Here is a 133753-nt window from a genome sequence, read left to right on the forward strand (position 1 = left end):
GCGAAAAAATCAAATCCTATGATTTTTTTAGCAAAACTACTTTGAGCTAGTCGACACTGAATATCATCAAATTATACAAATATGTCTAGTTGCCTACACACATGAAGAAGTAAATACAGATGAATTACAAAAATCTCTAAATAAGCTAAATAGAAACAAGTCTGCTGACATTTTTGGTATTACTGCCTTCTGTTCGGCGGTGAAAAACTTGAAAGTATATTGCTTGAAGTCACCAACGCATCATTTCAGCACTGCCATATTTCAAGTTTCCCTTATTTTTTTAATTCTTAAATAGTATAAATTATCTCATCTAGTTTTTTTTTTAAATAAGTATAAATATCTTAACTTTTTGAAAATCCCCGCGATTCTCAGTTTATAGCAGATAAGAGACAGTCTGCTTAGATGACATTTAGACTTTATAGTAGATGAAACTCTTGGTTTTTTTGTGTGTAAATAAACCTTGAAAATGTGTTTTATTGGTGGAGAATTGCGATAAAACTGTTAATAATTCAATAGTGTGACCGTTTTTTTTATATATCGGTGGATAGTTGACTTTTTACTTCTAACCAAGTTGTGGAGGTGTGCCTAGATTGGCAGAAGATATACAATACAGATGCAGATTGGTTTTTTTTGTGTAAATAAACCTTGAAAATTTGTTTTATTGGTGTTCAATGATAAAAAGATCAAATTTGAAATTCATAGAGGTTTCGGAAAATATATAACTGTAGTAATATTATAACCTTTTTAAACTGTAAATTCGTAACAATAGTATTCATTGTGATTGTCATGAGAAATTGTAGTGGAAAGTTCTTAAAAAAGACAAGAAAGTTTCTGGTTAATGGCAAATTTTTTATTCTACATTTTAACCTTATGAATAATTACATTTACATAACACTGAGATTGTAACGTTCACTATCCTGTCTGATCGACTTTATAGATAGTGTTGGCTGTTTTAGTCCTTTTGTCAACATTTAAAGTATAGTCCAGCATATTACCCCCATTTCATTCTAAGTGGATGATATTTTATACTTATTTAAATAAATGCGTTTTACTCACTATTGAAGGCCGTACGGTGACCTTTCACAGCTTACTTTTAAGTAATTTGGTTCTTTAATAATTGATAGTTCTCATTATATTTATGTTACTTTATTACCTAAAAATTCCTAACGTAAAAAGTGTAATTGTACTTGTTATAAACATTAGAATTATATACAGAATGTAAATTTCACAAAAGGATTTGGTATTTTTTCTTTTAAATAATTGTCAAATCTTTCGTTGTCTGTTACAGTAAACCAGTTCTTCCAGTCACCAACAGCTCCTGAAATACAAAAATAAATCTTTTATATGATGCTATGTTATCTACATCACGTTGTACAGGGTCAGTTTAACGATTAAGCATAATCTTATCTACCACAATTTATGAAGGATAATAAAGTAAGGTAAATATAACAATATGTTGTAAATTGGCACAAAGGATTCCTCGGAAAAATAGTATTTGGCACAAATGGTAGATCTTGAAAGAAGTTTCTGTTCAAACTGACACACTGAAAGGAAGTATTGAAAAATACACTCATAATAATTGCTGCTAATTACATTTTTATGATTTTGTGAATTCTAAAGTTGACTTTATAACGGCGAGTTATAAAATTATTATCTAAAATTGAAGACATCGGAACATTAAGAAGCACTCCTTCATTTAATTGGACCATTTTAGTGGTGCTCAAACTATTATAGCAATTTGTAATGAGAACAGATCATCATCCAACATATCGCCCATATGTCTCTGTAGGCATACAGAATAGTCAATGATAATGAGAACCAATTAGTCATCCATCATATCGCCCGTATGTCTCTGAATGCATACAGAAGGGTCAATGATAATGAGAACAAATCATCCTCCATCATATCGCCCGCATGTCTCTTAATGCATACAGAAGGGTCAATGATAATGAGAACAAATTCATCATCCATCATATAGCCCATATGTCTCTGTAGGCATACGGAAGGGTCAATGATAATGAGAACAAATTCATCATCCATCATATCGCCCTTATGTCTCTGAATGCATACAGAAGGGTCAATGATAATGAGAACAAATTCATCATCCATCATATAGCCCATATGTCTCTGTAGGCATACGGAAGGGTCAATGATAATGAGAACAAATTCATCATCCATCATATCGCCCTTATGTCTCTGAATGCATACAGAAGGGTCAATGATAATGAGAACAAATTCATCATCCTTCATATCGCCCATATCTCTCTGAATGCATACAGAAGGGTCAATGATAATGAGAAAAAATCATCCTCCATCATATCGCCCATAAGTCTCTGAATGCATACAGAAGGGTCAATGATAATGAGAACAAATTCATCATCCATCATATCGCCCGTATGTCTCTGTAGGCATACAGAAGGGTTAATGATAATGAGAACAAATCATCATCCATCATATCGCCCATATGTCTCTGAAGGCATACAGAAGGGTCAATGATAATAAGAACAAATCATCCTCCATCATATCGCCCTTATATCTCTAAATGCATACAGAAGGGTCAATGATAATGAGAAAACATCATCATCCATCATATCGCCCATATGTCTCTGTAGGCATACAGAAGGGTCAATGATAATGAGAACAAATTCATCATCCTTCATATCGCCCATATGTCTCTGAAGACATACAGAAGGGTCAATGATAATGAGAACAAATCATCCTCCATCATATCGCCCTTATATCTCTAAATGCATACAGAAGGGTCAATGATAATGAGAAAAAATCATCCTCCATCATATCGCCCGTATGTCTCTGAACGCATACAGAAGGGTCAATGATAATGAGAAAAAATCATCCTCCATCATATCGCCCGTATGTCTCTGAAAGCATACAGAAGGGTCAATGATAATGAGAACAAATTATATTTTAAAGCAACACTTGCTGTTAAGTGGTCACTTTGTGGCGACAGTTTTAAAAAATTGATCATTTTACTAAGCTGGCAATGAACAGGTAAATCGACACAAAATCGTCATACCGGAACAAAATAGGATCTCGAAATTTAACTTGTACTGATTAATCAATACACTACATATCAAATCAATATCTTAAAGGACGAAGAAAAAAGTCCGGAAAATTGATTTGGCGGATTGGCGGAATGGCAGACAGACAGACGGACGGAGTGCAAACATAGAGTTCCCTTCGACTTCGTCGAAAGTGAACTAAAACAGACAAGACTTACAAATGCCTTATGGTTCCCGACTTTGGACAGGCGCAAAAATGCGGCAGGTTAAAAATGTTTTTGAACAAACTAATACCCAGCCATTTCGTAAGTTCCTCATCACAATATGCTCACCTTTTCTAAACATAAATTCCATGTTGTTCCGTTTTTTATATGACTGTTTAAGTTCAGAAAAAGAACATTTTTTCGATATTTCTCTGTAAAACTCTTCAGACTTTCGAACACCTAAAAAGGTAGCTATTCGATCAATTTCTCTCATTGGCTCCTGTAATAATAATTCTGAATTAAATGCATGTTCATAGCAGCTCTGAGATTAACTCGTCAACACATACAATATGCCTTCAAATTCGGACCAGGCTCAAAATACATACGTCAGGGCCATTTTATGGTGCATCTGCTATAGTAATAGAGCTAGTAGAGATCTACCTGACGTCTGACGTCATTTGCCGGACTGGCTTGGGATATTGAGAGTCAGACCGAACTTCACATAGAAAAAATATAAGTTGTTTTTTCGAACTACGAATGGCCAGATTTTGTCTCGCAATCATAAAAGATACATAATACCATCAAGGTTTGGAGAAATACATTGTGCTACATTGAACATGGGATAAGCAAGTGAATACATGTTACTTTTTCGTGGAATTAAATAGATTAAAATTCGAATGATGTATAATTGTTTTAAAACAAAAAAATATACAGGGCTGTTGCTGTAAATAAAATCATCATAGATACCGGGATTGAAATTTTATATTTACGCCAGACGCGCGTTTCGTCTACAAAAGACTTTTCAGTGACGCTCGAATCAGAAAGTGTTATAAAGGCCCCAAAAAGTATGGAGTTAGTAAAGATCATTAACAACCAAAAATTCCTAAGAGTTTTGTCAAATACAGCTAAGATAAATCTGTTCTTGAGGTTGAAAAGCCTAAGTATTTCAAAAATGTAAAGTTTTGTTAACATATAATTTATAATGATCAATGATAACTCAAGTCAAAACAGAAGTGCTGACTACCGGGCTGGCGATACCTTCTAGGAAATAAATCTCCTCCAGCAGTGGCATCGACCTAGTGGTTGTGAATAGACTCATCGTAGATACCAGGATTGAAATTTTATATTTACGCCAGATGCGTAATAAACATTTTGAATAAGAAAAAAATAAGATGAATAGGTTTTTTTAAAAATGACCCTGGTGTGTAAATGGCATCTTTTTTGAACATTTATAATAGTATTATCATACAAGTAATGATTCGCTATATTTATATACTATTTACTTTGTGTAAATCTTCGTAGTTGACATACAATACTGGAAGCTCTGGGTGTTGTTTGAATACCCTTTCCCAGTCCAACATGAATTTGTACCAAGCGGAGTGATAAACTGAAAAAAGCCAGTAATTGCATATATAGTTATAGGAAAATGTGGTATGCCGGACTGCTAATGTTCTCTTTGACCTCTATTCAATTATATTATGCTATTTTCTAACGTATTACCATGAATGGTTTGAGATTGCCCTTCACAATGCGCAGCTACACAAATTCATACATCCTTTTAGTCTTAACCTAACAAAAGTTAGGACTAGTTCTGATTGGTTTATTATGTATGCTTATATTATAAGTTGCTTTGAGTTCTATCATTGCATTCAATTTCAGTGTATATTGTGGGTCTTAAACGCACACTTCCTGGGGTGTTAGTATACAACAAACCAACACACCATTCTATTTATTACAATGACAATGTCTACTTGGGACATATTGTAACTCACATGGTAGGACAAACCAAAACCAAAAATACATACTAAAAGTATACAACATAAAATCATTTAATAAACCACAATATGGAGGATCTATTGCGTTAAATTCTTAGAAACCAAGAAACCTAAACATTGACTAATATAATGAATCATGAAATACTGCCAAGGTCAGATGAACACTGAGCTATGAACCTCGACAATTATGTGATGGAAAAAATAAACCTGCCAGACAGACATGTATAACTAAAAATATTTTCAATCACAAATATAGTTGACATATTGCATATTTTTTTTAGATTAACACAATAAAGCACCAATCCATATAATGAGGTCGAGGTCAGATAAAATCTGTAATGAAAATAAAGCCAAGAACAATGTAAATATGACATAAAAAACCATGCATCTTTACAATGTATGATGGAGCAATCAGACCTTGAAGGCATAAAACACCATGCAACTATACAAAGTATGAAGCAATCAGGCCTTGAAGGCCTAAAACACCATGCCTCTTTACAAAGTATGATGCAGCAATCAGGCCTTGAAGGCATAAAACACCATGCATCTATACAAAGTATGAAGCAACCAGGCATTGAAGGCATAAAACACCATGCATCTATACAAAGTATGAAGCAATCAGGCCTTGAAGGCATAAAACACCATGCATCTATACAAAGTATGAAGCAATCAGGCCTTGAAGGCATAAAACACCATGCATCTATACAAAGTATGAAGCAGGCCTTGAAGGCAAAAAACACCATGCCTCTATACAAAGTATGAAGCAATCAGGCCTTGAAGGCATAAAACACCATGCCTCTATACAAAGTATGAAGCAATCAGGCCTTGAAGGCATAAAACACCATGCATCTATACAAAGTATGAAGCAATCAGGCATTGAAGGCATAAAGAACCATGCATCTATACAAAGTATGAAGCAGGCCTTGAAGGCATTAAACACCATGCCTCTATACAAAGTATGAAGCACTCAGGCCTTAAAGGCATAAAACAACATGCCTCTATACAAAGTATGAAGCAGGCCTTGAAGGCATAAAACACCATGCATCTATACAAAGTATGAAGCAGGCCTTGAAGGCATAAAACACCATGCATCTATACAAAGTATGAAGCTGGCCTTGAAGGCATAAAACATCATGCCTCTATACAAAGTATGAAGCAGGCCTTGAAGGCATAAAACACCATGCATCTTTACAAAGTATGAAGCAATCAGGCCTTAAAGGCATAAAACACCATGCATCTATACAAAGTATGAAGCAATCAGGCCTTGAAGGCATAAAACACCATGCATCTATACAAAGTATGAAGCAATCAGGCCTTGAAGGCATAAAACACCATGCATCTATACAAAGTATGAAGCAATCAGGCATTGAAGGCATAAAACACCATGCATCTATACAAAGTATGATGGAGCAATCAGACCTTGAAGGCATAAAACACCATGCAACTATACAAAGTATGAAGCAATCAGGCCTTGAAGGCATAAAACACCATGCCTCTTTACAAATTATGATGCAGCAATCAGGCCTTGAAGGCATAAAACACCATGCATCTATACAAAGTATGAAGCAACCAGGCCTTGAAGGCATAAAACACCATGCATCTATATAAAGTATGAAGCAATCAGGCCTTGAAGGCATAAAACACCATGCAACTATACAAAGTATGAAGCAATCAGGCCTTGAAGGCATAAAACACCATGCCTCTTTACAAAGTATGATGCAGCAATCAGGCCTTGAAGGCATAAAACACCATGCATCTATACAAAGTATGAAGCAACCAGGCCTTGAAGGCATAAAACACCATGCATCTATACAAAGTATGAAGCAATCAGGCCTTGAAGGCATAAAACACCATGCATCTATACAAAGTATGAAGCAATCAGGCCTTGAAGGCATAAAACACCATGCATCTATACAAAGTATGAAGCAGGCCTTGAAGGCATAAAACACCATGCCTCTATACAAAGTATGAAGCAGGCCTTGAAGGCATAAAACACCATGCCTCTATACAAAGTATGAATCAGGCCTTGAAGGCATTAAACACCATGCCTCTATACAAAGTATGAAGCAATCAGGCCTTGAAGGCATAAAACACCATGCCTCTATACAAAGTATGAAGTAATCAGGCCTTGAAGGCATAAAACACCATGCCTCTATACAAAGTATGAAGTAATCAGGCCTTGAAGGCATAAAACACCATGCATCTATACAAAGTATGAAGCAATCAGGCCTTGAAGGCATAAAACACCATGCATCTATACAAAGTATGAAGCAGGCCTTGAAGGCATTAAACACCATGCCTCTATACAAAGTATGAAGCAATCAGACCTTGAAGACATAAAACACCATGCATCTATACAAAGTATGAAGCAATCAGACCTTGAAGACATAAAACACCATGCATCTATATAAAGTATGAAGCAATCAGGCCTTGAAGGCATAAAACACCATGCATCTATACAAAGTATGAAGCAGGCCTTGAAGGCATAAAACACCATGCCTCTATACAAAGTATGAAGCAGGCTTTGAAGGCATAAAACACCATGCCTCTATACAAAGTATGAATCAGGCCTTGAAGGCATAAAACACCATGCCTCTATACAAAGTATGAAGCAATCAGGCCTTGAAGGCATAAAACACCATGCCTCTATACAAAGTATGAAGTAATCAGGCCTTGAAGGCATAAAACACCATGCCTCTATACAAAGTATGAAGTAATCAGGCCTTGAAGGCATAAAACACCATGCCTCTATACAAAGTATGGAGCAATCAGGCCTTGAAGGCATAAAACACCATGCATCTATACAAAGTATGAAGCAATCAGGCCTTGAAGGCATAAAACACCATGCATCTATACAAAGAAAGAAGCAGGACTTGAAGGCATTAAACACCATGCATCTATACAAAGTATGAAGCTGGCCTTGAAGGCATAAAACACCATGCCTCTATACAAAGTATGAAGCAATCAGGTCTTGAAGACATAAAACACCATGCATCTATACAAAGTATGAAGCAATCAGACCTTGAAGGCATAAAACACCAGGATTATAATTTAGTACGCCAGAAGCGCGTTTCGTCCACATAAGACTCATCAGTGACGCTCATATCAAAATATTTATAAAGCCAAATATATATAAAGTATGAAGCAATCAGACGTCGAAGGCATAAAACACCATGCATCTTTACAAAGTATGATGGAGCAATCAGGCCTTGAAGGCATAAAACACCATGCCTCTATACAAAGTATGAAGCAATCAGGCCTTGAAGGCATAAAACACCATGCCTCTATACAAAGTATGAAGTAATCAGGCCTTGAAGGCATAAAACACCATGCCTCTATACAAAGTATGAAGTAATCAGGCCTTGAAGGCATAAAACACCATGCATCTATACAAAGTATGAAGCAATCAGGCCTTGAAGGCATAAAACACCATGCATCTATACAAAGTATGAAGCAGGCCTTGAAGGCATTAAACACCATGCCTCTATACAAAGTATGAAGCAATCAGACCTTGAAGACATAAAACACCATGCATCTATACAAAGTATGAAGCAATCAGACCTTGAAGACATAAAACACCATGCATCTATATAAAGTATGAAGCAATCAGGCCTTGAAGGCATAAAACACCATGCATCTATACAAAGTATGAAGCAGGCCTTGAAGGCATAAAACACCATGCCTCTATACAAAGTATGAAGCAGGCTTTGAAGGCATAAAACACCATGCCTCTATACAAAGTATGAATCAGGCCTTGAAGGCATAAAACACCATGCCTCTATACAAAGTATGAAGCAATCAGGCCTTGAAGGCATAAAACACCATGCCTCTATACAAAGTATGAAGTAATCAGGCCTTGAAGGCATAAAACACCATGCCTCTATACAAAGTATGAAGTAATCAGGCCTTGAAGGCATAAAACACCATGCCTCTATACAAAGTATGGAGCAATCAGGCCTTGAAGGCATAAAACACCATGCATCTATACAAAGTATGAAGCAATCAGGCCTTGAAGGCATAAAACACCATGCATCTATACAAAGAAAGAAGCAGGACTTGAAGGCATTAAACACCATGCATCTATACAAAGTATGAAGCTGGCCTTGAAGGCATAAAACACCATGCCTCTATACAAAGTATGAAGCAATCAGGTCTTGAAGACATAAAACACCATGCATCTATACAAAGTATGAAGCAATCAGACCTTGAAGGCATAAAACACCAGGATTATAATTTAGTACGCCAGAAGGGCGTTTCGTCCACATAAGACTCATCAGTGACGCTCATATCAAAATATTTATAAAGCCAAATATATATAAAGTATGAAGCAATCAGACGTCGAAGGCATAAAACACCATGCATCTTTACAAAGTATGATGGAGCAATCAGGCCTTGAAGGCATAAAACACCATGCCTCTATACAAAGTATGAAGCAATCAGGCCTTGAAGGCATAAAACACCATGCCTCTATACAAAGTATGAAGCAATCAGACCTTGAAGACATAAAACACCATGCATCTATATAAAGTATGAAGCAATCAGGCCTTGAAGGCATTAAACACCATGCATCTATACAAAGTATGAAGCAATCAGGCCTTGAAGGCATAAAACACCATGCATCTATACAAAGTATGAAGCAATCAGACCTTGAAGACATAAAACACCATGCATCTATACAAAGTATGAAGCAATCAGGCCTTGAAGGCATATAACACCATGCATCTATACAAAGTATGAAGCAATCAGGTCTTCAGTTTTCTAAAATATAACGCCTTCACAGCACACCGCCATCCCTATGTCGAATTTTCCGAGACAAAAGTCACAGACTCGGCAAAATTTAGATAACCGAATATTTTTCGCTCATCAGAATTCGCAAAAAAATTGAGAATTTCCTTTTTGAATTTTCCTCGGAGTTCAGTATTTTTGAGTTATTACATTTTGGATTATTGACTCTCATGGTGACTATATATGGGTATTTTTAGATTTCAATATGAAAATCACATGATTTAAAATAATATATATGAACAACATTGATAACTAGCGAATTATTTTTTATGACTTGTCTTTTTGTATTTACATGTGTAACCTGTAAAAGAATGGGCCAAACATAAGATTTTTTTTTAAACTCCAAATGAGCGCAAATGTGATGCGACCATTAGACTAGTGTCATAGACCGGCAAGTCTCAATCTGACATGATAAAAGTATGTGAAACAATAAAAAACCAAGCTCACCTCTTTCTGACATGAAGAAATCTAAAAACTGGCTAAATGTTCCCTTGTAAGCCGCAACATGTTGGCAATGATGAAAGAACGATACAGCCACATCTTTTGGATTACGGTTTACAAATATAATCTTATTTTTCCTCTTCAGTATTTCTTGCGGTAGGTGCTTAAAATAACAATGGCTATTCATAAGTCTTGGTGAGGGGAGCTCATCAATTTTTTCTGGTGTTACAAATGGAAGCATTGCTACTTCTTTTGATAGATTTTGTTCTTTGCCGTCCTGCATCAACATAGAAGTAACTTCCCAAGTCCAGTGAGTACCTAGAAATAATCATGCCATATTCTAGAGTAACTTCCCAAGTCCAACGAGTACCTGGAAATAATCAGGCCATATTTTACAGTACCTTTTGCATACACGATATTTTAGTTTACGTTTGCATAAAAACCCAAATTTAAGCAGCCAATAAGATCATCTTCGTTTTGTGATACTAGTATAATGGAATTGTACAAAATGATAGTTTATATTTTTTTAGCAGTTTAGGGACAAATAAAAAGTGCATTTATATAGGATACCAATGTCCAGTATTTAAAAAAATCATACGAACTAAATAATTGGGTGGCATTTTAAAAGTCGATGAAAACCTCCCTTTTATTAACTAATTCTTAATTAATGAATGTAAACTATTTTTACTTTGGTCGAAGAATCAGATGTTTTTCAAGTGAATAAATGACATGGCTACACCACTTAATAAAAGAAATAATTTCTTTCGCACATTTACCCACACAGAGTTGCCTGTGTTATATTTATATATATATATACAACTCGTCTTAACATCAACCCAACAATATTAGATCTGTAAATTTGATTTCGCTTATTATACATATTCGTCTAACGGATAAACTGTTGTGTGTAGACCATTACTGTTATGATAACAGAGCTACACAATTATTCAACACCTTTAGGCTTAGTGTACAGGAATTTTACCAAAATTACAACTTCTAGAAAAGTCACGAGGCAGGTTTTTTTTTAAGAAAACACACACACACATTTATCAATAAGTTAAAATGAAGTTGTGCTTTGCTAACCACTCTTTTTTATCACGAAATAAACTATTTTCAATTTCTGAAGAATAAAAGGCTTCCCGTACCTGAAGTGATGGCACATCTTTTAAAAAAAAAAAAAAATTATGTGCGAGTTTTAGTGTGTTCATATAAAAACAATTTTACTACTTACCTGCTTTTGGGTAAGCTACTAAGAATACATCGTCTGGTCTGATTTCCATTTTGATTATATTTGGTATATTACTTCGAGGGTCTGGAATACGTCCCTTCTCTATTGCCCTCTTTGCCAGATAGTATCCATCATATTCAATCACATTTACGCTGTTGCCATTATTGTCGCTGAGTACAGTGACTTCTTCGTCCTTGAAATTAACTAAGTTTGAAATATTGAATAAAAAAACGTTTAAAACAGTTGAGAATGACGCAAAACAAAAATTTCCATCTTAATCTTTTTTATTATGGGCGTTACACATATTTTTTGTATAACCTGATTAAAGACGACACAAGTTAAACAACCCGTAATTGCCATTGGTCTAATTGTTGAAAGCGTACTTAAACTTGCATAACTTTGTTCGATCACGCTGTACTTTCCATTATATTTCATACAATTTCGTCTTAAATAAAATATGTAGAGACCATTTTGAGCAGTGGTTTAACAGTTTTAATTTTGCCAGCGAAATTTCATTACAAAGACGGGGGGGGGGGGGGGGGGGGGGGGGGGGTGAATATGCTGAGATGACTCAAGGTTAGTAAACTGTGAAATTTGGATCATAACTGTAATTTGGTATAATATTCAAAACAGTTTTTATCCTATTAAACTTGTGTATTCCCGTTTGAATGGTTTTACACTAGTAATTTTGGGGCCCTTTATAGCTTGTTGTTCGTTGTGAGCCAAGGCTCCGTGTTGAAGGCCGTACTTTAACCTATAATGGTTTGATTTTTAAATTGTTATTTGGATGGAGAGTTGTCTCATTGGCACTCACACCACATCTTCCTATATCTATGTTTCAACTTTATGTAAACACACCTGTATAAAAAAAACTACCGTAACCAAGCACTTGAACCTTCAAGCGGTAAGAGACGGATGAACAGACGGACGAAACAACGAACGGACGCACACAAATCAGAAAAAATAATAGCCCCTACTACCATGCGCAGTGTATAAAAAGGACAACGCTAGTGTAAGTTTTCCGTTGGATTTGTGTGAGTCATGGTCAGATTTATAAATTTCAGAAATATTTTGAGAAGCAAAGAAGTATGATGTGTGATTTTGGCAAGATTTAAAACAAAAACATGTTTTTCCGATTGCCATAAGTCTGTTGAGTTGCTTGGAGGCTAACTTTCTAAATGGAGTTCATATTTTCTCGAACTGAGGGTGTGTATGTTTGGTTGATAGTGCCTAATGCCATTTCAGCTGCATTGGCGACCACTTTTTATTGTACGAGGAGGCGGTGATCATCAAATAGTAAGGATTGGTCCAGTATTGTTTCATCAAAAACAAAGTCCAACATAAAAGTCTTGTTTTACATGTTTAAGGGAACTATCGTACTTCCTCTCAACGAACGATTCGAAATTTGATGACGACATGGAACGCATCTGACAAATATATCTCATCGAACTTGAAATAAAGGACATCACTGGACATCACTGGACATCACTGGACATCACTAGGTTTGTACTTATATATGAGCAACAAGACTGGTACTATTTGTGTGGAAGGATCTATTTACCCTTCCTTAGAGCCTGATATTACCCTCGGATCTTGATGGGGTTTGTGTAGTAGGACATGTTTACCCTTCCTAAGAACCTGATATTACCCTCGGATTTTGATGGGGTTTGTGTAGTAGGACCCGTTTACCCTTCCTTAGAGCCTGATATTACCCTCGGATCTTGATGGGGTTTGTGTAGTAGGACCTGTTTACCCTTCCTAAGAACCTGATATTACCCTCGGATTTTAATGGGGTTTGTGTAGCTCAATCTTTTTGTTTGATTTTTAGCCGGTTTTTTTTTTTATGTCATTGTCATTGTCAGTTCGTTTTCGACTTATGTGCTTGACTATTCCTTTGTCATCTTTCGCCTCTCTTTTATAGATGAATGTAAAAATTCAGTTAGAAGTAAATCCATTTACTTTTCTATGAAATATATAGAAATTGTATAAAATGCAGTTGGACAAATTTTTTTTGCATACAGTAAATCATTACTTGGGTTATCGGCGCAGTCACTTATTGTCATTTAATTTGGACTCTGTAGCCTAAGACACAATGATTTCGATAACAGAATTGTACATGTATTTACTTCCATTTTGAAAATCTATCATTTTTTTAAAGCTAAAATATGTGTACATTAATAATAAAAAAAAAACACTAATTGTAGTGTACATTTTCAGACTTACCAGGTGGAAATTCAGAGTCATTCATTATCTGAAAGACAAGATAAACATCATAGATTAAAGTTAAATAGTATATCTTAAAATGCTCAAAAACAATAAAAATAAAAAAAATACAAAAAAACACATTCTTGAGAATATTAGTAGCCAAAAATTAAAAACAAGAAAACATTTTATGATAATTTTATGGTTTACTATTGTTAAAATTTACAACCCGACTTATCTTAAATTCTTAAGATTTACAACTGAATAAAACATTGAAGGAGATAATTTTTAGGATATATATGTAGGACTGTTTAAGGTGTTGAATGAATGAATCTGTATTGCAAAGCATAGACATGCTATGGCAAAATTAACAACATATATTACATAATATAAAACATGAATAGACAACAGAGAACAATAGTAAAATACAATGACATATAAATTAAGTTATGAGACAATATAAGATCGAATATTCCATGCAGCTTTTACATAATTACATAATTTGATCGTGAGAGACTTACTAGAAGCTTGTAGTAAATTTGATAGTTTGATATTATTAGGCCAATGACAATAGTACTATTGTCATAATAATATTAGAACTGTATAGTAAATTTGACCTATGACCTCTGTAAATATGTCTCTAAACGAAACCGGTAAACTTATAGAGGAAACCCGCAAAATAATTGAGACTGGACAAGATGGCCCTAATAATATGGACCTACTTAATATGATCCTGAAAGTTGTAACTAACATTGATTCCAGAGTCCAAGGAATGGAAACGAAACTTGACAAACGTATAGATGACCTTCACCAATCTATGCTGTCAGTGTCCGCAAGAGTTAGAACTTTGGAAACTAAGACAAGTGAAATAAACGTTCAGCTTGCTGATTGTCAGGCGAGTTGTCAAGGCGTAAGCAACCTTTTTGATGACATTCAAACTCGATCCGAACAAATTTTGAGAAAAGTTATTCACCACAATGGAAGAATTACTCATCTAGAACAAAGTCCCAAAGAACAACTAGAGCTTCCTCTCAATGAAATTAATAAACTTAAAGATTCGATCTTAGATCTACAATGTAGGTCAATGAAAAACAATTTGATTTTTAAAGGTTTAGCCTTTGCAAAATATGAAAATTGTGAACAAAAGCTGCAGAACTTCTTGTACGAAGAACTTGATATACAACATCCTATTGAGTTTGGAAATGTCCATAGATTTGGAAAGAGAAGCCTAAATAGAGCACGACCAATAATAGCTCGGTTTCTGTATCATCGTGACGTAGAACACGTTCTTAAAAATGCGAACAAGTTACGAGGTAAACCTTTCGGAATACAGGAACAGTTCCCTGCTGAAATAGAAGAAGAAAGAAAAAGGCTTTATCCCATTATGAAATTGGCAAAACAGGACGGAAAACTTGTCAAAATGTTTCGAGACAAGTTATATATCGATGGGAAACTGTTTATTCCAAGATCAAATACAGAAAACCCCACTCCGCAAAACCAAGAACCAGTACCAACAGAAATACAGGGCGAAGGTAGCGGAGAGAACACTGGATACAGGGACGTTCTGATGACTCCATCCAATGATACACAGAATGGACGATACAAACGACAGCGTGCAGGGTCTAGTCCTGGGACACCTCATTAGAAATGCCAAGGAGAATATACATTTATCAGTGTAGACGAATCAGAAAAAGACAATGATCCATCTGTTAATAACATTAATATAAATAACCATAATAATGATACATGTCAAACTAAAGATAATAATGTTTTAAATATTATAGGTCTAAATTGTTGTGGAATTAAGAAGAGATTAAAATATGAAGAATTTGAAAAACTAATAAGAAAAAATGACATAATTTGTTTAGTAGAAACTAAAACTGATGATATTGACACAATTAAGTTAACAGGCTATGAATTTCATATGAAAAATAGAAAAGCTATAGCTAAAACTCGATCTGGGGGTATCATTCTTGGCTACAAAAAAGAAATAGCAAGTAAAATAAAACCATTATCTACACATTGTAAATACGTGCTTTGGTTTAAAGTCTCATCTGACCTCTTAAATTTAGATCAAGATATTGTTATAGGTATAGTATATATACCCCCTGAATATACTGCTTTTTCTTCACATGATGCATTTAGTCAACTTGAGGACGAGTATACAAATTTCTCAAAAAATTACAAATTCGTAGCCTTAATTGGAGACTTTAACGGACGAACGGCCAACGACGATGATTTTTTACATTCAAAAGAAACGCATGGAAACAATGCGGCGAATTTTGTAGAAAACGATGTTTTAACGCTTGACTTATTGAATATACCACGAAAAAGAAATAGTTTAGACCCTATTAGAAACAGGTACGGAAACAAAATTTTAGATTTTTGCAAAGGAAATAACTTATTTATTATAAATGGAAGAATAGGTGAAGACAGAATGACAGGAAAGTTAACATGTAAGAATGCTAGCATTGTAGATTATTGTATAAGTTCTACAAGTTTATTGAAATATTTTAGAAATTTTTCTATACTTGATTTTAGTCATTTTTATTCAGATGTTCATTGTGCACTAGCAATTTCATTGTCGGGGTTATCCCTGAAAAATGTAGAGGAAACGGGGGAGAATCGTAATCGTCAAATATTTTCTGAAAAAATTAAGAAATGGGATAATGAAAAATGTCATGAATTTAAAGATCAGATTGAACAAGGCAAAGTTGAAGAATTAAAGATACTATTAGACGAAGTAAAAAGTGGACATCTAGATTTTAGTAAAAAGTACTCGTCAGTTGATAAAACAAAAATCAATACCTTACTTGACCATTTATGTTCAATATTCTGTAAATCTGCAAAATCCACATTCGGGACATGTAAATTTTCGAATTCTAAGAAAAAAGGTAAAAAGAAACTTGGAAAATTGAAAAAAGAATGGTTTAATGACGACTGTCACTTTGAGAGACAAAATTTCAGAAAACGTAAAAGAAAATTTAAAACATGTAGAACAGATCAAAATTTTCAAGACTTGAAACAAGCTGAAAAAAGATATAAAAAAGTTATGGATCAAGCTATTCTTGATCACAAAAGAAATTTGTCAAAGAAAATTAAAAATTTAAAATCAAATAATTCACAAGAATTCTGGAAACTATTAAAAAGTGGGAAAAACCGGGAGCAACCCGACATTCCCATGGAAAAACTTTTTGATTTTTTTAAATCTTTAAACGAGGAACCAAATGACAAGCAAGACATTAACATACCATACATTGACCCTTACGATATTAATCGTCTGAACGAAAGTATAAATAAAAACATTTCAAAAGACGAGATTAAAAAATGTATTAAAAAACTAAAAAACAATAAAGCCGCGGGAGAAGATTTTATTGTAAATGAATATATCAAGTCAACAGAAACTATATTCTTAGATATTTACGAACAACTATTTAATATCATTTTTGTAACAGGTGTTGTCCCAGATGGTTGGCTGATTGGAAATATTAAACCGTTTTTCAAAAACAAAGGTGACAAAATGGACCCAAAAAATTATAGACCAATTACAATTTTAAGCTGCCTCGGGAAACTCTTTACTGCAATTTTGAGTGAGCGATTAACTAAGTTCTCAGACGAATTTCTTATCTTGAACGAAAATCAATGTGGATTTCGTAAGGGCTATTCAACAATCGATAATTTGTTTATAATTTTTAACTTTTTTGAAATTCTAAAAAACAAAAAGTAAAAAATGTTTTGCGCTTTTATTGATTTTGAAAAAGCTTTCGATAAAGTTTGGCGGGATGGACTATGGTACAAGTTGCTAGTGAATAATATGAACGGTAACATGTATAATATAATTGTAAATATGTATAACGGTACAAAGTCTTGTATTTCTTATAATGATTGTAAGTCAGAATTTTTCCCGTGTAGTAACGGGGTACGCCAAGGGGAAAATTTATCACCATTTCTTTTCGCCTTATCTATGAACGACCTCGAGTCATATTTATCAAACTGTAACTTAGATGGTCTTCAAACGATAACTAACGAAATTGAAATCAAACTTAATACATATTTGAAATTATTTGTAATTTTGTATGCTGATGATACTGTGCTAATGGCAGAATCAGCTGCAGATCTTCAAAAGCAACTTGACTCATTTCAAGATTACTGTACTTTATGGAAACTGAAAGTAAATGCAGATAAAAGTAAAATCATGATATTTTCTAAAGAAACACTTCCAAGAAACCTACATTTCAATTTGAAGGGAACAGAATTAGAAATAGTGAATAGTATTAATTATCTAGGAATAGACTTAGCTAGAAGTGGGAATTTTAAGAAAGCGAAACAGTCCATAGCTAATAAAGCTACAAAGGCTTTCTACGAGGTTCTAAAATTAGGCAGAAACCACGGGCTTTCAATCAAAATGCAACTAGAATTATTCGATAAGATGATAAAGCCTATTTTATTATATGGGTGCGAAGTATGGGGTTTTAGCAATAATGAAATAATCGAAAAAGTCCACCTAAAATTTTGCAAATTGCTCTTACATTTAAAATCTTCTACACCATCGTATATGATATATGGCGAACTTGGAAGATATCCTCTAGAAATTGACATAAAAAATAGAATGATATCATTCTGGGGTAAAATTCTTTCTGGAAAGGAGTCAAAATTGTCAAAAGTTGTCTATAACTTATGTTTTCAATTGTCATTTGTAAATGGAGATAAATTTTTATGGTTAGATAACATAAAAAATATTTTGAATGAATGTGGCTTAACATATATTTGGAATTCACAAACTTTTATTAATTTGAATTGGCTACGTCTTACAGTTAGTAGAAACCTTAAAGATCAATTTGAACAGAATTGGCACTTACTGTTAGAAGAATCACCAAAAGCTATAAACTACAAAGTATTTAAAGATAGTTTTAGTTCTGAAGCTTATTTAGATATTTTAGATAACAAAAATCTTGTAGAATTTTGCAGATTTAGAACGACTAATCATAAATTACCCATTGAAGCTGGTAGATGGCTAAACACCAGCAGACAAAATAGGAACTGTACTCTGTGTAAAAACAATGAACTCGGGGATGAATTTCACTTTATTTTGGAATGCAAATTTTTTGAACAGGAGAGGAAAAATTACATTGAAAAGTATAGCTACGCAAAGCCAAATATTTTAAAATATAAATTATTGATGTCATCAAAAAGGAAGGTTAAGTTGAGTAAACTCTGCAAATTTATCAAAATTATAAATAAATCTGTGTGAACTCCTGGCTTTATCTAGTGTGACGCCACCCTTTTAATTATTTTTGTAACATGTCTTTTACTAAATGTAAATTTACTGAATATTGTATATATTGTAAATATTGTACATAATATTGTGTATTTCTCTATACCTTGTCAAAATGATGGTTTATTGAGAATAAAGATATATATATGGTAAAAATTTAAGGTGTTACACTCTAAAATCATTTGTAATTAGGTATTATTAATTTATCAAATTATTACAAAGTTATCAATTAAGAAAAAGAATATTTAATGTTTCAATTAAGGGCCTTTAATTTTTCTACAATATCAAAGAATTAAAATGACTGCAAACAAGGAAAAATTCTTTACTCTATAACATATAGTTTCATTGTCCACATACTTCTCAGAGCTATTCAGTTGCTCAATGTTAATCAATAGGGATTTTTTTTTTTGGGGGGGGGGGGGGGGTCATACTTATGACATCGTTCTAAAAGGGGGGGTCATTATAACTTTTTGATGTGAAAATTTGAACCGACCCCCTCATCTGATAAATAATGACCATTCCCTTAAAAGCATGGATGCAATTTGGTACTCCTTATTTCAGAATCATAGGCCGTTTGGAGGTCTATATATCCAAACCCATTTTTTATGATTTAGTATAAATTCAATTTAAATTGATGGAATCATACAGTGAATAATGATAGGCCTACATCTACAAAAAAAAAACACAGAATGGGCACTTTTGTTTGGATCATAACTAATAAACTGTCAAAATAGGTACCCTCACGTTACAATAGGCTATTTGCTAATTCCCGTAATTGACCCAAATAAATGTACTATATATATATATATATATATATCTTTATTCTCATCACCAAATACATAGGTACAGAGAAGACATGCATGTATAATACAATATATTAACTACATCAACATAAATATACAATATATACAACAACAGCAAAGACAAAAAGAACTTATTCAGGAGGACACACTCGCTTGTTTATAATTCGTATAAACTTACATAAATTAATGAGATCTGTCCTATTTGTAGACGACATAATTTCAGTAAATACAATAATGTTTGGCCTTACACTAAAATTTCGATTTATAAATTTATTTCTCTCTTCTCTAAAATGTGAACAATTAATAATGTAATGAAATTCATCTCCAATATCTATCTTACATAAATTACACTTTCTATTTTCCCTTTCTATATTGTACCCGGCACGGGACGTTTGCGCTTTTTCATAGGACATTTGCGCTTTTATTTGTGGACACTTGCGCTTCAAAACATAGGACATTTGCGCTTTTTAAAAATGGACATTTGCGCTTTTTACATAGGACATTTGCGCTTTTTTTTTTTATATATATCTAATTCAAACCCGGTAAATAGTCTAATTTGGTAGGTCACATTCGTTAAAAGGGGAATTTACGAAGAGATGATATCAACTTCACTATTAATAACTCTTGATTCGTTCTGCAACCAGCAAACATATGTACAAATAACATGTACCCAATTAATTGTTTGCTTCATTTGTATTTGTTCAGATACCGTTTCCTGTTTTTTTATTCATCTTGAGAAAACAGTAAAGTGAGTATCTCTTTTTGCATGACAGTTTACTTTGGGGTCCTCTCTGCTCTCCGCGTTTAATCTAAATAAAATGTCAATTTCTTTGAAAAAGCACGAATGATTTTTGATGGTCTCTGTGTGAGGTCGTCAGCAGCCTTTTGTTTAGCATACACTCTTAGCTGATGGCGCTCAATTTTTCTGTCGTCGCATTGTTGATGATTATGATAATTTTTTCTGACTCAAAATATTAGAAGTCCCATTGTCCGTTTTAATTCTTGCATTACAATTTTTAACGGTACATCTTCATGAAAGATCTCCACTTTTTAGGGTTTGGTCGAAACGATATAAAAATCCATCAAGACATGTACTTTTTTTTTCTTTACTGGTCACTATAACTTTAAAATCATTGTTCAAGACTGTGGAAATGTGTACTAACTAATGACAAATATAAGTTAAATTTATTTACGTAATAAATAAATTTTGTGTATTTACTGTCTTCTGATTGGTTAAAATTATTAGTTTTATTTTCAATGTTGTCAATTTTGATGGCGACACGCCCACTCTGACGTTGTGTATTCATACGCCAAAAAGTGTGTGTACACGTTGTTATTGTCAAGATAAATAATATAAAAAGTTCGTTGAGCCTTATTATTGATAGAAATTTATTTATAATGAATGGCTATCATTTATTTTGATTTTATTGAACCATAAAACTAATTTTTGACTCTTCACATTTTACACAATCCGCTTCGCGGATTATTCAATGTAAAGAGTCAAAAATTAGTTTTATGGTTCAATAAATTCAAAATAAATAATAGCCATTCATTAATTAAAGGATTACTTCTCATTAAGATTACAGGTAGTCAACTGTAGGTAAAAAGCGCAAATGTCCGGTCAATTTAATACAGGTGAATCAAAATTAAAAGCGCAAATGTCCATAGTATTTGAAGCGCAAATGTCCTATCGTTTTACAGGTAAAAAAGCGCAAATGTCCTGTGCCCATTGTACCATCTTCCAAGTTCGACTGAAAGTTTATGGTTGCATATTCTAAATTTACATAATGTCAAAAAATCTTTTTCGTCTAAAATATTAAAATATTCTTCAAAACACAATAAATTCTTATAAATACGATAATTCAAGGCTTTGGAACAGTTTTGAATAGTATATACTTACATTACTTATGATTATTCGACAAACAAATAGACAATAGGTTGTATTTGAATCAAACTACGAGTTCTAATTACAAGATAAAATTTTTCGAAGGTCATTAAATAGAACAAAATATTGAAGAAAATAGTTTTAAAGCCGATATCGATGTTATAATTTATATCCGGAAAATGTAGCTCGAATACAGTAGAATATAAATGTTGGGGGCTCCTGGGTATAAATCATTTTTTTTTCTAATAAAGGATTTTGCTATATTTTTTCATAAATCAACTTTATCATTTACTTAAAAGAAAAATGAAATAAAAAATGGGGTCACCGTTCAGTTAAGCTCACAATCTGCCTCCGGAAGAAGCATACATTTTTGTTTATGTCATTTTTTCAGTTGAACTAATAGGAGAAATAAAGGTAATATCGAAATAAAAAAATAACCTAATTACAGAAATGGCTTAAATTTTACAATTACTATTTAATTTATTTACAGCTTATTTGAAAACAATAATAAAAAATATAGGTCACCGATGAGTTAAAAAAGATATTTCAAATTTAATGCAAAAAAACGGCATTTTTGCGCCAAAGGGAAATAATTTGGAGCTTTTACAATGATATAAACATTTTAAAAGTCATCTGGAGCCAAACCGAATCAATTTTTTGGGTTGATTTTTGTACTATAAAGTAATAACTTATAGTGTAATGAATAAAACTTGTAATGAAAAAATGAAGGTTTAATTTTTTGCTGAAATTTTTGTACCCACGAGCCACCTTAAATAGACCGTGCCTCACGGTCATAAAACATTCGAGCATGATTTTTGTACTCAGACTCAAAAATCAACCAATCAAATTGCTGGATTTCATGTTTCGAGCATGATTTTTGTGCTCCGGGCACTGAGCAAAGTTTTATGCCTTCAAGGCCTGGAGTTGTCGTAAGCTCGATAATATGTAGTACTTTGTTTCGTGTGTTTTTTAGTCTAGAAGTCATCTAATCCCCTCCGATGACCATCATTATCAATGTTTCATAGCTTATTTTGTTTACAAAACTGAACCAAACTTGCTGCTAAAAGCGAATCATTCATTTCACTTTTCAGTAATGATTGAACAATAAAAAAAACCATAAAGATTTTTTTATATCTGTTCTATTAACCAGTGTCCCTTTTATAAAGTCTTATTTTGATCCCTGATTTCTATTAACCAGTGTCCCTTTTATAAAGTCTTATTTTAATCCCTGATTTTATTAACCTGTAGTCAATCTTCCTAATTAATTTCGGTAGATTATCTACGCAGATGCATCGTTTCGTTGTAAATGTAAAATAACAAAAATACTGAACTCCGAGACAGTTATGTAAATGAGGCTTAATAAGATCTCGTCATTCCTAGACAAAAAACGTAATTGTGTATTTCCTCCTTTCAAAAGATTCTTTGCTAATTATTTTGAGTCAATTCAGACAGAATTAATGCTTTATTGTTTGTTTTGTTTTTGTCATGTACCATGTATATATAGGGCATGTACCATATATATGTTGTGTACAAGTAATCAAAATTGTACAAATTATAATTTGTATTTTGACTTTGTACAAATTATGATTTGTACAAAAAGTGCTTGTACAAATTACAATTTGTACAAAATAAGCCTCAATTTCACTTATAACTTGTACACTAATTTATCATATGGATATTGTGATAAAAAAGTGTTGATCCACTATAAAAAATGTCAATGCTATTTTTAAAGTCATATTGATTCATTTATATAACCTTCAGGTTATGAATTGAATTCCTGTTCACTGGTCTTTCACATGGTTATTAACAAAAGTAAAATTAAGATGTTAAAAATGGCTAGTATTGTTGACCAACAGGATAAATTCTATCAACAGTGATCAAGAAGTTAGGCAATTTCCTGAGAATTACACATTTAAGCACAACCATCTTTATACTAGGGACAAATTGAATGAGTTAATTTCTAAAGTTAATCGCCTTATCATGCTCTATTTGGTTCTGATCCAAATATAGGTTCATCTTCATCTTCTTTGCCCATGGCAAGGAACTTTTGCCAAATCTTGAAACTGAGGAAGATTTAAAGAAAGTGTTTAAATAGGTTTCAGAGGAGAACAGTGAAATTGATATTGATGGCAGGGATGAAAACACAGATGCTGAATCGGTAGAATCAGAAAGAGAACTTAACGATTCTGGATCAACTAGTACAACTATTGAAGTAGTATCAGAGGAAGTCGAAACCCCAACCATTCGAGCAAAAAAAACCGCACATTGTTTGGCCAACAAATCCAAAAAGATGTCCTGACAAGAAATACAAAACAGAAACTGAGTGAGTTATCTGTTGGAGACAATGTGATTATCCCAATACCACAATATGACTGAGCACTGAGCGATCCGAAGGAATATAAAAGGTGGTGTTGTAGAAGTAATATTTTGACTATCTTGTAGAGACAATAGCTGGTAAGTTATTAGCAGTCTTAAGCAGAAAACAACTAGAATCAATTTGTGACTCTTCTTTGTCCGTTGCACAAATTCCAGATTTACAACTCTCCATCAGGGAAGCTGTGATTTTTTTTTCAAAAACTCGTGGACAGGGTTATCTCTCTTGCAAATGTAAAGGTGGTTGTAACAATTCGGAGTGTAAATGTAAAAGGCAGAATGTATTGTGTAATTAAAGGTAGCACGATTCCCTCACCTACTCCAACAAATAAGAGCATCATATATCATTGAATTGTATTGTAAATAGAGTTACCAGTGTGTTTCATATTGATTCGTAATCAAAATTGAAATAATTTTTTATCATTTGATTTGAAATTTATTATATACTATATGTAAAATATTGTACAAGTTATAAGTGAATTTAAGCCTTATTTTGTACAAATTATAATGTGTACAGACACTTTTTGTACAAACTATAATTTGTACAAAGTCAAAATACAAATTATAATTTGTACAATTAATATGTACAAATTATAATTTGTACAAAATGATAACTTGTACACAACATATACATAGGGCAGTACATGGAAAGTTAGTATGTCTACACATTGAAATTAATAACACACGGGAACTATCCAGGCAGAAAGCCAATGTTTTTAAAAGTACTGATATATGGTATAAATATTTTGTTTGGACGTTTTCTGTATATATGTAGCACTCGGAGGTGCGATGGGGACTCAATCTCCGACGCAGAGTTCATATCCGTTCCATACATGCTCCGCAATACTGCACTTAATAGGTGGCACGGCAGTATTTCCTGGCCCATAAGGGATAATGATAGCCTTTTTAGAATTTTCACCACTTTTTAATACTGCAAAAAATTCTAAATTCACAGTTAACTGAAGTACTTTCATTTTACTATTCAGAAATGAATTTGAATATGTATCATGACCGTTTACCTTTTTTGCTATTTTTAAAAACCTAAGGCCACTAGTACTTTTAGGTCTTTTACGGTGCAGTGAATACAAAAAAATTTTTTTCTTTCAAAAATTCATTTTCATCTGTATGTAAAATTATTTCATATTTTTCTTCACCTGATTCATCCCTCAGTTTGGGAAAGTATGTTCAGTTGATACTGTATTTTTTGTCCAATCACACTGTTTAGATACATTTACCTAAGTAGGGTACACAAGGTACACAAAAGAGCAACCTAAATTCTGGAATGCAAATACTACCGTGCCACCTAATATGAGTGTAGTGTTACAAAGTATTGAACGGAACGGATATATGATCTCTGCGCCGGAGATTGATGGGGACTCTGAAGTGCGATAGTCACGCTGAAATGCGATTGTCTACTAATGACCAATAATTAATATGAGAGCTTGAAAATTTCATGAATTAGAACATGAATACAGACATTCAAAATTTCTCCAATTGCAGTACAACATTGGTGGCCTATTTCAATCCTTGTTCTGACTCACAGCAGCCGTATAGATTTTTCGCTGATTTTGTTTCGTTGTCTAAATAAGAAATATTTGTATTTCAAACGACAACCTCTTTTCCTTTTAACTAATTGTAGTTAGTGTTGGTAAGCTTCTGTATGTAGATATAAAAAAGATGATGTGGTATGATTGCCAGTGAGACAACTCTCTACAATCAACTTGAAACTTTTTACACATGTTCTCTATGATATGATATTTTAATTTTAATGCCAAATTAAAGTAAGTAAGTAAGTAAGTAAGTAAGTAAGTAAGTAAGTAAGTAAGTAAATTATTATAATATATGATAAATAGTAATACACCCGGCCCAATGGACCTATAAGTCACCTCAAATAAAGTAAAACAATTATTAAACAATTATATCACGTTCTAATCGTTCGTATTAAAGTATTGACCACAAAATCATGGTACACTGAACAAAGAAAAAGATAGTGCGAAGCTCAGGTTAAAGTTTTTGTTAAAGTTTTTGGTCAAGGTAGATTTTGATGAAGTTGAAGTCCAATCAACTTGAACTTAGTACACATGTTCCCTATGATATGATCTTTCTAATTGTAATGCAAAATTTAAGGAATTGACCCCAATTTCACGGTCCACTGAACATGTAAAATGATAGTGCGAGTGGTTTATCCGTGTACTTTGGACACATTCTTGTTTTTATTTTGTTTTTGACGCACGATATTTTTTTTGTTTACTAGTCATGATTTCTTGAAAAGTCTGATAGGCTCTATTACATCTAGCAATAATTTGTTTGTGTCTCTTCAAGTAAAGAGAGACGAAAGATACCAAATAGATATACAAGCTCATATATAGGTCGATGACAAACTTACAACATCATGGCAACAAACGAAAAACAAACAAGCAGTTATTGTATACAAAACACTACAAAGAAAACTTAAGACTGCGAAACACAAACCCATTAAAACCCGGTGGTGATCTCAGGTTCTTCGGAAGAATAATGAGGTCCTGCTCTAAATAAGATTTGCAGGTAACTCAATGAAATGCGGTGCATTACGTTTGCGCGCATTACCATTACATTTGCGCGCAAAAATCATTACGTTTGCGCGCAGCTTTTGATTACATTTGCGCGCATTTTTTGACAGGTAAACTCAGGTAAAATACATGTAATAATACTTATTTATTTATTAATTTGTTTAATTATTTACAAGTATAAGTACCCCTTTCGTAAGTCTAAGTCCTCTGTTTACCAACGAAGAGGTGGAAGTGTGATTTCGAGCAGTATAACTCCGTTTTATTATGCACACGCACACGCACTAAATCCTATAAATATGTACATATATGATTCCTTTTTGTTGGTTTTTAATTCTAAGACATCCATGGTGTTGTGAACGTCATCTCTTGACTTTGGTAGAGTTTGGGTATTCCTTGTTCCTTTTTCGGTAGATAGCCATGGTTAAACTCTTCTGGTCTTTTTCAATAAGTGTTTCTTCTTCTGAATGAAGTTACGTCATGTATGCCTTAAGCTATAACGAGGATTATCATGATCACTTTATTCTTAGTTTCAGAATTCTATATGAACAACATATTATTTAAATTAACAAATATTTTCAAAAATAATAATTCAAAGTCACATTTATCATGAAAATAAAAAAAGATGTAGTCGTTTATAATTTAATTTAATTTCTATTTCTGGTTATAGCTAAGTGTAAAGCTATTGGTGGCATGTCATATGACGTCTATAAAAAACTATTTGATGCACTTGTAAGTCCTATTGTTGAATATGGTGCCGCGATTTGGGGCTGCAAGAATTTCTCATTTATTAATGCGATTCAAATGAGAGCGTGTAGGTTCTTCCTTGGTGTTGGTAAATATACACCTAATCCAGCTATTATGGGAGACATGGGGTGGATTCCAATTTACCATACTCAATGGAAATTTTATATTGTAAATAATAATGAAATACTTTTGTTGTATAATTTTACCATTCAGGTTTAATATTTATTATGTACATAAACATATTCTTTTAAGTGATTATCGTCTCTCATAAATCTGTACAGATTGGCTTATGTATACAAAATGTATCTTTTATAAATGTATTGTGTAATTTTATACATAAGGTGAGACGTAAATAAAATATTGAATTGAATTTCTATTTTTACCTGAGTTTACCTGTAAAATTAATGCGCGCAATTGTAATCAAAAGCTGCGCGCAAACGTAAAACTTTTTAATCCCCAAATGCGCGCAAACGTAGTGCGCCCATGAAATGACATAGATAAATACTGACGTCAGACAACTAGATTTATTTGCACATTTGCATCTGTCATACTTACTTAATTTATTGTAGGAAAGCACAAGAACAAACAATCCTAGCTAAATAACTAAATTTTATTCTTTGACACAGTACCTAAATGTCCATGACGAATTTGTTAATTTTTCAGTAAGGTGTTTGTCAAATTCTTCATTTTGTGCCACTGTAAACCAATTTTTCCAATCTCCAACATCACCTGAAGTGAAAGTTTGATACCAATAAACATGTTATAAGCAAACACTTCATCTAAAATAAAATATAGGAAACTGCTATATAGACTACACTATGATGATAAATATTTGATATCGGCTACTTTAGAATCTGTTCCATTTCGTTCAAGACAGTGATTTCTAAGCAGCTAAGTTCGATTTTGACCCCATTCATTCTTCTGACTTACGAAACCCATGATGTTGCGAAAATAAACGCGTGGAATTATGCATATTGCCGATCGCCTTTTAAACCATGTAACTGAACTTGGACATTATTAACGATTTTATAACTAAATGTAATCAGAAGTAAATGGTTAATTATGATAAGACTGAAATAATTAATAAAATTGAATTCATTAAATACAATTGACAAGGAATTAAAATAAACATTAATAATTATGTTCCGGACCATATGAGTATTTGGACCATACGCGTATGGTCATGACCATATGCGTATACTCATATGGTCCGACCGTACGCGTATGGTCGGACCATATAAGTATATTCTCGTTTGGTTATAAAACGGGCTGGACCATATGAGTATATGGACCATATAGGTATATTTTTCAATAATATGCATGAGAAAATTTTATGAAATAACAATGATTGCTACATGCAATTGTATTATTTACAATTTAAATGACATTAAATATTGATGACAAAGTTTGTTTTCATCGCTATAAATTGTATTCTTGCATGGATGCGTAGGGTGACATTTACATCCACACGGTACCATAGCTTTTCTTTGGTCCTGGGTTATTCTGATGTGTCTACGGTGACAAAGCTAGATACATCTCCAATATCGTAACATGACTGAAGTACATCATATCACCAGACAACTTTAAAAAAATAAACTAGTGTCCTTGCCGTTGACGTCATTCGTATTTTTTTTTTAAAACAAAACACGTTTAAGTATAAAAAATTATAAATATTGCACTGCTAATGCTTATCATATTAATTTTCAAAAGTAATCAGATTATTAGACTTTTATGTCAGGTTATAGTAAAACAGTTGACTTCTTGTGTAACGGTTTATTAAAATATTTTTGGAAGGTATCATGGCTTCTCAGGTCGACATTTTGCCATTCACTCGTAATAGCATATCGGTAATGAAAAAAAATGTGGTTAATATAGTTTTACTAGTGATGAAATTTAGTGTGTGACACTGCTTATTTTATTTTGTTAATCTTCTTTATATTACCAATTTTTAATGAAAAAATGACTTTTGGAAGTGTCTTTTTAATGACGTGACAACTAGACGGGTTATATAAAGAGGTAAGCATAAATGTACCTGTTAATTACCCCGACCATACGCGTACGGTCCGACCATACGCGTTTGGTCGGACCATATGAGTATATACCCATATGGTCATGACCATACGCGTATGGTCCAAATACTCATATGGTCCGGAACAATTACATTACAAATGCGTTTTATCCGAATCAGTACTTTTGATAGGTGGTTGACATCCCGAGTTTTGCAATATTCTTGACTGCTTATGGTTCCCATGACAACATCGCGACAAAGTTCAGAAAAAAAACCCCAGACGACAAGCTTGATATATGTCGTAATTTTCTGGTTGTAGCAAATAAATGTAATTATATAGAACAAAATACTTGGTATTTGGAATGTTATAGAGTTGTTAAAGGGTTGTTCGTGTGCACATTGTGAGGATGAAGCGCTTCCGCACTAGATGTAGTGTTAATAATCATATTTGAACGTCTAAATCTATCTTAAACTCGTTCGCTCTCTCCCCATATGGAATTTAATGACTCATCTTTATTGAATTGGTGTTATGTTATTAGAGTTACCTTTCCTAAATATAACTTCTCGTAAAGGATGATTTCTGTTTTTAGAGTTACCTTTCCTAAATATAACCTCTCGTAAAGGATGATTTCTGTTCTTGTAGTCGTCTTTCAACTGATTGAACCTACATCTTTCTGAAACTTGACTGTAGAAATCAGAACTACTTTTAACATCTAAGTATTCTGCAAGCCTTTCAATTTCCTTCAGTGGATTCTGCAATACAAAATTCGAGAAAGGAGTAATGAATGAATCGACATTAATTTAAATGACAAAGACGCTGTTTCTCTTTCTCAAGTTTGTTACATCTCTTGTAATTTTTTTTTGTTCAAGGTAGAAAAGAGAGAAAAAGACCGAAAAAAAGTAAAAAGGCAAAAGACTAACAACTGAATACGTTATACCCATCTCTACCGAGGGTAATTAGATAAGGCTATCTGATTTATATGACGTCGTTCAAGATATACCCAAGTCAGAAGCTTTCAATTTTGAAAACTGTACGTGATAGGTTAAAAGGGACACGCAACATATTGATAATTTATCTTACCATTTTGAGATCTTCATAGTTGACAACTAATACATCTAGTTTTGAATTATTCCTTATGACATTATCCCAGTCCATCATGTATTTGTGCCACGGGCCTGCATAAACCATGCCTACAATAAAAGAAGGGTTTTTAAAATGGTGTATTAAACATAGTTTTATATAACTTTTTCCAAACTTCATACAGGAACTTCTTTGGAAGAAAGATAAGAAGTTAGCAATATCCTTACACTTTAGGTTCCACTATATAGATGATGTTCTCTCATTCAATAATACAAAATTTGGTGACTATGTTGAACGAATCTATCCCATCGAACTGGAGATAAAGGATATCATCGCTAGTTTGTGCATTTTTCCTTTGATCTTTTGAGTGATACTTATAGATTATCGTTGATCAACTCAACGAGATTAGTTATCTCGCTAGAGCCGGTACGTCGAAAGCGAGAAAAGAAATCGAGTTGAGCTGATCCATGATAATCTGTTTATCGCTATTTTACCCATGACGAAGTTGTCAATTTCATGTCAATTTTATTAGCATCGCCACTTGCCTCCTTGGTTTCTAGGGATAATTTTCCATCTCAAGCGAGTAGCATGATATGAAAAATTATCACAAAAAAAGATCAAAGGAAAAATGCACAAAATAGCGATAATTTTTCATATCATGCTAATGAAATTAACATGAAATTGACAACGTCGTCATAGGTTAAATAGCAATAAACAGATTATCATTAGTCATCTCAACTCGGTTGCCTTACTCGCTTTCGCCGTACCGGCCTCAAGCGAGAAAATCAATCTCGTTGACATGATCAACGATAATCTATCTTTAACTACAGATGCTAAGTCTGCCTCATATCTTGACTTACATCTAGAAATTGTCAATGGGGGTCGGTTGAAAACAAAACTTTACAACAAAAGAGATGATTTTAGCTTCCCAATTGTAAACTTTCCATTTCTATGTAGCAACATTCCAGCAGCGCCTGCATACGGAGTATATATCTCCCAATTGATACGATATTCCCGGGCTTGTATTTCCTATCATGAGTTCCTTGATAAAGGAATGCTACTCACAAGGAAGCTATTAAACCAAGAGTTCCAAATGGTGAAGTTGAAATCATCCCTTCGTAAATCACGAGTTGGTTGACCGTTATGAAATAACCGTTTCACAGATGATATCGGATATGTTCCTTATGTCGTAACTACAATATCCTTTCCCTTTTCCCGAATATGACCTACCGAATAAGACTATTTATCGGATTTGTATTAACATAAGCAACACGACGGAGGCCACATGTGGAGCAGGATCGATTTACCCTTCAGGAGCACCTGAGATTACCACCAGTTTTTTTTATGGGGTTCGTGTTGCTTAGTCTTTAGTTTTCTATGTTGTGTCTTCTGTATTATTATTTGTCTGTTTGTCTTTTTATTTTTAGCCACGGCGTTGTCATTTTGTTTTCTATCTGTGAGTTTGACTCTCCCTCTGGTGTCTTTCGTTCCTCTTTTATAGTGTAACGTGTAACCGGGCGGGGACGTTTAGATGTTTTTATCCTCGGGTTCGTACCAGTTTCCTGGGTTTGAAAAGCAATTCAAAAGTTCTAAAGTCAATAAAAAGTTTACACTATCACTATCAAACATGAAACACATACTTTACTACATAAAACGATTTTCAACACCTATCAACCTAATCCGAACTTGTTGAAATAAAAACTGTTTAAAACCCTTTCTGTCCTATACTGTTTAAAACCAACTGTTTGAAACTATAGTCTGGAACCTAAATGTATAGAACTGGTTTGAAACCTCAATGTATAACACTTGTCAGAAACCTAAATGTATGAAAATGGCCAGACGATTTGGAACTATTGTCTGAAACCTGTCTGGAACCTAAATGTTTGAAACGGGTCAGACGGTTTGGAACTATTGTCTGAAACCTAAATGTTTGGAACCTGTCTAGAACCTAAATGTTTGAAACGAGTCAGACGGTTTGGAACTATTGTCTGAAACCTAAATGTTTGGAACCTGTCTGGAAACTAAATGTTTAAAACGGGACTAAACCTGAATGTATAAAACGGGCTGAACCGAAATGTATCAAACGGGCTGAAACCTTAATAAAACGAATGTTTGGAAACTATTTCAACTGTTGTTAACTTTCGAAGTATGAAACTTTATTAAAATATATTTATAAAACTGTTGGAACAGGGTAGAACTAAGGTATGGTTTAACAGCAAACACTCACTGCAATAGTGAGAGATGTGGAACGCAAAACCTTAGCACTAACCCTGTTTATACAACTTCTACGGAACCGAAACTATTTATATCTTCTCAACAGGTTTCAAACACTCCACTTTGTTTGAATACTCCTGCTACTCGTCTTTAAATATTAACGATCCAACCTTTTTCATCTCCTTCTTACGACGTCTCTGATAAGAATGACAATTTACACTGGATAGCTACCCACTATTTATACTTCTAACGCGGACCTCGAAGAGAGCACCCTAGTAACAACTGTACAGGTAAAGCGTCTGATAGCAACCAAGGATAAAGGGATGATTTTAGATACAGTTTTCAACGATAAACGGATGATATGGAAAAGTAAAAGAGATATCGAAAAATATAAAACTGTAGAACTATTATAACCTGCTTAAACTGCAAATTCGTAACACTACCCACGCCTCCGATTTCATGCGTCCTCGCATGAGTTTTACAATTTTATACTGATTTAATCAAAACACAATCAAAACTGTTCTCGTTAAAACTAGCTGACACCATACCAAGGTTCTACTTTAAACCTCAATGTATCCACTCATTCCGCAGAATACCTCTCCCAGCAACTATTTGTACACCGAGGGTTATACCATGATAACCAACTTATGGCTTTCCTACAACAATCTGCCGGCAAGCGTCAGACCTAGGGGTACCTTAGCCTACTCACAGTTCCGGGGTTCCTGTCATCCTCGTTCGACTAGCATGTTCTTTCTGTTTTGTTAGCTAAGTTCCTATTTTCCAAATACTAGTATCATACTTTTATTCACATTTATACAAGCAACTGAATACTGAACTTAAATTAAATTTTGACCAGATAAAACCGTTTCAAATATTCTATTTTGAATACCACTTGAAAAGTTGTGTTGCAAAAAACCGGTTTAAAACAATTTTGCCTCACAACAGGCCACTTATGGACCGCTCAATAAGAGTTGTTGTAAAGGGTTCTTTAACGTGCACAAGGCGTGGTACTCCCTGAACACGGGACCTCGGAATTAACGTCCCCATCCGACGGACGGACAGTCATAGACAATCACAAAATACTAAACAGAAATGCTCGACAAATCCCACCGCTGCCACCATTTGTAACGTGTAACCGGGCGGGGACGTTTAGATGTTTTTATCCTCGGGTTCGTACCAGTTTCCTGGGTTTGAAAAGCAATTCAAAAGTTCTAAAGTCAATAAAAAGTTTACACTATCACTATCAAACATGAAACAAATACTTTACTACATAAAACGATTTTCAACACCTATCAACCTAATCCGAACTTGTTGAATTAAAAACTGTTTAAAACCCTTTCTGTCCTATACTGTTTAAAACCAACTGTTTGAAACTATAGTCTGGAACCTAAATGTATAGAACTGGTTTGAAACCTCAATGTATAACACTTGTCAGAAACCTAAATGTATGAAAATGGCCAGACGATTTGGAACTATTGTCTGAAACCTGTCTGGAACCTAAATGTTTGAAACGGGTCAGACGGTTTGGAACTATTGTCTGAAACCTAAATGTTTGGAACCTGTCTAGAACCTAAATGTTTGAAACGAGTCAGACGGTTTGGAACTATTGTCTGAAACCTAAATGTTTGGAACCTGTCTGGAACCTAAATGTTTAAAACGGGACTAAACCTGAATGTATAAAACGGGCTGAACCGAAATGTATCAAACGGGCTGAAACCTTAATAAAACGAATGTTTGGAAACTATTTCAACTGTTGTTAACTTTCGAAGTATGAAACTTTATTAAAATATATTTATAAAACTGTTGGAACAGGGTAGAACTAAGGTATGGTTTAACAGCAAACACTCACTGCAATAGTGAGAGATGTGGAACGCAAAACCTTAGCACTAACCCTGTTTATACAACTTCTACGGAACCGAAACTATTTATATCTTCTCAACAGGTTTCAAACACTCCACTTTGTTTGAATACTCCTGCTACTCGTCTTTAAATATTAACGATCCAACCTTTTTCATCTCCTTCTTACGACGTCTCTGATAAGAATGACAATTTACACTGGATAGCTACCCACTATTTATACTTCTAACGCGGACCTCGAAGAGAGCACCCTAGTAACAACTGTACAGGTAAAGCGTCTGATAGCAACCAAGGATAAAGGGATGATTTTAGATACAGTTTTCAACGATAAACGGATGATATGGAAAAGTAAAAGAGATATCGAAAAATATAAAACTGTAGAACTATTATAACCTGCTTAAACTGCAAATTCGTAACAATAGCTAGGTAAACATTTTACTTGTATGACATTTGCATTAATAATTTATAACGTTTTTTCTTATGATATGTGTTGATATTGTAATTGAGCATTCCTAAGACATGTATGACACTATTTAAGATTGCAGAATGTGTATGCTATCATATATCACAGATGGAAGATATTCAAATAAATTCTAAAAGATTTTTAAATACCTTTTTCCGACATAAATAGCTGCAGAAAATCGTTCCATGAACCTTCGTAGTTTATTGTATGCTTGCAGAAATGGTATAAGGATACAGCAACGTCTTTTGGGTTGCGATTCACAAATACAACTTTGTTCTTTTGGGTCAATATATCACGTGGTAAGGAACTTAATAGCAAATGGCTGTTTAATATACGCGGGGATGGCAGTTTATCTACCATTTCCGGTGTTTGAAGTGGCAGCATGGCACTGACTTTACCATACTCTTTGTTGTATTCTAGTCTTTTGTTAAGTAACATATATAGGATTTCAGTCAACCAATGGGTTCCTACAACGATGTCAAAAATGTGCTCACAATTAATTTATTTTCTTATAATAGTTTTTTTAACACGAAAAGTCGAATATTGTATTGTTCATAGCGAAAAGAAAAAAACCAAGTATTACTAGTATATAGATGAACAAAAGAAAATAAATTGGTGTGGTCTTGTCCGGTTTGGGTTGCTGTTCCGTTAAAATATATCAAATTGCTAATCAAACATACCTTTTTATGGCATTTACACAAATGTAATCTCTTCACGTGGAAAAACCGAAACAAAGGGACACTTGTCAATTTAATTATGTATACAGGATGAAGATGATATTTTTGGGCTTACTTTAATATAACTGCTATATAAAAGGATAGTCAAAACGAATCTTTAAATTGAGAATTTGCATGTACCAACGGCTAATTGACAATTTACGCGTTAAGACTTTTGACCTCGTTGGCTTTCAATAGCAAAATAGCTGTCAAATAATGAGAACAATTAATATTTTCAGATGTTTCATTAAAATGTTCAAGATAACAACTCTTTTATTCCTTGAAATACTTGATAATAACTAAATATCACAAGACTATCATACTAGGTGTAAGGTGCTTGTGAATCATTAAAATAAATCTCATAAGGTATGTATTTTCACAATTGTATTAGTTATGAACACTTGAACAAAAATGATATATGTTTGGCATTTGAGATATTTAAGAGCAATACAGTGATTTAAGTACTAATAAGTCTTAAAAAAAACAAGAAGAACACATACGCTTCTATGTCTTACATTCACCTGTTTTGGATAAGCCATTAGGAAAGAAGAACACATACGCTTCTAAGTCTTACATTCACCTGTTTTTTGATAAGCCATTAGGAAAGAAGAACACATACGCTTCTATGTCTTACATTCACCTGTTTTTTGATAAGCCGTTAGGAAAGAAGAACACAAACGCTTCTATGTCTTACATTCACCTGTTTTGGATAAGCCATTAGGAAAGAAGAACACATACGCTTCTAAGTCTTACATTCACCTGTTTTGGATAAGCCGTTAGGAAAGAAGAACACATACGCTTCTAAGTCTTACATTCACCTGTTTTTTGATAAGCATTTAGGAAAGAAGAAAACATACGCTTCTATGTCTTACATTCACCTGTTTTTGGATAAGCCGTTAGGAAAGAAGAAAACATACGCTTCTAAGTCTTACATTCACCTGTTTTTGGATAAGCCGTTAGGAAAGAAGAAAACATACGCTTCTAAGTCTTACATTCACCTGTTTTGGATAAGACGTTAGGAAAGAAGAAAACATACGCTTCTAAGTCTTACATTCACCTGTTTTTGGATAAGCCGTTAGGAAAGAAGAAAACATACGCTTCTAAGTCTTACATTCACCTGTTTTGGATAAGCCGTTAGGAAAGAAGAAAACATACGCCTCTAAGCCTTACATTCACCTGTTCTAGATAAGCCGCTAGGAAAAAAAAAACACATACGCTTCTTAGTCTTACATTCACCTCTTTTTGGATAAGCCGTTAGGAAAGAAGAACACATACGCTTCTAAGTCTTACATTTACCTGTTTTTGGATAAGCCGTTAGAAAGACATCATCATGTCTGGTCTTCATTTTAATAATGCTAGGGATATTCTCCCGAGGGTCTGGATATCGTCGCTTTTCAATGGAAGATCTCGGGAAATAATACCCGTAACAGGGGAACAGTTCAATGATGTTCCCACTTGGGTCTTTAATAGTCAGAATATCGTTACTGGCTAACTCAACTGTAATAAAAATAATACAAAGACAGACTTTTAATATAGCATTCCTATTATTAAAAGATGTGGTATCAGATATTAAATGTTGTCCGATTATGTCACTCTGTTACTTTCAACTTACATTAAGTTTGGAACCATTTACTAATACCCAAGCAAGCTGTATATTGTGTTGTACTATTCAAATAACTTCAGCCCTTTTTAACCGATTTTTATAGTTAGTTCGTATGTTGTACTGTCCCAAGTTAGGTACAGGGTTGGTCTCCCACTAATATGTTTAACCCCGCTACATTATGTATGTGCCTGTCCCAAGTCAGGTGCCTGTAAATACGTGATTGTCGTTTGATGCCGTGTTACATATTTGTTTTTTCGTTCATTATTTTGTACATAAATTAGGCCGTACATTTTCTCGGTTTAATTGTTTTACGTTTGTCATTTCGGGGCTTTGTATAGCATGTTGTGCGGTATGGGCTTTGTATATTGATGAAGGTCATATAATGGCATATAGGTGTTAGTTTATCTGTCATTTGATCTCTTGTGAATTTAAGAGTTGTCTCATTGGCAATCATACCACATCTTCTTATCTATATTTACTATTTATTTTGTATCCCACTTCATTCTATGAATACCAGGAAGACGAATTGATATAAGTTATTCTATGTTTCTGAATCCCTGTATTTCTAAGGTATATAATTGTTATTTGTGCACTTTTGAAAAATAAAATATTGTTCAAACTAATCATGCTAATACCAGATACTAGTTGTCTACTCGCCACTTTGATACATATTATATTGACTACTTGATTACTTTTCGTTGCCTGAATACTTTCTTTTACGATAACTATGGAGTGTATTATTTTACTGCCGATTTCATTGAGTGTGTAGGGAACAGTAGAATCCTTGGTTTGCTTGCTTGTTACCTGAACCGTGAAGTCATTATTAGGTGAAGTATACTACCCTCCTTTCGAAGTAATCTAGTCTTACAGACAGATAGATTAGTTATCTGTGGACTAGTCTACGCTCAAAGGAGGATAGTTTACCTAACCTAATGACTTCACGGTTCAGCTAATAAGCAAGCTAACCAAGGATTTTACCTTTCCCTACACATTCAATGAAATCGGCTGTAAAAGAAGTTTCACCTTCTACCAGTTTATGAAATAAAGTCCATTAAAGTGCATGTTTTTTTAAATGATAAATATTTTGCTATATTATCTTTTTAATCTATCTAAGCTCCGATCACACCACTGCCATAACGCGGCGAATGTTTGAGTTATTCAAATGTATGAAGTATTAAGTTTCTTTAAAAACACTTTTGACTCGTGTAATTTCCAGCAATATCCATTCGGAACATTGCTAACGGCGACCACACAGGCCAGGCAATCGTCTCAGATTTTTTTTCTATATACCTTTATAAAACACAAGGTACTTAACTTGTGATTTAGAAAAATGTCATCCGGTGGCGAAATTCCGTTATATACTGTCAATACAACTAAAACTTGCTATGTCGTAAAGACGAGTGCCTGTGGGCGACCAATACTAAATTTAAACTTTTTCCAATTATTTGCAATACTAGTAAGTGTCCACTCTTGAAATGGAAGAGGGATAAGAGGGGTTTTCATTCCGAAATCCCGAGAAAAAATGCTTTAAATCCTGAATTCTAGGGAAAATAACGTTGAACGTTTCCGCAGTTTAGAAACCATAGGTCGTAGGTTTAACATATAATCAGTCTGAAGCTTTCACTGCAATGTATACGAATTTTCTGTTAATCTTACTCTCAGTTATTTTTTTTAGTTCTTCACAACTTGTCAGTGTTATAGCGTCTCGACTGCTGAACTATCGTTTGTCAAGGGATGTATTGCTGAACATGACCATATCGGCCAAATTCCGCCCGTGATAACGAAAAATGGTTTTAGGTGGTTTATTTATCCGATTGCGAGCAAACTTTGATACGTATTTTCAACTTGAATAAAGATTACAGTCTGTAAAAACTACGTGAACCGAAAAATGTATAACCTGTATAAAAGGTCTTCAACACTTTTAAGCATTACCAACCTTTAGGCCACTGTGAGTATTGTGCCATATTTGATTTTTTACCTACAATGAAAGTGATACATATAGTTTTTAAATAGCTATTTCATAATTGTTTTTTGCACTAATTCTAATTTCTTAATAGTGGAAAAAAATTGTCCAAATTGAGAAGAAAATTACTTGTTTTGATTGTTGGCTTCCCAGACAATAAATAATTCGCCGACTTTTATTGGGCATTATGTTTTTCGGTCTGTGCGTCCGTTCGTTCATCCGTTCGTCCATCTGTCCTGCTTCAGGTTAAAGTTTTTGGTCTTTCATGTTACAGTTTTTGGTCAAGGTAGGTTTTGATGAAGTTGAAGTCAAACCAACTTGAATTTTAGTACATATTTGCCTTAAGATATGATCTTTATAATTTTAACATGTTTAATGCAAATTTGAGTTTTGACCCAAATTTCACGGTTCACTGAACATAGAAAATGACAGTGCGAGTGGGGCATCCGTGTATTAAGTACAGATTATTTGTGTTGGTTAATTAACAAGGTGACCATCTGTAATATGTACATGTATATGCTTTTAAAAACTTAAGGAGCTCACTATTATGATTTAGAGATGATCGATATTAACACGTGGTTAAAACATGTATAAAGAAACAGTCTATGGAAGAAGCGATTCGATAAAAACTTTTCTTATATCAACGAGCGATATTGTGTTATATCAACGAGTTGCCATGTGGGAAATTTCAGACGAATGTTAGCATTTGTACGAAGAAAGACAGATTTCTCGATATAAAGTAATGACTCTTTTTCTTAAAACAGGGTGACATTTAACACGACATACGTCTGCTATATAATTTCCATGAATTATTTTATGTAATAACAAGCAAGGTGTATTTAAACGAGAAAATTGAATTGTTGACTTAATGCATCATAAAGGCACGATTTATCATTTGTAGATGTACACATTCAATAAATATCACGTAGCAAATTCAGTGGAATGCAATTTAGAGATGAATTCAATTATTTGCTAAGCCAAAATCACCTATAAGTCAAAGATACTGCTATATTTTATTATATCAATGCGATGTTTGTCTTATATCATAGTGATGTTTTTTAAATATAAAAAAATGTATGAATGCGATACTTTTCTAATATAACTGCTATAGTTTTCTAATATAAAATGAATACGATGACACGTCACAATGCATGTCAAGAAAACCGCAAACATAATTCCCAAACTTAGTTCATGACCGGCTTAATGATTGAGGATCAATATCACTAAAATTTCGTATCTGTAACAAAATTAACGCTTACATGAACTTATCATCTCGAAAATGTTGCTTGACCCTATTAATAGTTGAAAGTGTTAACAACCTGTTCAGTCTACTGTTTTTAATCACATGGTTCAACCAACTAATTCTATTTGAAGTGATGATGCAATGGCGGAATTTAAATGCGGTTGTATATAGTCTACCGACCTATTAGATTCTAATATAGGTCCAGTGGTGGATCCAAAAGGGGGGAGGGGTCCGGGGGGAAACTCCCTTTTTTGGCCGATCAATGCATTTGAATGGGGACATATGGTTGGACCCCCCCCCTTTTATCCTGGGTTAGGAACCCCTTTTGAAATCGGCTGGATCCACCCTCGAGGTCACACTGCTATAGCCTATCCACATGGGTAATATCGAAATAGCCAAAAACATCATTACTTAAAAGAAAAACAAATCATTCAAAAAATACAATCCAATACAGCCCCAAATAACAATGAATATTTAATTGGTAAAATAAATATTCCAAACAAATTAAAATGTACAAATGCTGATGTCCCGAACTTTCAAGATACCATCTGAGTAGCCTCAGACTATAAATTGAACAATTTCAGATACAACGAAAATCAAAAATCTTGTCAAACAGAAAATGAGTTTATTATTAACATAGAAAAAAAATATTGACAAGGAAAACAGTTCTTTTTGGATATCAAAGACTTTTGCCGTTGGTAAATGGTTATATAAATCTCTATGAACATAATCAGCTCGGCGCATGGACGCTCTTTTACATCGCGATGACCGTGAAGGTATTAATTCCCGGATGTATTGTTGCCACAGAGATTTGACTTTCGTTTTTGACTAGTAACCGATCGTACAAATAAATATGCGAACATTTCTTAGTGCAAAATAACAATCCGTATCTTTTCCATATTTATCAATTTAGATCGTTCAGTGCTATTTATTTGGTAATTTTATTGACGTAATCGTTCTTGTACCATCATAACTGTCGTTACCGTTAAAGCTACAGAATACATGTAGTTCATATTGCACTTTACAAAAGATTCAGCACCCAAATGACGTTTTTGGAGGACTGGAAAGCAGTTATTTATAAGGGGAAAATTTAAAGATTTATAGATATAAGAAGATGATGCATGAGTTCGAATGAGACAACTTACCATCAAAGTAATAATTTGTTTCAAGTACTAGTAAACCATTATAGATCAAAGTAGGGTCTTAAACACGGAGCCTTGGCTCACAGCGAACACCACACTATATAAGAACAAAAAAAATACTAGTGTTAAACCATTCAAACAGGAAAACCAACGGTATAATTTGTATAAAAAAAGGAGATTCAAAAGTACAGGTCAGATTTTGTTGAATCAATCTGAACGAGGACAGTCTGATTCATCTTTGTCACAAGTTAGTTTCATTGTTATCAATAAAGAAAGTCTTCAATAAGGGTACAGCAGTCAAATATTAATACTAATAAGTACTAATATTGATATAAGAAAAACACTACTATGATATTTGAAAAGTATCGCATTGATATTAGAAATAATAGCATTTGTATATTTATGTATATAAGAAAAACACAGCACTTCAAATTTTACACGGACATAAACGTTTGCTTCTAACTAACTTCTGAATGTATATTTAGACTCAATTGTTGTTTATATTTGATTAATGAGTTTTAAAACTAGTATTTTCTTACTTTTTCGTTGCCGAAAACAACATTTTCCGCATGGAATGTCTGCATATTTACAATTGGTATTAGACAATATCGCTATGTGATATAAGAAAAGGTTTTATCGATTCGCTTCTTCATAGACTGAGAAAGCAGAGATTGATTATTGATGTACGCGGATAAAAATCGTTTTGTATAATGTTGTGTCTCATATTCACTTTTGTACACACACACAAACACGCGTCAACTGTCGACTTTATATCAAATATCTCTGTCAGATATTCGTTACAGCACATTTAAAGTTTATACTCTGAAATTGAAGAAAAGCATTTTACTATTGATTTTAGCAAGTGTACGCATGTCCAATGTATATACACAGAGAGAGCATTATGCAATAGTAAAGACAAAACAATAAAAAAACGTAAAACAGTAAATACATACATACAGGGCTTCGAAAGATCTTCAGACCAAACTGGTAATACTGTACATGTAAAATGATGTACATGTGTATTTAGCTAAATATAGATTATCATTACAGTAGAATTTAAAAGTGTATTTTATCTTGAATATCACTGGTGTTAAACTGATAATCGTAACTGGAATAAAGACGATCCAAATATGCGACGGCAGAAATAGGTAAAATCTTTTCCTCTAATGTAGTCTGTTGTTGTCAAGAGTTACTCAGCTGCAAGATTTTTCTATACCATTACCGTCGTATTTGAAACGTAACGGTGAACTATAATTGTCTAAGCGCCTAGAAAATTGCCGTCGAAAAATTCGGGATGATAATCGTAATTCAAAAAAGGATATTCATAATTCCGGTAGTAAAAAATAAAAGATAATCGTAACTCGATAGTGTTCGATATTGACACTAAAAGCGGCTATCTGATAGAATATGATGAAAATGTGGTGATGAATTAATCACAAAAAAAAAATCAAACGTCTTATGACATTTCTTTTTGTGCAAATATGATTAATCAGCTTCAGGCAATTTAGAAATTGGGAAACACGAACTATGTTAAAATACAGAAAACTCATAAGGAACTAGGAATGTCCAAAAATATGAGAATGAGAGAAGAGGCATATCTATTGACTATAGGAAGTTATGAGATATGTCAGTAATTGTCGGGCGAAACGCGGCTGTCAGATTAGTGATTAATTATAAAAAAAGAAGATGACGTATGATTGCCAATGAGACTATTCTTCAAAATAGAGACCCAATGACACAAAAACTAACAATTATAGGTCACCGTACAGCCTTCAACAATGAGAAAAGCCCATACTGCATAGTCAGCTATAAAAGGCCCAGAAATGACACATGTCAAACAATTTCAAGACTGTTGAATGGAAAATTTTGTTCATTTCGCGCAAAACCATAAACACGCACACAACATTGAAACTTTGAGAAAAATAGAAATATCTATTTACCACAATAACTGACTCAACAGCTGCTTCATTGTTCATAACTTTAACAGGTATATATTAAAAGGTGATGCATATTGTTGTCAGTTATAAATCGAAAAATATAAGTATCCTGGATATCAACCTGTAAATTACTTCATATAGTTTTGTTTTGTATAAATGTCATCGTTTAACTAGACATTGCCGTTTTGCACAAACAAATACCATTGAAAGCTGGAAGTAGATATAAGAAGATGTGGTATGAGTGCAAATGAGACACTCTCCATCCAAGTCACAATTTATAAAAGTAAACCATTATAGGTCAAAGAACAACTCGGAATCTTGGATCACACCGAACAGTAAACTATAAAGGGCCACAAAAATTACAATTGCAAAACCATGCATACGGGAAAACCAACGGTCTATTATATATAAAAAGATAAACGAGAAACACTTATTGACCACATCAACAAACGACAACTACTGAACATCAGATTCCTGACTTAGGACAGGTGCAAACGAGAAACATGTCATCGAGTTACGATTATTATCCCGAATTTTTCGACGAAAATTTTCTGAGCGCTTAGGGAATTATAGTGCACCGTTACGATTCAAATATTACGGTAATAGTATAGAGAAACCTTGCAGCTGAGTAACTCTTGACAACATCGAACTTCATTATAGAAAAGTGACTGAATAGGTTTTACCTATTTCTGCCGTCGCCATATTGGGATCGTCGCAATTCCAGTTACGATTATCAGCGAATATGTCATTCTATGTATTCTTTATATTTATAGACTTACATAATTGAACTTGAACTTTTCAATACTCACAGTCTGCACCTTCTGTTGCAACAACACAGACAGGTAAAATGTAAGCGGTTGTATAAATTGGTAGTTCTTTTATAAAAAAAACTTTCTGTATTATATATGTTTGTATTTTTGTTTGCTTGGCCCATATGGGTGTATTTTGCACTCAGATTTTGCGATTAAAGTTATTATTATTTAAAGTAATCCAAAGCTATAAAGTAATGGGTATATTTGATATAAGGAGACAACTAAAATTAATTAAAAGATCTTAAATTCATGATAACGATTTAAAAAAAACAATTGAGAATGGAAACCGAGAACGTGTCGAGGAGATAACAACCCGAACAAGCAGAAGAAAAACAGCCGAAGCCTATCAATGATTCTTTAACCTGCGTCCGGAGGCGGGCTACAGCAAGACCATACACAAAATTGGGACTGGCACAACAATGCGTGGGGTTAAACATGTTTTGTGAGATCTCAACACTTCCCTTATACTTCTAGCCAATGAAGAATAAACAAACACATAGCAAATCCCACAGTAAAACTCAGGATAAAAGAAGCCGATGTCAAATAAGGTAGCAAAAACGTTGTAGTGAGGACATAGAGGCAAACCATTTCAGTTAAACAACTAAGTGTTCATAACCATTTTACCATGTTTTCATGATGTTGGATCTATTTGAGACCCATTACACGTGAAAAGTAACTCAAACTGTATTCAAATACATTCATTTCATTCATTCCGTTTGCTAATAAAGTCTGACGTTTGATTTCGTCAGTTTTTAATGGATTATCCTTTTTGAATTTACTTTAGAGTTACGTATTTTTTTAATATCTTTTGTGCGGAGTGAACTGAATGTTACGACAGAGCTGTGTTTGTCCAATCGGTCGCGGGGACATCCGGTGACTATGTTGAATCCCATAGAGATACAGGATAAATACAGTTAAGTCGGCCTCATATCTTGACTTACATCTAGAAATTGACAATGATAGTCGGTTGAAAACAAAACTTTACGACAAACGAGATGATTTCAGCTTCCCAATTGTGAACTTTCCAATATAGCAACATTCCAGCAGCGCCTGCATACGGAGTTTATATCTCCCAATTGATTTCATATTCTCGAGCTTGTATTTCCTATCGTGATTTCCTTAATAGAGGGTTGCTCTTCACAAGGAAGCTATTAAACCAGGAGTTCCAAATGGTGAAGTTGAAATCATCCCTTCGTAAATTTTACGGACGCCATCACGAGTTGTTTGACCGTTATGGAGTAACCGTTTTGCAGATGATATCAGATATGTTTCTTACATCATAACTACGTACAATACCCTTCCCTTTTGATGAATGTGATCTACTGATTTATGGACTATTTACCCGGTTTGTAATAACTTGAGCAACATGACGGGTGCCACATATGGAGCAGGGTCTGCTTACCTTTCCGGAGCAGCTGAGATCACCCCCAGTTTTTGATGGAGTTCGTATTGCTCAGTCTTTAGTTTTCTATGTTACTTCTTTTAAACTATTATTTGTCTGTTTGTCTTTTTTCATTTTTAGCCATGGTATTGTCAGTTTATTTTCGATTTATGAGTTTGACTGCTCCTCTGGTATCTTCGCCCCTCTTTTTTCTAATCCTATTGCTAACCTGCAATTGCCAGTTCTTGTTCTCATTTATAATTTTCTCATCAGTAGTCAACACTGCTGAAGTTTTGTTTTAATTTATATGTTCCCTTTTAAATGTGCATATGATGCATCAAATTAATACCATATAATTGGTATTACAACTGTGTTGGTCAATGTTACTGGTGGGGGAGTTCACGAGGATCATTATTTTGACCAGTACCATATACTGTGTGAGCACCAATAATGATGGTTTAACTGATGTCCATATCGTGCATCAAATCATGTACAATTCGTTTATCTAAATGTAACGAAATTACTACTGCAGTGTAAGAATCAGGAAATTTTGAAATAAATCAAAACATGGCTAAAAAAAAACACCTACCTAGCCATCATATTTTGAAGTAACACGCATCCTGAGTTAGAAATGGTAGGTCTTTAGTGTCTGAAACTTGAGAAATCTTTAGATAAACGTTGGTAAGAATGATAGCAATTTACAGAGTTAGCTCCCCTTAATTGTTAATTTCTAGTGCATTGTAACCAAATTTTATCTCCAATTACCCGAACAGGACAAGAAAACGAGTGGTATATTTTTGCATCATTATACATTTTGAACATAAATTAATGTCAACCTGAGTGGGTTTTTGTTTGTCCTGTTTTCACCACTGCCTGATTCTAAGGTAGACTAGCACTTAATCATCAAACACTGTTACAGTAATACTATTGCATAAGTGAGTTTTTGTCGAGCATTAAAATATCTCGTATATCTTGAATTCCCGTATGATATGTTTTTGAAAGCGAAACGTAATTTAACATTTCTATCTTATGTTGACTGAAATCTGTTTAAAATGTGATTCTCATGTTGTAACATCGATTGTTATATTTTCCAATTTTTTTTTTGTGGAGATATACGAGATATTTTAATGCTCGACAAAAACTCACTTATGCAATAGTATTACTGTAACACTGAATAATTTCTAGATTTGATAGAATATATTATTCAACAGATCAATTGCAGTTTTACTGCTGCAGTTACAGACTTGGAAAATATAAATAACTGTTCAAAATAAATTTACAAATAACGTAAAGTATAAAGCGACGGGTAATCACCAAATTATTATAAAAAGAGCTTGATTGTGGATAATGAAATTGTAATATATATATTTTCTGCATACAGAAAATATTGTTACACTCTCGGAATGAAAAGGAACATTATATTATTGTGTTTATTGTGGAAATATTCAGACGTTGTATCAGGTAATTTTTTTATGCTTGAATTATGCTTCAATAGTATTTTGTTTTATAATTTAGACCTTTGATAAGAGCCAATTAGTCAAGGAAATATTCTAAATGCGTGTTAGGGGACGATTTTCAATCATTTAGAGCATTTATTTGCCCTAAAAACTATTAAGGACGAATATTCAAATTCAATTTCAAATTCAAATCTTTAAAACTACATATTTATAATAGTAGGGTATGTCTTTGATGCAACAATGGAGACATTGAAGATGAACTTCACTTTCTTTTAAAATGTTCCTCCTATAAATATGTGAGAGATAACCTTATTAAAAAATTAAATAATGTTCTATTGAACAACAAATTTCCTTCCTTATCATATAACTTGCTTATATCAATTCTAAATAGTAATTCCCAAACAATATTAAAAATTGTTGTCAACTATTTGAATGAATGCTTGTTGGTGAGAAACTCATTATTAAAAGGTACTTGATTTCTGTAATAATGTATATGCTTCTCATTTATTTTTTTATATATTTCTCTCATAATAATATCCACTGTCACTCCTTCATTGTATATATGTTATTGTAGTTAGTCTTTAATCTGTTGCCATAACCATTTATTGTCAATGTGTTAGTGCTAATAAAGTTATCTTATCTTATCTTATCTTATCTTATCTTATTAAAATTATTTAAATGTAAAACATTTGAACTACCAAAGATTTTGTCCTGTTAATTTTTCATTTTTGAAAAAAACAGATATAAAGGGCGTATGAAAGGCTTTAAAAAACCAATATTCATAAAACTGGATCTTTATTTTAGGGAAGAATAAATTAGGAAATTTGAAATATTTAAATGACTCCTAAAAATATTCCCAACATTTTACTTTAAAAACTCGAAAGCGAGAAAAAATTTACAAACTGAGGCCTTTAGTCTTGTATCTTAAAGAAAAATCTTAGTTCATTTATATGTTTAGGAGATTATTGTGACGTCTATTTTCACTGAACTGGTAAACACCTTTGAATAGGGGCCATCTAAAACTCCGGATATGAGACCCACTGGTGGCTTCTGCTCTTTGGTCAGGTTGTTGTCTCCTTCCCTGCATTCACCATATTTCCATTCTCTATTTTTAAAAATAAAGTTTATTTGTATGCCGTATGAAGTTTGATTATAACTTTTAATAAGACAGCTATCTATGAACATGGTTACGTTCGGTGGTACACAAAAAGCAATGATCAACTTTATCAAAAGTTCTTACTATTGTCTAAATTAGATAAACTTGCAGTTAATGTCCTCAGCAATATTGCTCATCATTCTAGAAAATAATCTTGATAGATGATAGAACCTATATTTTTTGTCATTCATATTTTGATAGCTTTGCAAAAATTTGGTTTTCCTCATATAAATTATTCCATGTGAAATCAAAAGATATATTTTCTCGTCAATATTAAAATGTTTCAAATACTTGTATCTTATAATAAAAACCACCGAGTTATATTTTATTATATGATATTTTGATGAATTGTGCAATATTCGATCTTATTAATGAGAATATTGTTTTTGACAGCAGACACACTCAATATTACTGTATTCACTCTTTCCAATTCACGTTATGCATGTTATGACGGAAGAAATTGTTTTAAATTTTTATTTTAGAAGTCAATAAAATTTATAACTTGATGGTACTGAATGAAGAAACAAATAAAAATATGAAAGGCTATTGGGAGTCTGGTTATAGTGACAATGATCCGAATGGCGATAAACATTCAAACTCAGTATATGAAGTTATAGCTCATGGGAATTTCAGAAGTGCTCTGGTTGATGACTGGTTTCTGGAGCCACCACATGAGGTAATTGATACCCGAACAACGACTTTGCTACAAAATATTTCATTGTACTTATTAAAAAGTCATTTCTTTATTCTCAAGCAATGACTTTTATTTAGAACGATTTTTATCATGTAACGTGAGAGTAATGTTAATTTCAATTATGATTACAATTCCTGACAGGGATTGGGATTCAACTCTTACGGAGCATTTCAACTTAAGTCATATGAATATTTCATGGTGCGGAAATTATTGTCGTTACTTCAAAGAACCATGATTTTATTGTTTCTTATTAGGTTGCCCTTTTGCTGTTTAATGGTGTTGGCGATTTACATTTTTGGATGATTTTTAATACAGTAAATTCATCAGAAGTGTTTGAGTCCTGGATGACACCGGAGAGACTTATTGCTACTTCTTCTCCTGTCATGTCATCCAGTCACACCAGTATAAAATGGAAGTAAGTATTATTAAATATAATCTCCGATCTCAGCTTATTTTCGTAAGAATTAAATAAACACATTATAAATACCAGGATTGCAATTTTATATTTAAACCAGACGCGCGTTTCGTCTACAAAGGACTCACTAGTGACTCGAGAATCAAAAAAGTGTTAAAAAGACCAAATAAAGTACTAAGTTGAAGAGCATTGAGGGTAAAACAAATCTTAAAATTTTTACCAAATACAGCTAAGGTTATCTTTTTCTGAGGTAGAACAGCCGTAGTATTTTTAAAAATTCAAAGTTTAAGAAACAATTTATGATTATGAACATATCAACGTTTATTCAAATCATTGATCAGCCCAAAAAATGGTTGTGATACCCTCTGGGAATTACAGCAGTGGCATCGACCTAGTGGTTGTAAATAAACTTATCATAGATTCCATGATTGAAATTTTATATTTACGCTAGAAGAACTTGATTTTTGTGAAATGGACCTAGCAAGTTATAAAGAAAAAATGTCCACTGGACAATAATTTGTATTCAAAATAAGATAATTAATGACCATCATTGGTTGGTATTGTCTGAAGATCTCAACACTGGATGCCGAGGTTAGAAGCCTAATTGAATAATATATAAACAAAGTGAGCGAAAGTAGAGACGACACGGAATACAGAAATCATATATATATAATGTCATCACAAATAAGTTATTATTGCAATAAATTTAAACAAAGAAACGTTTACTTTTATAAATTAACCATGTTAACTGTTTAAATTAAAACACAAATGATTGTTTTTTTAAATACTAAGGCTTTTCTACCTCAGGCATGGATTACCTTAGCTGTATTTGGCAATTTTTTTTTTAGGAATTTTGGTCCTCAATGCCCTTCAACATCGTACTTTATTTGGCCCTTTTAAACTTTTTTGGATTCGAGCGTCACTGATGAGTCTTTTGTAGACGAAACGCGCGTATATCCTAAATTTAGTTCTGGTATCTATGATGAGTTTATTTCCATGCATACTTCTTATTTTTTGTCCGGGTTTTGCTTGACTTGTTGTCTATAAGCGCTTCAATGTTTGTACCAGAGAAAACACTTGAATAGTAAAAATACCGACCTGCAAGGAAAGTTAAAATCGAAGTGTAAAAATCAAATGGATAAAGGTTTAAAAAAAAATGAACATGACGCTTCACTGAAGAGATAGCAATCATTAATTGCGAAATTCACATCATGTGTGGTAAAAACATTTCCGTGTAAGTTATAACTGACACAAATTGTTATCAATGATACCAGGCTTATAATTTAATACGCCAGACGTGCGTTTCGTCTACGTAAGACTTATCAGTGACGCTCAGATAAAAAAAATAGAAAGCAAAACAAGTATAAAGTTGAAGAGCATGGAGGACCTAAAATTCCAAAAAGTTGTGCCAAATACGGCCAAGGTAATCTATGCCTTGGATAAAAAAAAATGACCAGTATTTTGGAAAGTTCATAATTTTGCATATAGTAAATTGATAAAAATTACCATATACAAACAGCGATTTCAATTTGGAGTAAAGTTATTTTGAAATACTTCTGATTTACACTACAAAATCACCAACAATGTATTTTGCTTATATGACAAAAAATCTGAAGTCCCCAGTATAATAACATTAGAAACAGAAAGTTACTAACATATTGACGATTATATTATAAACAGATAAAAGTGCACTGACAAATATGGAATATTCTAATTGTTTTGGATAAAAATATCACTTCATGACTTTCGAACGTCCCAAAGCACTGTTTTGGTTTTATCTTTATCAGAAATGCTGAAACCAAAACTTAAACAAAGAAAGCCAAAACATGTTAACAAAGGTAGAAACGTTAGAAGTTATATGACAAAGAGTTGCAAAGAAAAAATAGCTTAATTAAGCTATGGTCAACTCTACCTGAGGAAGTAAGAACATAAGCCTTTTACTTATCAATATCGTAATTTTTCATCTTAAACATTTTGTAATATATGTTACATTTTATGTCAGTCAAGATACAGTTTGAACGAAACGCGTAGCTTTGTAACTAAATGTTATTTTCAGTACTCCTGGTTACCAGTTTGTCCTGTGTCCTGTGTTACCGACGCCTCCATGCTGGTTTGCGGTCACTGATAGAAATATAAGAAACAATAGCAATAGTTTACGTCCCTACTTTGTTATTCCAATGAATTCGTCAGATTCGTTCGCTGTTTTATCAGGTATGAAATTGATTCTGTTACGTATTAGATCAGTTTTACTGTAGAATGAATTGTAGTAAAATCTTTTAAAGGAGTCCATTCGAACATTTCAACATCTAAACGAAAACGCAGCTTCTTTATAAGGATTTTTATAATGGTAGATATATAGTATAAAGACAGGAGATTGCCATGGTTGTTTTCTTATTTGTTCTAAATGAACGAAGAACGGATTTATAATTTTCTTCGAAGTCTTTGTTCTACCCCAAGACAAAGATCAGTAAGCCAATAAGTATTGTTTTAATGGACTTTACCTTCTGAATTGATTTTGGTTTTAGTTGTCTAACTTGTTTATATACGAGCACGAATGATATGTCTTGAAGATTGTTTTCCAATACTGTGTGAACATCTTGTTTCAGAGAACCAAAATGCTGGACCATATCAAACTGTTTTGATTAAATCATTTCAATATTCCGGAGTGAGGACTGTTGAGGTAAGTTTGGTCTTATGAAATATAATAAACCATTCGACACGTTCATATTGAATTTTGAATTAACATATACTTTCGAATTGGTATCAAATAAACTCATTATAGATACCAGGAGTAAATTTTGTATATACACCAGACACGCGTGTCGTCTACAAAAGACTCATCAGTGACGCTCAAATTCAAAAAAGTTAAAAAGGCTTGAGAGATTTTTTACTCTTTTTTATGAAAAGATCGCAGGAAATCGCTAATTATTCAAATTATACAAGTAAACCATACATTTCAAAGTTCTAGTCAGTATCTATTTATTAACCATTTATTTACAGATTGATTTGGTTTTAGACTTTGGTCCCGATCCTGTCTATATCAGCGAAATAGAAGTAACAAACATAGCAACAATTTTATCAGCAAAAGAAGACTTTACATTAGAATACAGTATTGACGATTGTTCACTACAGAATAGAGTTGAATATCGTAACTTAATATATAGGAACGTAACGGTAAGGACTTTTGATTTTTATTGTATAGTATGTAAGATAGTTTTTATGTTGACAAATATGATTCAATAGTAGCATTATATTAAAAAGTAAAAAAATATGAACGGACTAGATTTTAAAACTAGAAAAAAAACCAATTATGGTTGTGGCGAGGTTTGGTACAAATCCGTCCACCAGTTTTAGTGGATACATTAGTTGTTACTAAATACGAACGACGGACGACGGACGACAGACGCAAAACAATGAGATAAGTTTTTCCTGAGTCTTTGGGTAAGTTCACATAGGCAAAGATCACACCCATAAGTGTTTATAACTGGATAACAATGCATGACAGTTATTTATTAAACTACTAAAACGAGATAAAAATTACAACCAATAAAGACATTAAATAAGTTTATAGAACTAACTGTTTATAGATTAAATGAATAAGCTATTATGTTCTGCAGATTTTTAAAACAAGTGTTATAAATAGGATAGAAACGTTACTCGTTAGATGTCTTTGGATAACGTTCGAAAGAAAAATGTGGAGTTTAACTGTAAACATATTCTCTCCGAGTCCAGAAGGTAAGTTTCACCCTCTCTCTCTCTCTCTAATATTCAACACTCTAATTCTGACTGTTTATGCATTGTTTTGGGTTGGTTTTTTTTCTATTTTTTTGGGGTGGGGTGGAGTGGGGGCGTTTTGTTTGACACATTCATAGCAATGTATATATTACCGAACCAAGCATTATTCAATCGATTGCGACTGGCTAATCTATTATTGATGGAGAGTAGCAATCTATACATTAGCAGGTATCATACCTCAATGAGTCTACACATTAACACGCTATATGTGATCTGTAAACACCGTTGTATTTTGGAGTATTGTGCCAAATGTAGCCGGTGGTCTTTATTCTTACTAGAAAATTACATAATCACCTCCGGAACTCAAAGTCGAAAGCTCTGTGTTCGTAGTAAGCGCACTAATGGACAGAGCCAAAAAAGCTCCAATAGTTTAACCAATAGCAACTGAGTATACATTTACTAATTATGAGTAGTTTAGAGAGTTACGGTAACCAAGAATTCCCAAATCATCATTGTAAAGTAAAATTACAAAACATATCGACCTCCAAGAAATTCAAAAAGAAAAAAAGTGGCAATGATCTGACTCTACATGGTTTAATATAATGCATCGAAATTCAGATATAAAATCATAAACTCATGATGAAGTACAATGTTAACGGGCACGATTGATGCTTTTTTGGGGGAGGCGGGGATGTATTGACTCTAGCAGGACAAACGTTCCGCAACAATCATATTATTGCAAGAAAGAAATTCAATCTGAAATGAAAACTCTTGCTACATAAATTTTCAAAAGACACAAATTTCAACCAAAGTTTTAGAACTGGTTTTTGTGTCCCTGTGCTGAATGTCAAAGTTACAAAAGTGTCCGTGAAGACATGTTATATTGCAGGGTTTGCCACATTTTTGACGAATCCTCTATTTCATCAGCCAAAAAAAAAAATGGCTTCCAGAGTTTTGGGGTTACTTCCTAAATAAGGCGATATGATTCCAAAGTAATAAAAGAGCACACATCAAAATGAGTCTTACGTAGACGAAACGCGCAGCTGTCGAAAATATAAAAAATCAATCCTGGTATCTATGATGAGTCAAAATACAACAAAATGGATAATTCAAGTTGTCATATTTTTAACTTTCCTTTGGTTATATCTACAATCCAGCAGCGCCTGTATATACATTGCTCTCAGTTGGTACGATATTCCGTATACTCAATATAGATTAACCGACCTATCTCTCGGTTATAATATAGAGGACCAAATCTTACACACCAATAATGTGTTTTGGCCATAGTTAACAAAGAACAATTAATGTGCTGTATTATTTAACTAAAATATTGTACTTATAAAATTATCTATCATTGTTAAACATGTTAAATGTAGACTTGTCGGAAAAAGGTTTTTAATAAAGTAATTGATGTAACTTAATTTCAGACGATTTTCTGACCTTTCCTATTGTATTAATCCGAGGATTTTGGTACACAGGTAAGTAATTTTTATAGTCGTTCTACAAAATAGAGTGTCAGTCATTCGTTTTTGGGGTCATCTTATGGATATCAATTGCCGTTTGATATTTTAAAATACATATTGAATTGACAGAATTTCATTACACAACACTATTTCTTGGTTCATGTGAAAAACCGAAATAATAAAATTACTCACAATACAAGTAAGTAGTCATTCGGATATGTTTGAAATTTGACCAATTTGTTGGGGAGGAAATCCTTGCGTTTTTGTTTTATGAACTTCATTTAAAAGTGTCAAAAGTCTTGCTGTCTATAAAAACACTTATTTATGTGTCTTATTTTAAGATTTAAAATGTTTTGTCAATTCTTTAGTGTAAAAAATGAGTTTCCATCAGAGTATATATATGGTTTTAGATCCAGTTATCTTATAAACACCACACAAAACCAAATTGATGAACACAATGTTTGTGTTGGATAAATTAAAGAGTAGTTATTCTTCAAGGTTATGATAATGATAGAGAAAAAAAGACAATTCGTAGTTCCGTTCGTTAATGCAAATTGAGACATATCAATGTAGTATACCAACTTCTTATCGATATGATGCCACTTCTATCTACTTCTCATCAGTATGATGCCACTTCTATCTACTTTTACATATCAATGTTGTATACCAACTTCTCATTGATATGATGCCACTTCTATCTACTTCTCATCAATATGATGCCACTTCTATCTACTTTTACATATCAATGTTGTATACCAACTTCGCATTGATATGATGCCACGTCTATCTACTTCTCATCAATATGATGCCACTTCTATCTACTTTCACATATAAATGTAGTATACCAACTTCTCATCGATATGATGCCACTTTTATCTACTTTTACATATCAATGTAGTACACCAACTTCTCATCGATATGATGCTATTTTTATCTTGAATATCAATTATATGGTCATTTTTATAAATTTTCTGTTTACAAAACTTTGAATTTTTCGAAAAACTAAGGATTTTCTTACCCCAGGAGTAGATTACCTTATCCGTATTTGGCACAACTTTTTTGGAATTTTGGGTCCTCAATGCTCTTCAACTTTGTATTTATTTGGCTTTTTAACTATTTTGATCTGAGCGTCACTAATGAGTCTTATGTAGACGAAACGCGCGTCTGGCGTATAAAATTATAATCCTGGTACTTTTGATAACTATCTACTTTTACATATCAATGTTGTATACCAACTTCTCATTGATATGATGCCACGTCTATCTACTTCTCATCAATATGATGCCACTTCTATCTACTTTTACATATCAATGTAGTATACCAACTTATCGTCGATATGATGCCACTCCTATCTACTTCTCATCAATATGATGCCACTTCTATCTACTTCTCATCAATATGATGCCACTTCTATCTACTTTACATATCAATGTTGTATACCAACTTCTCATTGATATGATGCCACGTCTATCTACTTCTCATCAATATGATGCCACTTCTATCTACTTTTACATATCAATGTAGTATACCAACTTATCGTCGATATGATGCCACTCCTATCTACTTCTCATCAATATGATGCCACTTCTATCTACTTCTCATCAATATGATGCCACTTCTATCTACTTTTACATATCAATGTTGTATACCAACTTCTCATTGATATGATGCCACTTCTATCTACTTTTCTTTAAACTTCATAAACTAAAGTTGTTTTGTGTTTGAGATGCTATAAATTATGATAACCGATCATAAAAGTGTAGGTATTTGTTAAGATGTTTAAATATGGATAACAGATCACAAAAGTGTAGGCATTTGTTAGGATTAGATGCTATAAATAAGGATATCCGATCACAAAAGTGTAGGCATTTGTTAGGATGAGATGCTATAAATAAGGATAACCGATCACAAGATCTGGTATTTGCTGGGATGTTTAAAAGTTTCATGTCTAAACTAGGTCACAATGAGATGTTTATCGTTTCTAGTGATTGAATAATGCTTATCAATTAGGATCAGTTCTAAAATCATATACTTATATAACCTATTTTGTTAATTTGGAATTTACAATTGTGCTTTTACACAGTTCAAAAATTTACTCTCAATCTAATTATTGTTTTAGTAACTTGTATCTTAAATATAAATGCTTGAATGATTATATGATTTATTAAAAGGTTAGGTCCTTTAGACTTTTAGATAACGCTAACTGCTTTACATTCTGTTGGTAAAGTTATGTTGCTTTATTATAGTAAGTATTAGAAGAAGGTAGTACGTAGAACTCACTGAACGCAAGATAAAAGCTACTTGACTTTCTCGCACTTATTGCAATCATAATCCTTACAAATCATATACAATTGAAATATGATTAATCCGAACCTTCTTAAAATCTTGTTTTCATGTTATGGTATTTGTACCGACGTGTTTCCTTTAATTATATGTATTATATATTGGAGTAAGTCTATCTTACACAATCATCAGTCATGTTAAGCTCTACTAGAAAACATGAGAAATGCATTAAATAGTAAATAACGGCTTTGAAAATTTTGATATTAAGGCTTTCAAATTCTTGGTGACTTATTATTTCTTGAATGACTAATAACTTTATATTTATTAATTCTATATCTTTTCAAAGCTATAATTTGATATTTCCTGAGTTATTTGCACCAACTTGATTACAAATCTCGATTTACTATTATAAGAAAGAATCAAAACAAAAAAATAGATTTTTTGTTTATTTCTACATAACCAACTAAACAATGATAAAGTGTAATGCCACTTGACTTGTCATTTTTAGTCGTTGAGGTAACTGCTGTGCATTTGACATATGATGTTGATGGTGATAATGATTTTTTTTTGTTATAATAACTGCACATCTGTAGATTTTTAACTAGCCATTATGCGTCAAATGGCCATCGCATATCATCGAACGGACCATCACACTTCGGAATTGACCATAGCACTTCAGCATGATTTCGCACATGAACCCTTTGAGTCCTTCATGTATACATGAATAATTTATGTTCATATTTAATATTCCTCTATGTATTTGATTGACAGCTCATTTATTCAAAATAAGTGAAATACTTCTATGATAAACTGGAATTCGCTTGTATTTAATGATTTGTACTAGTCCGTCGAGATCCAGCAAATATCTATGAATGAGTAAAAATAACTTTTAGAAATGATTCAAACATCATAAATTCGAATTTTAACCAACTACAAAATAAGGATTCCAGTAAACATAGATAGCTTTTCAATGATCGATTTGCGCTACTTTACATGGATTGAATTATGTTTTGTCATGTACAGTGCGTTATGAATTGTTTTCGATTGTTACAATTAAATTCAACAGGGAAATATAATGTTTCTATTGTTGTTATCAATTTAATCAATGTTTATGAACGTATCAAAATCTGCTACAGAACGCACAATATGTTTATATTATTCTTATATTTGTTTGAAAGTTTATCGAGCTGAAGTAGCAATGTATCGGTTAAAACAAGATGCTAATTGGCAAAATAAAAAGACATACTGTTATTGTTTAAATAATACAGTTAGCATTTGTATACACAATCATTAAATCATCAAAGTAGAAAGTTTGTGTTTAACATCACTATACGACTGTTAACTACGGAAGCGTATTAGCGCCACACAATTTTTTCTTCTTCCTATCTTTGCGTTATAATGCAAACCTTTGTATTTTTTATTTCAAATTCAAAGGAAACAGCAGTAATTAATGGAGGAGACTGTATATATTACAATTTATCACCTTTGAAGGCATTGCAATGTAAAATGCTTGAATAATTAGAACATATCATAGACTAATAATGAGCAGAATAATATAAGAAGATGTGATATGAGCGCCAATAAGAAAACTCTGCATCTAAGTCACTATTCGTAAAAGTAAACCATCGTATGGTGTTTAACTAGGATCATTGGCTCACAAGCAACAGCAAACTATAAAGGCCCCAAAAACGATATCCATGTTATTACTCATCTCCCATGAATTTACGAGAGTACACCTGACAGTATATCACATTAATGAAATATGCGCAACATTAATGTTTCGGTATGACAGTTTCTCCATCGGAACAGCCATTTCACAAAGTTTTAACGGCCATGAGGCCACACTTGATAATATTTTGGTTTGTACAAGTCCTACCCATCACCGAGACAATGGGAAGGTGGGTCGTCAATTTCTAATATTATTTTTTTTGGCAAAAAGAAATCTAAGTTTCAGATGTTCATAAGTCTGCAAGCCTATCTGAAGGAAATTTCACATCAGGACAATAAAAGATTTTGAGTAGGTAGCTTTTTTCTGTGTATGTAGAATTAGGGCAAACACACCTATTCTTTGTTATTGCCTGGTAGTGACTATCAATGTAATCCAAACATTAATCTCAATCAACATTTAGATCCCCTGTATACATTAAAAGTCATATCGCAGCGAACTTACTACATAAGTAGATCCCCTGTATACATTGTAAGTCATATCGCAGTGGAGATACTACATTATTTTGCAATCTCTGATCATAAAACTGCTTGGTCTGGTAAGTAAAGAATAACTGTAGAAAGATTTTAGATTAGAAAAAACTGAAAACGTTGGCAACAAATTGTTCCAATCAGTGGCGAATCCAGAACTTCTTGTAAAACGGGGGGGGGGGGGGCACTGACTGTCCTAAGGGGTCTGCTTCAGTCACTCTTCAGTGGTTCCCTATATAAGCAACCAAATTTTTTCCACGAAAGGGGCGAGGTGGGATGACCAGGCAAAATCTAATTGCTAAAATAAAGAGGACAAATCCGATAATCTACGGGATTGAAGGACATTTACTAGGTTTGGATTATTAACCAATCAATAAACTTTGATTATTCACGTCTCGTAATATCTTCCAATCAGATAGTAAGAAGCATTCACGCACTGACTGTCCATCGTTCAATTCTTAATATCGATAACAACTATAATTGACCTTCATTATTACCACAGTGCAGATATAATGATTCAAATCATTTTACAGTTATCTGAAGTTGGAGAAAACTGTGTTGTATTTCATAAGCTTGGTCTTCGTAAAAGGTAGATTTGACTTTTTCAAATTGGGTATACCTAGCAACGCGTATCTCCTTTCTGATGCGGTATTTTAAAATGAATTCCATTTAATAAATATTTTGGCTTAAAAAAGACATAAATAAAAAATTCCGTGAAACTGTTGCATCGTCTTTAGAATCTCAACCATGTGACTTCATATTAATACTCACGGTGTCAAACATAAACACTAGACGTATTTATACCTTTCGTACACCTCGGGATGGTTTCAATGTTGAAACAGATAAGATTTTGAGGCTAAAAATGTGACTTTCTCTTATTTTGTGAGAAATTACACACCAAAAAAATAATCGAAATCAAAATAGTGGCTTACATTTCTTAGTTACGGACTGGAGGAACGTGGAATCTAAACCTTCAAAATATTTTTCATCGTCTAATGATAATTATCGTTACAAACGAATTGCATTAGGATTATGCTTTATTGGCTGTTATATACCTTCTTCTCTTTTTTGTTCATGTTCTCATGGTGTTACATTTTACACTCTTTGTTTGTTCAAAGTGTGTAAACTTTATAACCATGAGTGCATGTGTCTGTAATTCCTCATTATCATATACAGAAATATCATGATGAGAGTAATAAAAACATCAATAAAAACTAACTTTCATAAACAATCCAATGATTAAAGACATAGTCATCATCCCCTTGAAAGAGGTAAAACAATAATTCAGGAATAAAGCTTTGTACACAGATATAATGCATATATTTGTTGAAAAGTTGTTACAAGTTCTTCATCAGTTCGTATTTAGGTCATTAGCGAAAATTATTTGATTTATCATGCAAACTGGGGGAATCATTAGTGGTAGGTCAATATTAGGTATGCAGTTGTATCTGGTGCAAGAAAATTGGTATCTTTAATTTTATTACTACCACTTGGTCGATGCCTCTGTTGGTGGACTATTAGTCCCCGAGGGTATCACCAGCCCAGTAGCCAGTACTTCGGTACTGGCATGAAAATACGGATTTTTTTTTTTGTGTTATTTAAATTTGCTGTTACAAAATATAAGAAATTATTATATATTAAGGAATGTATCTCCCTCATGCAAAGCTCTCATTCCTTTCACGGATTTGGCTATACTTTTTGGACCTTTTGGATTATAGCTCTTCATCTTTTACATAAGTTTTGGATTTCAAATATTTTGGCCACGAGCATCACTGAAGAGACATGTATTGTCGAAATGCGCATCTGGTGCAAGACAATTGGTATCTTTAATTTTATTACTACCACTGGGTCGATGACTCTGGTGGTGGACTATTAGTCCCCGAGGGTATCACCAGCCCAGTAGCCAGTACTTCGGTACTGGCATTAACATACGGATTTTTATTTGGTGTAATTTAAATTTGCTGTTACAAAATATAAGAAATTGTTATATATTAAGGAATGTATCTCCCTCATGCAAAGCTCTGATTCCTTTCACGGATTTGGCTATACTTTTTGGACCTTTTGGATTATAGCTCTTCATCTTTTATAAAAGTTTTGGATTTAAAATACTTTGGCCACGAGCATCACTGAAGAGACATGTTTTGTCGAAATGCGCATCTGGTGCAAGAAAATTGGTATCTTTAATTTTATTTGTATAAGAATGCACATGTCATTTCCATGGAGATTGATTGGGCTGCCTTCTGTCGTCGGTCTTTAACTTTGAATAGTTTGCATAACTCACATTTTAGTTACGTATTGGTGTTTTATCTTCAAACATTTGTATTTTACGTTCAAATTAACAAAAAGGCGAGACATATACCTATCTGTGTGTTATCAATTTATCTGTTTCATATATTATAACTAATTACAATAGTTATTAACGAAATTAATCATTTTGTTTTGTTATTGCCTCAAATGCAACCCAAAACCTTCTATCATATGAATTGGATAATATTTATTTCAATAAAAAAAAATATAATTGTAATACATTGCATTGTGTAATCTATTTCCTTTTCGTATAATAGATAAGATTTTTTCCCGTTTTAGATTATTTAATGTCCGGTACATCACAAGCTGTAAATAACCTCTTGAAAACTTTAGGCGATACTACGGGTGCATCAGCTACAGAATCAGATATAGCAACATTAACAACCGTTGAATTCACAACAGCCACGAAGATAACTCAAAACATTCAACATATCACTAGTGTAGCGATCACCGAAAACACGTCACCGGAAGTCAATTATGGACTCGCATCTCTAGAAGAAACGACACATTCATTACTGAATGGTAACCTGGTGACGTCAAGCTCTTCTTTGGCATGCTTATGTTCTTGCGTCGCTGGAATGAATATCGACTTGGAAACTAGGTTAAAGGAACTCAAATTAGCTATAGCCGTTAATAAAACAGCTCTGTCGTCTTATCGGAGAAGATTGGTCAGTGCAGACGATAATAGCCGAACAGCTTCTTATCTTGGTTATTTTGCAGGCACGATTTTAAGTTTGGTGCTCCTTTTTATTTTGCTCATTGATATGTCATCCTTTGCCAAACATATTAAATGTATTCAGCGTCAATCTAAAAGGATGAAATAAACTTTTTATCTGTTATTTCTAAACATGCAAAATTGTTATGTCTTGCTGATAGATATATAACGTTATGATTTTTCTGTAAATAAAAGTATGCCATTTAAGTCTATTATATTTGAAAGCCAAAACATCATTACCAATAATCCAACTAGAAACAAGTATCCCATCTTGTTATGAACAGTATCTTGTAGATACATATGGTAAATCGGTTCAAACTGCAATATTTACTTTTTAAATCAAACAACTGTACTGATATTTTTCAAACGTTAAAAAAAATACAATTTTTATTTTAATTTATTTATTTATTGCATAACCGATGAGCTGACATGATGTTACAATCAATACTTCTGCATGGGAAACACAGCATTTGGTTTTCTACATATATTTCTTAATTTAGATAATACTGCCTTTCATTTTGTAAGCACAAAGAGGCATATATTCGTTTAAAGAATGAAGCCGATCACCAGATTTATAATTATTGTAGTAACACTTTACCAAGACATTTGGAAGAGCTTATATTTGGTGCATGAAAATTCTGAGAAAAAAAATTTAAGATTATAACTTAAATATGAATAAGATGAGATGAAGCCTTCATACACTGTCAATGGGATAACAAACAGAAATATAAAATCTGAACATTTCATCTAGTCAGAGGTCAATAAATTATCTTTGCGAGGAAAGTGTCTTTTCCGCCTCAACAATTTAGAAGAGAATGAAATGAAAATGGACTACCAATATATAACACCAAGACTCAGGTTGTTTTAGAACATAAAACTTCAAAAAGCAAAATTCTTTCACGAAGACCATATTTTGTTACGAGTAGACTTAAAGAGAATTAAGATTAATTAAAGCAATATTTCTAATAATAAAATAATAATTTCAAAAATCCATTTAAAATTACTCTTTTTAAGTTGTCTACCAATAATGCAGTTGAAAAGACAAATATTTGAAAGCCAAAACATCATTACCAAAAATCCAACTGGAAACCAGTATCCCATCTTGTTATTTACAGTATCTGGTAGAAACATATGGTAAATCGGTTCAAACTGCAATATTTACTTTTTAAATCAAACAAACTGTATCAATATTTTTCAAACGTTGAAAAAATACATTTTTTACTTTTTTTTTTTATTTATTGCATAACCGATGAGCTGACATGGTGTTACAATCAATACTTCTGCATAGGAAACACAGCATTTGGTTTCTTACATAAATTTCTTAATTTACATAATACTGCCTTTAAGTTTTTTAAGCACAAATAGGCATGTTTTCGTTTAAAGAGCGAAGCCGATCACCAGATTTATAATTATTGTAGAAATCACATCGTTACACAAGCACAATCTAGCTTCAGGTGATAGTTCAGCATTAAAAAAATTAAGATTATGCAACATTTTACCAAGACATTTGGAAGAGTTAATATTTGGTGCATGAACATTCCGAAAAAAAGAAAGATTATAAGATCTTATAACTTAAATATGAATAAAATGAGATGTAGCCTTCATACACTGTCAATGGGATAACAAATAAAAATATAAAAAATCTGAACATTTCATCTAGTCAGAGGTCAATAAATTATTTTTGCGAGGAAAGTGTCTTTTCCGCCTCAACAATTTAGAAGAGAATGAAATAAAAATGGACTACCAAATATATAACATCAAGACTCAGGTTGTTTTAGAACATAAAACTTCAAAAAGCAAAATTCTTTCACGAAAACCATATTTTGTTACGAGTAGACTTAAAGAGAATTAAGAATAATTCAAGCAATATTTCTAATAATAAAATATTAATTTTAAAAATTCCATTTGAAAATACTCTTTTTAAGGTGTTTATTAATATTGCAGTTGAATATACATCATATTCCAATTTTTACAATCTATCAATTCTAAACAAGACAACAAGAGAGCGAAATCAGACGAAATTTTCAAAATAAACGTTCAATAACTGAATTTGCAACGTGTTCTATCTACTCGTCATCATACACTATAATAAACCAAAAAAAATATCCTTGTCAAATCATGAATCTTCTTTTTAATGGAAAGTTGTAACATAATGGAAATTTGTTGACCATCTAGCTAAATGATTCTTTTTTTTTTTTTGGGGGGGGGGGGTGTAGTGGTCGCTGGATTGGTTGCTAGCTTGACGTCGTTAGAATTTTGTACCAATCTTTGGTCTGGATGAACCCGACGAGGAAAAGCATCTTTGATCTAAGGCATTTGACACAATGTAGGAGCAATGGTCAATATGTCTCATAGAATGGTTCAAATACCACCGAGGGAAGGACAAAATATTACTACCGCATTGGTAGATCCAACTTTGTTTCAAACAACCCCCTAGGTCACATCGAATGAGGATACTTAAAATAAAAAGAAATATACGGAGTTCCGAAGGAGAAAATTATAAATCCTTTCAATGACAAACAAAAAACACTAAAGATAACAGGCATACAACAGTGTCCACGAGTCGTGCATGTTAATACACTGCTAGTTTAATCATTTTTGACGACGAAAAATCACAGTTGTTATGATTCGACTGTCGTACAAGTGAGAGGATTAGCACTATAAAACCAGCTTCAATCCATCATTTTTTACATTTTGAAAATGCCTGTACCAAGTCAGGAATATGACAGTCCTTGTCCATTCGATTTTGATGCGTTTTGCCATTTGATTTTGCCATGTCATTATGCACTTTCCGATTGGATTTCCTCCGAGTTCAGTATTTTCGTGATTATACTTTTTAAACATGGTAATGCCCAAAAACATCATGCGTTGTGTTATAGTTCTGTACACGAGAAAGGCATCACTCAACTCTAGAAAACGATATTAATCTTTGTAATTTGGAATCCTATTTAGTCATACCAATTTCTAGGCCTTCATGATGTAAGAGGTAGTAAACGATATCACGTATAGAAAATTGATCGTAAATGGTTATTCAAATAAATCTAACAAAAAACGGCTTCGATAAAACTTTTTGTATATAAATAATGGAAATTCGTTGTCAATTTGATTTGATTTCAAATATTTGCTTAACATTGAAATTATATGTCTAAAAGTGCAAAGCATATGTAATAGTGAAATTATGCCATTTTGTGCTATTCAGTTCTTTTAATTTATTTGATATACAAAGTAACCCAGAACAAAACTAATATTTGAATTGGTATATGATAAGCAAATCATCATTCTGAGTATTAAATTGACCTTTTTTTCATTCGTCCTTAACTGTTTTACAAACACCATATTGATGTGGTCTATGGTGTCATTTATGACGACAGATTTGTTCCAGTTGTTGCTATAGTCCCTACCTCTCTTCCTCGATAGTGTCATTTATGACGACAGATTTGTTCTAGTTGTTGCTATAGTCCATACCTCTCTTCCTCGATAGTGACATTTATGACGACAGATTTGTTCTAGTTGTTGCTATAGTCCCTACCTCTCTCCCTCGATAGTGACATTGATGACGACAGATTTGTTCTAGTCGTTGCTATAGTCCCTACCTCTCTTCCTCGATAGTGACATTTATGACGACAGATTTGTTCCAGTTGTTGCTATAGTCCCTACCTCTCTTCCTCGATAGTGACATTTATGACGACAGATTTGTTCTAGTTGTTGCTATAGTCCCTACCTGTCTTCCTCGATAGTGACATTTATGACGACGGATTTCTTCCAGTTGTTGCTATAGTCCCTACCTCTCTTCCTCGATAGTGACATTTATGACGACGGATTTGTTCCAGTTGTTGCTACATTCCCTACCTCTCTTCCTCGATAGTGACATTGATGACGACGGATTTGTTCCAGTTGTTGCTACATTCCCTACCTGTCTTCCTCGATAGTGACATTTATGACGACAGATTTGTTCCAGTTGTTGCTACATTCCCTACCTCTCTTACTCGATAGTGACATTTATGACGACAGATTTGTTCCAGTTGTTGCTACATTCCCTACCTCTCTTCCTCGATAGTGACATTGATGACGACGGATTTGTTCCAGTTGTTGCTACATTCCATACCTCTCTTCCTCGATAGTGACATTGATGACGACAGATTTGTTCCAGTTCTTGCTACATTCCCTACCTCTCTTCCTCGATAGTGACATTAATTACGACGGTTTTGTTTCAGTTGTTGCTACATTCCCTACCTGTCTTCCTCGATAGTGACATTTATGACGACAGATTTGTTCCAGTTGTTGCTACATTCCCTACCTGTCTTCCTCGATAGTGACATTTATGACGACGGATTTGTTCCAGTTGTTGCTACATTCCATACCTTTCTTCCTCGATAGTGACATTTATGACGACAGATTTGTTCCAGTTGTTGCTACATTCCCTACCTGTCTTCCTCGATAGTGACATTTATAACGACGGATTTGTTCCAGTTGTTGCTACATTCCCTACCTCTCTTCCTCGATAGTGACATTTATGACGACAGATTTGTTCCAGTTGTTGCTACATTCCCTACCTGTCTTCCTCGATAGTGACATTTATGACGACGGATTTGTTCCAGTTGTTGCTACATTCCCTACCTGTCTTCCTCGATAGTGACATTTATGACGACAGCTTTGTTCCAGTTGTTGCTACATTTCATACCTCTCTTCCTCGATAGTGACATTTATGACGACGGATTTGTTCCAGTTGTTGCTACATTCCCTACCTGTCTTCCTCGATAGTGACATTTATGAGGACGGATTTGTTCCAGTTGTTGCTACATTCCATACCTCTCTTCCTCGATAGTGACATTGATGACGACGGATTTGTTCCAGTTGTTGCTATATTCCCTACCTGTCTTCCTCTATAGTGACATCAAATGATGAATTTGATCATTGAATTTCTATTTGGTACACCATTAGATCGGGTTTATCTGATTTTAATTTGCCATTGTCCATTATAGGTGTGTTTGGTTTTGGACTATTATACTGATAGTATAATAACCCCATGATTGGTGTCCATTCGTGTCGTTTCAATGATTGTTGGTATCATACTTAGTATTGGAGTGTCGTCGAGTTATTGACCAACCGATAATGACAAATAATGAAATTTAGTTTACGATTTTGTTTAGTCAAACCCTGCATTTGATATGTATCAATTAGGTTTTCTTTCACCAAAAAAATCCGCATGTGTTTTGTCACGGATTTGTTTAAATAAGAAAACATATATTTCTTTAACAAACATGTTATACAAATTTTATTTCGCTCATTTGTGTTTTTTTTTTTTTTTTTATCATTTATCATTTATTGTTATTTAATTTTCATCAGGAAAGTTCAAGTTACCGACACGTTTCCCGTTGTAATTAACAGCAGACACAGATTTAAATGCAATAGTCAACTGTCAAGCTAACACCAACAAAATGAAAAATTCTTAACAATTAACATCAAAACTATACAAAGTTACAAAATACTTAATATGTTTTGTACATCATATAGCATTAAAAGAATACTTAGCATTGATGTTGCTAGAAACAACAAACAAGAAACCATAATTTTAAGAATTTGGACAGCGACTTTATCAGCTAAGGAATTTTTAACATAAAGATTTTCTTTAACGAAACTTACTAATTTATAAACATCTTGTTATCACCGAATACCAGTAACTAGTGTTCAAGTAAACCATTCCGGTACTCAAGTACTGAAAGCAAGGCTAGTTAGCTACGTTTAACCCAAGTGATCTTCAACATGTTCAATTCAATTAGCGACTAACAATTGTGTATTTGTTTATCATTGAATGTCAACTGTGTCGTATTCTAATTTAATAAAATAACTAATGAAAACTCCGACAGCAGGGAATTAATATGTAAGCTCTGTTCAAAAATAGTTTGATTTTGTCGTTAAAAGAGCATGTTTGATGGATTGATTGTTGGTTGGCTATTTTTAAAACGGTAATAAATATCCTTTTCTAGATTGAGATATTTCGGTTTTACATGGGAAACTCCACACTAAAATTTACGATTTTTCGTTCCCTATTGTTAAATTTCCTTTTTTGGATGGGGATGTTCTTTTGTCACCATCTTACGGAGTTTAATATATTTCACAAGTCGTTCGCTATGCCCGTGATTGTTGTGACGTTTTGAATTAAACGGACGTAATCTGTGTATTACTGGTAAATTATTTAGCGAGGGATTTATCGTTGCCACAAATTAAAAACTTTTAGTTAATTTTACCATAGATGTAAAGATTTGGTTTTGAAGTTTGGTTGTACTTGTAGAAAAAATATTTCAAGCGGGGTGGGACATCCTCCTTTATACAGATATGCTTTTTACCGTGCCCGGAAATTTAGAAAGTTAACGATCCTGGTAAACTTATCGAACCTTTAAATAAACTTATTCTAAAGGGTTACCAATTCAGTACTGTAATTAGATCATTGAATATTGTTTTTATTTGTATTATAATTGATTTTGTTATCAATAAATTAAAAGCAAACTAAATATTATTGTTATATAATATAAACTATCTGTCGATACCTGTACCATGGGACAATGTCAGGGTTTTCTCTGACTGTTTATGACGTCTTTTACTTAATCCATGTTGGATGTGTACTGATTGATAATTAGTCTTAGAGGCATGCCTTTATAATTAGTTTGTAGTGGCTTTGAACAAGCTTTCATTAACTTCGAATACTGTCAGATCTGAACTAAGTGTCTTTTTGTTGTTTGAATATACCCGGCCACGTCCACTCTGTGTAGTATTTCTATTTATATTCATTTGAGCCTTTTTCAATGATAGCTCGCTGTGACACCACTGTTCTAGGTAAGAGGAGGGTTGGGATCACGCTAATATGTTTAACGGTTAACCCCACCACATTCTGTATGTATGTGCCTGTCCGAAGTCAGAAGCCTGTAATTCAGTGGTTGTTGTTTATTGATGAGTTACATATTTGTTTTTCGTTATTTTTTGTACATAAATTAGGCCGTTAGTTTTCTCGTTTTAATCATTTTACATTTGTCATTTTGGGACCTTTTAGAGCTGACTATGCGTTATGGGCTTTGCTCATTGTTGAAGGCCATAAGGTGACCTATAGTTGTTGAAATCATACCACATCTTCTTTTTCATATATGCAAATTAGCAAAATATAAAGCGTATTCAGATTTCAGGAATACTAGTAGTTATATAATTTGTTACATCCGATCCCAAAACTGCAGTGGTTATCCATGTGATTTATATAATGCGTCCTCTGGTTATCGAACTATGAAGAAGCTGACTCTGTCAATAGTCCCAAGGACTAAATACTCATAGAGATAATAATTACGAACCATATAAAGAAATTAACCAAATTACAAGTTCCATATGTAGATTTAATGCAAATCAATCATTAGGCGATATAAAAACCCATCAACCAGCAACAGAATGATTGAAAACATTCTAATATCAAATGGGTTGTCATGCTTTCAAACCACTCAGTAAAAGACGATTAATCCATAAATGCATGTTTTAAAAACAGCTAGATTATTGTGGGGAGTATGTTATGCATAAATGAACTCTGTGTCTTTTCTGCTTACTTTAATGTTAGTGTTAGGTTCACACATATGATCACATATCATCTATTTTTTTTCTCTTTCAAATCGCTTTATCTAAACTTAGAACATACTCACCCCTTCTCGTCCAATGAAAAGTCAGTTTTTTAACCTCTAATTTTCATAGTACATGGTTTTTCATGCACTATGAAACGCTATACATGAATGACTTTTCATTGTCAGCTAATTATGAAAGTGAACTCTTAACAACTGCACAAACGAAGTGTAGAATTCCCTGAGGCATTTTCCATAGGGGAAAAGTCTACTGATTAAAGGTGAAAGAGCAATGATTAAAACAAAACAGTTTAAATTTTTCAAATGTTAATACATTTTCTAATGGTACACATATATAGAATAAACAAAAAACAGTTGGGGTAAGGATATAGGTAAAACAGTATTTATTTAATTTATATATTTGAGGATTTTTTTCTTTTTCTTTCAAGAAAACAATGCCAGACTGCTGATATGTAAAGCAAAGGGGTGTTTGTTCAGAGAAGCACAATACATGTAAATTCATCAATGAAAAGTAAGCATTTAATGTTGAATGGTCTTAATTTAAATATTTATACAAATATATATATTTATATTTCAAAAAGGGAATTTATATAATATTGTGTTGCTTTTCAAAATAAAAATATCTCAATATGAATAAGTATTAAATTTTACCTGAAGCAGGTGAAAAACAATTTATCCACTTGGTCCTGACAAACTATGTCAGAGCTATATCATTCCATCCATTGAAATGATGATTACCTATGTTTTTATATTTAGTTCTTTGTAAAAAGTGAACTCTTATTTAGGTTTGAATATATTACAATGGGAAAGGATAATTTTGTAAGGTCACTCGAAAGTGTGAATATGTTCTAAATTGGTCAGACAATACTTGGTCATGTTTTATGAAGATTTAAGCCCTCGGCTTCGCCTTGGGCTTAAATCTTCATAAAACATGGCCAAGTATAGTCTAACCTATAAATTGATTTTCTCATTTTAATTAAAACTAGTTATAATAGGCGTACAGAACTACAAGGCTGGTATCCTTGGTGAGTTTTTATTAAGTGTAAGTGGTGTTTGTCACATACTAGACTTCAAATATACTGATTGATTGATTGATTGTTGGTTGCTTTACGCCGCATTAGCACTAAAAGGCTATATCGCAGCGATCAAATATACTATACATTGTTTTGTCAGACACAAATATACTATAAATTGTTTTGTCAGACACAAATATACAAATGTTAATTCTTTCAATCGGAGTATGAGGAGTCTTATACACAAGCTATTCATACAGATCTGTTTAATCTCATGTTACAAAGTAAGCAGATTTAATCAGGGAGAGCAGTCATATGATGAAATGCTTTTAAAAGGTGCAAGAGTATTCTAACAGTTCTTTGTCATAGCTGGCACTATCCTAAAGATAACCTTAGCTGAGTTAGGTTCCTTTTGGTCATATGGATTAAAATGCTTTACTTCAATGATTTTCATTTTTTTTTAGGTTTGAATATTCCTGATGGAGGTTATTCCAGACGAGCACTTTACGAACACCAAAATAATAAAACGGTATTTCTTATTTTCTGTGCAAATGGCATTCATATGCTTAATAAGGATTGTCTTTTTTATCTTTTTTTAATTTTACATATAAAGCATTTAACATGTTTGACATGTTCTACAATGATCACCAGTCCTTCAGCTTTACCAAAAATACCCAAATATTCTACATATTTTGAAAGTTACACTCATGCATAGGAACTATTTTGTGTTAAATATGTACTACTTTCTGGTATGTGCTTTCTAGCCGGGCTTGAATTAGTGGTGTTACACCATAATACAAGCAGATTCCACTTTGTATGTAAAATAGTAAATACGAAACCAAGACTGTAGAAGAAGAAATGTAATGGAAAGTAAATACGAACCAAGCACGGTAGGCAGAGAAATGTAATGGAAGTGCAGGTCAATAGTATCGGAAACATGCCGCTGAAAGCGTCATTTTCCAAAAATCTAAAGACATGGTTAGATTCAGCATATTGAAGACCCCCCCCTCATATTAAATTTTTGTTGAAATCAAACTAAGTTTAATTTAATTTTGGACCCCGATTTGGACCAACTTGAAGACCGGGCCCATAATCAAAAATCAAAGTACATGTTTAGATTCAGCATATCAAAGAACCCCAAGAATTCATTTTTTGTTAAAATCAAACTAAGTTAAATTTTGGACCCTTTGAACCTTAATGTAGACCAATTTGTAACAGGACCAAAAATTAAGAATCTTATTACACGGTTAGATTTGGCATATCGAAGAACCCCAATAATTCATTTTTTGAAGAAAATCAAACAAAGTTTAATTTTGGACCCTTTTGGCCCCAATTCCTAAACTGTTAGGACCAAAACTCCCAAAATCAATCCCTACCTTCCTTTTGTGGTCATAAACCTTATGTTTAAATTTCATAGATTTCTATTTAGTTATACTAAAGTTACAGTGCGAACACCAAATGTCTTCGGACGAAGACGAAGATGACGATGACGCCAACGTCATACCAATATATGACCAAAAAATATCATTTTTTTCGGTCGTATAAAAACTAAACATTAACCCTACAACCATGCAAATGAGGTCAAGGTAGGATGAACCAGGCCAAGCAGGCATGTGCTGCTAAAGATTCTTCCATACAACAAATATAGTTGACCTATTGCTTATATAGTTTAAGAAACGACAGACCAAAACACAAAAATTTAACACTGAGCAATGAACTGTGAAAATGAGGTCATGGTCAAACTAAACCTGTGCAACTAACATAAAGATCATAAAATATTTCCAAACACCAAATATAGTTTACCTATTGCATATGTCATTAAAAAAAGGACCAAAACTCAAATACTTAACTTTGACCAATGAACCATGAAAATGAGGTCAAGGTGAGATGACACCTGTCAGTTGGACATGTACAGTACACACAGAGAGTATGTAATCTCATACTCCCTACACTGTGTAAAAACTTGGTGTCACACCAGGAAAATTCCAGCAACACTCTACAAATTTTGGGAAGAAATTGGGAGAAACTTGGAGTAATTCAAGCTTTGTAAAATGCTTTTAGGGGTAAAAGGGTATTTTATTTGTTTTTATCAAATTTTATTGGGGATATTTTACTGTTTTATCTAAATTTAAATTGGGGATATTTTACCGTTTTTTTTTCAAATTTAAATTGGAAATATCTGACTTTTTAAAAAGAGACTGGGTATTTTATGTTTTCACTGTTTTTAGCATGTGAAGCTCTGTAACATGCGTTTAACAGGAAAATATGGTATTTTATTTTATTTTATCAATCCATTTGGAAATGGGGGACAAAGGGAATATTTTACATTTAAGACTTAAATATTAAGTTGTACAGGAGACTTGTAAAAATGTTAAGCCCCCAAGTCAAATCAAAGACTTAAAAACTGGTACTCCGAAAGGAAAAGATAAGTGACCTACTGTGGTTATTTGTCTTGGTGAACTGGCACCTTAAAGTCCAGCTAACCCACAGGCCAGCTGGCTAGTACAAGCATACAGGTCTTTTAAATACCATTTGGCATTTTTAAACTTTGACATTTTTCATTTGGCTTTTTGCTTTATGTGTTTTGAACTATTTAGATTTTTATACCATTTGGCATTTTTTCATCAACACACCCAAAACACTTAAAAATTGAGAGTTAAATATACACTTTTGGCATTCATAATGTTTAACAACCAAGGTAGCATTCTATTTAAAAAAAAATACATTACACAATTTGGCTTTCTGTAAATTTGGCTGTTAATCTTTTGTACGAATGCTATGATAACCATTATGTGTAGAAAATAAGACTACATTTCTAAAAGTGGCTCAGGATCATATATTTAGGCTTGGTATCTAAATTTCCTTCATATTTCTAAAATTTAAGTTCTTTCATATCTGGTACATCTTATAATATCGTATTCATCTACTAACCCAATTTTCTCATAGGGACTTAACACGAGGCATAAGGGGTATTATAGGTGGTTAAGGGTGTCATGAAAGGGTGAATGAACAAGAAAGGGAGGGAGACAAATACATTGATGCAGAGGGTGAGGGTATATGAATGTAATTGGAATTTAGAGAGGGAGGACATCTGTGAGAGAATGTGATTTCATAGTATATATAAGGGTAGGATGTACTAGTCTAATGGAAGTGCACTTTTTCTAACTGTCTCATGTAGTTTGTTACCTTCATCAATCTAATAACTTTAAATATTGAAATTGCTGCCGTCTAAAATTTAACAGGTTAACAACCTTTCTTGTTACTGTTTATGTGCTACTTATATATAAACATTGTAGCACAGTTACTAGATAGAGTTGCAGCTTTTCATCAGTTTTAGCAGCAGCTAAGTGTATCCTGTCTATTTCGGATTGACCAGGTTGTGGGACTCAAACGTGTTTTCTTTGATTATGGAGAATTTTTCTTTTCTTCCCATTAGCTGATAAGTTTCTATTCTAATCATTTACAGGCTGACCAAACAAAATTTTGCACAAATTTGATAACAGCTAGGATAGTTCACAAGGAAGCTATTAAACTAAGAGTTCCAAATGGTGAGGTTGAAATCATCCCTTCGTAAATTTTATGGATGCCATCACGAGTTGGTTGATCGTTATGGAATAACCGTTTCACAAATGATATCGGATATGTTCTTTGCGTTGTAACTATAATCTTTGGGGTTGTGGTCCTAACAGTTTAGGAATTAGGGCCCAAAAAGCATTTTTATTGGTTCCAGACAATAACTTGTGGAACATTGTATGGGTCTCTCTGAAATTATACCACAAGTTTCCATACCACAAAGGGATGGTTAGTATTGGATTTAGAGGATAAAGACTCAAAGTATTTAGGAATTAGAGGGAAAACAATGATTTCCTAGTCAATAACTTATTAACGTTCATAATGCTATGTTTGGACTACCTCCCTCAAACTGCTTTTAAATCATGTATAAGGAAATGTTGTATTGTCTTGAGGCGATTAGCTGTCAATTCATATTTAGAAAAAAAGGACAAATTTACTGAACTCAGACGAAAATTCAAAACAGAAAGTCCTTAATCAAATGGCAATGGTGGATTGAACCTTGCTGTATAGCTAGCTAAATCTCTCACTCGTATGATAGTCACATCAAATTCCATTTATAAGTATATAAGATATCATATAAACTTTATGAGATATCTTATATAACATTAAAGATAATTTATATAATAGTATATGAGATATCTTATAAAAATGAAATTATATAAGATATCTTATATCTTATATTAAAGGAAATATCTAATATCTTATATATTATAGAAGATATCTTGAACTTCTTTCTTGTCATAAAGTTAGGGTAACTCACTGTTTACCATTAGTGTTATTTTTATGTACAATGTTAAAGCAGTGCTGTGATGAGAATTTTTGTAAACATATATCATATTCTTTTGACTTATTCATATTTAAGACAAAGAGTTATTAAACCTGTTCTATGGATAGAACTGACTTAATCAATTATAGCGGTAGAACTGACCAAATCAATTCTAATCAATGAAATGTTTTAGCCGTAGAACTGTTCTAAGATCTAGGTAGAACTGTATACACTGTTCTAAGATCTAGGTAGAACTGTATACACTGTTCTAAGGTAGAACTGTCAGGATCAGTTTCAGTTTTCCTCTTAAATATTTTAAAACTGGTATCGACGTAGCTAAAGTGCGTTACCGCGATTCTACGATTTTATGGTACTGTAACCGGGAGACTGGCTACTGATGTGGAGTTGAGAACGAGCTGCAACCCACGACCAGTTGCAGATGTTGGCAATGCCAACATAGACGATGACTAGGATCTAGTCACTTGACTGAGAATACTCGCTTTAACTCCACTTGTAGAATTAGACACAAGTCCTATGCAGTAGTTAACAGTTTAATGATTCAGGATGGAATACATGTAGTTTTACAAAATGTTACAAATTGATGTTCTTTTACACATTGACATATTGAGCGGATGTTGCCAGTTCGAATGCCCGACTCTCACTGAAGTTTAGAACTTCAGAAAACATATTTAAATCAAGAATTTACATGGTGACAATTAAATAATAGAAACGAGATTACAAAATGACAATGAAATAATACGATAAGAATTAACAAAAGATTATAACAAAAATCTGTCGATTGAGCTTTTAGGCTAAATAGCGGCGTAATTGAAATGACTAGAGGATTAATTATTCTTTACGTAAGAAAACTTAAGAACTCTGTAAAGCTGTGACTTTATCTATTATTTACAAAAAGAATTATCTTGAAACAAATTTCTGACTTTGTGAAAATATACTTGACACTTAATTATTACTTATAATACAAAAAGCTTTACAGAGAAAAATCGTTACATCATAATGAAATAAATTTGACGGACAAATATTGCAAATAAATTGATTTCGATAAAACAATGAATAGTTTAACAATACAATGACATTTTATGACCGAACAGTTTGTCAGTGAAAGTTCAAAAGTATCCGATTTATGAAAAACACACTTTTTAAATAGTTTCAATTGAAGATGCATAATTTACACAAATTATCCCTATCACAGTACATTAAAAAAATGAACTCGGCGCAAATGAACGGGTAGGAGGGATCCTGATCCCGAAATCCCGGGCTTGAAAACACGAAATCCCGAGGTCTAGAATTTAAATTAAAATCCCGACATCCTGAAATTCGAAAAATAATTCCCGGATCCCGAAAGGGTTAATCCCAAAATCCCTCTAGCTCACCTGGCCCAAAAGGCCCACTGAGCTTTTCTCATCAATTGGCGTCCGTCGTCGTTAACTTGTACAAAATCTTCTCCTCTGAAACTACTGGGTCAAATCTAACCAAACTTTGCCACAATCATCATTTCAAAAAATGTGTCCGGTGACCCGGCCAACCAACCAAGATGTCCGCCATGGCTATAAATAGAACATAGGGGTAAAATGTCAATTTTAGCTTATATCTCTGAAACCAAAGCATTTAGAGCAAATCTGACAAGGGGGTTAAAATGTTGTCTATTAAGTCAATATCTATCGATACGGACAAACTGTTGTTAGGTTCATTCACTATTAGTAATGTTAAGGTAATTTTGATGTTATCTTGAATATTATCATAGATAGAGATAGCTGTAAACAGCAATAGTGTTCAGCAAAATCTATAAATAAGTCAACAGGACTAAAATGGTCAGTTGGTCCCTTGAGGAGTCATTGACCTTTATATTCAATTTTTAACAATTTTTCATAAATATTTGTAATTTTTTACAAAAATCTTTTCTGAAACTATCAAAACAAATTTAACCAAACTTGTCCACAATTATCATTAGGATATCAAGTAAGTTTTAAAATTGTGTCCGACGACCAAGTCCGCTAACCAAGATGGCCGACATGGTTTAAAATAGTACAAAGGGAAAAATGCAGTTTTTGGCTCATGATATCTGTGGATCCAAAGCATTTAGAGCAAATCTGAGATAATTGTAACTAAGCAGCAAACATGTTCAGCAAAGTCAGATCTACAAACACATCACCATCACCAAAACACAATTTTGTCATGAATCTATCTGTGTCCTTTTTAAACGACCGCAAAAATTGAAATTTTTTTGGTCGTATATTGGTATCACGTTGGCGTCGTCGTCTGCGTCGTCATCGTCGTCGTCCGAATACTTTTAGTTTTCGCACTCTTATTTTAGTATAAGTAAATAGAAATCTATGAAATTTTAACACAAGGTTTATGACCACACACAACAGGAAGGTTTGGATAAATTTTGGAAGTTTTGGTCCCAACATTTTAGAAATTAGGGGCCAAAAAGGGCCCAAATAAGCATTTTTTTGGTTTTCGCACTATAAGGAAATAGAAATCTATGAAATTTTGACACAAGGTTTATGACAACAAAAGAAAGGTTGGGATTGATTTTGGAAGTTTTGGTTGAACAGTTTAGAATTAAGGGCCAAAAAGGGCCCAAATAAGCATTATTCTTGGTTTTCGCACAATAACTTTTGTAGAAGTGAATAGAAATCAATGAAATTTAAACACAAGGTTAATGACCACAAAAGGGAGGTTGTGATTGATCCCCCCGGATCGAATCTCGAGAGCCAGATTGAATCTTGTGTTGAGTGTTCGAGGTGGTATCAGGTTCGTTCGCGCCCTTTATACACTTTCGCACCCTACACACTACACCCTGCACCGGTAGGTCTTTTCACCACCGAACACCACCGAACACCCCAAAAGTTTATTATTTTGTCTTTTATCGTTATCAATGTGAATTAAATATAATATTGAAGTAATTAATTCAACAAATCAGAAGATTTAAAGTCCAAATATCTACAGAAAACAGAAAAGAAGAGTCATATAACACCCCACTTTTGGAACTCCGCTGACCCTCATGGACACCTCAAATATACTTTTTTCCATTGTTTCTTCTCCTAACTCTTCTATAAAATAGTTGAACCAAACACCTGTTAGCATATTTTGATTCATCCAGTCAGCTAAAAAGGTCATGACCCTTAAAATCATCCAATGATCTTTTGAGATCACCAGCAACCACACGTTGATTAAATTTTTATATACAATGGGTTCGGAAAGGGATAAATTTCCGTAGAATTAGAGAAACTATTTTCTCTAATTCTAAAATAATAATAAAAAAGAAATGTATCTTTTAATCATTAGAGAAACAAATTCTTACATAGTTACTCGTGGATTATCGGATTTATCCAATCTCGATAGTTAAATTATAAATTTTAAAGTCCTCGCCGAGGCGGCTTGGACTTTAAAATTGATAATTTAACTATCTCGATTGGATAAATCCGATAATCCACTGGTATCAATGTAAGAATCTATATATAACCAAAACAAGATAAATTTATTCAACACACAAAAAAAAACGTGGTCAGAAACAAGTCAATGAAACAACTTTATAGCAATACACTAAACCAAAACATGGTTAAGAGTTATATAACACATTATTATTTTTTAACAAGACACCAGGGGCGGATCTAGGTGGGGGGGGGGGGGGCTTTTTGGGAAACAAAATTGGTTGCTTACATAGGGAATCACTGAAGCGTGACTGGAGTGGGCCCCCTCTTAGGTCAGTCAGTGGGCCCTCACTTATGAAAATTCCTGGATTCGCCACTGGACACTATCAAAAACATGATTAAGATTTATTCAACATATAAAGTTGTCTCACTTTATGTTGAGACAATGACAACACATATGAGTGGGCTGATGGGTTATTTCCGTTCTTCGTGATCGGGCGCATTTTCGCTATCGTGATTTGTTTTTCTACAGATTTATTTTTCGTGATTCGTGATGAAACCATTGTTCGTGAATCGTTTTCATTGGAATTTTATGTTCGTTCTTCGTGATTGTGACATATATTTCGTTCTCGTGATTTGATATTTTTTCATTACGGAAATATATTATTATTATACAATAAAAGAAGTCAGAATGCGACTGTTTTTAACGATTTAATTCAGAACCTGGGAGAATTCAACATGTAAACAAGTAATGAGCCAGTAATGTATTTGATTGTAGCTTAATTACACCAATCTACAACACAAACAACCAGCTTCTGAATCTCTATTATCGAGATTAATTGGTGATACTCTTTTCATATTTTCGTGATCCGTGATCATGGCAATTTATTTTCTGTGACTCGTGATTGACAAAAAAATCAACTCGTGAATCGCGAAAGTGAAAGGGGCGATCATTAGTAGGTGCGAACGTGAATGGGCGCGAACAGACCCGGATTCTGCGGGTGATCCTTGCAAAAATTATCGTATCACTAACATCGTTTCTCTCCCCTGTACCTTGATGGCTCTCTTTTCGACTTACTCAGGTGCAATATTTAATGATATTTTCTTGTCATGAAAGATAGGCTAATGCAATTGTTTTAGAATTTTTTAACAATTTTTAACAGTAATATAAAAATAGTAGCTCGACTAAATCGGAATAACTGAAATGCCCCGAAAATCTATAAACTTACGAGTAACGAGATCTCTCCATCACTGTCAATAATATATCACTGGATCCAGAAACTTTCTTAAGTGGGGCCCACTGACTGCCTAAGACGTGGTAAGCTCCGATCATGCTTCAGTGATTCCCTATATGATCAACCAATTTTTTCCTAGACAAGGGTGGGGGGGGGGGGGGGGGGGGCGCTGGGCCCCCTCTAACCCCGCCTCTGACTATGTCTATGATAAGTTTAATTCCTATTGACTTCATTGTTTTCCTGTATCTACCCTATTCCTGGGGTATTTGACAAACTACGAAACTGGATAAGTATAAACAAGATGATCATGTTTAATACAAAAGACAATATGCATGATCATGATGATACATGTATGTGTGGTTGAAAACTAGTTAAAATACAAAAAATATACAGTGGTGGCTAATCTACTGATCATCTATAGCAATACCCACAGTAAAACTCAGTTTAAAAGGAAGTCTGAATCAGATAATGCAGATGTTAGAATAGGAAACAAAAGAAACTAAGTAAAATAACAATGATACATATTTAAAATGAATAAAGGACTAGTAGTAGTTACTGTCAGACATGCCAACTCCAGACCTCAATGAAACTGATTGAAAGATTATGTCTTAATCATATGAAAATCAAGTACAACCCCTCCCATTAGGGGTTTAGTATCATACCATCATCAGACAAGTGACAGAGTTGTCAAGCCACAATTGGGGATTTGGAAATATCTAAAAGTGTTATTAAATTTTTGAATCAGATGTTGTTTTTGATAAGTCTTTGCTGATTTTAGTCATAAATTGTAATACATATAAACAATACAGAAACAGGTACTGTACCGTACACAATAAGTGGTGCATAGTAATATAATTCTAAATGGGAATTCTAATAAGCTAATGATATATGGAATATCCATAACAAACAAAAATGAACATAAACATGCATGAATAGTTTTTTTTAAGTAGCATCATGATTTTATAACTTATTACATATCATGAATTTCTAAAGAACATACTCGCAAATGGTGTCAATGGAGAGCTGAACATTCAGTCTCTGAAATGTTGTCCCTAGAATGGGGATCCAACCTGAAACCTTTTTGTAAGTAGTCAGATATTTGGTATTAAATTAATACCAAGATGCATTTTGTTACACCAGGTCATGGTGGTGTGTTTACTTGGCAATCCAACCCAATCATAGGTTTGAACATTGTTTGAAATTTAGACTTGTGTATATATATTATATTATACATAAAATATCTGGATATCAGTCAACAATCTTTCTTATACGACTGCCCTGGATCCTTACAAGTAACAATACATGTACACTGTAAATATTTATAGCACTTATCCAACATAACATACATTTAAACATTAAATGTTGATCTGTTACTCATAATAATGTTTTGTTTTGTGTGTATATATATTTACATGTATGTCATGCTGCCAATCAAGGGTCCTTTATTGAAATAATAAATATTTTTATTCTTATTTATTGTATTTCATTTTGTTTTGACTTTCACATTTTTCAGGGCTGTTTTAAGATGGTTTTTCTAACTTTACCTAATATGTTTGTGATGTCATATTCTTGTGGATCTGTACCATCTATATACTGTGGATTGGTTTATTTTAACTTGTATTTTCTTGGATATCATTGTTTATACCAATCCCTGCATACAAAGCATATGCATAATTTGTAATAAGTTAGGCATTTGAATTTTTGGTTCACATGTGTACCCACTAAACCGTTAACCGTAAAGTAAAACCTAAGAAAACTTGTATCCCCCATGAATATATGAATAAAATTGAGAATGGAAATGGGGAATGTGTCAAAGAGACAACAACCCGACCAAATAAAAAAACAACAGCAGAAGGTCACCAACAGGTCTTCAATGTAGCGAGAAATTCCCGCACCCATAGTTGTCCTTCAGCTGGCCCCTAAACAAATATATACATGTACTAGTTCAGTGATAATGAACCCCATACTAATTTCCAAATTGTACACAAGAAACTAAAATTAAAATAATACAAGACTAACAAAGGCCTGAGGCTCCTGACTTGGGACAGGCGCAAAAATGCGGTGGGGTTAAACATGTTTGTGAGATCTCAACCCTCCCCCTATACCTCTAACCAATGTAGAAAAGTAAACGCATAACAATACGCACATTAAAATTCAGTTCTAGAGAAGTCCGAGTCTGATGTCAGAAGATGTAACCAAAGAAAATAAACAAAATGACAATAATACATAAATAACAACAGACTACTAGCAGTTAACTGACATGCCAGCTCCAGACTTCAATAAAACTGACTGAAAGATTATGATTTCATCATATGAAAATCATGCACAATCCTTCCTGTTAGGGGTTTAGTATCATACCATCATGACATATGTGAGAAGAACATAACCCGTGTCATGCCAACAACTGTTTTTAGAATAAATGTGTTTAGTTCCGACGCAAAGATTTTGAGTATGTAACAGAAGAAGGTAATTAATAGTCTCTAATGTATAAGGGCCTTGTTGAGGTCTATTTGGGCGATACTTATTCAAACTTAAGTATTTGGTTTTATCACTGTGAAAATTGAATTAATCCAGAGTTAATCTGAGGTGTATATAAATATACACAGCTTCATTTGCATAGATACCATTTCGGTACTTAAAAATTGTAGTACTGGAAATCTACTTTTAATATATTCAGTACTATTTTGTTACTCTGAAATTATTGTAATAATTAGGTACCTGTATTTTACAGTACTTTATTTGTACTTGAAATTTATAGGTGCTACAGATTTTTGGTTACTACCATTACATTTTCAGCATTTTGAAAGCTTTTCTATTTCAAATCTTTTAAAGTTATGATTTTCAAACATCATGAACATGGGAATATTGTATTATTTCTGTACCAAAATATTTAATACAAATCAAGTACTGTAAAATACAAGTACCTAAATATTGCAATAGTTTTAAAGTAAAGAAATAGTACAAATGTACTAAATATTAAAAGTAAATTTCCAGTACTGCATTTTTTTCAGTACGGAAATAGTACCTATGCAAAAGTAGCTGTTTATCCAATTTGTTTTCAATTATTTCATTTTGTTCCCATTTTCTTTATTACTAAAGCTGGTGGTTGATTATTGGTTGCAGTGTTCTCCCCAGGATTTTTGGATAGCACCAGGGTAACGCGTGACGAAATTTATTTTACAATATTTTGTGTCGCGTTGCGTGGCTTATTTTTTTCTTGTTAGTTTTTGTCATTACCTTTTTGCCTTTGTTTTGTGAACTGTGGTACTGTGTTATATAGACTTTGGGTCAGAACATTATAGAAAAAGTAAATCAATACAACAGTTTGTATACTTTAATATCTTTGAAAAAGAAAAGAAAGCACAATTAGTCTTTAAACTAAAGTCACTTATGGTAAACATGGTAAATCAATATAAGTTAAATTCAACCATGTCAACTTGAATAATTTCTTAAATAACTTTTTTTGAAAGATCTGAACTTAAGTCACATGTCGATATTAGCCTTCTAAACAGGAAGTAGCTAGATGAGGTAATTAATCTATATACAATCTGATATATAATTCCCAATAATAATTAATTCTCTGTAAAACACATATCAAAAGAAAACTTTTAGAGCAGTTCGTGCAATCATACATGTATGTTCATCTTAAGTTTTGTCAATTTACTTGCCAGTTTTGTAATTTTTGTCTTTCCTGCAACAAAAGTTGCAAAATAAAAGACAGCATTAGCAGTGAGATAAATTTATTTTATAAACAGATAAAGGTTTATATTTCAGAAACCAGAAGAAATTACTTGTAATAAATCTTTTTCATTCAGAAGGTAGAGAAATAAGTTTTATAAAGGTTTATATTTTAGAAGTTGCTGGTTATATATTTTCAAAGAGTTATGCCCCTTGAAAACATTGAGTATATGGAAAATTACATCATTAGCACTCTCATTCATGTCATTTGTACAATTGTAGCCAATTTGTTTGAAACTATGTATGTGACGGTTAATAAACCTCATTAGAAAGTGTCATTGACTCTGAAATGTATGTTTAAAGATATAAGAAGATGTGGTATATGTGTCAATGAGACAACTCTCCATCCAAGTCATAATTTGTAAAAGTAAATCATTAGTTTGCATAGAGTTTTTCCTTACCTTTATGATTTTTAAATTCCATGTATTTTCAATTTTTATTTTCAATTTTTGATTTTCACAACACCCACTTTAGATTCTTTTGAACATATAATTTTCTTTTGTAGAAGTTATGATTGATCCAAGCATATGAAATAATGGACAACAGTACAAAGCATCTTAAATTCAAAAATATTAGTGTGTATATTGGTAATAAACAGATTTTACATGATGTTAGTGGCATTGCAGAGCCAGGAAAGTTATTGGCCATTATGGGACCCAGTGGTAAGTTGTTGGCTATCATGGAACCCAGTGGTAAGTTATTGGACCTTATGGGGCCCAGTGGTAAATTATAAGCTATTATTTGGCCCAATGGTAAGAGATTGGTTATTGTCAGGACTGATAGGAAGCTATTGGCAATCATTGTGCCTAGTGGTGAGGTATAAGCTGTTATGGGGCCCAGTGGTAAGTTATAGGTTATTGTTAGGACTGATTTGAAGTTATTAGCAATCATTGGGCCTAGTGGTGAGGTATAAGCTGTTATGGGGCCCAGTGATAAGTTATAGGTTATTGTTAGGACTGATTTGAAGTTATTAGCAGGCCTGGGGTAATGGTAATTTGTAATTGTAATGCATTGTAATATTACATTTTTTGGATGTAATGCAAAGTAATTTGTAATGCACATTTTCTGCATTACAATTACATGTAATGTAATGATTACTTTAGTTAAAAATTGATGTAATGCCTCCATTACAGTACATTACTTTTCATTACAAATTGGTAAAATACATTAAAATGAAGAATATTGTATAATAAAAATAAAATATTAACAAAAACAAAAGAAAGTATGGAATAAAATTTTTGTCACAGTTAATTACTGTATTAAATAAATTACATCAATCTTTAAAACACACATTAAGGTAATAAATATAAAATGATTAAAATTATCAAGTCTTGATTTTGGTTTCTGATATTTGTTTAAAATGATAATAGGAATATTTTGGTGTTTGGTGGTTTGGTGTTCAATGAAAAATCTTATAAAAATTTATCAAACAAAACTATATAGATGAATGGAAAAAATATGAAGATGAAATTTTCATAATTCTATACACACCTTACATGTATTTCAGTGAAAGATTGAATGTGTCAAAAACATTTTTAAACCATACTGTGGTTTGGGTCCTGTCGGTGCTGTTATTTCACCTAATTAATATCAAAATGTTTTTATTGCAATCAAATCTTCTCAACTTATGTTTGTCTTCACAGAGCCCTTAAGCATTTCAAAAGATAATCCTTTAATAACACATTTATTATATTCCTTTGAAATCCCTTAATGATGTCTTAATGATTAAGTGATCAATGTAAGAAACAAAATTATATGATAATTTATTTATTTTTTACCACCACCTAAGAATCTTAAAAGTTACTTTTGCAGTTTCATGCCTCCTACTACTCTATCAAAGAGTATAGACACAGGTATGGTGCAGTACATGATGTTGACATCTACTTGTCTGAGCCATGTGAAGAAATTTCAATCAATGCACTGGAATGATGGAAGTCAAATTCAGTGTGCCTTTCTTCTTTGGTTAATACAGCTATCAAGTATTTAGCCATTTCACACACATCAGCTGCTGTAGAAAGGCTTTTTAGTATTGCCAGAAAGGTGTACAGAACTGATCGCTGTTCTCTTAATGACATCACTTTTGAACCTCTTATGATAATAAAGTTCAATGGACATATTGATTAACCAGTATTTGAAGCCTATGTCACTAACACTGTATATATATCTACATATACCTCTGTAATATTTATCAATTTCTTATAAAAATCCGTTTTTTGAAACGTTTTTAGTTTTTTATATTAAAAAAGTAATGTGTAATGTAATGCATTACACAGGCAAAGTAATTGTAATGTAATGCATTACATGTGAGAAAAAATGTAATTGTAATTGTAATTGTAATGGAAGAATTACAAAGTAATTGTAATGTAATGCATTACATTGCAATGTAATGGCCCCAGGCCTGGTTATTAGCAATCACTGTGCCTAGTGGTGAGGTATAAGCTATTATGGGGCCTAGTGGTAAGTTAGTTATTATCTTTGTGACTGGTGGGAAGTTTATATAGGCAATCATTGGGCTAGTGGTAGGGTATTAGCTTGTATGGAGACAGCAAGATCAAACATTGCACATACATATTGTAGCCATAGTTATCATCAGGGGTCGAAATTAGCGCTAGTCTGGTAGTCCGGGACTAGTAAAATTTCCGTCAGCTGGTGGTCCGGCGGACCAGTAGAAATTTGTCGATAAAATCACTGATTGCATCGCAATCTCCGTTTGTTTACAAAACAATTTGCCTGTGAAATCAATTACACGGTACGGGTATTACAATTGATCAAATTAATTAATATCTCGGGTGAGCGTCCATCACAACAATACAAAATGTGATAATTTTTGGAAGGAGTTAAACCGCCAAACAAAAAAATTAAGATAACTGAAAATCAAAAGGAAGATCGAAATAAAGTATTCGAAAGTGACAAAAGGCGGAAATGCAAATACCAAAAATTATGGGAAAAAGATCGTGAATAGTTGCATTATATAGTAGATCAGAATTTAATGAACTGTACAATATGTGAAAAATTTGCAGTGACAGACCTAGATAGGAAATGTATTTTCGTAACTGGATCGTCAAATTTCAGATTGGATTCTGTACTTGCTCATGAGCAATCAGAACAGCACATTTCAAATTAATGTCAGCAAAGGAAGTCACTGGATCTACATCCTGCTACAACTGAATGTTTTATTATAGACTTCTACCTTTAGACATGTTAGAAAAAGAGCTTTAACAGTCAATACTGATTGATTTAAGTGTTAGCTTTAACAGTCAGTAGTGATTGATTCAAGTGTTCAATTGTTTATTTACAGGAGCAGGAAAAACCTCATTGTTAAATAGCTTGGCAGGTAGACACACAATAACATCAGGGGAAATAACTCTCAACAATTCACCATTTACCAAGGATTGGAAAAGGAAGATCTGTTATGTACTACAACAGGATGTTTTCTTTGAGACTTTGACGCTCAGAGAAACTCTACAAGTGAATATTTATTAAGTTTGTTTCAAAGATTTTGACAGCACAAATAATCTTAAGATTATACTGACGTGAATAACTACACATGTAATAATGTTCTCATTTTTCTTTTTCACATTATTCTTATATTGATATGTTGTTGTCTTCGTTGTCATCGTCATTGCTGTTATCATTGTCACTTTCATCGTATGAAAACATTTGTTTTCTGTCCAATAACTCTAGTATTAGTGAATAGATATCTCTGAAATTTATAATAAACATTTATAAGTTATATCATGTTTATAACCACAAAGGAAAGTTGATTTTGGGGTTGTGGTCCTAACAGTCTAGGAATAAGGGGCCATTAACTTGTGAAAGGATGTATGGATCTTTTTTTCTTAAGATTTAGAAATGAAAAAAAATAAAATTATTTGGCGCCAGGGAAAGGGTCAATTCTCAACAGCATGGTATATTGCACAATAGCAAAAAATTAAATATAAATTCTAATCATATAACCAATTCTAAGTTCTACAGTTATTCTGTGTCAGAAACCCGTTATGTTTCAAATATTTAATTACAATCCAAATTCTGACCTGCATCAAGTGCAAATATTGTGCCTATTTTTGACCCAACTGCTCAGGGTTGGACCTCTGTATCCAGCTGCGCCAGGCGAAGCAATTTATTGTATTATTTCCTTTGAAATTAAAGAGTAATATCAACTTTACGTACATTTTTGCTGTTCTGAAAGAATTAAAGTAGAGCTTATATTTGGTAGAATTCTTTAAAAATTGAAGTTACCGGTAATTAAAGCCACAGAATTTATTTTTTCATTTAAGTTTGTTGCCAATATGAGATTACCAGACAGCCTTACCAACGAAGAGAAACAGAAGTTTTTGGATGGCATTATCAATGACTTACACCTGAAAAAGTGTCTAGATACATGTAAGATAATTACCTTGTGTTTTTGTCGCCCCTGCAATTTTTGTCGCAAAATCAAGACAGCAATCCTTCATTCCATTGTCGCCAACAGTGTCCACAAATATTGGATCTGTGGTTAAAGTTTTTGAAATTTAAATAACTTTCTTAAAGCTTTCCTCGATATTGACCAAATTTAGACAGACATGACAGAAGCATGTTTATGATCATAAGATTGTATTCAGAAGTAAATTTAAAAAAAAATATTCCTATTTAGATATAGGAAGATGTGGTGTGAGTGCCAATGAGACAACTCTCCATCCAAATAACAATTTGAAAAGTAAACCATTATAGGTTAAAGTACGGCCTTCAACACGGAGCCTTGGCTGTTTATCTATTTATCTGTATTTTAAAACTTTGTAATTAGTTTTTTCTGCCAGTTAAAGTCACTCTATGGTTTAAGTTAAAATTTTAATAACTGCCTTAAACTTGTGATTAAATACTTTTGTAGTAGTTGGAGGTGGAATGATACCAGGTTTATCTGGTGGAGAGAGAAAGAGAGCCAATATTGCCTGTGAAATGTTGACAGATCCTTCCCTCATTTTACTAGATGTAAGTAACTTACTTAACAATAAAGTCAGCTTATTGTGTCGTCTGCCCAGGGGTCGAAATTAGCGCTAGTCTGGTAGTCCGGGACTAGTAAAATTTGCGTCGGACCAGTAGATTTTGTCAGCTGGTGGTCCAGCGGACCAGTAGAAATTTGTTGATAAAAATCACTGATTGCATAGCAATCCCTGTTTGGTAACACGTGAAATCAATTACACGGTACTGGGGGGTATTACAATTGATCAAGTTAATTGATATCTCGAGTGAGCGTCCTTCACAACATTATAAAATGTGGAAATTTTTGGAAGGAGTTAAACCGCTGGACAAAAAAATTAAGATAACTGCAAATCAAAAGGAAGATCGAAATAAAGTATACGAAAGTGACAAAAGGAAACTCAAATACAAAAAATCATGGGGAAAAGATCGTGAATGGTTGCATTATATATAGTAGATTGGAATTTAATGAACTGTACAATGAAGATATAGCATCATTTGATCCGGTCCTGGCTATTGAAATGTGGAATATTTCTGGACAGGGCTCCATAGGTTAGCTGGAGAGGTTGTCAACAGAAAGTTTGTTTAATGTGTCATCTGGCTAACATAAGTTTACTGGAGGGATTGTCAACAGAAGGTCCTATTACAGGAACCAACAACTGATTTAGATATCACTATTTATAACAAGGTTTACTATTACAGGAACCAACAACTGGTTTAGATGCCAGTACAGCTTACAGTTTGATTCAGACTCTCAAGACGTTGGCACAAACCAAGAATAAGACAATCGTAGCAACCATACACCAGCCATCATCTAAAATGTTTTATCTTTTTGATAAACTTCTGCTGCTATGTAATGGACAGGTATTAATTATTTTGGTTAATTTTCATGAACTTGGAAGGAAAGAAAGGCTTTTAACAATAATCTGAATAGTAGTTTTCTGTATAGAAATATATATGGATATGGAGAGGGTACAATTGCCAATAAGACACATTTTTACCAGAGTTTAGATATGAAGATAAAAGTTAATATAGGTCACTTTACTTGAAAAAAAATCATACAGTATGAAACCGGAGGGAAATGGGCATCATCCTAAACTCAGGTGTAAATCTAAGGATTCTTGATTGAAACTCTTTGGATAACAGTTGTCTCATATAAAGACCCTACAAAACATAATTATAAAATACTTTAAATACTGGTGCAAAGAAAGATAACTCTGATATGTTTATGAACAAGTACATTGCACTGTATAACATTCTTAATAAAATAATATTGTCATTCTCTTTAAAATCTTTATTTCTGTCTCAAAGACTCAACTTAAAATGGTGTCTTGTATTTGTTAATATATTCTACATGAATTCCATAAATAGTAATAAACTAAGCAAAACAGTAAAGCATTAAAAAATATCTACATGCTGCAACTCAGCACTATAAAGTAAGCAAAATAAGCAAATTATTAACTAATTTTAAAACAACATAATAAAACTCTTTGCTTACCTCGAGTGCTAATTTGAAGGTCACATGACTATCATCATATGTGTATGGCTACATCAAATAATAACCTGAAGATAAATATTAATTTATAACTAATGTGTTCCATGTCTACAATATAACTTCATAATATGAACACAAACCAAAAATAAGAAAATATGTTCCCTAAGATACTCAAACATAATAAAGGTTATTTAATTATTTCTTAATTTATACACAAGAAAACTTTTTCTTTCTATTTGATATTTTTTCACTCCAAAGCTCTATTATTTAGGATTATTTAATATTTTAATCATTTATCAATCTTTAATGATTTAAAGCATGATATGGTTAATTAATTGTATTTATCATTTATAAAGGTCATATTCATACTACAGATTCATTTCTCCATTCAATCTAATCAATCAAACTAAATCTTGCATACTCTGTTAAAAACCATAGGACTATTAAAATAATGTGAGAAAAGTATATACAACTTCAGATTCGAAAAGGAAAAAAAAGTAAACCATGCAATCTACACATTTACAATCTATTTGAAATATTACAAGCTACCGTTGCAAACTTTCCACAGGTGCTATCCAGCACTTTGATTTAAGTTAACACTTGAGAAGTGGAAATGAAGATTAAAAGTATACATTTATCATGTTTATATTTGTGAATTTAGTTTATATTGAAATTAATAAAAGTCTTACTAATTACAGATGGCATACTTTGGCGAAACTAGACTTGTTGTGGATCATTTTGAAGATGCAGGAATTCCAGTGCCATCGCGGTACAACCCAGCTGACTTTATTAGTAAGTGGACATTTAACTTCTGTACCTCTGTTTGTCCATCAGTCAGTGGTACTGTTTGTCCGTCTGTCAGTGGTACTGTTTGTCCGTCTGTCAGTGGTACTGTTTGTCCGTCTGTCAGTGGTACTGTTTGTTGGTCTGTCAGTGGTACTGTTAGTCCGTCTGTCAGTGGTACTGTTAGTCCGTCTGTCAGTGGTACTGTTAGTCTGTCTGTCAGTGGTACTGTAAGTCCGTCTGTCAGTGATACTGTTAGTCCATCTGTCAGTGGTACTGTTAGTCAGCTTTCAGTGGTACTGTTAGTCCGTCTGTCAGTGGTACTGTTAGTCCGTCTGTCAGTGGTACTGTTAGTCCGTCTGTCAGTGGTACTGTTAGTCCATCTGTCAGTGATACTGTTTGTCGGTCTGTCAGTGGTACTGTTAGTCCATCTGTCAGTGGTACTGTTAGTCAGCTGTCAGTGGTACTGTTAGTCCGTCTGTCAGTGGTACTGTTAGTCCGTCTGTCAGTGGTACTGTTAGTCCGTCTGTCAGTGGAACCACAGGAATCGGAAGTTCTATCAGTAAAATTCTGTAAATAATAAAGTCGACTTCTCAACGAGGAAGCTCTATTGATAGTGGACTTTATTATTTACAGAATTTTATTGATAGAACTTCCAATTCCTGTGGTGGAACTGTAAGTCCATCTTTCAGTGGAACTGTTAGTCTGTCTGTCAGTGGTACTATTAATCCGTCTGTCAGTGATTCTGTTAGTCCGTCTGTCAGTGGTACTGTTAGTCCATCTGTCAGTGGTACTGTTAGTCCGTCTGTCAGTGGTACTGTTAGTCTGTTTGTCAGTGGTACTGTTAGTCCGTCTGATAGTGGAACTGTTAGTCCGTCTGTCAGTGGTACTGTTAATCCGTCTGTCAGTGGTACTGTTAGTCCGTCTGTCAGTGGTACTGTTAGTCAGCTGTCAGTGGTACTGTTAGTCCGTCAGTCAGTGGTACTGTTAGTCTGTCTGTCAGTGGTACTGTCAGTCTGTTTGTCAGTGGTACTGTTAGTCCGTCTGTCGGTCCCATCAATATTTTCATCTCATCTTTCTCAGTAACTACAAGACAAGGATTTCTGAAATTTAGTTTCAGGGTTCATATAAGTCAGCTATACCATGTGATGTGTTTTTAGATTCATTACTCAACAACTTCCTGTTTATTACAACAATTAATACTTTATTTAAGAAGGGTTACACAGTTAGCTATATAACTTATCTTCCCCAAGGCCCTCATCATAAAAAAAAAATCATGAACAAAATGCAAACATATACATTCAAATTACATTGCATAAATTTGAATGGTTTTACACTAGAGTAATTTTGGGGCCCTTTATAGCTTGTTGTTCGGTGTGAGCCAAGGCTCTGTGTTGAAGGCCCTACATTAACCTATAATGGTTTACTTTTATTTTTTTGTTATTTGGATCGAGAGTTGTCTCATTGGCACTCACACCACATCTTCCTATATTTTTTAAGGATGTTAGCTTGTCATGTTTTTGGATTTTTGTCAGATTTTCGGAATCCTCTGGTTTTATCCATTTGAATGCTTTAAAAAAAAATGCCCTTTGACCCAATTTTTCTTTTTATAAATCTTTTATATGTATGATTATAAACCATCTGTAAAAGTCTTTTAAAATCGTTGTTATTTTTTAATAGTTTTTGAGAGCTTTAACCTATATTAATGTTTTGCTCTTTTGGTTCCTTTATTAAACCCCTATCAATATATACTTGTGTTATGACAAGCTTGTTATTTTGAAACTGAGTAGCGAACTTCCTTAATATACAAGTCAAGTATGAAATAATGTTCAATACAACTTGATAAAATGTTATGAAAAAAATAAATGTGATGACATTATCAGTTTTTAATATTTTTTCAACAGGTTGATTTCAATAAATGATCTATTATTTTGTATATGAAAGAATTAACATTTGTAATTTTTTTTAACGGTACATGTATTAGCAAATTATTCCACAAGTATGGTCCAGAATACATAACAGATTTATTTTATACCAGACTAGAGAGATTTAAGTGACGCCCTGTTATTAGAAGTAAATCACAATAGAATATTTTGCTTTGCTTAGCTAAATCAGAAGTGGATCAAGGAAATTAAAAAAAAAAACATTTAAAGTCAGTCAGTCAGCAACCTAGCACAAGAGGTTAACATACATAAACATCTTGGTTTGCCTTTCACTTTAAGAAAATTGTCCCCCTTTTTCCACCCAGACACTCATATGCAAACACTTTTTAATCTTATCATCATCATCTAGCTGAAGAAAGTGACCATTTCCAGCAAGATCTGTATAAAGTAATTGGAGATAAAGTTTTGATTGGAATCCCATCCTCTTCAAACTTTTATATAATGGTCCGAGAACACAATTAATTTGTAGTGCATTTCTTTTAGAACATAAATGAAAATTAAAAAAAATCCCACCTGCGCTTTCTCAAAGAAACTTTTTCAGTGTGTTGTACTACTTTTGGGACAAATTATATCAAAATTATAGAAAACTTCATCGCCTCTAACTCAAAATATGGACAATTTTATGTTTAGGGCGTCTTGAAATCTTTTGACAGCTTCCGAAGTACTCATTTTCAACCTTTTTCAGCTGGACCAAATCACTACTTTCCTTTAAAATTCTGGACTCAAATTTTTTTACAGTGTAATTTAATCCCCTTATTTGCAATTTGAGGCATTAAACATGGAGAAATAAATTTGGAAGGGGTATAAAAATTAATGGCAAGTAACCCACTGTCAACACTAGGGACTATATTTGTGAACAACGAAAATCAAGGGACGACAATGGTGTTCTCGGACCTAATTTTGCAAACTCTTTTCATATAGAATAATAGATATGAATATGTTCATGTTATTTTTCATATACTCCACACATACACATTCTGAAATTATGTCTTAAAGATGTATAACGACAAAATGAAAGTAAGGACTTATTTTAAAAAAAGACAAAAATAAAAATCTGTAAAATAAAAAAAATGCTAGGGGCTTAATAATCAATAATTTATTCAACAATAATTGAACTTTACCTTGAAACAATTTGACCATATTTCTGAAATGAGCAAATTGCAACAAATGTATGTGTCTTTTTCCCAGATTATATTGTTTTTTTAAAAGCATAAATTATTGTATCTTTCAATATAGGACATATGTTTTTTTTGCAATAAAGAAAAGGAACACAGTTTAACAAAATAAAAAGTTGATTGCTAGTTCTTGTTCATATTAAAAGCCTTTTTCTTCAAAAGGACAAAGTTGGAAAAAATTGCTTCACACAATCCTTTTGAATTTTCCTGTTTCCATCCACATAAAAATCATTGATGACAAAATCAATAAGCAAAATAATAAAAGATGGATCAATAAATGTCTGTAGCACTATAGATGACATCATTAACATTGATGTTTTTGACCAAAAGAGGTAATTTTATGGGTGTCTTCTCATTTATCCAACTTTTGAAAATAAGGTATTCTCATTTAGCCAACTTTTATTTTTGTTAATTATTGGGTTGTTTGTTTAGTAATAATAAGGTGTCTTTCTAAAATTCGACAGTAAAGGAGTAGGTCCGGTAAGGCCCCTTTTTGGCCCAAAAATATAACAGTTTTACAAAATTGTTAAAATGTAAACTTTTAGTTTTTTATTGGACAGTTGAATGCTTCTGCTACATAAATATGTGCTGTTTTTGACAATACAATGCACATATATCGGGTTGTAGCACCAGTAAGTCATGCTAAATTACTGAAATCTTCAAAATTCTATCATTTTAGTTAAATTTTAGACGGTTTACGTGTAAAACGAAAGTGGCCGCATTCGTGTTCATCCATAATATTGCAATGTAAGTTGTATTTTATGATATTACATAACATTTATAAAGGTTGTTGATGAACACGGGTGCGGCCACTTTCATTTTTGCCAAAAACCATCTGAAAAGTGACGTTTTTTTTGCATATTTGAGAGATGTTTCATATTTGAGCCTCAATCGGATCGTCTTTAATGACTAAATCAGTTAAAAATCTTTATCATAAACTAATTGAATCAAGTGAAATAGACACTTTTAAAGTGTTTAAAAAGTGGTCCAAATCCTTCGTCGGATGAAACTGAAATTTGAGGCCAAAATGAGTCCTTACCGGACCTACTCCTTTGTTCCTGTATGTTTTCATATTATTCAAAATATATATAAAATTGGCGATAGTAAACTTGTTACAAATTATTTTTAAATAAAATTTTGAATATTTTAAATATTAAATAAATGTTTCATCATTTATACAGAAAAAAACTACAAATCAGTACTATTTTTATATTAACATTTTATGAAAGTAAATTTGACCAAACAGTTGCTTTCCATTCGTTTGATGTTTTGTTTTTTAGCTCCCCCCTATTTTAATAAATAGATAAACAGAATCTTCATGAACTTTTAATCAGCAGCATGTAATGCAGCAGAGACAGTCTTTCCTACTGTCACTATCAAATATAAAAAAGAAGATGTGGTATGATTGCCAATGAGACAACTTTCAACATGAGACCAAAATGACACAGACATTAGCAACTATAGGTCACCGTACGGCCTTCAACAATGAGCAAAGCTCAGATCACATAGTCAGCTATAAAATGCCCTGATATGACAATGAAAAACAACAAGTGAAACTGCAAGCTACTGCTCACTGATGATACCCCTGCCGCAAGTGGATAATATTAATAGTGTAAAAATATGCAAGTCTTCGGTAAACAGGAAGTTGTTGAGTGATGAATCTGAAAGCGCATCACACGGTATAGCTGACTTATATAAATCCTGAAACCAAATTTCAGAAATCCTTGTATTGTAGTTCCTGAGAAAAATGTGACGAAAAATATTCATGGGACGGACGGACTGACTGACGGAAGGACAGACAGAGGTAAAACAGTTTACCCCCCACCCCCCCCCCCCACCCCTTTTTTTAAAGCGTAGGTATAAAAAAAAAATGGCCTCACATAAAAAATGAACGAAAAACAAATATGTAACACATAAACAAATGACAACCACTGAATTGCAGGCTCCTGACTTGGGACAGGCACATACATGAATAATGTGGCGGGGTTAAACATGTTAGCGGGATTCAAACCCTCCCCTAACCTGGGACAGTGGTATTACAGAACAACATCAGAACGAACAATAAAAATCAGTTGCAAAAAGCTTAACTCATCAGAACGATAAAAATACAGCTAGACTTGGCCGGGTACTTGTACATCCCGCAACAAAAAGACACTAGGAATAATTCTAAGAGTAGTTATCGCAGTTATCTGACAGCAAGTTCAAAGCCACTAACAAATGAAAAAATCATGAATCTAAGACTAAACAACCAATCCATACGCATCCAACAGCTGTTTACTCCACTTTCTGCCAGCACATCTGGAAAAAGGTACAGACTCTTGGTTTGACCGAAGAATATAAGAACGATCCATTACTTCATCAGCAGATAGGACAAGCATCAGCACTTCCTTTAATACCTCTTCACCAAGTTGAAGAAGTATGGTTCTACGCACTGAATAACTACCAGTGTCCCATTTGGATCATTTGGTCAGAAGAACAGTAAAAGGAACGAAGAGGATCTATTACACAAAAAAGCTCCATCTCATTGACAAATATCTTCATGAATAAAAGTGCAACTGATTTAATCCAACTCACATTTTAATTAACGGTTAAAACCCTTAACTTGAATACTTTCAAATGATTTACATTACATTAACTAAATGTCAGTTGCACATTTTAACATATATATTACTACACTACAGAAAATTTAATCCAGGTATAATTTTCAGTCTTATTTTTCACCTGTCATTCAACTCAAACTCTAATTGAAAACCCTTTGTTCTTGATTACCTTTGATCTCATCTATCCACCTTTTTTTTTATACCTGTACTACCCATAATTTTAAAAAGTTGGATAAATGAGAATGAAGCATTTTATGCATGGTTTTTCCCAATAAGATAATTTAAGTTCTTTGTAAAAATATAAGTCATATTGTGTCACTTTTGAATATTTTTAAAATTAGACTTTTAGGGATATTTTGCAGTTTAATCTCATTCATGGGCTATGACTTCCTAATGCAAATGCTTCATATACAATTAAAAGTATGAATTCTGACTTTAAAGTCTTGTTTAAACATCTCCATTATATTATTTCATACATTACATTTTATTTTCAATTCAAAAAACTCTCTAAGTCAACTAGAGGGATAAATATGACCTTAGTAATTAAGAAATATATCAACAAAAGAGTGAAGAATTGTCCATATTTTATAACGTAATAAAAGTGTAAGCTCTGACTACTAGGCTTAAGATAGCCTTTATATAAGTGTAAGCTCTGACGACTAGGCTTAAGATAGCCTTTATATAAGTGTATGCTCTGACTACTAGGCTTAAGATAGCCTTTAATTATAAATGTAAACTCTGACTACTAGGCTTAAGATGGCCTTTATATAAGTGTAAGCTCTGACAACTAGGCTTAAGATAGCCTTTATATAAGTGTATGCTCTGACTAATAGGCTTAAGATAGCCTTTAATTATAAGTGTAAGCTCTGACTACTAGGCTTAAGAAAGCCTTTATATAAGTGTAAGCTCTGACTACTAGGCTTAAGATAGCCTTTAATTATAAGTATAAGCTCTGACTACTAGGCTTAAGATAGCCTTTATATTAGTGTAAGCTCTGACGACTAGGCTAAGATAGCCTTTATATAAGTGTAAGCTCTGACGACTAGGCTCAAAATAGCCTTTATATAAGTGTAAGCTCTGACAACTAGGCTTAAGATAGCCTTTATATTGGTATAAGCTCTGACTACTAGGCTAAGATAGCCTTTATATAAGTGTAAGCTCTGACGACTAGGCTTAAAATAGCCTTTATATAAGTGTAAGCTCTGACGACTAGACTTAAAATAGCCTTTATATAAGTGTAAGCTCTGACGACTAGGCTTAAAATAGCCTTTATATAAGTGTAAGCTCTGACGACTAGGCTTAAAATAGCCTTTATATAAGTGTAAGCTCTGACGACTAGGCTTATGATAGCCTTTATATAAGTGTAAGCTCTGACTACTAGGCTTAAGGGCATAAGATACAGTTTTGATCCTGTATTTACAAGTTCATGAAAATTTGCATATAGGCTATTTTTTACCTGATTAACTCAAATATGTAATAAAAAATATACCTTCATTTGCTACTTTTTGAGTAAAACGAGGCCGAAAGTTTGTAAATTTGCTTAAAATTCAGATTTGTGGACGTAATTTCTTTTTCGAAAGAAAGACATAACTTTTTTGTTATAAAAAATAAACACAAATTGTTTTTTGTTGAATAATCGGTAATTTCTGTATTTTATAAGTAACATAAAAAATTATGCATTTTTCATTCAGAAATAACTCATATTTATCAAATGTTCATGAATTGAGAAAAATACGTCATTTTTTGCTGCATGTTTATCAAAATTAAAAAAAATTCTCTATTTACAGTTTTATAGAATTTGTGTCACATAATCTCCCTGCAAAATAAAACAAATTGCTGTTTTGAAAAATAGGGGTCCATGAACTCGTTTTCAAATTAAATCAGTTTGAATGATAAAAATCAGTCGAGAAATGCATCTTTTCCCGATATTCAACAGTTTGATGTCGCGAAAATAACATTATACGTTAGCAACGTCATTACCTCCCCTGTAACTGTATCGTATGCCCTTAAGATAGCCTTTATATAAGTGTAAGCTCTGACAACTAGGCTTAAGATAGCCTTTATATAAGTGTAAGATCTGACGACTAGGCTTAAGATAGCCTTTATATAAGTGTAAGCTCTGACTACTAGGCTTAAATTGCCTTTATATAAGTGTAAGCTCTGACTACTAGGTTTAAGATAGCCTTTATATAAGTGTAAGACTATTTGGCTTAAGATAGCCTTTATATAAGTGTAAGCTCTGACTACTAGGCTTAAGATAGCCTTTATATAAGTATAAGACTACTTGGCTTAAGATAGCCTTGGGGTCTTACAGTCCAGCAGCAGTTGTAAATGACCAAAGCACATGGGTGGATAATGAGAAGGTGCAGTGTCATATAGATCCCAAATATTATGAATATACTTTCCATGAAACACATATACAGTCTAACTTAAAAACTTATAAAGATTTTAGTTTCATAGATATCATTGTTACTACTGTCTATATAAAAAAAAGATGTGGTATGATTGCAACAATACAACTGTCAACAAGAGACCAAAATGACACAGACATTAACAACTATAGATCACCACACAGCCTTCAACAATGAGCAAAGCCCATACCGCATAGTCAGCTATAAAAGGTATGATAATGTAAAACAATTCAAACGAGAAAACTAACGGCCTGATTTATATGAATGAACTTACAAACTCCTTTACAAACTTAATAAGTTTATAGTTTCATATAAAATAAAATATACTTATATAATAATCATATTGGGGCCCGCCGGGGGGACATGAAAAACAAGAGAAAGGAAAATAACTGTTTTAATATTTTTTTCAGTGGAAAAGATGAAAGAAAGAGGTGATGTGCAGGACAAAATAATTACTGCAGGAAAGAAGATCAAGTGAGATTATAAGGGTGGTTGCTCCTCACAAGTCTACTTTTCCATAATATTCAGTAGGCTTTTTTACAAAAAATCTTAAGTGTAAAATTTATTGTACTGTGGATTCATTAATATTCGTTGGATACCAATTTTCGTGGATTTCGTGGGTACAGGAAAACCACGAATTCAAATGTTCAACGAAACACAAATTGTGTAAAGGAATGAGTGTACACTTTGCCTAAACCACGAAATTAAATATCAACGAATATGTAAGTTTTCCTCAAACCACGAAATTTGGTACCCACGAAAATAAATGAATCCACAGTAAGTCTAAAATATTCCTAAACCATTCAACTAAATATTTTTATCGTAAGATTGATTTTACTCTTAGATTTTTTGTAAAAAGGGCTACAGGTTTTTTCATAGGCTATGTGTTTTTATTAAAACTTGCCCAGCAAGTTCTGTATTTAACAATATGGTTTCAGATTTTACATCTCAAGTACATTTCAGATTTTACATCTCAAGTACATTTCAGATTTTACATCTCAAGTACATTTCAGATTTTACATCTCAAGTACATTTCAGATTTTACATCTCAAGTACATTTCAGATAAAAGGTTTTGCAATTCTTACCTATTAGTTTGTAACTTTTAAATTGAATTTACATAGCTTCAAGCAATGTCTGCTTCATTGAAACAACTTTATCGATTGATCCAAAGTGGAAGGGGACGGTTGCACTGTATTTCTGTCCATCCATTAGTCCAGCAAATCAGATTTCTGCATTTATTTTCTTTCTTCTTGACAATATTGGTTTTACATTTAATTTATTGCTTTGAAATGACATGTTACAGATCAATTTTGAATTTTCATGGTCCATTGGACAACACCAAGAGCAATAACTCATAGCTTTCCTTAGCTGTCAATTCATGGATGTGGACAACACCAAGAGCAATAACTCATAGCTTTCCTTAGCTGTCAATTCATTGATGTGGAGAACACCAAGAGCAATAACTCATAGCTTTCCCTAGCTGTCAATTCATGGATGTGGAGAACACCAAGAGCAAAAACTCATGGCTTTCCTTAGCTGTCAATTCATGGATGTGGACAACACCAAGAGCAATAACTCATAGCTTTCCCTAGCTGTCAATTCATGGATGTGGAGAACACCAAGAGCAATAACTCCTGGCTTTCCTTAGCTGTCAATTCATGAATGTGGACAACACCAAGAGCAATAACTCATAGCTTTCCTTAACTGTCAATTTATGGATGTGGACAACACCAAGAGCAATAACTCATGGCTTTCCTTAGCTGTCAATTCATTGATGTGGAGAACACCAATAGCAATAACTCATGGCTTTCCTTAGCTGTCAATTGATGGATGTGGACAACACCAAGAGCAATAACTCATGGCTTTCCTTAGCTGTCAATTCATGGATGTGGACAACACCAAAATCAATAACTCATAGCTTTCCTTAGCTGTCATTTCATGGATGTGGAGAACACCAATAGCAATAACTCATGGCTTTCCTTAGCTGTCAATTGATGGATGTGGATAACACCAAGAGCAATAACTCATAGCTTTCCTTAGCTGTTAATTGTTGGATGTGGACAACACCAAGAGCAATAACTCATTGCTTTCCTTAACTGTCAATTGATGGATGTGGACAACACCAAGAGCAATAACTCATAGCTTTCCTTAACTGTCAATTCATTGTAGTGGACAACACCAAGAGCAATAACTCATAGCTTTCCTTAGCTGTCAATTCATTGATGTGGAGAACACCAAGAGCAATAACTCATGGCTTTCCTTAGCTGTCAATTCATGGATGTGGACAACACCAAGAGCAATAACTCATGGCTTTCCTTAGCTGTCAATTCATGGATGTGGACAACACCAAGATCAATAACTCATAGCTTTCCTTAGCTGTCAATTCATGGATGTGGACAACATCAATAGCAATAACTCATGGCTTTCCTTAGCTGTCAATTCAGGGATGTGGACAACACCAAGAGCAATAACTCATAGCTTTCCTTAGCTGTCAATTAATGGATGTGGACAACACCAAGAGCAATAACTCCTGGCTTTCCTTAGCTGTCAATTCATTGATGTGGAGAACACCTAGAGCAATAACTCATGGCTTTCCTTAGCTGTCAATTCATGGACGTGGACAACACCAAGAGCAATAACTCATAGCTTTCCTTCATTAGTATAATGTAACCTTAACTTTTTGTAACTAAATGAATAGAAGACCAATTTTATGTTTTTCCAGGAAAACGTTAAGTTTTGAAGAGGAAACCTACAGTAATGATCCAGGCTCGCCCTCAATGGATGGACAATTTGACTTTGAATTTAAAGCCCCTTCAAAGACAGAGAAAGTGAAATTCTGGAAGAAGAAATCTCAGAAAGAAGGTTGGTATATTAGATATGCATAGCCTGCCTGATTGATTGATTGATAATTATTTTATAAGTATATTTTATTTTGGAAACAGGACCTTAAAATGAATTTAGTGACTCTGAATCCTGCCCCTCCCCTCGATAAACCAGTTAAGACATCCCTATTTAGCTTACCTGTTCTAATATATAATGTGGGCTATGTTGAAGAATCTCAATAATTTGTTGTATTTTCTATATACATTTAATCATCGTGATAGCTTATGCATATACAATAACGTCAAACAGTATAGCATTATGGTTACCATAGCTTAATGTTTGTACTTCTTATATATTCCGACATTCTGGAGGCCGACAAAAGTGATATATGTAACGAAAATTTTAATGTAAATTCACAATATAGATAAAAGAAGTTTAAAATTAATGTCCATCTCAAATAAAATGATCTATAGATATAGGAAGATGTGGTGTGAGTGCCAATGAGACAACTCTCCATCCAAACAACAATTTAAAAATTAAACCATTATAGGTTAAAGTACGGCCTTCAACACGGAGCCTTGGCTCACACCGAACAACAAGCTATAAAGGGCCCCAAAATTACTAGTGTAAAACCATTCAAACGGGAAAACCAACGGTCTAATCTATATAAACAAAACGAGAAACGAGAAACACGTATATATTACATAAACAAACGACAACTACTGTACATCAGATTCCTGACTTAGGACAGGTGCAAACATTTGCAGCGGGATTAAACGTTTTAATGGGCCCAAACCTTCTCCCTTTTTCTGAAACAATAGCATAACATCACAACATATAAAAACATACGATAAAATATCAATTAGCAGACTTAACTCAATCAAAAAACGTATGATTACACAAAGAACGAATAAATTTGATCTGCGATATCTGAATACAAATGCACAGTTAATTAAATATTAGAGACAAACAGTCATGACCAAAAGGCTATCAAATAAATTCAAACACACTGAGAAATATTTAACCAATCAATGTTCACTTTAGAAAAAAACCGTTTTTTTATAATCTTGAAGTTTATGTTCCTTAACATTGACTGAGCACAATTAAAGTTTATCTCTTTGTCCATTCATGAATGTTTGTCGGCCTCATGACATGGTAATCCTCTTCATGCCTTATTAGTTCCTATCCTGTATCTATGTGGCTTCTTACACCACCAGTTAAGGGTGTGTTTTTTCAAGCGGTCTTGGTAACAATTTTCTTCCTTGGAAATTTTCCTCAAATGGGTATGAAGGTATATCATCTGGATGGTCATGTTCCCATGGCAATTTTGTCGTGGATTTTCCTTTTTCGTTGTCAATAGCTGTGTTTTTGTGTGAAATGTAGTTTACAAAAACTGTAGATGTTTCTATTGATTGGTCCTGATAATAGATATCTTATCATTGACTGTACAGTGGTGGGTCCTTTTCCTCTGATAACTTTATCCTCGATAATGTCCCAATAGTGGTCGACACCTATGAGTAAGTCGATTTCAAAACATTCTCTACTTCAGAATGTACAAATTTAAGTTCTCTTAAGTGTGGCAAGTTCCTTGTAGTCTGGGAAATATTGTTCTTAAGTGGGACGGCAATTTCTGGAATAATAAGGGTGTCGATATTGACTTTATCTCCTGTGTTGGTCTGTAAACGTACTGTTGGACCCCCTATTGCCCCCCTCTACAAGATTCAATCTAAGCGGTTGTATCAGGCTACACTCAGTGAAGCATTTTATTTGTGTATGAAATCTCCTTCAAAGCACTAGCATGGTAGGGTTATGGTTATGTTTAAGGTTTAGATTATTTACTGTGTATGAAATCTTTCTCACAGCACTTAAAGTGGTTCAAGTTAGGTTAAGGGTTTAGATTTATTAGTGGGTAATAATTTTTAGTGACAGCATTAGCATGGTAGGGTTAGGGTTAGGTTAAGGGTTTAGATTAATTATTGGGTAATAATTTTCAGTCACAGCATTAGCATGGTAGGGTTAGGGTTAGGTTTAGGGTTTAGATTAATTAGTGGGTAATAATTTTTAGTGACAGCATTAGCATGGTAGGATTAGGGTTAGGTTTAGGGTTTAGATTAATTAGTGGGTAATAATTTTTAGTGACAGCACTAGCATGGTAGGGTTAGGGTTAGGTTAAGGGTTTAGATTAATTAGTGGGTAATAATTTTTAATCACAGCACTAGCATGGTAGGGTTAGGTTAAGGGTTTAGATTAATTAGTGGGTAATAATTTTTAGTGACAGCATTAGCATGGTAGGGTTAGGGTTAGATTTAGGGTTTAGATTAATTAGTGGGTAATAATTTTTAGTGACAGCATTAGCATGGTAGGGTTAGGGTTAGGTTTAGGGTTTAGATTAATTAGAGGGTAATAATTTTTAATCACAGCACTAGCATGGTAGGGTCAGGGTTAGGTTAAGGGTTTAGATTAATTGGTGGGTAATAACTTTTAATCACAGCACTTCAATGATTCCAGCATTGCCAGATTTTTTTTTTCATTTCAGAAAATGTCCATTCAAGTTTAATGGAAATAGATAAAGATTCCAAATTGAACATAGGAGAGACTACAAAATGGCCTACAGGATTTTTTACACAGTACTCTAATTTGACAATTAGATCATTTAAGTTGTCAAAGGGCAGAATTCTGGATAAAACAAAGATAATAGAAAATGTTATTATATGTGCTATAGTTAGCCTGATTTGGTTCCAACTTCCAAGATCTGAAGACACACTAAGAGACAGAATGGGTGCAGTGAGTATAACTGGAGATACACTTTGAAACACTTAGTTTTCTGACAATGACTCCAATCTGCCTTCAGCTTGTCTCATGAAACTTTGGTGAATTTTTTATATCTATGTAAGCTCCCTTTAGATTTTTATTAATTTCTGATTTGATTTTGAGAAGTTATTGAACTTGATTCTCCTTTAAACAAGATAGACATATCAAGCGCTGATAGAGCTGCTGTTTATTTATATAGCTGGTAGCTAATTCCCATTTAATACATGTATATGAATTACATGAATGTATGAATGATCTTCAGCTAAAGCAAAGTGCTTGCATATGTATAAAACACCAAATCTGAAGAAATAAACAATTAGATTTTGCATTTTTTTTATCTGGTTCCAAATTGATTTATTTACTTTTGTCATTCCCAAAATATGAGCTTTATGTTATTCAATATCGTGAATAAAAAAACTAATAATTTGTAATGATGCATTTTATGTTGATTTTAATCAGTTGATATTGGATTTTTGATTAAAATTGCATCCAATTGACAATAGCACTTTAAAAAGTAAATTTTATTGTAGACATATTTTGCCGATTAGATGATTAGATCATCATCAGCATAAAGTATACAAAATTAAAACCCATGAAGTACAAAAAAATGTGTATATTGTATGTGACTTGATAATTGTCTATTGATAATGTTACTATAGGATACTATAAATAATTATGTGATGTTCAACAACAAAAAAAGAATCAAAAATAGAGCAACACAAATGATGTTACTAAATTTAGTAGTACATTTTCAGTAAAACATGGCAGAACGTAAACAAACCTAGCAAAATTTAGTTTTTCTCTTTTTTCTTGTTTATCATGCTCTGTTATCTGCACCCTGCCAGTTGAGAGATATCTTTCATCAGGATGTATCAGATTGTGCATGAATTGAGTTAAGATCAGGCTTCACTAATAAGGCAATCTTATAACTATGGTTTGGTTTTGTAAATGTGTTGAATATTTAATGCATGAGAGTATTTTTGCAGGTATTTTTTATTGGGATGCACTGGGGATTTATTCCAATGTTTGACGCTGTTACTTCATGTAAGTATCAAATGATCAGATGAGTACTTTGGTCACCTAAATATTAATGTTTACTTATCAAAGTAACATCGTATACTATTTTTATTGTGTGATGTCATTGTGAGTCAGACTATTGTGTGATGTCATTGTGAGTCAGACTATTGTGTGATGTCATTGTGAGCCAGACTATTGTGTGATGTCATTGTGAGTCAGACTGTTTTGTGATGTCATTGTAAGTCAGTCTATTGTGTGATGTCATTGTGAGTCAGACTATTGTGTGATGTCATTGTGAGCCAGACTATTGTGTGATGTCATTGTGAGTCAGACTGTTTTGTGATGTCATTGTGAGTCAGACTATTGTGTGATGTCATTGTGAGTCAGACTATTGTGTGATGTCATTGTGAGTCAGACTATTGTGTGATGTCATTGTGAGCCAGACTATTGTGTGATGTCATTGTGAGTCAGACTGTTTTGTGATGTCATTGTAAGTCAGTCTATTGTGTGATGTCATTGTGAGTCAGACTATTGTGTGATGTCATTGTGAGCCAGACTATTGTGTGATGTCATTGTGAGTCAGACTGTTTTGTGATGTCATTGTGAGTCAGACTATTGTGTGATGTCATTGTGAGTCAGACTATTGTGTGATGTCATTGTGAGTCAGACTATTGTGTGATGTCATTGTGAGTCAGACTATTGTGTGATGTCATTGTGATTCAGACTATTGTGTGATGTCATTGTGAGTCAGACTGGTGTGTGATGTCATTGTGAGCCAGACTATTGTGTGATGTCATTGTGAGTCAGACTATTGTGTGATGTCATTGTGAGTCAGACTATTGTGTGATGTCATTGTGAGTCAGACTGTTGTGTGGTGTCATTGTGAGTCAGACTATTGTGTGATGTCATTGTGAGTCAGACTACTGTGGATTCATTTTTATTCATGGTATACCAATTTTTGTGGGTTTCGTGGGTCACAGCAAACCACGAATTTAAGAATTCAACGAAGAATAACCCTGAAAAATGTGTATGGAGTAGGATGTTTATTCCCGGTTATGTTATGCAGTTCTAGTATATTTATGTGTTGACTAGCGGTAAACATTGTAACATAACACATGTTTTTTATTGAAGGAAGATACAAGTATTTTGATTAAATCTATAATAAATATATCGAATATCAGTAAAAATTCACTTTTTAAAATTGATTAAAACTGTTCATGGAAAATAACTGCAAGTTGTTAATTACCGTTTCATAGTTTGGTTTACCAGTGATTAAAAATCAATAGGATTAAGTACGGGGATATTGCCCGTAGGTAATATTGTTTATGACAGGAACATTTATTTTCACACCTTATCCTTATATCACTGTTTATTAATATCTTGATTAGGGTAGTGAGCTTTCAATCATAAAGTTTTGAATGCTTTATAGAATTCAGACGAGACTTTATAAATTGTAAAACAAACAAATAATTAGTTGTCTCTGTTCATTATTTTAATCGAAGTTATCAATGAACACTTTAACCTAGAATGACCAAGCAAGGATTTTGACAATTCAAAACTTTTTCAATGAATTCGTTTTTTTTGTTTGTTTTATTATTGATCAGTAGGAGGTTATATGATCTCTTAAATCAAAAAGAAATCCACGAAAAAACGTATCTAATTTTTTGGTTGTAGTAATCAGCGATCCACAAATTTACGTATACCAGGAGACGTCTTTCCAAGAAAATTGATACCAACAAAAATAAATGAATCCACAGTATTGTGTGATGACATTGTTAGTCAGACTATTGTGTGATGTCATTGTGAGTCAGACTATTGTGTGATGTCATTGTGAGTTAGACTGTTGTGTGATGTCATTGTGAGTCAGACTATTGTGTGATGTCATTGTGAGTCAGACTATTGTGTGATGTCATTGTGAGTCAGACTGTTGTGTGATGTCATTGTGAGTCAGACTCTATTGTGTGATGTCATTGTGAGTCAGACTATTGTGTGATGTCATTGTGAGTCAGACTGTTGTGTGATGTCATTGTGAGTCAGATTATTGTGTGATGTCATTGTGAGTCAGACTATTGTGTGATGTCATTGTGAGATAGGCTTTTGTAAGTCAGTCTATTGTGTGATGTCATTGTGAGCCAGACTGTTGTGTGATGTCATTGTGAGTCAGACTTTTGTAAGTCAGACTATTGTGTGATGTCATTGTGAGTCAGACTGTTGTGTGATGTCATTGTGAGCCAGACTATTGTGTGATGTCATTGTGAGTCAGACTATTGTGTGATGTTATTGTGAGTCAGACTGTTTTGTGATTTCATTGTGAGCCAGACTATTGTGTGATGTCGTTGTGAGTCAGACTATTGTGTGATGTCATTGTGAGTCAGACTATAGTGTGATGTCATTGTGAGTCAGACTGTTTTGTGATTTCATTGTGAGCCAGACTATTGTGTGATGTCATTGTGAGTCAGACTATTGTGTGATGTCATTGTGAGTCAGACTGGTGTGTGATGTCATTGTGAGTCAGACTATTGTGTGATGTCATTGTGAGTCAGACTGTTGTGTGATGTCATTGAGAGTCAGACTATTGTGTCAGACTGTTGTGTGATGTCATTGTGAGTCAGACTGTTGTGTGGTGTCATTGTGAGTCAGACTATTGTATGATGTCATTGTGAGTCAGACTATTGTGTGATGTCATTGTGAGTCAGACTCTATTGTGTGATGTCATTGTGAGTCAGACTATTGTGTGATGTCATTGTGCGTCAGACTATTGTGTGATGTCATTGTGAGTCAGACTATTGTGAGTCAGACTGTTGTGTGGTGTCATTGTGAGTCAGACTATTGTGTGATGTCATTGTGAGTCAGACTATTGTGTGATGTCATTGTGAGCCAGACTATTGTGTGATGTCATTGTAAGCCAGACTATTGTGTGATGTCATTGTGAGTCAGACTAATGAACAAAATTGGTCTAATCTCTTAAATGTAAGAAAAAAAATGTCAAAAATGAAAAACATTTTTTGACAAATGCAAGAACAAACAGTATATTTTTACAAATGTAAAACTAGACCAAAAAAATGAACAGAAAGATGCCTTTAAACTTTTAATGAATATAACAGTCCAATCATTGTTTAAAAGTTCTATGATTTTATTAAGACAGCAATGACATATTATATACAAGTAAGCATTACTCACCAAAGTGAACAATTAAATAGCTGCTATAAAGAATATTGAGATAGGAAAAATGGTTTCCTACACAGCTATTTGTATCTGTTTTGAGCACAACCGGTGTAAATTCCTATTTGTTCAACCTAGTCCAGTTTGTACAGTAGTAGTAACATGTGATACATATCTGAGTGGACATACATGTGATGCCTATCTGAGTGGACATACATGTGATACATATCTGAGTGGACATACATGTGATATCTATCTGAGTGGACATACATATGATACCTATCTGAGTGGACATACATGTGATACCTATCTGAGTGGACATAAATGTGATACATATCTGAGTGGACATACATGTGATATCTATCTGAGTGGACATACATATGATACCTATCTGAGTGGACATACATGTGATACATATCTGAGTGGACATACATGTGATGCCTATCTGAGTGGACATACATGTGATACCTATCTGAGTGGACATACATGTGATACCTATCTGAGTGGACATACATGTGATACCTATCTGAGTGGACATACATGTGATACATATCTGAGTGGACATACATGTGATACATATCTGAGTGGACATACATGTGATGCCTATCTGAGTGGACATACATGTGATACATATCTGAGTGGACATACATGTGATATCTATCTGAGTGGACATAAATGTGATACATATCTGAGTGGACATACATGTGATACCTATCTGAGTGGACATACATGTGATACCTATCTTAGTGGACATACATGTGATACCTATCTGAGTGGACATACATGTGATACCTATCTGAGTGGACATACATGTGATACCTATCTGAGTGGACATACATGTGATACCTATCTGAGTGGATATACATGAAATATATCTTTCAAAGACATTTTTATAATGTATACTGACCAAATATGTTCAATACTATTGCTAAAGCTATTTAACATTGTGGGAATCAGTCACATGTTGTTTTTTTAATTTACAGTTCCATTAGAGAAAATTGTAATAAACAAGGAGAGGGCAGGAGGCTGGTATAGGTTGTCAGCTTACTTCCTTGCCAAGTGTACCAGTGAGCTCCCCTTGATACTATTACAGCCACTGTTCTTTGTCACAGTGGCATATTGGTGTATTGGACTAAGTGGTGTGGCTAAATTCTTTGCAACCATGGGCACTGTGTTTATAACAGCTTTAGCTGGCCAGGTATGGAAATGACATCAGATTTACATATAAACAATTTTGCGCCTGTCCCAAGTCAGGAATCTCTGGCTGTTGTTAGTCTTGTATGATTTTTAATTTTAGTTTCTTGTGTATAATTCGGAGTTTAGTATGACGTCCATTATAACTGAACTAGTATACTTATTTTTTAAGTGGCCAGCTGAAGGACACCTCTGGGTGCAGGAGTTTCTTGCTACATTGAAGACCCATTGGTGGCCTTCAGCTGTTGTCTGCTCTATGATCGGGTTGTTGTTGCTTTGACACATTCCTCATTTCCTTTCTCAATTTTAAGTCTAAATTGAAAACAACGTTAAATATATTTTGAGTTTTGGTGTGAATAGCATTATATATAAGTTTCATAACATTTGGTTGAGGCTGACTTAAGGGTATTAAAATTTTAGAAAAAAATAAAACCTTTTTTTTTCATTACACATTTTATTTATTACTTTATTAGTTGTTACTTTATCATATGGTACAAAATCATAAAAAAGATCAATTTGTTTTGGCCCTAGACTACTTTTAAAACATATATATAATTGAAAAAGCTCCAAATTATCTCCCTTTGGTGCAAAAATGCCATATTTTGGCATTAAAATATCTTTTTTAACTCATTAGTGACCTATATGTTTATGCCCCACCTACGATAGTAGAGGAGCATTAGGTTTTCTGGTCAGTGCGTTCGTCCGTCCATCCGACCGTCTGTCCTTCCAGGTTAAAGTTTTTGGTCAAGGTCACAATATGTTTTTGATGAAGTTGAAGTCCAATCAAATTGAAACACATCCATACATGTGCCCTATGATATGATCTTTCTAATTTTAATGCCAAATTAGTGTTTTGACCCCAATTTCACGGTTCACTGAACATAGAAAATGATAGGGCAAATTTCAGGTTAAAGTTTTTGGTCAAGATAGTTTTTGATGAAGTTGAAGTCCAATCAACTTGAAACTTAGTATACATGTTCCCTGTGATATGATCTTTCTAATTTAAATACCAAATTAGAGTTTTATCCCCAATTTCACCGTCGACTAAACACAGAAAATGATAGTGCAAGTGGGGCATCTGTGTGGGACACATTCTTGTTTATTTTCATTTCCAAATCAGCATAAGCTGTACTTAAACTAAACTAAACTATTGTAAATTTTTTGCGATTACTGTAATTTAATTCTTTTTTTTATTTCAAAATTACCTCTGTTTCTCCTATTAGTTCAACAGAAAAAAGTACATTTACAAAATGTATGCTTCTTTGGAAGGCAGATTGTAAGCGTAAAGGAAAGATGACTTTTTTAATTTTATTTTTATATTAAGTATAAGATAAAGTTCATTTATAGAAAAAATATAGCGAAATCTTATATTATGAAAAAAAATGATTTAGACCCGCAAGCCCTCTGAGTAAGAAAACAAAGAATTCAGCAATTTTTCCATTTATAAAGGTGCATTACTCTACAACAGTCTAATTGAGACAACCAAAATACAAGCTTGATATGTGTTTTGTCATAATAAACATTTTGTATAAGTTTCATAACATTAGGTTATTGCAGACTAAAGTTAGAGAGTGGAAACCAACTATGGGACAGAAGGACGTACATAAATACATAAGAACCTCCCAAAGTTGGTTTCTGTTCTCTAACTATTGTTTGTCTTATGCAAATGTTATGAAAATTATACACAATGCTTGACCGTTCTAGAGTTTTGTCCCTTTACAAATGAGACAAATTCCAGATTTTTCTTTTTCATTCTTTAACCTTAGTTTGCTTCAAACAAATGTTGTGAAACTGATACACAATGCTTATTACCACAAAATACAGATCAATTTTGAATTTCAGGGGTGTCGCTTTATGGTTCTACAGTTATGCCTGATAAAAAATAATATCTGTGCCTCATGCATACATGTGTCATTTAAATAAATGTGGAGCAATATGAAATCATTAGTTTATTGACAATGAATTGAATTTACATCAATATTTAATATACATGATAAATAATGAAAAAATTGTAAATTGTGTCTTCACTAAGGGCTCAAATAACAATGTTTTTTCTGTATGTTTTGTGTGCTCTATCACCTCCTTAGCTATGTGTTATTTATATAACCTGTATAATGATGCCATTATACAAAAGAAATATTTCTGATCATGTCAGTGAAAACTCCTGTAGTATTTTTCTTACACATAATTTGATAATGCAATGTAACTTTATAAGAGCTTTGGTAGAAGAGGGTTTTGATTAAAATAACAGCATTCCAAAAATTTGGTAAAAGTTTAAATGAATAACCCTCATTTGAATTTGTAGTTGACTCCAAAAAGTCGTCAATTTTGCACGCCTTTATAGCATCCATTATAAGATAGAAGTGACCACCTGTATTCCTGCACTATTTACTTTCATCAAGCGGGAGGTCAAGCCTATTTTCACTTTTCCTGTTCAGGAGTTATGGTTCTTGAAAGTTTGAAAAATGGCGTTTCCTGTCATGTCGTTGCATTTTCTCATGAACCGTTCAACCAAAGGTTTTCAATCTTTAAATTGTGATTACTGATGACTAAACTAGGATAATGACGATTTATCACTGTTACTGTTCAGGAGTTACGGTTCTTGAAATATTGAAAAATGCTTGAAAGATGTCTTTGCATTTACTCATAAATTATTCAACCAAAGCTTTTCAAATTTTAAAATGTTGTTACTAATGACAAAATGGAGGTCAAATAGGATAATGACAATTTTCACTTTTACTGTTCAGGAGTTATGGTTCTTGAAATATTAAAAAAATGTGTTTTCAGTGGTTTCTGTGCATTTAAACACGAACTGTTCAAAATGTAATGTCTGCAGGAAAATCTGTTTAGCTGTCTTTCTGACAGCCTCTTGTTTTGGTCTTTTACCACAATTATTTTATGTCAAAATTCACAGCTGTAGAAACATTATTTTTTTTAGGGCGAAATTTAGTGGTTTTGTCCCTATATAAGATTTCAAGTGGATTTAATTTCTAGGTCTCTAGTAAATGGAAGTGATGTTATATGTAGGTTAAATTTTGGTGGAGGTTTGATTTTAAGGATGTATTCTTTCCACCAAATAAACGAAATTAAATTTTCTACAAATATTTCTGCTTTTACAGTATACATGTATATATGCAAATTTGCAAAACCAAATTTACAGATCTAACATTGTTGGGCTGATGTTTAGAAAAATTATATATATATACATTTATTGCTATTTGACGAAATTTTCCTTTAATCTTACTGACTAATTATTTCCTTTCTCAGCACAGTAATAGTGATTACAAAAAATGATTGCCAGAAACTAAGGATGCACATGCAATGTAAATTTCAAAGTTGTCATAAGTATAATAGCAATAAAAAGATTTTCATTTGTCATCTCAACTTGATTGTTTTTCACATTGTATCCCATCAATAAAATTTTTGATGAAGTAAAAAAAAGTGTAATTTTTTACACTTATACTCAAGTTATTGTCTGGAAACGAAATGTCTTCAGATTATGACGACACTGACATCATCATAACATTATACCACATCAACAATTTGTGATCATATAAATAAACAAAATAAATATTAATAATGGCTTATATTGCCTATTTCCTTTGCTGTTATAAAACCTAATGGAACCAATTATAAGTGAATTCATTTATTTGGAATAAAAAAACAGACAAAATAGTACAAATAGAATGAATAGGAATAAGGGGAAAAGGGCGGGGGATTTAAAATCCTATTCAAATCATTTCTTCTTACTAATCATTAAGAAGCTGTAGGTAAAAATATGTCAATACAGTTGTACATTGGACCACGTGCATTGGACCTTCTCAGAAAATATATTTCAATTTTTTTCTGGAATCTGTTAAAGTAAAAATTAACTTAATAATAAGTTCAAATCAACCATTTAGGATTTTCTAATAAGCTTGTAACAGTAAACAGAAAAGAGAGAGAAAAGATGACTAAAATAAAACTACAGGCTAAAATTAGACACAGAGGAGAAAAAGAAAACTAGTCTAAATTTTAAGATACAATAGAGAAAAAACAAACTGCTGGCTAAAAAAAAAGGCACTGAGGAAAAAGATTAAAATACAGGCTAAAATTAGATTCAAAAGATCAATAAAAACTTTAAGAAATTGAGGGGAGATAATAGTAACAGAAACATTAAGACATTGAGGGGAGATAATAGTAACAGAAACATTAAGACATTGAGGGGAGATAATAGTAACAGAAACATTAAGACATTGAGGGGAGATAATAGTAACAGAAACTTTAAGACATTGAGGGGAGATAATAGTAACAGAAACTTTAAGAAATTGAGGGGAGATAATAGTAACAGAAACATTAAGACATTGAGGGGAGATAATAGTAACAGAAACATTAAGACAGTGAGGGGAGATAATAGTAACAGAAACATTAAGACATTGAGGGGAGATAATAGTAACAGAAACATTAAGACATTGAGGGGAGATAATAGTAACAGAAACATTAAGACAGTTGGGGGAGATAATAGTAACAGAAACATTAAGACATTGAGGGGAGATAATAGTAACAGAAACTTTAAGACATTGAGGGGAGATAATAGTAACAGAAACTTTAAGACATTGAGGGGAGATAATAGTAACAACAACTTTAAGACATTGAGGGGAGATAATAGTTACAGAAACATTAAGACATTGAGGGGAGATAATAGTAACAGAAACATTAAGACATTGAGGGGAGATAATAGTAACAGAAACATTAAGACAGTGAGGGGAGATAATAGTAACAGAAACATTAAGACATTGAGGGGAGATACTAGTAACAGAAACATTAAGACATTGAGGGGAGATAATAGTAACAGAAACATTAAGACAGTTGGGTGAGATAATAGTAACAGAAACATTAAGACAGTTGGGGGAGATAATAGTAACAGAAACATTAAGGCAGTGAGGGGAGATAATAGTAACAGAAACATTAAGACAGTGAGGGTAACAGAAACTTTAAGACATTGAGGGGAGATAATAGTAACAGAAACATTAAGACATTGAGGGGAGATAATAAATAGTATAGATATTGATAACAGGAACATTCTCATTTAATATTTTGATAATTTGTCTATTTACAGAGTATAGGTTTATTTCTTGGTGTAGTTAACACAGATATGAGACAAGCCATTACAATAACTATACTTATACAAATGGCCATTATGTTGCTAGGTAAGTAGTATATCAAGATATCAATGGCAGCTTTAAAAGGCATGGGACCAGTGTAAAACTAATTTCAAATGAGAACTAACAGCCTGAAATTTTTTTTTAAATGAAAACTGAATATGATGAACAGCAAACAGAAACAACCACTGAATTACAGGTTGAGTTGTAATGTAGGGGCACTTTTTGGATCTTTCAAATACATAGAAAATGATAGTGTGAGTGGGTCATCCGTGTACTATGGACACATTCTTGTTTTTATAATCAAATGAAAACTGACAATCATAAAAACATTAGAGGAAGGATAACACAAGGTTTAGTACAGTGTTCTTAAACTTAAGCTCTTTGTAAAAATCTTTAGGACAAACACAAGTCAAATTCTGGAAATTAACCATTTGCAGAAAGAGATGTTATTTTATTGAATTGTACAAAGTAATTCCGATTTCTTTCCACAAAGCCTAAATATTGGGTTGTTTTTTTCTTCTCTCAAGTTTGTTGTCATTAATACTGTTTTATTTTGACAGGTGGTTTATTTACTAGAACATTACCATTGTGGTTAGATTGGACAAAATATTTATCCTTTATACATTATACATTCCATTCACTGATGTATTTAGAACTCAACAATGGACCAGCAGTCGGGTAAATTTTCTTAACCCTTTAAAATTCAAGATTGAATGATTTTAATTATTATATTTTAACGGTGCTTTGCTTTTTGACCAATTACCATTTGCACCACAAACCATATTTCATTTGTGCCAATAATACTGGTAAATAAAGTTTTATAGTTTAAAACAATAGATTAACTCAAAAGAGATTTTTAATAATTAGTAAGTGCCTTAACTTTAAAAGAGTGATTTGGCTTAGTGAAACACATGCATCCAATATCAATCATCATAACCATGATAAAATAAAGATCTTAAAAAGAGACCTCATAATAATGTCACAGTTCCTTCAAAAATTGACTAATTCATTAAACCTTAAAGAAAGCACTTTACACTGGAGCTGTAAAAGGCCCCGAAATGACAATGTAAAACAATTCAATCGAAAAAAGTAACGGCCTTATTTATATAAAAAAATAGTTGTATTTCTTCAGTAAAAACACAATTTGTGTTATTATTTCTGTTACTGCATGTGTAAACATACTTAAATAATGTACATGGTTTGAGGTAAATTCAACTATACAGATATTTCCATATATATTTCAGAGTTATTGTGTTTGGGTAGAGTAGCAATTGAAATTTCAGTTTTCTTTTTTTTCTTTATATTTTTTGGTTTAGGGGTCTGTGAACCAACAAATTCAAAAAAATTGCCTCAAATATCCTGTTCATTATGATTGAAATCTTAATTATATAAGATAAATGCCTAATTTGGGGTTTCCACTCAGATATGTTTCTAAGATATGTTTCTATAAAATGCAAAAACTGGGCAAGTAGTTACAATTTGTGGCCTGGTCAGATGTAGTTTTTCTTCGTTGAAATTAATTTTATTTTTATTTTATACAAGTGTTTTGAAACCATTCAAAGCTTCTCTTTTTATTTCATTAAAAACAGTGTAAGGTTTTACAAGATTCTTTCCCCATATTTGATCGCAATCAATAGTAGCTGCAGTAATGCAGCTCTTAGGTCCTTATGGCATTTTTTTCACTATTTGCAGTCCGCAAACAATCAAAGAATATAATAAGGACCTAAGAGCTATGGTTCTGCAGCTAAATCAACAGCAAATGATTGATCCACATTATTGTCAAGAATTTAAGTGCCAATCTTCCTAAGAATCAGGCAGTGGTGAAAACAGAATAAAAAAACCCACCCAATTTGAAATCGATTTCAGTTCATAATTTGTAGTTATGCACATAAATAACATTCATTTCCATTTTCTGTTCTGGTAAAAGAATACAATTTGGTTGAAATGCACTAGAAATTATGGAATAAGGGGAGATAATTCTGTAATTTGCTATCATTCTAACCAATTTTCTAACCAAGTTATTTGATATTACCAGACACACGCAAACAAATGACTAATACTTTTTAACTCAGGATGATGGTTAGTATTAAATAGCATGATTAGCTCTGTGGTTTTTTTCTGATCATGTTTTAATTTTTACCTAAATTGCCTGATTCTTACAAAGACTGGCACTTAATAACTAAAGTAATGAACTTCCAACAGTCTTAAATAAGTAAGAGGATATAAAGGTCTCCCTACTTGTTATTGTACTTTAAAAATGATTGGGTTGAGAACTAACAGAATTTGGTCAAACTGATTACATTTTAATATGCATATCTTGAGTCAGAAATCAAATGCACACTCTATTTAAAACTGAGTAATTGTTATCTATGTCAGTGATTGGTTAAAGGTTATTGCTAGTCTCCAAAACTTATTCACCACTTTGTAACCTCCGTATTGGTGACATTTCTCATTGTTAACCTTTAGACTACCCCTTTTATGTGTTATTTTTTTGGTCCAACATACATACAAATTTGCTGGACTGGAATTGCAAAAGAAGAGCATAATATAATCAAGTTTTCTTTTCAGATGTTCGTCACAGCTTAATTCCACCGTATTTCCGGTGTGCAGAGAAGCAAATGCTACAATGATCCCATCTGAAATCCTCCTTGAATATTATGGTATCAAGTGGAATTACTGGCAGTATCTCCTTCCATTGTTAGTTATTATAGTAGTTTTCAGGTCTTTGTGTTATATAATATTAAGATATGTCCACAGACCGGTGTGATACAATTTAAGTATTTTCTGTATGTATACGAATTATCTTTGAGATTAATTGTTTTTTTCTCATTCTTAGAATTATGATACTGTAAATGATTAGGGGTGCCAGTTTTATAGGATTCAACTAATCCAAATACACACAAAGAGCTACAAACCTTTCAATGAAATGTTTTGTTGAAAACCATGAATTAATAAATGCATGAGAAAAGGATTTAGTTTTAGTATAAGATATTTTCATAAGATCTAAAACTATATACAAAATTTGATATTAAGGGCTTGCATCAGGATAGTAGAACCCTAAATTTTTCACATATTTTTGCTGTTTGTCAACAATTTTTGTGTAAGCAAAAATGCCAAAAGTGTTGATAGGACTCAAATGAAAACATGTACAGTTTTTGTACATAATATTTTAATGTGCATATCTTTTTATTGTAAAGCTGTTTTTGTTAATGCTACAAAGTTGACAATCAAAAACATTTTTAAACGTCTCATTCTGAAATAATATTTGGCTATAGGTAGTCAGACTTCTTTCAGTCTGGTGATAATAAGCTTAAAAGATCAATGATGTATTATTGGCTTGCAAGACAATATTTCAACTCATTTGTATCTTTATTCATGTTATAAATTTATTCATTTTATTCATGCCAACTTCAATTTGACCCTTTATTTGGATGTACTAATCATGTTTAATTATTAAAAAGACAATAATAAAGTCAAAATTGAAAAAGTGAAACACTCAGAATATCCCTTCTTTGAAAGAGTTGTATTTGCCAACAAAAAATCTTTCAAATAATGTTAAAACAATGATTTACATAATACAGCTTAGGGGCATTAAGATTGACCCTTGTCCATCTGTACGTATGTCCATACATCCTGAAATTGGTTTCTGTCCTCTATCTTTGGTTTACCTCAACCAAATGTTATCAAACTTGATATACACAATGTTTATTTCTACAAAACACAGATCAAGTTTGAATTTAGGTGGCGTCACTTTAACCATTCTAAAGTCATGCCTCTTTAAAAATCTAAAAATTTTGCAATTTTTAGTTTCCATTTTGTTGCTTAAGTTTGCCCCTAACCAAACATGAAATCTATACAGGACTTATTACCTCAAAACTAAGATAAAGTTCAAATTTGGGTAGCATCACTTTTATTGTTTGAGTTATCTTCCTTTATAATGTTGTATGCAAGCAGGGGCATCATCTGTGTCAATGGGGACACATTCTCCATTATTTAAAAAAAAAATCTATGACATTTGATCAAGTAGACTTAGAAGGTTCATCATTATTCAATTGCACGTGCTTGCCAGTGTATTTATTTATATGTATTATATGTTAACATCAGGTATATGACCTACAGAATTCTTTGCAGATCATAAAAGGGTACGTTGTATTATACTGTCATATTCCTGTTCATTGATTTGACTCAAAATCTCATATTTATTTACACCTTGCTAAAAGAATTCATTGATGGTGTTGTCAAGGATTGGTATATTCTAACTATACAAATCCTTGGTGTTGTTATGTAGTATTTAAGTGGTTTTTTTGTCAGGCCTTTGACTTTTGTCTCATAGGGATAGTGATTTGGCAGTTATGGCCGCAGCGGAGGAGTTGGCGTCAACTTACTTCTTAAAAGCTTCATATTTTAAAAGGTGGAAGACCTGGATGCTTCATACTTGGAAATAGATGCCTTATGTTACGAAGTTTCTGTCAGTCACATGTCCAATGTCCTTGACCTCATTTTCATGGTTCAGTGACTAGTTGAAAAAAAGTTATGAAGTTTTGTAATGTTAAACTGCCTCTTATTATAAGTAATAGGATAACTATATATGTGCATACCCTGCAAGGTCCTCATGCCCATCAGACAGTTTTCACTTGACCTCGACCTCATTTCATGGATCAGCCAACAAGGTTAAGTGTTGGTAGTCAAGTCCATATCTCAGATACTATAAGCAATAGGTCTAGTATATTTGGTGTATGGAATGATTGTAAGGTGAACATGTCTAGCTTGCAGGCGTCATCTGACCTTGACCTCATTTTTATGGTTCAGTGGTCAATTAGTTAAATTTTTGAGTGTTGGTCTTTTTTTCAGTCGCAGTTTTTATTTGACCTTGCTCATTGCTCAGTTTTAAGTTTTTGTGTTTTGGTCTGTTTTTCTTAAACTATAAGCATAAGGTAAACTATATTTGTTGTATGGAAGAACTGTTAGCTGTACATGTCTGCCTGGTATGGTTCATCTGACCTTGACCTCATTTTCATGGTTCATTGGTCAATGTTTAGTTTTCTTGGTTATTGAAACTTTATGCGACAGTTGTAATAAAGCTTTATATTTAGGACTATCAACATAATATCAATGATAGGTAAAGAAGGCAATACACTTTAGCGAGTGCACTCTGGTTTCCTATCTGCCTGAATTTTTGTTAAGATTTAGCTGATTCTTAAGATCTAATGTCAATTATACTCCTCACATGTTGTCTGTTTTCTTGCCATACTCTGTTGTCTGATTTCTTTGTGGCTCATTTGAAACCTAACTTTTAAAACTATAAAAACTATTTGAATTATTTTTAAGTTCAATCACAATTTATGTAAAAAGAATCTCAATTTATTTTTATACTGTAGCTTTTGTTTGCCCGTACAATATTTTCAGTACTAGTTCTATGGTTGATAATATGTTTACTGGCCAAAGAAATACATTACAATACCCTCAATCTAAAACCATCAAACCCTATAAATACTAGTGTTGTTGCCGTCTGGTAGATGAAAGATAACTAATTGTGCAAGAATCCACATCACAAGCAATGACCTAGACCTTGAAAAAATTTGGTTGCAAGGTACACTTAATTTGCGACTGGTCAGCACATATAAACTTGACCACGAAATAGTGATCATGTAAAAGCAGGATATTTAAAGTTTTAAGTTTTAGGTAGTTCCCCATGAGGTAATGGTCACATCCACTGGAAACTTAGTTCACATGTTCATTAAGGTGTTAGCTGTTTAAATTACAAATGTATATGTCATATTCATGATATCATAGTTCACTGAACATGGTATTGTGGTACTGTTACACATATTATTGTTTTATAAGGATTGATATCATATCATTAGATTTAGAGTTTAAAAAGACATCAGAGTTGTAAATCTGATCTTCTAATGCATTTTTTTTTATTCTGTTTCCATATACAACCATTATTTGCTTTGTTTGCACCCAAAGATATATTTAAGACTTTTGAAGCTGTGACTAATTAGTCAGAAATGATTGGGGGATATGTCAACCATTGTGTTATGTACATACTCATGTTATATTTTGATATTTTCTTTTAGCCAATGATGTCTTAATCTTGGTTTTAGCATAATATGTTTTTAATTATAAAGAATTTATATGTTGTTACTGAGATTACAATAAATTTATTACTACATAATGATATATATATATATATATATATAAAATGACTGAATAAATAGTCAACGATAAATCTTACGGGGCGATGGATCATATAAACATGATGCAGTACACTACATAATATAATATATAACAAGTCTAAAAGAATACAACATCACCAAAAACACAATAAAACGAACAATATGTTAGATATTTCGGATAACAGATATCCTTCTTCGGTAATTGCACGATGAAAAATGAATCATGTCAATTCAAATTAAGACTCTATCAAAATCTTGATTTATACAATTTAAGCGAACGCTGGAACAATTTTAAAATTTTCAAACACCGCAAAGACTACAAAAATATGCCAAAAATAAAAAAAGTTATTTACGATGTGAACTGGCACAACTCTAAATTCCCAAAGGTGTTGACAGTTGAGATGTTAAACAACTGCGTGGAAATACAGTCCCAATAAACAGTCCTGACCGATCTAAACTGGTACGATATTTAAAATATGACAACGGTAGGGCAGTTGCATCAGAGACTGTGTATTTAAACATCTAAAAAATATAGTAATTTGATGATAAGAAAATTGAGTAATAAATGTTTACTAAGGTTAAGTAATAGAACGTGGCTGCGTACTTACACATTCTTGCCAACTGTAATCAAAACTTATATAATTCAAAAATTCCTGAAAAGTGTAAGGGTCCAGTACGGAAGCCGTAGTAACTGGCCACAAGTGATGACAGGAAATTAGTGATGGTAGGAAAAATGAGTGACTCTTCTATGTTTTTTCATTAATGCCCTCTGGGGAAACTGTCCTCAGCTTTCTTATCCAAAAACTTTCCCGAGCAAGTCTGTCGGCCTTTGACCAATCCTCGTTGTGATCTATGATAGTGATGGTAAGTTTTTTAAGATCAGCTTGGGCGTGCCCATGTGATCTTAAATGACGACTTACGGGGAGGTCGGGCTTGCATGTGTAGTCGCTACGATGACCATTCATGCGTTTGTTGAATGGCTGTTCTGTCTCGCCAACATACTGCATGCCACATCGACACTGAAGAATGTATACAACATTCTGGGTTTTGCAAGTTACATTACAAAATATTGTGTACACAGACCCAGTGGAGTGGCAAGTAAATGTTTGAGTATTCACTATTTGTTGGCAAGTCAGACATCGTTTGTTACCACACGACTTGCACCATCCTGTAGTTGAACAGCTTTTATTAGAGGAGACGGCAGCTTTTACAAATAAGTCTTTTAGACTTGCTGGTCTCCAAAATCTTTCCCGATCCTCCTGTCTTAGCTTTTCGGAGACCAGCAAGTCTAAAAGACTTATTTGTAAAAGCTGCCGTCTCCTCTAATAAAAGCTGTTCAACTACAGGATGGTGCAAGTCGTGTGGTAACAAACGATGTCTGACTTGCCAACAAATAGTGAATACTCAAACATTTACTTGCCACTCCACTGGGTCTGTGTACACAATATTTTGTAATGTAACTTGCAAAACCCAGAATGTTGTATACATTCTTCAGTGTCGATGTGGCATGCAGTATGTTGGCGAGACAGAACAGCCATTCAACAAACGCATGAATGGTCATCGTAGCGACTACACATGCAAGCCCGACCTCCCCGTAAGTCGTCATTTAAGATCACATGGGCACGCCCAAGCTGATCTTAAAAAACTTACCATCACTATCATAGATCACAACGAGGATTGGTCAAAGGCCGACAGACTTGCTCGGGAAAGTTTTTGGATAAGAAAGCTGAGGACAGTTTCCCCAGAGGGCATTAATGAAAAAACATAGAAGAGTCACTCATTTTTCCTACCATCACTAATTTCCTGTCATCACTTGTGGCCAGTTACTACGGCTTCCGTACTGGACCCTTACACTTTTCAGGAATTTTTGAATTATATAAGTTTTGATTACAGTTGGCAAGAATGTGTAAGTACGCAGCCACGTTCTATTACTTAACCTTAGTAAACATTTATTACTCAATTTTCTTATCATCAAATTACTATATTTTTTAGATGTTTAAATACACAGTCTCTGATGCAACTGCCCTACCGTTGTCATATTTTAAATATCGTACCAGTTTAGATCGGTCAGGACTGTTTATTGGGACTGTATTTCCACGCAGTTGTTTAACATCTCAACTGTCAACACCTTTGGGAATTTAGAGTTGTGCCAGTTCACATCGTAAATAACTTTTTTTTATTTTTGGCATATTTTTGTAGTCTTTGCGGTGTGTTTGAAAATTTTAAAATTGTTCCAGCGTTCGCTTAAATTGTATAAATCAAGATTTTGATAGAGTCTTAATTTGAATTGACATGATTCATTTTTCATCGTGCAATTACCGAAGAAGGATATCTGTTATCCGAAATATCTAACATATTGTTCGTTTTATTGTGTTTTTGGTGATGTTGTATTCTTTTAGACTTGTTATATATATATATATATATATATATACAACTCGTCTAAACATCAACCCAACAATGTTAGATCTGTAAATTTGCTTTCGCAAATTTTTGTATATATATATATTTACATAAGTACGTCTGAGTCAGTGACAACCCTACAACAGATGTATCCATCGGATCGCCATCAATGATGGTGATACATGGCGGTGTACATAATGTATATACAACTCGTCTAAACATCAACCCAACAATGTTAGATCTGTAAATTTGCTTTCGCAAATTTTTGGTTCTTCCCTCGCCGGGATTCGAACCCATGCTACTGTGATATCGTGACACCAAATCGCCTGCACTGCAGCCGTCCCGCTAGACCACACGACCACCTGAGCCCAGGTGGTCGTGTGGTCTAGCGGGACGGCTGCAGTGCAGGCGATTTGGTGTCACGATATCACAGTAGCATGGGTTCGAATCCCGGCGAGGGAAGAACCAAAAATTTGCGAAAGCAAATTTACAGATCTAACATTGTTGGGTTGATGTTTAGACGAGTTGTATATATATATATATATATATAATGATACTCTAAATGGACAATAACACTTCAAATGGTGGTCTGCAATTTTATTTGCCAAGGCCTACATGTTTCACCTGCAATCAGGCTTCATCTGATCATGACAATTTTCATACAGAAATTAATTACTGAATTGCTCAAAGTGGTACATTGAATTTGACATTGTCATAGTGAGAGAATCAATGAAAAGTGAAAGTAGCAATACAGAGTTATAAATATCGAAAAATATAGTTTGTTTACAATGTAGTTGTGTTTATTATTCTTTTTTATGATTTATAACATTGTTCTAATGGCTTGGTATCTAATTGGACGGATTTTCCATGGTCCCTACCACTTCACAAAGCTTCTGTTCCAAGTTGGCCATTTTTAGCTCACCTGGCCCACAGGGCCAAGTGAGCATTTCCCATCACTTGGCGTCCTGCATCCGTCGTCCGTTGTGGTTAACTTTTACAAAAATCTTCTCCTCTGAAACTGCTGGGTCAAATTTAACCAAACATGGCCAAAATCATCATCAGGGTTCAACCCCCACTTTTATTCCCCTTTAAAAGTGTCCTGTACCAAGTCAGGAAGATGGTCATTGTTATAATATTATAATATTGTTCGTTTCTGTGTGTGTTGCATTTTAACGTTGAGTCGTTTGTGTTTTCTCTTATTTTTGAGATATTGAGATAAGACGTGGCACAGTACTTGTCTATCCCAAATTCACGTATTTGGTTTTGATGTTATATTTGTTATTCTCGTCTGTTTTGTCTGTTGGTTGTTCCGTTTCGGTGTTGTGTCATTGTTCTCCTCTTATATTTAATGCATTTCCCTCGGTTTTAGTTTGTTACCCCGATTTTGTTTTTTGTCCATGGATTTTTCCAAAATTAAGTTAATAGGGGGTCAGTGAATTAAGGCTATATGAATTAAGTTGTTTATCCTTCATTGAACTTTTGATGTTGTCTCTTATAGGTTCCTGAATTGTGTAATTAATTTACCGAACAGTTGTCTTTAAAATAATTTTGTTAAAAATGTGGTTTAAATGAAAAAAATATTTAACAAAAAAGAAACGATATTGACGAAAAATTTTAGTCTTGCATTGTAACAAACAAATCACTTCCGTAAAATCTATTTACAATATTATTTGATTCTGTAGCGCCCCTCCCCCCACCCCTCTTCATTTTTCCAACACCAATACAATTGAATTAACTATATGAAGACTGTAAACCACATCGTGTTGCTGCATGGGTTGTTTGTTTCATTAATTTTTGTTGGGCTAGCTAAAAAGGTTACAGTCCGAAGGAAAACATATTACCCTTACTAGACAATCCGATCCAATTAGTCTTTATTCTTACCCCTTAATGCCAATTGATTAACGGAAATCAGCAAATACTAATTGTTATTCTTAGGTTTTACCAGGCCAGTGTCAGAACCCACGATAATAGGCGTTTTAATTCATTTATTTATTATATATATGTAATTGTACAATGAATTAATAAAGGCACTGGCTACGGTTACATGGAAATGTAACAATAATAAAAATATTATTGTTACATAGGAGACTAAATGCCGGAATGCAAAGTCGGGTAAGGAACCGATTAATTACGAATGTAACAATAATTACTGAGGCTACGGTTACATGGCGTTATTGTTACATGAAAAACAGCAATCATTAAACTTAAATCTTGTATAGTTACAACTTTTGTTGCCTTAATCTTGCATATGTACGAAATAATACTTGAAATAATGATAAATAATAAATATCATCGTTAACAAATGGTGTTTAAATTGTTTTTTCTAACGTATAAATAGTTTTGGTGTTTTAAAGATACTCTTCCTCTTTTTGTACTTATGTCTGTTGATGGAAACGGCGAGAGCGAGGTTATAGCATTCTGGATAGTTTCTGACGAATCTCGAGAAACTATAAAAGAAATAACGCAACTCTTCAAAAAGTACAAAGAAAACTGGTCCAAAATTCGATGTGTAATGAGTGACAAAGACATGATCGAGAGAGACGTCATTATGGAAGAAATACCAAATGTACCCTTACTAATATGTCTTTTCCATGTACTAAGAACTTTCAAGAGAGAAGTGACTTCTGAGAAGCTTGGAATTTCAAAAGACGAACGTATTTTGGCTCTTGAATTGCTTCAAAAGATGGCATATGCTAGGACCGAAGACAGCTACTCAGAATTTTATCGTGAACTTAAAGACACTAATCTCGAGTCAGTTATTAGGTACTTTGACAAGAAGTTTGTATAGCTGAATGAAATTTGTGTCTTGATATTGTTTCAGTTTTGTTTCAAACGAATCCTCAGTATTAAGTTTTTCACCCACAACAAAATTGGTCACAAGAATCTCTTCATCCATTGTGCATTGTATAATGACAGTAATACGAGTAGGTGTGCAGTTAAATACTTAAAGTGAACACTTTTCTCAGCCCGAGTTCTCAACAACAAACCATTGGTCTATATTTTCGCCTTTGGCACTACTTATCTAAAGTAGTTAGATATAGGAAGATGTGGTGTGAGTGCCAATGAGACAACTCTCCATCCAAATAACAATTTAAAAAGTAGTAGCTTTAAAACACCAAAACCATTTATACGTTAGAAAAAACAATTTAAACACCATTTGTTAACGATGATATTTATTATTTATCGTTATTACAAGTATTATTTCGTACATATGCAAGATTAAGGCAACAAAAGTTGTAACTATACAAGATTTAAGTTTAATGATTGCTGTTTTTCATGTAACAATAACGCCATGTAACCGTAGCCTCAGTAATTATTGTTACATTCGTAATTAATCAGTTCCTTATCCGCCTTTGCATTCCGGCATTTAGTCTCCTATGTAACAATAATATTTTTATTATTGTTACATTTCCATGTAACCGTAGCCAGTGCCTTGAAGGTATTAGTTGGATCCAAACCCATTTATAATGTGGAACAGGGTTTTACGGCATGCACAAAACAAATGATTAGCAAGTAGCTATTTTTTGTCTTATTGGTAGGACTGAATAAACATTCCACATTCTATGAAACACAATAATCGTATACAGACTATTAGTTTATACTCTCATGACAAAAAAGTACCGCATCAATATTAAACACCTACGAAAACATGTTTAACTTTTATTTTTGTCCATCTGATGAGTTAAGCCTTTTTCAACTGATTTTTATAGTCCGGCGTTCTTATGATGTACTGTTATACCACTGTCCCAGGTTAGGGGAGGGTTGCAAACCCGCTAACATGTTTAGCCCAGTGGCGGATCCAGAGGGGGTTTCCGGGGGTTGGAACCCCTTTTTTCGGATCAATGCATTTGAGTAGGGAGATATAGTTGGAACCCCCCCTTTTATCCTGGGTTGGGAACCCCCTTTTTTTAAAATGACTTGATCCGCCCCTGTTAACCCCGCCACATTATTCATGTATGTGCCTGTCCCAAGTCATGAGCCTGTAATTCAGTGGTTGCGGCGTTTGTTTATTTGTTACATATTTGTTTTTTCGTTCATTTTTTTACATAAATACGGACGTTAGTTTTCTCGTTTGAATTGTTTTACATTGTCTTATCGGGGTCTTTTATAGCTGATTATGCGGTATGGCTTTGCTCATTGTTGAAGGCCGTACGGTGACCTATAGTTGTTAATGTCTTTGTCATTTTGTCTTTTGTGGATAGTCGTCTCATTTCCAGGTGTCCTATGCGCTCCCTTGGGCGGTGTTGGGTGGAAATTGTTCTGGTGGTGGGCTAATATTGTGAAGGAAACATTACCATTAATCCTTAGGTAGTGTACATGGAATCGCTGTACCCTTGCAGTCAATCAAGGGGTGCGTCTAAATTGGAGGAATCTCGAGTACATACATACATTATAAAAAAGAAGATGAGGTATGATTGCCAATGAGACAACTATCCACAAAAGACCAAACTGAAATGACACAAACATTAACAACTATAGGTCACCGTACGGTCTTCAACAATGAGCAAAGCCCATACCGCGTAGTCAGATATAAAAGGCCCCGATAAGAAATGTAAAACAAATTCAAAAATCATACCCTTGACATCTTTTTTTTTTATATTAACTCCAAACGCCCCAGCCTATTTTACAATAATATAGCTGAATAATGATCCCCAGTTATCATAACACTGTATAAGCTCTATATACATTTAAAGTCTAAATGTACGAACAATTTGATTTGAGGAGACAGTCTCAGATATTGGAGAGAAATCAATTGATTCCGATTTTTGCTTTATACAAAAATTCTGGTCGTATCTGGATTGAAAACAATAATTTTGTCCACATTTTTGCTTTCAGAAACAGAAAATTTCCAACAAGATTCAATATTAAGCATGCAATGAACATGATGAATAAAAACGGACATATTTTATTTTGTGGCAAGAATTTGCACGTCTCGAACTGATATATTGAATACTTTTTCAAGCCGCCAGACAGCAACCTGTCTGGTGGATGTGGCCTTTATGTCTCAATTTGTCGGCCGTCAATCATGATATTAACTTCGATGTCATTTCAGACTCATTATTAGCCTTTGCCGGGTTGATTTGAAACCCCTCACTTCCCTTGATTTTGTTGGGTGAAATATACCAACCAAACATTTGGATAAAAATTGCTTGTTTGTCTTTTTTAACTCGTGAATGTCGTATTCTATATTCAATCATATAGCCCGGCTATATCTTGTTTACAACACGAAATTTGTGAGGTGATGATAAACATATTACTTATATATTACCGGTGAGAATTCTCCATGTCTATTTTTTACTGATAAGTCCCATGCACATCAAATTTATTAGAACATAGCTTTAGATCCATTCTACTAGTATCATTTAATGATAGACAATAATATAAGATAAGCCGATAAGATAAGATAAGATAAGATAAGATAAGATAAGATAAGATAAGATAAAGCTGGGAACAGTATGTTCCTGGATAAAGATATCTTATTTCCTAATCATAGGGCTCATAACAAGCATGTAATCACATAAAGTAAAAATAAAAAGCCTTTCTCTCCCACTTGCAAACACTCATACATACAACTATCGTTCTGATTAAAGATGATTGATTTAACAGTACAACCGTGGTGTAGTGGTAAGTGCATCGGACTACTAACACAAAGGTTCCTGGTTCGATTCCCGTTTGGGATGAAAATTTCAGGAACACAATTTTCGGCTCTCCCTTGACACCATTTGCGAGTATGGTCTTGAGGAAACGATGATAGTCCGTCGGAAGGGGACGATAAATGGCTGACCCGTGTTAACAGAGCGCCATATCTCTTGCACGTTAAAGACACCCTTGTAGATTTCGGAAAAGAGTAAGCTAATGCCGCTACAAGGCAGCACTCGCATCCGCAAAGTGGAAAGGGATTAATATACTAGTAAGTTGCAAAACTTGTTTCCCAATCCACTGTAAATAAATATCATTTAAACTAAATTAACAGTACAACATGTAAATGGAAAAAAAATACAGATACAAAGTTTTTTTTTTTATGAGGAGAGTCAGTTGCCTACATTGTATATATGGGACGAAGGATAACTCTTAATAACCAGAAAAGAACAATTCAAGTATAATGTGACAATGAACTGGTGAAGACTATTAATAAGTTTTATAAGTTTCAGTTAAGCAAATATTTAGTTTCTCAATCTGTAAAATGAGGATAGCAATTCACATCCAGAAAGGTTTTTCTTTCCTTATTATAAAGGGTACATTTAAATAAAAAATGTTCTTCGTCTTCAACCGAGTTCATTGAACATCTCTGATCTTAACAGTGTAATATTTTTTCCATGTTCATCAATTTTTCGTTCGTAACGGCCTCTCTCAATGCGGAGACAATGATTACTTATTCTTAATCTAGTTAGTATGACTCTCTTATCTCTGTTCTTGATATTGAAGTAATCTTCAAAAGTGAAATTATGTTTAAATTAAAGTAGTTGCTCAATTTACTGTGGTCACATTTTTTTATTAAGTCTGTTTGATGACTCCAATATGTTAAAAAATCAGTTTCGAAACGTTTTCTAAGTAAAATTTTGAATTTATTCTTACTGAGTTTTTTACAAAGTGTATAATTTAAACCAAGTTTTTCACTAAAAAACGTGCCCATGTATCCGCGGACACAAAATGCATTCTAACTATTTATGTGGGGCATGCTATATATGCCTTAAAACTTTTCTATCCACCTGGAAAAAAGTATTGCAACACCAAATTAAAATTGAAATTAAAAAAATACTTTTTATTTTTTGGTTACATAATTTGTTGAAATAGAACTAGTTAAACAATTTTTAAATATCACCTGAGTTTAAACAATAAATATCGACTCTATCCGTTCTTATTTGCACATGCAGCTACTGTACTCGTAAACACTAAAACAGATGTTTTAATCCTCATTGTTTTCAACACTTAAAATAATCAAGTTTATAAATTTATGTTATTGACACCTTGTAATTGGTCATCCACAACTCACAACTGCAGTAAGATGGCAGATATCCAGCATGAGGGAAGCAGGTATGTCGCTGTGATAATTGCACGTATTTTTGGTCATCTCAATTCCACTATAAGTCGTTTTGAGAATAAAAAGCAGGCAAGAAACGATGTTAAAGACCTTCCGAGGTCAAGAAGACCCCCTATAACATCTGCTAGGGAAAATTAAGCATAATGAAGGTTGGTCTGAAGGAAACCCATTGCAAACAATACAATCCTAAAAAGAAAATAATGAACATACAGAAGCCTTTAAACAAGAACTGTTCTAGATCGTCTCATCGCTACTGGTTATCGTGCGATAATACCATTTCGGGGACCTTTGCCTACAAACAGACACACAGATGCCCGTATCCAATATAGTGCAGAGCTCGCCAAAGTTGGAAATTAACGTCGTGGAGGAAGATCCATTGTTCCAATGGAATTCGGTTTATCTTCCTTGGCCCTATCGTAGCCCAAATTTGAACCATATCGAGCATATATGGGACACTATGGGGCGTAAAGTGCACGAAAGGACACCCCAGTTCAAACAGGGTCATGAAATAAACAATACCTTTCGTCAAGAATGGTTGCTGCTAGCTTAGCAACAAATGAGTCGACTTATGGCAGGAATCAGAAGACGTTAAGATGCCGTTATCCGTTTGAATGGAAGCTGCGCACACAAAGTACTAATTCTTTGGCGTATAACGACCAACCATGATATGAACAATCATCTAAAGATTAATTTTGAAATGTCTGACATGGTAAAGTTCGACAACAGTAAAACTTGTAAAATGCATTTTTTTGTACAAAAAACACTTCATTTTGATATAAAAATTTTGGTTCGATAAAACCTTTTTTTCATACATTTTTTTTCCGTTTTAAAGCCAATGCTATCATTAACTACGTTTCAATATTATTTAAAAAATATTTTATCATATTCCAAAATAAGAGACTGATTTTTCAAGTTTTAAAAAATCAAGGTGTTGCAACATTTTTTTCCATGTGTATAGATGCACAGGTTTGTCTGTACTTAGCGTTTATTTTGGGGTGAAAATATCTTAGACATTCCCACACAGATCATAATTATGTGAAAATCATGAATCAATTTATTTGAAATTCAATCATAATGGTACTGTATATAATACCGTGGTTGTATGGGTCGCATGCTGGACATGAAAAAGCTTACCTCTGATAATTTTCAATAACTAGAAGAAAAGATGAATTTTAAAGCAGAATTATTTAAAGATGTAACCAATTTAAGGGAAAGCTTAAAGCTCTGCGGGACTTTCTATATCTTATTATAGAAAGTCCCTGCCGTAAGTAATAACAATGTAGGTTTGTAAGTTACAGTACAGTACATCCCATATTTTAGTTGTGAAAAACACATATTGATAGTCAGAACTTTACATTTTTTATGCATTAAAAACTAAACAATGTCTCAGTCATTTCCAGTACTACAGATTTTGGTACAGAAATAGTAGTTATGCAAAAGTAGCGAAAGACACCAAATGCCCAAGTTGGATACCACCTTACATACATTTGAAAAAATAACAACTGGAGCCAGATGCCCAAGTCCCATACCTTATTACATACATGTGACAAAATAACAACTGGTCCCAGATTTCCAAGTCCCATACCATATTACATACATGTGACAAAATAACATCTGACACCAGATGACCAAGTCAGATACCATATTACATACAAGTGACAAAATAACAACTGAACCCAGATGACCAAGTCAGATACCCCCTTACATATTACATACAAGTATATGTGACAAAATAACAATTGAACCCAGATGCCCAAGTCCCATATCATATTACAAACATGTGACAAAAAAATTAACCTAGATGCCCAAGTCAGATACCACCTTACATACATACGACAAAATAACAACTGAACCATGATGCCCAAGTCAGATACCGTATTACATACATACGACAAAATAACAACTGAACCATGATGTCCAAGTCAGATACCACCTTACATACATACGACAAAATAACAACTGAACCATGATGTCCAAGTCAGATACCACCTTACATACATACGACAAAATAACAACTGAACCATGATGCCCAAGTCAGATACCATATTACATACATGTACATTTATAAATGCTAGCAGAAGAAACGTACCACACACCACACGGGTGCTGATCATAAATGAACTACACATTTACAACCATGCCAATAAACAGACCAACTACAGCAGACGATTATATATATATATATATATATATATATATATATATATACGAGTCTAAATTGAAAACTACGTTCAAACCTATGACTGCGTTGGATAAAAACCGCAATTTTTATACGTGTGCATGTCAAACAAATTTCGTTGTAGAAGGGTCTAAAAACAGCACAAACAACATTTTCCAAAAGACCAAAAGAGTGAAAAAGTATATTTAAACAAAACGCATTTGACTAACAGGTCGAACAACTGATGTTCTTAAACCCTGCTGACTGCCATTGGCGATTGCCAAATAAAATTGATCACAGGTTGTAACAATATGGATCTTATTATAAATTTAATACGTCACAGAAAAAAAAAATTTGTTAACTTGTGGACAGGATGTTGTGCCACAAACATTCGGTGTCAATATTTCTTTAGTACACCATATCCGGATTTCGACAATAAATGTCTCTTCAGTGATGTTAGGGATCGAAACGGTATTTGGAAGGCCATATAAAAAGCACCCTCATTTTTAGAGAAAGTACCCTCATTTTTAGATTAACTCTTGAATTTTAAGAGTCAATATATAGGATGAACGGATCATATAAACCGGAGGGAAAATATGATACATGCCCAAACAAAAAATATAAACGAGTCTAAATTGAAAACTACGTTCAAACCTATGACTGCGTTGGATAAAAACCGCAATTTTTATAATATATATATATATATATATATAAGTACGTCTGAGTCAGTGACAACCCTACAACAGATGTATCCATCGGATCGCCATCAATGATGGTGATACATGGCTGTGTACATAATGTATATACAACTCGTCTAAACATCAACCCAACAATGTTAGATCTGTAAATTTGCTTTCGCAAATTTTTGGTTCTTCCCTCGCCGGGATTCGAACCCATGCTACTGTGATATCGTGACACCAAATCGCCTGCACTGCAGCCGTCCCGCTAGACCACAAGCCCAGGTGGTCGTGTGGTCTAGCGGGACGGCTGCAGTGCAGG

General features: G+C 33.3%; 4 protein-coding genes across 10 annotated transcripts; 2 read left to right on the forward strand and 2 right to left on the reverse strand.

Moving 5' to 3' along the window:
• Nucleotides 1–835: 835 nt before the first annotated feature.
• LOC134683311 (sulfotransferase 1A1-like) lies at nucleotides 836–21754 on the reverse strand. 2 transcript variants are annotated; one of them, XM_063542514.1, is made up of 7 exons: nucleotides 21633–21754; nucleotides 13676–13703; nucleotides 11456–11645; nucleotides 10231–10542; nucleotides 4507–4610; nucleotides 3353–3503; nucleotides 836–1318 (listed from the first exon to the last, which is right to left on the reverse strand). In XM_063542514.1, exons 2-7 carry the CDS (start codon nucleotides 13694–13696, stop codon nucleotides 1206–1208), a joined length of 891 nt encoding a protein of 296 aa, XP_063398584.1. In that variant the 5' UTR covers nucleotides 13697–13703; nucleotides 21633–21754; the 3' UTR covers nucleotides 836–1205. The 2 variants fall into 2 exon arrangements, with proteins under 2 accessions (XP_063398584.1, XP_063398583.1); XM_063542513.1 differs by having other exon boundaries at nucleotides 11456–11656.
• Nucleotides 21755–27879: 6125 nt separating this feature from the next.
• LOC134683312 (sulfotransferase 1A1-like) lies at nucleotides 27880–42611 on the reverse strand. 4 transcript variants are annotated; one of them, XM_063542517.1, is made up of 7 exons: nucleotides 42524–42611; nucleotides 39162–39199; nucleotides 36919–37119; nucleotides 35056–35373; nucleotides 30373–30482; nucleotides 29888–30044; nucleotides 27880–28012 (listed from the first exon to the last, which is right to left on the reverse strand). In XM_063542517.1, exons 2-7 carry the CDS (start codon nucleotides 39187–39189, stop codon nucleotides 27894–27896), a joined length of 933 nt encoding a protein of 310 aa, XP_063398587.1. In that variant the 5' UTR covers nucleotides 39190–39199; nucleotides 42524–42611; the 3' UTR covers nucleotides 27880–27893. The 4 variants fall into 4 exon arrangements, with proteins under 4 accessions (XP_063398587.1, XP_063398586.1, XP_063398588.1 ...); XM_063542516.1 differs by having other exon boundaries at nucleotides 39162–39203; nucleotides 42527–42605; XM_063542518.1 differs by having other exon boundaries at nucleotides 42528–42596.
• Nucleotides 42612–48804: 6193 nt separating this feature from the next.
• On the forward strand, nucleotides 48805–62234 carry LOC134684179 (uncharacterized). Of its 2 annotated transcripts, XM_063543457.1 has the most exons (8): nucleotides 48805–48992; nucleotides 49265–49425; nucleotides 51482–51636; nucleotides 52032–52105; nucleotides 52426–52599; nucleotides 53043–53160; nucleotides 54588–54638; nucleotides 61689–62234. In XM_063543457.1, exons 1-8 carry the CDS (start codon nucleotides 48822–48824, stop codon nucleotides 62231–62233), a joined length of 1449 nt encoding a protein of 482 aa, XP_063399527.1. In that variant the 5' UTR covers nucleotides 48805–48821; the 3' UTR covers nucleotide 62234. The 2 variants fall into 2 exon arrangements, with proteins under 2 accessions (XP_063399527.1, XP_063399528.1); XM_063543458.1 differs by lacking the exon at nucleotides 54588–54638.
• A 17232-nt stretch (nucleotides 62235–79466) lies between these two features.
• On the forward strand, nucleotides 79467–121154 carry LOC134683313 (uncharacterized). 2 transcript variants are annotated; one of them, XM_063542520.1, is made up of 15 exons: nucleotides 79467–79569; nucleotides 83966–84122; nucleotides 86759–86928; nucleotides 87738–87843; nucleotides 88328–88428; nucleotides 89119–89280; nucleotides 90610–90703; nucleotides 99234–99297; nucleotides 101547–101686; nucleotides 104184–104431; nucleotides 105445–105502; nucleotides 109621–109835; nucleotides 114930–115020; nucleotides 115536–115653; nucleotides 117544–121154. In XM_063542520.1, the coding sequence occupies exons 2-15, from the start codon at nucleotides 83996–83998 to the stop codon at nucleotides 117740–117742; spliced, it is 1893 nt and encodes a 630-aa protein (XP_063398590.1). In that variant the 5' UTR covers nucleotides 79467–79569; nucleotides 83966–83995; the 3' UTR covers nucleotides 117743–121154. The 2 variants fall into 2 exon arrangements, with proteins under 2 accessions (XP_063398590.1, XP_063398591.1); XM_063542521.1 differs by lacking the exon at nucleotides 115536–115653.
• Nucleotides 121155–133753: the final 12599 nt, after the last annotated feature.

This window comes from Mytilus trossulus, chromosome 9 (genome assembly GCF_036588685.1).
Source record: "Mytilus trossulus isolate FHL-02 chromosome 9, PNRI_Mtr1.1.1.hap1, whole genome shotgun sequence".
Classification (NCBI taxonomy): domain Eukaryota; kingdom Metazoa; phylum Mollusca; class Bivalvia; order Mytilida; family Mytilidae; genus Mytilus; species Mytilus trossulus.

Bases quoted from the DNA above. Each gene is read 5' to 3' on its own strand.
- LOC134683311 (XM_063542513.1), bottom strand. From the start codon at position 13,700: ATGAATGACTCTGAATTTCCACCTG. The intron at 10,543-11,455 runs GTAAGTAGTAAA...GATTATTTCTAG, and splicing joins AGTAGCTTACCCAAAAGCAG to GTACTCACTGGACTTGGGAA. The intron at 3,504-4,506 runs GTAAATAGTATA...TTATTATTACAG, and splicing joins ACTACGAAGATTTACACAAA to GAGCCAATGAGAGAAATTGA.
- LOC134683312 (XM_063542516.1), bottom strand. From the start codon at position 42,590: ATGTACATCATTTTACATGTACAGTATTACCAGTTTGGTCTGAAGATC. The intron at 39,204-42,526 runs GTATGTATTTAC...CTTTCATTGTAG, and splicing joins GATCTTTCGAAGCCCTGTAT to GTAAAAAATCAAATATGGCA. The intron at 30,045-30,372 runs GTAAGATAAATT...TTTGTATTGCAG, and splicing joins ACTATGAAGATCTCAAAATG to AATCCACTGAAGGAAATTGA.
- LOC134684179 (XM_063543457.1), top strand. From the start codon at position 48,822: ATGGTACTGAATGAAGAAACAAATAAAAATATGAAAGGCTATTGGGAG. The intron at 49,426-51,481 runs GTAAGTATTATT...TGTTATTTTCAG, and splicing joins CACACCAGTATAAAATGGAA to TACTCCTGGTTACCAGTTTG. The intron at 52,600-53,042 runs GTAAGGACTTTT...TATGTTCTGCAG, and splicing joins TAATATATAGGAACGTAACG to ATTTTTAAAACAAGTGTTAT.
- LOC134683313 (XM_063542520.1), top strand. From the start codon at position 83,996: ATGGACAACAGTACAAAGCATCTTAAATTCAAAAATATTAGTGTGTAT. The intron at 104,432-105,444 runs GTGAGTATAACT...GTATTTTTGCAG, and splicing joins TAAGAGACAGAATGGGTGCA to GTATTTTTTATTGGGATGCA. The intron at 115,654-117,543 runs GTAAATTTTCTT...TTTTCTTTTCAG, and splicing joins AACAATGGACCAGCAGTCGG to ATGTTCGTCACAGCTTAATT.